The 104774-nt window shown below is 37.9% G+C and overlaps 2 protein-coding genes and 4 long non-coding RNA genes across 14 annotated transcripts; 2 read left to right on the plus strand and 4 right to left on the minus strand.

Annotated features, from left to right (window-relative positions):
- Nucleotides 1–2975: 2975 nt before the first annotated feature.
- LOC104007382 (uncharacterized) lies at nt 2976–22933 on the minus strand. Of its 4 annotated transcripts, none has more exons than XR_681596.3 (4): nt 22746–22933; nt 17606–17692; nt 6185–6224; nt 2976–3312 (listed from the first exon to the last, which is right to left on the minus strand). It is a non-coding gene; the product is annotated as an uncharacterized LOC104007382 (long non-coding RNA). The 4 variants fall into 4 exon arrangements; XR_008549060.1 differs by lacking the exon at nt 2976–3312 and adding an exon at nt 3319–3470; XR_008549059.1 differs by lacking the exon at nt 2976–3312 and adding an exon at nt 18958–19079 and having other exon boundaries at nt 6093–6224.
- A 73-nt stretch (nt 22934–23006) lies between these two features.
- Nucleotides 23007–60703, plus strand: ASB15 (ankyrin repeat and SOCS box containing 15). Of its 6 annotated transcripts, none has more exons than XM_009454124.5 (13): nt 23007–23111; nt 25241–25421; nt 29798–29858; nt 35737–35845; nt 37463–37515; nt 37606–37737; nt 38821–38979; nt 45741–45986; nt 48301–48472; nt 50046–50616; nt 51148–51301; nt 56612–56668; nt 58028–60694. In XM_009454124.5, the coding sequence occupies exons 4-13, from the start codon at nt 35739–35741 to the stop codon at nt 58198–58200; spliced, it is 1824 nt and encodes a 607-aa protein (XP_009452399.4). In that variant the 5' UTR covers nt 23007–23111; nt 25241–25421; nt 29798–29858; nt 35737–35738; the 3' UTR covers nt 58201–60694. The 6 variants fall into 6 exon arrangements, with proteins under 6 accessions (XP_009452399.4, XP_016813580.3, XP_001148119.5 ...); XM_016958091.4 differs by lacking the exon at nt 29798–29858 and adding an exon at nt 33496–33620; XM_001148119.7 differs by lacking the exon at nt 56612–56668 and having other exon boundaries at nt 58028–60703.
- On the minus strand, nt 42079–45803 carry LOC104007383 (uncharacterized). Its single transcript, XR_001719489.3, has 3 exons — nt 45715–45803; nt 45220–45304; nt 42079–44349 (listed from the first exon to the last, which is right to left on the minus strand). It is a non-coding gene; the product is annotated as an uncharacterized LOC104007383 (long non-coding RNA).
- Nucleotides 56883–68784, minus strand: LOC107975935 (uncharacterized). Its single transcript, XR_001719488.4, has 3 exons — nt 65308–68784; nt 63169–63285; nt 56883–56997 (listed from the first exon to the last, which is right to left on the minus strand). It is a non-coding gene; the product is annotated as an uncharacterized LOC107975935 (long non-coding RNA).
- A 1733-nt stretch (nt 68785–70517) lies between these two features.
- LOC129135415 (uncharacterized) lies at nt 70518–82390 on the minus strand. Its single transcript, XR_008549062.2, has 3 exons — nt 81056–82390; nt 78680–78911; nt 70518–75842 (listed from the first exon to the last, which is right to left on the minus strand). It is a non-coding gene; the product is annotated as an uncharacterized LOC129135415 (long non-coding RNA).
- Nucleotides 76366–84639, plus strand: LMOD2 (leiomodin 2). The gene is made up of 3 exons (XM_001148473.6): nt 76366–76774; nt 82389–83735; nt 84251–84639. The coding sequence occupies exons 1-3, from the start codon at nt 76502–76504 to the stop codon at nt 84275–84277; spliced, it is 1647 nt and encodes a 548-aa protein (XP_001148473.5). The 5' UTR covers nt 76366–76501; the 3' UTR covers nt 84278–84639.
- Nucleotides 84640–104774: the final 20135 nt, after the last annotated feature.

Below are 104774 nucleotides of genomic sequence, written 5' to 3' on the forward strand. Positions count from 1 at the left end.
AGGCTACTGAATCATTGCTATCTTTAAACTATTTTATAAAGTCTTATTTCCCCTATTTTTGTCAATCTGTTTGAAATAACTAGTTCTGTTTGTCTTCATTAACATAAACCTATGACAATGTAATTTACATGCAAGGTATTTTATTTTATTTTATTTTAGATTCAGGTGGTACATATGCAGGTTTGTTACATGGATATTGTATAATGCTGGGGTTTGGGCTTCTATTGAACCCATCAGCCAAATAGTGATTGTAGTACTAATAGGTGGTTTTTCAACCTTTGCCCCTCTCGCTCCCTCCTTCCTCCCTTTTGGTGTCCTCAGTGTCTATTGTAGCCATCTTTATGTCCACGTATATCACTGTTTAACTCCTACAAATATGCAGTATTTGATTTTATGTTTCTGTATTAATTCACTTAGGATAATGGCCTCCAGCTGTATCCATGTTGCTGAAAAGGACATGATTTCATTCTTTTTATGGCTGTGTAGTATTCCATGGTGTAGATATACTACATTTTCTTTATAAGTGTAATTGGGAAAATTTTAGATAAAAATACTTTCTTAGTTATAGTTAAAAATAAGGATCTTAGATTTACATTTTCAGTGAATAACTATTGTTAAATTTGTTTTGCTATGTACTCACTGTAGAGGTTACAATAGTTATATGTTTGTTCTATGAAATCTTTTGTATTACCAGTTCACTTCCATGCAAAGTAAACTCTCTATAAATAGTCTCAAAAATACCATGAAGAGTTGTTCTGATTTCTTTTCTCTCTATTATCTGCCCCACTGTAGCCTGAGGGTTTAATAGATAATTGCAGTCAAAATGAAAGTTAAAACTTAATTTAGAACAAGTTTGCAACATGCCTGGTACCTTGGGATTTGCAAATCTATAACTCCTTCTGCTCCTGGGAGTTGAGTTAATTTGGCAAATCACACTAATTCAATTTTCACTAGGTCTTTATTAGAAACAAATCTATTATGCTATAGAATGCATTGTGGATTTGGCTTAAGACTCCCAGCTTGTCATTATTCAATATTATGAAATTCCTATTTAGACATTTAGTTTAAGTGAGAACATAAAGCATATAATAAAACAGCAGGTTTCTCTTGCCATTGTTTAGGTCCCTAGGTTTTCAATTTAATTCTCATTTATTGAATGGCCACATTGTCCAAAGCCTGTTACACCTCCTGTCCTTAAAAAAGTTACAATAAATCCTGATGTAACAAAGGTACATAAATAATTACTATGTAAGGCAAACAAAATAAATATGATAGGGAAATAAAGGAGGAAAAGAGATTGGCGGGATTAGAAAAATTCATGGAGATGGAGAAGGATGGTCTAAATTGGGTCTTAAAGGAGCAGAAGGATTTCTACTGAAGGAAATGGGGGAGTGGCAAGAAAGGGCATTTGAAAAGACAAGATGAACAAGAACCCAGCGAAAGGATGCGTTTTGCCTGTTCAGAGAGCAAACAGGAGTTATGCTAAGGTGGCAGATGAAGTCCTCAGGTGCATGGCAGGCCGTTCTCTGTTGCACTGCTTTTTAAATTTTTGGCTTTGCTTGTTAAGTTTTTGGTTTGAGTTGCTTGAGTCAGTGAGTGAAGCAGTCATCACAATCAAACTTGCTAGGCACAGGAGAGGCTTTGAGCTTGCCTCTGCTGTGAGCCACTTGACCAAAAACTGCTCAGCATAGTTATGTGGCCTTAGGCAATTTTACTTAACCCCCTAAGGCTTACTTCTTCCTTGAAAAATGGTCACAATAATATGACACCTACTTTGCAAGAATGCCACGAGGTTAAATGAGATAATGCATATGAAAAACCAGAACTGCATCATATGGCGCCTTTGTGCAGTTTGGAAAATTTTGATCATCTCTCCAAGTGAATGCAACCCTTCTCTAGGGCACCCATGTGGGTGAGTGGAGATTAAGATGGATTCCAGTCTCCCCATAACCTCACCCAAGCAACCTTGTGCAGTATACAACCCGCACAACCGTACCTGGAAGCCCTGAGATAAGGGCTTAGAGAAATGCTTAGGTATAACAAAATCTAAATAAACATAGCCATCATTATAATTATTATACCGCAAACCACTAAAAAAACGCAGTGTTGAAGCTTGGTCAGAGACCATTCGGTTAAGTCTATTATGAAAAGAGACCAATATTAACAATGCACACCTAAGTCTCAGCAAAGAGTTCAAAATACAGAACAGGAAACCAAACCAACAGGCGTCCATTCCTGTGTGACTGTCCTTCCACTAGATGGTGCTGGCTTTCTTCAGCTTGTTGCAGTGGAACTGTCTTCCACTTAAAAATGGCTTGTATTTACCGATAATTCAGGTGGTATCTGTGTCCCACCAACCTCCTTCAGCCCTTTGCGGAGGAGGAGGTGTTTCTCTGAGAGCATGAATGTTGCTCAGGGTATGAACACCGTTCAGAGGACATGATACTTACTAGATAGTAGAAGGGTATGGGAGATCTGTAAGCCACTAAGGAGAAACTCCATTAAATTCCTAACACTTTGAATTCAAAATGAGTCTATCATCAATAATTAATTTATCAAATAACAGCATCATTTTACTATTTGCCCTTCTTGGGCATTGTTAGAGTGTGGGAGTGAAAACAAAACATGATCATTCAAGTGAGCACTTAAAAAAAAAAAAAAAAGGTACTCTCCAGATACCTAGACTCCATGCCAGAGAAAGGGGATCCCATCCAACTTAAGTCCTAAGGGCACATTTTTGTTATTTCTACCTTCATCTTTTTTGATGTGTCATGTTCTAAAGACCTTGTGAGCTTTGCTACATATTAGGTTTCTGAAAAGTCTTTCGGTTAAACTGATATACATCAAATTGTGAGGAGAATTTGCTACTTAAGAAATGATTTGCTCAGAGTGAGAACACCACTCAGAGGAAATGATTCCTACTAGATAGTAGGATTGTAAAATTCTACTGGAAGTAGGTTGTAACATGAAAATTTTCTTTTATCATTGTTTAAGTCCAGCTATGAATATATCACATATGTTTGTATATTTTCTCCCTTTTTGTCACTCCCAAGACTGTCAAGTTTTGAGGAAAAGACATGAAACTTCAAGAGTACTTTTCAAACGACTTCTGCAAACCATTTAAAACTATATAAATGAACTTTTTAGGTAAAGCAAATGGATTGACTAGCAATCTGTAAAGAGCTTTTTACCTGCACCAGCCATGAATTCTGGGGCAGAAATTGTGTACTGTTGCTCCATTTCCATTTGTGAATAGAGAACATCTTTTATTAATAGATGAAAATCTCCATCTATGTTGTAATGGTAAAATATCTGCAAAACAAGGAAAGGGAGGAGAAATTGCTCAAACTGATCATGATCTTTTCCTACCTAAAATGCTCCTGTGGCTTCTTCTTGTCTCCTGCAGTGGTTCTCAGGCCCAGACCACTTTGAGGGACAGGTTCAACCCACAGTATGTGAAGGTAACGTCCCTGTGGAAGGAAGGATGTGTGACAATGGGAGATGGGGAGGGAGGGTTGCATTACAATATCCAAAGGGAGTGAGTGCTTCAGAATGTTAAGACTCCACAGATGGCCTTTAGAGATTCTGACGAATAACACCACTACCCTAGTGGACCCCAAAGAGAAAGCCTTTTCTCATTGCCACCGTCCTGGAGGAAGAAATAAAATAAAGCCCCAAATTCTTTACTCCAGTATATAGTTCAGTATATACATATATCCTACATATTCTAACTCTTACCTAAAGCTCCTGCTCATTGTCTGTAGATTCCTCAATGCGTTCTGTGACCAGCAAGAGTAAATGATCAGCATTCCCCCCAGATATGCCATTTTCCCTCAGATCTATGTGTATTTTCTCTGCCTGGAATGCCTCTCCCCTTATACATTATCTCGAAAACTCCTTCTTATCCTTCAAGTCTCAGCTCAAGACTTTATATCGTCTAAGGCATACTCTTGGTCCCCTCCTAGAAGCTAAGCATCACCTTCTTTTGATCATCTATTCATCCCCTCCACTGACTGAGAGTAAGAACTGCCTTCTTTAACATTTTCATTTTACCAGGCACATAGTAGCTAATAAATACATACTTGGCAAATAAATGAATGCAGTATTATTCAAAGAGGAATATACCTCATTTAGAACACTCAGAAATGATAACTTAGTACCATGAAAGAAACTAGTGTAAATCTTGTTTTAAAAATTAATCTACTAGCCTCTATTTTAAAATTTAATTTTTATAGCAGGCAAAGAGATGGCAAGCATCACAAGCAAATATTGTAGTGGAATTTGGATCTTTAAAATTATAGACTGTTCAGATGAGAGAACATAAAATGATAACATTGTAGACCTAGGTGCAGTGGCTCACTCCTGTAATACAAGCTACTTGGGAGCTGAGGCAAGAGGATTGCTTGAAGCCAGGAGTTCAAGATCAGCTGGGGCAATTATAACAACACTGTCTCTAAAAAAGATAAATAAGTAAATAGATAAATAAATAAAAGACAGCATTGTAGATTCTAAAATTGAACAGTAAATCAGAGCTATTTTCGGGCCTAATTTCAACATATATCATATGAGGAGATATCATGGGAAGTGGGAACTAAGGGGAAACTGGAATTGATAACCATGAAGTGTAGCAAATGTCTAAACTCCTCCAAAAGTCTTCTCTGACAGTGGGTAATACACTCTTTACCTCAACACTTGCTCATCTAGTGTTTGATGATTCTCTAAGAAAATGCAATAAAATGAGTTTTAAATTCTACTTCAATTTGTTATATGACATTCTCTTTATTCTAAAGTAGTTACTAGTATAAACTTTTAAAAAGCTGATTTTGATAAATCAACAACCCTTAGTCATAAACTAAGTCAAACAAAATGAGCGAAGAAAGATTTTTTCGGAGAGAAGGCACAGGAAAGAGGAGTAACATTCCTAGACTTAGGAAATTGTATATGGGTCTTCTGATCCTTAAGCATAAGAACACTGTCTCTTTTCCTCATAACATCTTCATAATATACTGAGAAGCAAAATAGACGGGGGACAAGATGGAAAACCAGGAAAGGAAGTCTAGCCAGTTAGTGAGATGATTCCACAATAAAAAACCAAACCTAAAGTTTGCCAAATCCAATGGTCAGTTCTCTGTCCTCATCTTACTTGACTTAGCAGCAGAATTTGATACAGTCGATCACTCCTTTCGGCTGTAAATATTTTTCTTCCCTTGGCTTGTATTCTGTCTCATAGCTCTGGTTAGCCCCGGAGTTCATTCCTTAAACATCTCTATTTTTATATCTGCATGTACTGCTTTGGTGAGCTCTTCAAGCCACACGGTTTTACGTATCACTAATTTATTTCTTCAGCTCAGACTTTTCTTCTAAACTTGGACCATATTAACCTGCCTACTTAACCTTTCTTGTTAGACTTTGATAGGTATCTCAAATTTTACATGATCCAAATTGAGTTCCAGGAGGATCACTGTAGCCCAGGTAATCAAGGCTGCAGTGAGCTCTGATCGTGCCACTGCACTCAGCCTGTGTGAGACAGAAAGGCCTTGTCAAAAAAAAAAAAAGTGAGAGAAAAAGAAAGAAGTTTTAATGTCCTGATGCATAGAAATTAGAGTATCTGAGGGAGGCGGCTAGGCATCAGTGGTTTCTAAAGCTCCGCAGGTGATTCCAATGCAAGTCAAACCTAAGAACAACTGCTCTATGGTAAGTCACACTTAGAGTTTACATACTGACCTCTTGTTCTAAATGTTTCTTAGTAGAATCTATCTTTTCCCCCCGTAACAGATTAGTATAATATTTCTTATAAGGTTTTCAACCACTCAACATGACAGCATTTTGTACAGAAAGCAAGAAAATCAACCTAAAATCATTAGAACAAATAGGAATTCTAAAAGACAGCTGAATAAAAATAAATATACAAAGACTGTTAGCTTTCGATGTGCCAGAATAACCAGGGGAAGCAATTCTATTCACAAAGAAATAAAAATCACAAACTATTGAGGAATAAGTATGTCAGGAATATTCAAGACTTCAGTAAAACTATGAAACTTTACATTAGTTCAAAAGAAAACTTTGAATAAATTAAGACATATTTTCATGGGTGAGAGTCAATATTTTAATATGTAAAAATATTGAACATATTTGTCAAAATATGTTCATTCTTCCCAAAGGTATCTTTTCTTAGTGCACTTACAGTCACAATTCCATTTTGACTAGATGATTCTAAGAGTCACCTGAAAGAAACAATGAATGAAATCAAAATATTTTTAAAAGGAAAATTACGAGGAAAGATCTTCCCTCCCAAATAAAAATAATGTGAAACCAGTAAAGGAAAAGACCAATATATGTATTTGTTAGCATTTCCCTGACTCTGTTATTTAGTTGTAAAATATAATTATCTGAACAAAGAAATCAAATAATCTTGCATTTGAATTTTGTACCAATCCCCCTCTTAGAAATTTATTTTTAAATTTCTGAAAATTGAAAAATTTGTTGTTTCTTAAAAATAAACTGTTTAACTGTTAAATTGTTACAGAAACAAGCAAATTTATCCAAGCAGAAGAGAAAACTTCCTCCCCCTATTCCCTAAACCTCAATTTAGGGCACACTAGGAGAAAGTCCTCAAACTGACACATTACACGTAGGAATACATATGCAATATTGCTGGATTAACATCAGCACCCTCTGACCTGGATTTCTTACTTACGTTTATGCTTTACATTTTTCCAGCTTTATTGAGGTTTAATTAATAGATAAATAAAACGTGTATATACATAATACTGCAATGTGATTGTTTGACATATTTACACATTGTGAAATGATTACCACAACCAAGCTAATTAACATATCCATCACCTTACATAGTTACTATTTGTGTGTGTGTGTGTGTATGTGTGTGTGTGTGTGTATGTGTGTGGTGAGAACAATTAAGCAAACTCTCTTAGCAAACTTTAAGTACACTATAAATTATCGTTAACTATAGTTACCATGCTGTACATCAGATCTCTAAAACTTATAACTGAAACTCTGTTTCTATGAATTCAACGTTTTTAGATTCCACATATAAGAGATATCATACAGTATTTGTCTTTCTGTTACCAGCTTATTTCACCTACTATACGGTCCTCCAGTTTCATTCATGTTGTCACGAATACCAGAATTTCTTTTTTCTTAAGGTTGAGTAATCTTCCATGATAAATATATATTACATTTTCTTTATCCATTCATCCACTTATGGACACCTAGGTTAATTCCATCTCTTGCCTATTCTGAATAATGCTGCAATGAATATGGAAGTGCAAATATGTCTTTGAGATACTGATTTCAATTCCTTTAGATATATACTAACAGGTGGGGTTGCTAGATCATATAGTAGATTTATTTTAAATTTTTTGAGGAATCATCAAACTGTTTTCCGTAATGGCTGTACCAATTTACTTTCCTACCAAGAGTGTACAAGACTTTTTATTTCTCCACTTCATCATCCACACTTGTTATCTTTTGACTTTTTGACAACAGCCTTCCTAACAGGTGTGAAGTGATGTCTCTTTGTGGTTTTCATCTGCATTTCCCTAAGGATTAATGATGTTGATGACCTTTTCACTCCTGTTGGACACTTGTATATCTTCTTTAGAAAAATGTCTATTCAGATCTTTTGCCTGTTTTTTAAATAGGTTATTTGTTTTTTCTGTATTGAGTTGTATACATTCCTTATATATTTTGGATATATGTTTTGTAAATATTTTCTCCCTTGGTTGCATTTTCTTTCGTTGATTGTTTCCTTTGCTGTGCAGAAACTTTTTAAATTTGATTTGGTTGTACTTGTTTATTTTTGCTTTTATTGCCTGTCCTTTTGGTGTCATATCCAAAAAATTATTGCTAAGTCCATTGTCAAGTACGTCTCCCCCAGCCAACCCCATTTTTCTTCTAGTAGTTTTACAGTTTCAAGTCTTAAATTTGTATTTATTTTCAGTTAATTTTTGTATATGGTGTAAGATAAGGGTTAATTTCATTCTTTTATATGTGGATATCCAGTTTTCCCAACATGATTTATTGAAAAGACTATCATTTCCTCATTGTGTATTTTTTGTGCCTTTGTCAAAAATCAGTTGATTATACCTTTATGGGTTTATTTCTAGGCTCTGTGCTCTCTTTTGATGTGTCTGCTTTTATGCAAGTACTGTATTGTTTAGTTTACTATATCTTTGTCTTTGTATTATAATTTGAAATAATTGTATTATAATTTGAATTGTATTATACTTTGATGCTTTCAGCTTTGGTCTTTCTCAACATTGATTTAGCCATTTAAGGTCTTTTTTGGTTCCATACAAATTTCAAGATTTTCCCCCCATTTCTGTGAAAAACATCATTGGAATTTTGGTAAGACTTGGATTGAATCTGTAGATCACTTTGTAGTGTGAACATTTTAACAATGTTAATTTTTCCAAATTCCATTTATTTGTGTCTTCTTTCAATGTCTTTCATCATTGTTTTATGTTTTTCAGGGTACTCACCTTTCACCTCCTTGGTTAAATTTACTCCCAGGTATTTTATTTTTGTAGCTATTGTATATGGGATTTTATTAAAATTTATTTTTCTGATACTTTATTGTTAGTGTATAGAAATACTACTAATTTTTGTAGGTTAATTTTGTATCCTGCAACTTTACTGTATTTGTTTATTAGTTCTAATAGTTCTTTGGTGAAGTCTTTGAGGTTTTTTTTGTACATGGTATTATGTCATCTGCAGAGACAATTTAACTTCTTCCTTTTCTATTTGGATGCCTTTTATTTCTTTGTCTTTCCTAATTGCTCTGGCGAGAACCTCCAGTACTATATTGAATAGAAGAGGCAAGAGAAGGCTTCCTTGTCTTGTTCCAGTTCTTAAAGAAAAGCTTTCAGCTTTTCACCTGTATGTTCACTGTAAGCTTGCCAAATATGACCTTTATTGTGTTGAGGTACATTCTTTCTATACCTAATTAGCTGAGAGTTTTTAATATCAAAAAAGATGTTGATATTTGTCAAATACTTTTTCTGCATCAGTTGAGATGATCATGATTTTTATCTTCTATTCTGTTAATGTGGCGTATCATATTTATTGGTTTACTTACGTTAAATTATCCTTGCATCCCAGAGATAAATGCCGCTTGAGCATGGTACATAATCCTTTTAATGCACTGCTGAATTTGGTTTACTAGTATTTTGTTGAAGTTTTTGCATCTATGTTCATCAGGGATATTGCCATGTAATTTTCTTTCTTGTGGTGCCCTTGTCTGGCTTTGGTATCAGGATAATGTTGGCCTTATGAAATGAGTTTGGGAGTATTCCCTCCTCTTCAACTTTTTGCAAGAGTTTGAGCAGAATTGGAATTAATGCTTTAAGTGTTTGAAAAAATTCAAAAGTGAAGGCACTAGGTTTGGGTTTCTCTTTGAAGGGAGATTTTTGATTACTGATTTAATTTCCTTTCTCATTTTGGTCTATTCAGATTTTCTGTTTCTTCATAGTTCAGTCTTGGTAGGTTGTAGGTTTCTAGCATTTGTCTATTCCTTCTAGGTTATACAGTTTATTAGTGCTTAATTGTTCATTGTAGTTTCTTATAATCTTTTGTATTTCTGTATTTTTATATATGTGATTTTATTGATTTCATTTGAATCTTCTCTCTTTTTTTCTTAGTTAGGCCAGCTAAAGTTTCGTTAATTTTATCTTTTCAAAAAGCCAACTTTTGATCTTTTCTCTTGTTTGTCTTATCTCTATTTCATTTATTTTTGCTCTGATTTTCCTTTCTTTCTTTCTTTCTTTCTTTCCTTCTTTTTCTTTCTTTCCTTCTTCCTTCCTTCCTTCTTCCCTTCCTTCCTTCCTTTCTGTCTTTTTTCTACTAACTTTGGGGTTATTTTGTTTTTCTTTTTCTAGTTGTTTGAGGTATAAAGTTAGGCTATTTATTTGGGTTTTTTTTTTCTTAACATAGGTGTTTACTGCTATGCTCTTCCCTTTTAGAATTGCTTTTGCTACCTCTTGCGAGTTTGGGTATGTTCTATGTCCATTTTTGTTTGTCTCAAGAGTTTTTAAATTTCCCTTTTGATTTCTTTTTTGACCCACTGGTTTTTCATGAGTGTGTTTAATCTTCACATATTTTTTAATTTTCCCATTTTTTTTCTATTATTGGTTTCTTGTTCCATACCATTGTGGTTGGAAAAGATAATTGATATGAATTCAATCTAGTTAAATTTCTTAAGATTTCTTTAGGGCCTAACATGATCTATCCTGGAGAATGTTCTATGTCCATTGATAATGTGTATTCTTCTATGTAATGTTCTGCATATGTCTGTTAGGTTCATTTAGTCTAAAGTTCAATATTTCCTTGCTGGTTTTCCTGTCTAAATAATCTTTTCATTGTTGAAAGTAGAGTATTGAAGTCCCCTACTATTATTGTCTATTTCTCCCTTCAGAACTCTTAATATTTGCTTACTATGTTTAGGTGCTCTGATGTTGGGTGCACATATAATTACAATTGTTATTTTCTCTTGATAAATTTAACCACTTCATCATTATATAATGACCTTCATCTCTTTATTATTATTATTATTATTATTATTATTATACTTTAAGTTCGAGGGTACATATGCACAATGTGGAGGTTTGTTACATAGGTATACATGTGCCATGGTGGTGTGCTGCACCCATCAACTCATCATTTACATTAGGTTTTTCTCCTAACACTATCCCTCCTCCAGCCCCCCACCTCTCAACAGCCCCTGGTGTGTGATGTTCCCTTCTCTCTGTCCCTGTGTTCTCATTATTCAACTCTCACTTATGAGTGAGAACATGCTGTGCTTGGTTTTATGTCCTTGTGATATTTTGCTGAGAATGGTGGTTTCCAGCTTTATCCATGTCCCTGGAAAGGATATGAACTCATCCTTTTTTATGGCTGCATAGTATTGCATGGTGTATATGTGCCACATTTTCTTTATCCAGTCTAATATTGATGGACATTTGGGTTGATTCCAAGTCTTGCTATTGTGAAGAGGGCCACAATAAACATATGTGTGCATGTGTCTTTATAGTAGCATGATATATAATCATTTAGGTATATACCCAGTAATGGGATCGCTAAGTCAAATGGTATTTCCAGTTCCAGATCCTTGAGGAATCGCCACGCTGTCTTCCACAATTATTGAACTAATTTACACTCCCACCAACAGTGTAAAAGCGTTCCTATTTCTCCATATCCTCTCCAGCATCTGTTGTTTCCTGAATTTTTAATGATTGTCATTCTAACTGGCATGAGATGGTATCTCATTGTGGTTTTGATTTGCATTTCTCTGATGATCAGTGATGGTGAGCATTTTTTCATGTGTTTTTTGGCTGCATAAATGTCTTCTTTTGAGAAGTGTCTGTTCATGTCCTTCGCCCACTTGTTGATGGGGTTGTTTGTTTTTTTTCCTGTAAATTTGTTTAAGTTCGGTGTAGATTCTGGTTATTCACCCTTTGTCAGATGGATAGGTTGCAAAAATTTTATCCCATTCTGTAGGTTGCCCGTTCACTCTGATGATAGTTTATTTTGCTGTGCAGAAGCTCTTTAGTTTAATTAGATCCCATTTGTCTATTTTGGCTTTTGTTGCCATTGCTTTTCGTGTTTTAGTCATGAAGTCTTTGCTCACGCCTATGTGCTGAATGGTATTGCCTAGGTTTTCTTCTAGGGCTTTTATAGTTTTAGGTCTTACATTTAAGTCTTTAATCCATCTTGAGTTAATGTTTTGTAGGGTGTAAGGAAGGGATCCAGTTTCAGCTTTCTACATATGGCTAGCCAGTTTTCCCAGCACCATTTATTAAATAGGGAATCCTTTCCCCATTTCTTGTTTTTGTCAGGTTTGTCAAAGATCAGATGGTTATAGATGTGTGGTGTTATTTCTGAGGCCTCTGTTCTGTTCCATTGGTCTATATCTCTGTTTTGGTACCAGTACCATGCTGTTTTGGTTACTGTAGCCTCATAGTATAGTTCGATGTCAGGTAGCGTGATGCCTCCAACTTTGTTCTTTTCGCTTAGGATTGTCTTGGCTATGCGGGCTCCTTTTTGGTTCCATATGAACTTTAAAGTAGTTTTTTCCAATTCTGTGAACAAAGTCAGTGATAGCTTGATGGGGAGGGCATTGAATCTATAAATTACCTTGGGCAGTATGGCCATTTTCACGATACTGATTCTTCCTATCCATGAGCATGGAATGTTCTTCCATTTGTTTGTGTATTCTTTTATTTTGTTGAGCAGTGGTTTGTAGTTCTCCTTGAAGAGGTCCTTCACGTCCCCTGTAAGGTGGATTCCTAGGTATTTTATTCTCTTTGTAGTAATTGTAAATGGGAGTTCACTCATGATTTGGCTCTCTGTTTGTCTGTTCTTGGTGTATAGGAATGCTTGTGATTTTTGCAAATTGATTTTGTATCCTGAGACTTTGCTGAAGTTGCTTATCAGCTTAAGGAGATTTTGGGCTGAGACAATGGGATTTTCTAAATATAAAATCTTGTCATCTGCAAATACAGACAATTTGACTTCCTCTTTTCCTGATTGAATACCCTATATTTCTTTCTCTTGCCTGATTGCCCTGGCCAGAACTTCCAATACTATGTTGAATAGGAGTGGTGAGAGAGGTCATCCTTGTCTTGTGCCAGTTTTCAAAAGGAATGCTTCCAGTTTTTGCCCACTTAGTAACATATTGGCTGTGGGTTTGTCATAAATAGCTCTTATTATTTTGAAACACATTCCATCAACATCTAGTTTATTGAGAGTTTTAACATGAAAGGCTGTTGAAGTTTGTCGAAGGCCTTTTCTGCACATATTGAGATAATCATGTGGTTTTTGTTGTTGGTTCTGTTTATGTGATGGATTACATTTATTGATTTGCGTATAATGAACCAGACTTGCATCCCAGGGATGAAGCCAACTTGATCGTGGTGGATATGCTTTTTGACGTGCTGCTGGATTCGGTTTGCCAGTGTTTTACTGAGGATTTTCACATCGATGTTCATCAGGGATATTGGCCTAAAATTATCTTCTTATATAGTGTCTCTGCCAGGCTTTGGTATCAGGATGATGCTGACCTCATAAAATGAGTTAGGGAAGATTACCTCTTTTTCTGTTGATTGAACTAGTTTCAGAAGGAATGGTACCAGCTTTTCTTTGTACCTCTGGTAGAATTTGGCTGTGAATCCTTCTGGCCCCAGACTTTTTTTTGTTGGTAGGCTATTAATTAATGCCTCAATTTCAGGACCTGTTATTGGTCTATTCAGAGATTCAACTTTTTCCTGGTTTAGTCTTGGGAGGGTGTATGTGTCCAGGAATTTATCCATTTCTTCTAGATATTTTAGTTTATTTCTGTAGAGGTGTTTATAGTATTCTGATAGTAGTTTGTATTTCTGTGGGATCAGTGGTGATATCCCCTTTATCATTTTTTATTGCATCTATTTGATTCTCCTCTCTTTTCTTCTTTATTAGTCTTGCTAGCTGTCTATTTTGTTGATCTTTTCAAAAAACCACCTCTTGGATTCATTGATTTTTTGTGTCTCTGTCTCATTCAGTTCTGCTCTGATCTTAGTTATTTCTTGTCTTCTGCTAGCTTTTGAATTTGTTTCTCTTGCTTCTCTAGTTCTTTTAATTGTGATGTTAGGGTGACGATTTTAGATCTTTCCTGCTTTCTCTTGTGGGCATTTAGTGCTATAAATTTCCCTCTACACACTGCTGTAAATGTATCCCAGAGATTCTGGTACGTTGTGTCTTTGTTCTCATTGATTTCAAAGAACATCTTCATTTCTGCCTTCATTTTGTTATTTACCCAGTAGTCACTCAGGAGCAGGTTGTTCAGTTTCCATGCAGTTTTGCAGTTTGGAGTGAGTTTCTTAATCCTTATTTCTAATTTGATTGCACTGTGGTCTGAGAGACAGTTTGTTGTGATTTCTGTTCTTTTACATTTGCTGAGGAGTGTTTTACTTCCAATTTTTTGGTCAATTTTGGAATAAGTACGATGTGGTGCTGAGAAGAATGTATATTCTGTTGATTTGGGGTGGAGAGTTCTGTAGATGTGCATTACGTCTGAATTCAAGTCCTGGATATCCTTGTTAATTTTCTGTCTCATTGATCTGTCCAATATTGACAGTGCGGTATTAAAGTCTTCCATTATTATTGTGTGGGAGTCTAAGTCTCTTTGTAGTTCTCTAAGGACTTATTTTATGAATCTCGGTGCTCCTGTATTGGGCGCATATATATTTAGGATAGTTAGCTCTTCCTGTTGAATTGATCCCTTTACCATTATGTAATGGTTTTCTTTGTCTCTTTTGATCTTTGTTGGTTTAAAGTTTGTTTTATCAGAGACCAGGATTGCAGCCCCTGCTTTTTTTTTACTTTCCATTTGTTTGGTAGATCTTACTCCATCCCTTTATTTTGAGCCTATGTGTGTCTTTGCATGTGAGATGGGTCTCCTGAATATAGCACACAGATGGGTCTTGACTTTTTATCCAATTTGCCAGTCTGTGTCTTGTAATTGGGGCATTTAGCCTGTTTACATTTAAGGTTAATATTGTTATGTGTGAGTTTGATCCTGCCATTATAATGTTAGCTGGTTATTTTGCCCGTTAATTGATGCAGTTTCTTCACAGCCTCGATGGTCTTTATAATTTGGCATGTTTTTGCAGTGGCTGGTACCCGTTGTTCCTTTCCATGTTTAGTGCTTCCTTCAGGAGCTCTTGTAAGGCAGGCCTGGTGTGACAAAATCTCTCAGCATTTGCTTGTCTATAAAGGATTTTATTTCTCCTTCACTTACGAAGCTTAGTTTGGCTGGATATGAAATTCTGGGTTGAAAATTCTTTTCTTTAAGAATGTTGAATACTGGCCCCCACTCTCTTCTGGCTTGTAGGGTTTCTGCCAAGAGATCCACTGTTAAGTCTGATGGGCTTCTCTTTGTGGGTAACCTGACCTTTCTCTCTGGCTGCCCTTAACATTTATTCCTTCATTTCAACCTTGGTGAATCTGAACACTTATGTGTCTTGGGGTTGCTCTTCTCGAGGAATAGCTTTGCGGCGTTCTCTGTATTTCCTGAATTTGAAAGTTGGCCTGCCTTGCTAGGTTGGGGAAGTTCTCCTGGATAATAGCCTGAAGAGTGTTTTCTAACTTGGTTCAATTCTCCCCGTCACTTTCAGGTACACCAATCAAACATAGATTTGGTCTTTTCACATAGTCCCATATTTCTTGGAGGCTTTGTTCATTTCTTTTCACTCTTTTTTCTCTAATCTTGTCTTCTCGCTTTATTTCACTAATCTGATCATCAATCACGATATCCCTTCTTCTGCTTGATCGAATTGGCTACTGAAGCTTGTGTATGCTTCATGCAGTTCTCGTACTGTGGTTTTCAGCTCCATCAGGTCATTTAAGCTCTTCTCTACACTGCTTATTCTAGTTTGCCATTCCTCTAACCTTTTTTCAAGGTTTTTAGCTTCCTTGCAATGGGTTAGAACATGCTTCTTTAGCTCAGAGAAGTTTGTTATTACCGACTTCTGAGGCCTACTTCTGTCAACTTGTCAAACTCATTCTCTGTCCAGTTTTGTTCCCTTGCTGGCAAGGAGTTGTGTTCCTTTGGAGGAGAAGAGGCATTCTGCTTTTTGGAATTTTCAGCCTTTCTGCTCTGGTTTCTCCCCATCTTTGTGGTTTTATTTGCCTTTGATCTTTGTTGTTGGTGACCTACGTACGGGGTTTTGGTGTGGATGTCCTTTTTGTTGATGTTGATGCTATTCCTTTCTGTTTGTTAGTTTTCCTTCTAACAGGCCCCTCAGCTGCAAGTCTGTTGGAGTTTGCTGGAGGTCCACTCCAGACCCTGTTTGCCTAGGTATCACCAGCAGAAGCTGCAGAACAGCAAATATTGCTGCCTGATCCATCCTCTGGAAGCTTCGTCCCAGAGGGTCACCTGCCTGTATGAGGTGTCTGTCGGCCCCTACTGGGAGGAGTCTCCCTGTCAGGCTACACGGGGGTCAGGGACCCACTTGAGGAGGCAGTCTGTCCATTATTGGATCTCAAATGCCATGCTGGGAGAACCACTGCTCTCTTCAGAGCTGTCAGGCAGGGACGTTTAAGCCTGCAGAAGCTGTCTGCTGCCTTTTGTTCAGATAGGCCCTGCCCCCAGAGGTGGAATCAAGAGAGGCAGTAGGCTTTGCTGAGCAGCCGTGTGCTCCACCCAGTTCGAGCTTCCCTGACGCTTTGTTTACACTGTGAGCATAGAACCGCCTACTCAAGCCTCAGCAATGGCAGATGCCCCTCCACCCGCCAAGCTCCAGCATCCCAGGTCGATCTCAGACTGCTGCACTAGCAGCAAGCAAGGCTCCGTGGATGTGGAACTCGCTGAGCCAGGCATGGGAGGCCTAAATGACACTTATCCTAAATGACACTTGCCCTAAATGACACTGATCACTGTTTAAAAATAAGCCAGATTATTAGTCCCTAACTTAAAGCCATTCAATTCATGTGTTTGTAATAAAACCCAAGCTTTTATCCATGGCCCACCTCCCATCCCTACCATCCCTTGATGATCTTCACTTTCATTTGTTCTCTGGTTGATCCCTTCAACATGGCACATCCTTTTTGCCTCATGACAAAAAGTAAAATTAAACTTACATTCCATCTTCCTAAAAGTTTGTCCTCTATACCTTTCTGTGTCGGGTTATTCTTTGTGAAAGTTCTCAGCACAGATGTGTTCCCTCTCAGACTATCCTTTCTGAAGGAAGCCTCCCCACTTCAATGACCAACTATCGTCATGCTTATTTTCTTCACAGAGTTTACCACAATTCATTTTCTTACTTATGTAACATTCACCTCACCTACTTAAATACAAACTTTTCAATGACAGGAACTTGATATAGCTCATTGGCATACCTAGTGCACAGCATAATACCTGGCATTGCAGATGGTCAATATTTGTTAAATACTGCATTGGTGAGAATCCCACATTCATCTACTTCTCTGGGTCCTACCATTCTTGACTTTGTAAATGCTGTTTAGCTAGTGAGCCAATTCACTATCATTTCCCACCCAAAGCCCCCTTGAAAGTATTTGTCTACACTGTGGGTGAATGGGCCATATCTTCAAGACTGGAAAATTACCCAGACATTCCAAGCTGCATAAAAACAGCTTAACCAAACCTCAAAACTCAATCTGATTTAATACTTTTTATATTAATGTATACATAAAGGAAATGTAAAATTTTGCTTTATTTGAATGGTAATTACATTTTAAATCTTGAAATCAAGCCATAACTAAGCCAAATATGTAGTAAATACTTTGGGAATATTCAGAATATTTTTTCTCAGTACTTATACTGTTCTACTAAAGATAAATCTAAAACTAGCATAAATCATCACACTTTTTCTAGTTTGCCAAAGGAATTACTAAATTTACCTTTTATATTGAAAAAAAATTGGGGGGAGGCAAATCATGAGACCATTAAAAATTGTTTTAACATACACAAAGTGGTGGCTCCAATTTGAAATATAAAGACCTGAATCCACAAGAGCAAGAGTGACATATTTTAATGGTAGAAAGGATGGATTTACATTGAAATATTTAGGCCAGGTGCAGTGGCTCATACCTGTGATCCCAACACTTTGAAGGGTGGGTAGATTGCTTGAACTCAGGAGTTTGAAACCAGCCTGGACAACAAGGTCAAACCCCATCTCTACAAAAGAAATACAAAAAAAAATTAGCCAGATGTTGTGGTGCATGCCTGTGGTCCCAGCTGCTCAGGAGGCTGATGCGAGATGATTACTTGAGCCTGGGAGGCGGAGGTTGCTGTGAACCAAGATCGTACCAGTGCACTCCAGGCTAAGTGACAGAGGGAGACCCTGTCTCAAAATAATAATAATAATAATAATAAGGAAAAAATAAAGAAAGAGAAAAAGAAAAATTTGAATTTATTGTGGTAAGTTTTCTTCGTTAAATTTATATAATTTCTTCTATAGTATGTACTGTTAAAATGCTTTTTACAATCAAATATTAATTAAATGTCATTATGCATTAGCAACTTCAATTAGAAATTGAAACAAAACACAAATGCACATGAAAAGATCAATTATTTTCAGAGAGAATAGAGTACAATACTGAATTTTCAATAATTCAAAATTTACTTTGGTTGCCAATATAGAGCTTTATTTTAAGTCCTGATTATAATTAGGCTTGGTTTATATTAAATAAGGTACTAAGAATAGTGACAATCTCTTTGCCTTAGCACTATTGAGATATGTAAGAAGTCAGAATTATAAGAGACTGGAAGAAAAAGGAAGGTTCTTAAACGATAATCCCTCTTACACACGGTTTTGCTTGTTACCCTAGTCAAAAAATATTAAATGAAAAATCCTAGCAATAAACAATTCATAAGTTTAAATTGCATGCCCTTCTGAGTAGTGTGATGAAATTTTGGGTCACCCTGCTCTGTTCTACTTAGAACATTAATCACCCCTTTGTTCAGCATATTCACTCTGCATATGTCACCAGCCTATCTGAACATTTAGTGGTTTTCCTGATTGTCAGATCAATCATGATGGTATCACAGTGTTTGTGTTCAAGGAACCTTTATTTTATTTAATGATGCTGAATATTGATGCTGGTATGTTGTTATAATTGTTCTTCATTATTAGTATTGTTGTTAATTGCTTACTGTGCTTTATTTATAAATTAAATGTTATCATAAGTATCTATGTATAGGAAAAAAACCAGCATACATAGAGTTCTGTATTATTTGTGTTTCCAGGCACTCAGCACTGTGAGTCTTAAAGCATATCCTCCCCTGGCCAGACGTGGTGGCTCACGCCTGTAATCCCAGCACTTTGGGAGGCCAAGGTGGGCAGATCACTTGAGGTCAGGAGTTCGAGACCAGCTTGGCCAACATGGTGAAACCCCGTATCTACTAAAAATACAAAAATTAGAAGACGTGGTGGCACACACCTGTAATCCTAGCTACGCGGGAGGCTGAGGCAAGAGAATTGCTTGTACACAGGAGGCAGAGGTTACAGTGAGCTGAGATCGCACCACTGCACTCCAGCCTGGCCAACAGAGCAAGACTTCATCTGAAAAAAAAAAAAAATCCTTCACAGATATGGCGAAACTACTCTAGGTTGATGATCCATTAATGTAAAACCATTTTCTCTTTTCAAAGTTCGTGTGTGTGTGTGTGTGTGTGTGTGTGTGTGTGTGTCTTTGTTCTCTGACCTTCTCCTCCACAGCCTTCTTAGGTCTCATCTCTCTACTTGTTTGTCTCTACACAATGGTAAGATTTTGGGACTAGAATCACATGTCCCACCCATCTTGACACTCCCAGAAGTGCCTAGCCTCACATTATGCCTATACTAAAATGTGTGTCTGTATATATAGAATAGAAAACCAAATGCGATGGTTTCCCTCATGTCAATTTTATGTCCCTGGAAGTATAATATACTTTTATATCTAGACTATAAGTCCTGTATCTGTATAGGGATTATTAGTTTTTCAAAGAACTTTCATAATTATGCTCTTATTTTCATAACAATGATATGAAATAATCAAGAGCAGTGTTATTACACAGTAGGAAACTGAAGTATAAACCTTTAGATATCTCTAGATGATTTGTCTTAATTCACAAAAACTGGCAGTACTTAGACTAAAATACATATTCTCTCCTTTTAATCCAAGTTTGTTTCTCTTAGATACACTTGAAATGCCTTTCACAATAGTGAAAATTAAGTACTTTGTTCGCAAAAGGAAAAACGAGAAAAAAAAAGATCAACCAGCTTTTAAAAAATTTATTATGACTCAACCTTAATTGACTTAAACTTTGGTTAAACAGAAATAACTGCGAACCCATTTGAACAAGTCATCAGTGTTCAACAAAATATTCAACACATATTTGATGAGTGCCAAAAACTTTACTAGACTGAGTGATAAATATAACTGAAACCCCATACAGGATCTTCCTCACTGTTGGTTTGTCATTAATTTAGTATAACTACTTATAGTGCTACCTTACTAAAAAATACTATGACCAGAGTAATGTCAACAATGTGGATTCTTCCAGAGGCCTGTGACATCAGTGCTGTTGGAGGAGTTCAGTGCTAATAGATTTGGCTCATGTTTTCAGTTGTTTGATTTTCAGTCTGGAAAAACAGTGTACAGCATAGCAAAAATAAACAATTACCAAGGTTCTGGGAAGCATACTAGAAATAAAGGATTTATTTTATGTTTTTATATTTTTTTCTACTGCTTTATGCCTAACCAAAATAAAATGTGCATTTCTTAAATCACTGACCCCAAGGCCAAAATAATGGTCAAGTACAAAAAAGGAAGAAGGAGAAAAAGGAGAAAGCCTGAAATATACCAAAGTGAAAATGAAGCCAAGAGAGATATACATGGGTATTGCTTACTAAACAACAAAATAATAGGATAACTTAAAAACAACAACAAAAAAGAAGAGAATACAAAAAAAAACACACAAAACAAACAAAAAGTAATTGGATAACTTAAAGTAGGACTCCCTAAGGTGTTTGAACAACACCATTTTTTGTAGAAGGCAAAGATAAAGCTTCAGTTCTGATAAAGCCTCATAAAGAACGGGCTGGATCAGAAAGGACTTGATAAGTGGCTTTGTAGAGGGTAGATGGGATTGTATGACTAATCATAGCAAGAGCTGTTTTTTAAAATCCAGGCCTGCAAGTGCCACACTCTTTTTCAGGAAGACAGAATACCTGTGGGCAAAGTGAGGCTGTAGCAGTGGCAGGTGCCTAAAATATGAAAGCCAAGCTGCCACATTGCTCCCTGGAAATTCACAAACAATGCTACCTAAATTTCTTATTCCCAAAATAGAAATAGGTGGGTCCAAGGACAGTTCTTCTAACACCGTGCTTCAACTGTTTTAACCTAAGACTCTTCATATCAGTTGCTATAATTATCATTTTGAAACAGGACATGCATTTCTTGCTATATATAGATAGAAGGAATGCGTATTTGGATGTCAGTGTCATTTTGTGTACCTTCCTTGGAACAACAGTAGTATTCAACTAGTCCTTCACTGTTAAATCTGACCCCTCCCTGAAACTCATTCTCACCGGACAAAACTAGAGGCACTGTTTGAAAAGCTAGGACTCATTTTGTTTCCCCTTTGAGAAAACCCACAGGAAAAGCCAGCTTTCATAGAGGCAAATGTGGAGGCGATTACTAGCGTTATGAACAGATCATTCTTTCAAATATATGAGTTACTCAAAGTATGTCTTATTGTGTGTGCATAGATGACTAACTACTTGAGGAATAGGCCTCATTAAAATGGTGGTGCCATGGTCATTGTATCATCATCATCATCATCACTCCCATACTACAGATAAATAATCTCAAAAATGTAAATAATGCATCTACAGAAACAGTAAGTGGTAAAGCAAGACATGTTCACAGGACTATGTCTTCAGTAACAGGCTCTCATTTATTTTACCACATGATCTTATTTTGGCTTTTCTATCATTATATGCATTATTTTAAATGTTGTATGGTATAGGTAGATCTATAACAACTATTATATAAATGGATAAAACAGGCATACCGTCATGAGTTTAAGAGCAGAAAAGTCACTGCAATGTGTCAAGCCACACTTTAAAGTGTTAGGTGCACATTTTCCCACACATTTGCATTATACTCTAAAGCTTTATATGAATTTCTAATATTGTAAGTAAAAAAAAGTTGTATAAAATTAAAGTGTTTCACAATGCTGATTGCTTTTCACAAGAATTCTTCATTGAAAAATTCCAAATTAGATTAATAATGATAAAATGTAGACAATGTATGCAATGATCTAACCTTTACCCTTGACTACTGCAATACACAGTTAATAGTGGTTTAAACATAAAATACTTCTCAGTTTGCTTTGAAGATGACTGAAACGCACCTTCTTTTATCACAGTTAAAGCGGAGTTAGGACCTCTCATTTCACATTTACGGTTTCTCAATTTTTGAAATAAAACTGGCAAATTCACTAAAATCCACGTATTTATATTCATTAACACTGAGTACAAAGAAAATGTCAGAGATGAGAAGAAAAACAAAAGCGTGTAGTGCTCCCAGTAGCTTAAGAAGTAGAGAGGTTCAGGAAAAAGGAAAGAATCACTGGCAGCAAATCCAATGAGGGTTTGTAAAATAAGAAATGAATATAAAATATGAAATGAGTTTCTAATATAAGTCAGAAAGAGGTCATTGAGAGCTGCAAAACGAGTTGTTTTAGTGGGGGGGTGTAGGGGATAGAGGCCAGATGGCTTTGTGAGTGCCAATGGTGGCCTGAGTTAGTCCAAGGATAGCTATGTCAAAACAAATTTAAGGCAGACTATTTTCATTGGAAAATCAGTAAGACAATAAACTTAATTGGTTTTTTAAAAGAAAACAAACAACCTTCCTCAATGAAAAATCCCAATTTTTTTGCTTGTTTTATTAATACATTTGCTACTCATTTTTTTAGACTATATATGCTCAATAACTTGACCTAAAAATTCTTGATCAGATTAGATGTCACTGACTGCCCTATCTCCGTCTGTATATCAGACTAGCAATTATTAAACAAAAATCAAAGACAGCAAATTAGTATGACAAGAAGATTGTATTTAATGAAATTTGACCTGAATCTGAAAGATGGAGAAAGAAAAATAGTGTGTATTAAAATATGTCAAAAGTGGATTAGGGTCTGACAACGCAAAGACTTACAGATTTGTCTCTCGAACAAATACCTTTAAATTGTGCGTTAATTCCAAGTGGTTTGGTTTTGTTCCATCAGTAGCAACACTCCCTGCAGCTGAATTGGCAGGTCCTTTGTTTTCATAAGAGTTCTTTGAACCAATCAGGACACAGATAATCTTATTATACCTCTGTAGGCTTGCGTTTCTTTTGATGAGAGTCTAGAGAAGTCATGGGTAATACTTTACCGTGTGCCAGAGACCGCTTATGTTTCAGTTGTACAAGGTCAGGTCTTAATTTAACCACCAACTGGATACTTAATTTTAGATACACAGAAGCACACATTGGCTCCAGGGCACTTCCTCTGATTTAGGAAGGCAAGTCCCTGGATAAGAATGACAAGATGATCATTCCAAAAGGTGAGATTATGAAATATTTGATCTGTACCTCACCAACTAGCTTATTGAATAGTTCATTATTGGTAATATTTTAAACAGATGGAAATACAAATTATAGTAGCTACTCATTACTTTCTTTCCGCTTGATCACCTACGGGCTTACCTGTTTAGAGCCTTTTTAATTAGAGAATAAAGCTAGAATTTGTTTGCTTATAGAATATCAACTCAATTGCATAATTACTAAGCATAAAAAATTGTATCATGAGAAAAACAGATTAAGAATGAGTATCCTTATAGAACATGTCAATATATTTACTATAGAATCCCAGAAGGGTCTCAGCTCACCTCTTGGTTTCTAATAAAAAAAAATTAAATAATTTTTGTGAATAAATAAAATAAATCTCTTTTAAGGCTTTTTCATCACTTGTTGAAAAAGATGAATGCTTTCTGCCCAGATTGAAACATTTCTTTAAATTAGTTAGATTTTTTAAAAAATAAACTGAATAGAATTGGAAATTTACTCCTGCAAATTATATCACAAAATCTAAAGGTTGGAAAGTCCTTAAAATTTGTCTGATATCATCACTCATATTGTTCTTAAATGCACAGTTAACTTCTAAGGAGCTTTCTATATCTAAAATGATTTGACTTCCATGAAGTAAAGCAGTGATGTGGACAAGAAAAATCTTATCACTCCTTTGTGCTGAGATTATTAAGTTATTGTGATAAAAATTATAATTTTACACCAGTTATTTTATGAGAATATTTTATTTTCAAATAGAAATTTGCCTACAAGTTTTATATTTCCTCTGGAGTTGTTGGATGAATTTGTTAGGTAGTTGCTTAAACTTTTTGAGAAAACTTTTTCTCAGGTTTATGAATTTTTAGGTTACAAAATAAGACCCTCTTTTCATTAATTCCTTCAAAGTAGCTGAGTCATAGTTAGAGTATACTGGTTAAGCGTGTGTGGCCTCCATTGTCAGATGACTGGGCTATAGCCCACTCTCCACTGCCCACTAGATATGTGGGCTTAGGTAAGTTACCTAATGACTCTGTGCTTCAGTTTTCTCATCTGTAAAGTGGGGGAGAATTATGTCATAGACATTAAGTGACATCCATTTAATGCACTTAGTGTAATCCCTATCACAGGTAAACACTGAATAGATATTAGTTATAATAATTATTAAACTCAATATAAAAATACTTATTAAAGACTTGCTATGCTATGTGCTTGACTTTGTGCTAAACCTTAAAGAGAAATTGGTATTATTTCTGGAGAAAAATCTAAAATACATTATTTAAAGGCAGAAAACTCCCTGAGGGCATGGATCCTGTATATATGTGTCTAGCCCTGTGCGTGGAACACAACAGACATTGAATGTATATTTTTGCATGGACAAATAGGATAGTCTGAACATCCTTAGGAAAAAAATAATGACTAAGAATTGGTGGGTTAATTCTTTTCCTTTGTCTTTTTGATTAGCAGAGCAAAGGAATGTAGTATCATAGATAACTGTGCATTTGTATTACAACAAGGTATTTGACAATATTCCTTGATGATGGTCTTATTATCAAAAAGGAGACATTAATACTAGGTGGTGGTGTCTTTAAGAGGATTTGTAGCTGGATAAACACCTTTTCTGAGAGGGTGCAAAATAATGGATCAATGTCAACATAGAGGCCTCTGTCCTGTGCCAATTTCTTTTCAACATTTATCTTTATCAGTGGAGCTTAAGGACATATAGAAGGCATGCTTATTAAGTCAGCAAATAAAACAATACTTGGAGAGATAGAAAATGCATTCAATTTTAGCAGAAGGAAATAAAGGCCAAATTGAAAAAATATAAAATGTAATAGGAATAAATAGAGTCCAATAGGGTCCTGCATACAATTGCACAGAAAACAATGTGGGGAAAACATACGACTTGTAGATCTTTGGGATACTGGGGTCTAAATCAAGTCTGTAACATAATAGCCTAAATATTTATCTGAACTTGGACTAAATTAACAGATGTATAGTGTTTGAGAAAAGGGAAGTGGTCACACCCACTTAAACTTGTGTTGGTCTGACTGTAGCTGTTGTGTTGCCTTCAGAGCCTGTGGTACAGTGTCACTTTTAGAAAGAAATGGATAAACAAATGTGTTTACAGGAAAGCAGTCAAGACAGTGCAGGAGGTGAGACCATCTTATAGGAAGAGCAGTTGTCCAGCCTCTGGAAGAAAAAGCTCAGTGGAGATCTGACAGCCTTCCTGGGGGATATTAACAGGGCTCCTGTGTTGCAGAGGAACAATACTTTCTCAGCGTAGCTCTGAGAAAGAGAACCAGAAAAAGGTAAGAGAAGTAGAAACATTATCTTCAGATAATGTTTTGAAGAGTGGATTCAAGTTCACTGGTTTTCCTAATTGTGAAATCTGGCTAGGCCGGGTGCCATAGCTCATGCCTATAATCCCAGCATTTTGGGAGGCCGATGGGGGAGAATCACCTGAGGTCAGGAGTTCAAGACCAGCCTGACCAACGTGGTGAAACCCTGTCTCTAATAAAAATACAAAAATTAGCCCAGCATAGTGGTGGGCTCCTGTAATCCCAGCTACTCGGGAGGCTGGGGCAGGAGAATCACTTGAACCTGGGAGGTGGATGTTGCAGTGAGCCGAGATCATGCCATTGGACTCCAGCTTGGTTGACAGAAGGAGACTCTGTCTAAAAAAAAAAAAAAATGCTGGCTAAAGAAGAAGCGCCGTGTGAGGAGATAGCAAACTCCCTGACACTTTGATGTTCAAACTGAGGCTACCAATTACTTATTGGGCATGTTGTAAATAAAATTTACAGGTGGGGCTACCTGACAGTCTTTAACTCTGAAAATTGGTGATTCTAGGGAAAAGGAGGGAGAAGAAAATAAAATGGGGGTGTCAGGGTCAATATTCAAGGGTAAGGAATAGAACTAAAACTTTCAAAAAGTACTAGAATCCTACTTTCCCATTCCACAGGAGTTCAATCACAGAATAATAACAGGTAATGTTTACTGACTACTTGTGACACGTCAGACACAGTTAACCAGGCAGCTAATGCAGGCAGGTCAGCATTTGAACAAAGGTTCAACCATTATATTCAAGTGCCTCCAACAGAAAGAAATCAATGGCCTGTACATGATTTCAAAACAAGATATGAAAAAATGCAGTGACTCATTATTATTTGAATCAATTTTGAAGGGAAAAAAATTTGACTTGAGCACCAGACAGGATTGTTTGTCATGTTGAACAAAATACATTATGCCAGGAATGAATATTTTTGGAGAGAATATATGCATATATATTTGTATATGAATATTTATGTGTATATGCATAAGAATAATACTTTTTAAAATGCTCAACATCCCTAATCATTAGAGAAATGCAAATCAAAACCATAATGAGATACCATCTCACACACCAGTCAGAATGGCTACTACTAAAAAGTCAAAAAATAACAGATGCTGGCGAGGTTATGGAGAAAAGGGAATGCTTATACAATGCTGGTGGGAATGTAACTTAGTTTGGCCACTGTGGAAAACAGTTTGGTGATTTCTCAAAGAACTTAAAGCAGAATTACCATTCAATCCAGTAATCGCATTTTTGGATATACACCCAAAGGAATATAAATCACCGTACCATAAAGATACATGCACACGTACGTTCACTGCAGTATTGTTCACAACAGCAAAAACATGGAATCAACCTAAATGCACAATGACAGTAGACTGGATAAAGATAATGTTGTACGTATACACCATAGAATACTAGCCAGCCATAAAAAAGAATGAGATTGTGTCCTTTGCAACAACATGGATGGAGCTGTACGGTCATTATCCTAAGCAAATTAACACCGGAACAGAAAACCAAATACCCCATGTTCTCACTTGCAAGTAGGAACTAAACTGTGAGTACATACGGACACAAAGAAGGGAACAACAGACGCCAAGACCTACCTGAGGGTCGAAAGTGGGAGGAGGGCAAGGATAGAAAAACTACCTATGAGATACTATGCCTATTACCTGCATGATAAAATACTCTGTACACCAAACCCTTGCAATATACAATTTACCTATATAACAAACGTTAAGATAAAACTTAAAATGAAAGTTAAAAAAATAATACGTTTTAAAAGTCTGGAGATATTATTTTTATTGTTACTATAGGTAATCAATGTAGTCAAAACATTTTTTACTCACTCTACAACTCAATTGCACAAACCAAAAGTAGCTTTTTTATTGTCTGTAACTGGCCTCACCTTTCTCAGGAGCCACCACTCACTAATTAATGGAAAATAAACTATTGATTTCATGCAGACAGACACAATAACTTAGGTAATGAAGCCACTGCTTGGACGATTCAGATAAATGAATTGCTCTTTCAAATTTCTGCTCCTTCCCACACCAAGAAACTCTCTTCACCAAGTTCTACCTGCTTTCCTGTACAATCTTCTCTCTTCTTGAGGTCACCAAGGTTCCTGGCCTGCTCAGTCCTAAGAGGTAGATGCTAAGCTAATTTTCCTGAGAGGGCTTTGTAAGCTTTGCCTCTGTAAAGTCCATCTTAGTTCACTTTTCTTGTTGTTACTGGTGGTGAAAACTCTTAAAATCTACACCCTTAGCAAATTTCAAGTATACAATACAATATTGTTAACTACAGTTACATTGTTGTACATTAGATTTCCAGAATTTATTCATCCTGCTTAACTGAAATTTGTACCCCTTGGCCAGCACCTCCTAGCCCCAGGCAACCAACATTCTACTCTTTTTTCTATGACTTCAACTTTTTAGATTCCACAGATAAATATCACAATATTTCTCTCTGTACCTGGCTTGTTTCATTTAGCATAATGTCCTCTAGGTTGATCTATGTTGTCACAAATGGCAAGATTCTCTTCTTTTTTAAGGTTAATAGTCCATTGTAAATACACAGCACATTTTCTTCATTTATTCATCTGTCAATGGACATTTAGGTTGTTTCTATATCTTGGCTGCTATAAATACTGCTGCAACTAACATGGAAGGGCAGATATCTCTCTGAGATAGTGATTTCAATTCCTTTGGATATATACACACAGAAGTGAGATTGCTGGATCATAAGGTAGTTCTATTTTAAAATTTTTGAGAAACCTTTGTACTGTTTTTTAAAATAGCTATACCCCCAAAAAAGATAAACTATGTGCCAGAATGGACAATTTACTTAGCTTGATAGTGGTGAATATTTCACAATGTATACATATGTCAAATTATCAAGTTGTACACGGTAAATACATATAATTTTAAATTGTCAACTATACTTCAATAAAGTTGGGGGAAAAATCCATCATAGTTCCTTAAAAGTGGTTACTCATATCTGGTTAAATAAACATCATACTTAAACTGACACTTTACATATAATGTTAAATATTCTTCAAGTATATGAATTTTAATAACTGTGTAGTATTCCATTTGTATGTGTACAATTATGTCTTATACAAATTTCCTATTTTGGGACATTTATGTTGTTTCTAATGTTTTGGCAATTTAAACACAGCTGAGATAAACATTCTCACATGCACATCTTTTTTTACATCTCTGATTATTTCTTTTATTTATTTATTTATTTAGTTTTTGAGACAGAGTCTTGTTTTATCACCCAAACTGGAGTGGAGTGGCATGAACGTGGCTCACTGCAGCCTCAACCTTCTAGGCTCAAGCAATCCTCCCACCTCAGCCCCCCAAGTAGCTGATACTACAGGTGCCTACCACCATATCCAATTAATTTTTGTATTTTTTGTAGAGATGAGGTTTCACCATGTTGCCCAGGCTGGTCTCAAACTCCTGAGCTCAGGCAATCCACCTTTCTCAGCCTCCCAAAGTCCTCGGATTACAGGCATGAGCCACCAGGCCCGGCCTTCTTCCTAGACGTAGAATTACAGAAGAAGGATAGGGCTTTTAAAAATCATTATATCACATTAGCTTGTGATCAGGGCACGTCTACTAATAAGTTGTCTTTTCATGGGCTTATCTTCCTTTAACTCTTTGCTATTCTGTAAGTTTATATTCCCCTAGAAACCTGTGAGTTTGTGAGTCTAAAGCTCCTTCCTAAACTGTTATGAGTGTAGTCCTCAAAAGCTAACATGCGTCTTCCCACATTTCTGTTATAATTAAATTTGACTTGGAAATCAATAGTAAAGAGTAAAACTTTCTTTTTTCTCTATTTTTTCTTGTTCTTATTTTATTTTTTTATCTAGTCCTCATACTAATTTCATTAAAATTTTTTACTTTTGTAATATGAAACTAGAGATAAACAAAACTACTAAACAGGTTCTATCATTAGTATATTTGCATAGAAATTAAGCATCAATCAGTGAAGCCCCAAAATTTGAAGAGAATTCAGCAAAAATATATCTGTGACCTATAAAGGAAACACAAGGCTAATTTTAAGAGTTGTGTGTATTGAATTATACAATTATTCATTCATTTAGTAAATACTGAGTTTTTATCCCGTGCCAGATATCATGTTTAGTTTCTACAGATCATTTTGCCTTTTATATCTTTTTCTAAAATGTTGAGTTGTGTTTCTTTGAAGTAACATAAAAGTAGCATTTGTTTTTTGGACTAAGATTGTTTGTGTGTGTGCATGTTTTCAAGATATCAGAAGAACATACTTTGCTGTTAAGAAAGATGCTATTTAAACTGATTTAGTTCTCCCCATCATGCTTAGGATTTCTCTTCAGTAGAAAAGGCAAATACCATAAAGAAGGAATTGCTGTAACTTATTGCTTGTAAGTAAAAGTTACCTGTGACTGTGGGGTAAAACCCAATTCTGACAGAGTTACACTTCTATCTGAAATTTTTGGGGAACTAGTTGATTCTGTTGTTTAAATCATCCTAACGCATCCATTCATGTGATTTGCTACTTTGTGCTATGCAATTCTTTAAAAATAAGCATTCAGCCACCAAATAAAAAGCAAAGTTATAACAGGATTGTATTTATATTGATTTCTCCACATCTTTAAAAGTATGCATACAAATGATCAAAGTGCATAAAAATGAGAATTAGTATTGTTTGGTATATAACAACTGTATTTTTTTTACCGTACCAAAAAAAAAAAAAAAAAAAAGAAGAAAATGTCTTTTAACTCTTGCCCTTCCTCTGATAGAATAAATCCTGATGATTCTTTCAGGGACCTCTAGTAGATGAGCTCAACACTCGAGAATCATTGCAGCTTCAAGGTAAAAGAAAAATTCCCAGGGAATCAGTGTCCCCCAATCCACACAGCCGAAACCTGCATCTCCCTCAGAACCCCAGGGTTTCTATTTGGGCTGGCCTTGGATAAAATTGTAAAGAAAACCAAATTGTATTCTATTGACTCTTTTGTTGTCCCTTCGTATCACTTCCCACTAGATCCTAGCCTTAAACTTTCTGCCATCTTCCCAGCCTCATGGTACTCCAGTAACTATCCCAAGACATCTTGGTTCTAAACTAGGGGCCAGTATGTTGCTATCTAAATTTTAAAAGGGACACTGGAAGATGGAACAATAAGCCCTAAAGGACAGAATCTCTTGCTGATGCAATAGAATGACACTGATGTGACAGGTGCTGGGGGCAGTGTGTTATTTATAGACACAGAGCCCTTCCTTGCACCATGGAAGCAACTGTCCACTCTGCTTACTCTCAAGGCCAGCCTTGTTTAGGACTCATAGAGATGGTTTCGGTTTGGTATGCCCAAGACAGAGTGTGAGGGTAGGTGGAGAAAACAGATCTGCATGTAAGCAGGAGTAAACCAGCTAAACAATACATGAGGAAGAAAGTTGTATTCGTCCTTTTTCAGGGAAAGGGAGAACCTTGGTTCTGTGCTGTGGGAGCTATTGTATTTCAAAGGAAGCTCTGACAGGTGTCAAAAATTTATCAGCTGCCTTTACAGGAAGGCATTAGCTCAGATCATGGTTTGGAGGCAGTTTAGCAAAACTGATGCAAAAAGGTGTCATATACTCATGTTCACTCCTGCATCATATCTTGCAACATTACCAACCTCCTCACCATTTCAGTCAGGCACCAACTGGTATGTTGATCCTGTTGTTTGGACCATGATGTTTAGACTCCAAGGCAAAAAGTACAGAATGAAGGCAAGCTTAGGAACCTCAGACCACCCTAAGTAACATAAAGCCTTATTGCATGAAGCCAAAGAAAAAGATTTATGTGTCCCTGGAAGCTATTTTTTATTTTTGGAAGTGATTGTCATCAAAAGCTGGCTGTTAAAAGCAAGATCACAGTGTTTTCTTTTAAAGGCAACAGACTGTGAGACATTTTCCTCTAACTTCTGAAAGACCTTAAAAGTGAAGGTATTTCCTGCTCGGTCCAGACTCTACTTATTAGCTCTGGGACATTTGGTGGGTCATTTAACCTCTTGAATCTATAATACCTACAGTATAGAATTGGAATGAGAATTTAAAACAAGCTAATGTATGCAAAATGCTTTGCACAGTGCTTGAAACAAAGCAAGCACTTGATAATTTATGGTTATTATTACTATTGCCAAATGTATCAAAAAATTTACATGATCACCAAAGTTCCCTTTTCTCACTATCTGAATTAAGGATTTAACATAGCCTATCTGTAAAATAAACTAAAACTTATTGATATCTGAGGAATATATTTGGCATTTAGCATTTAGGAATCCTTAATTCAGTGGTTTTTTACCAGGAGAACATGAAAAAACCTCTGAGATTCCATAAGTTCCCTAAAATTGCATGCAAAATTTTGAGTGGACATGTGTCCCTCTGGAGGGAGAATCCATAGCTTTCATCAAATGTTTTCACAACCCTAAGCAAGGTTAACCAGTGCTTTAAATGAAGAGGCTGATTGTACAATATGATTGCATCAGTTACTTTGTAAATCAGCTACTTATGGAGAACAAATGATTTATCTTGTGGTCTTCTCTAGAACAAGATTGAACGTTAAATGGCAAATTATTATTAAGAGTCAGTTTCTCTAGGCCAGGCATGGTGGCTCATGCCTGTAATCCTAGCACATTGGGGGGGCCCATCTCTACTAAAAATACAAAAATTAGCCAGGCATGGTGGCCGGTGCCTATAATCCCAGCTACTTGGGAGGCTAAGGCAGGACAATCACTTGAACCCGGCAGGGGGGAGGTTGCAGTGAGCCAAGATTGTGCCGTTTCACTCCAGCCTGGGCAAAAGAGCAAAACTCCATCTCAAAAAAAAAAAAAAAAAAAAAAAAAAGAAAAGTCAATTTTCTCTAGACTGAGAAGTGGGATACCCATACATATACCTTAAAGATGTCAAAATATTGTCTGGCCTTTCCTCATGCTTCTGAGTAGTGCTTTATAGAAATAATTTCCCATAGACTGTTGCTGGCCCTCAGGTGGGATTGAGTCCTCGCCACTCAAGGTGGTTTAGATAAATAATTATTTATTTTTTTTTTTTTTTGAGATGGAGTCTCGCTCTGTCGCCCAGGCTGGGGTGCAGTGGCGCGATCTCGGCTCACTGCAAGCTCCGCCTCCCGGGTTCACGCCATTCTCCTGCCTCAGTCTCCCGAGTAGCTGGGTCTACAGGCGCCCGCCACCATGCCTGACTAATTTTTTTTGTATTTTTTTTTAGTAGAGACGGGGTTTCACCGTGTTAGCCAGGATGGTCTCGATCTCCTGACCTCGTGACCCACCCGCCTTGGCCTCCCAAAGTACTGGGATTACAGGCGTGAGCCACCGTGCCCGGCCAGTTACTCTTATTTATGAGATAGCACAGGCTCCATAGAGAACTGAACTGGTCTTAGATAAATAAGTTACTCTTATTTATCTAAAGGATAAATTTATGTGAGGTTTAGATAAATAAGGTACTCTCCTCTTGCCTTTATCATTGTGTCTTGACGTCTTTAAGTCCATTCCAGTAATGCTCCTTTGACTGACTGTCTGGCACCTTAGTACACCTGCATGCAGATCTTCACTTCATCTCAAGCTTTCAGGAAAAGGCTGGAGACACCTGTGCTAGATTGGCGTTGTTCTGCATAGAAAGTGTTCCGATCATTTTCACCCTACTGTCATTAGAGATACCAAACAGGAAGCTAGGGAACTTCCTTTGTGATAGTAGGAAAAAAAAAAAAAAAACGTTAAAATAAAATACTTTCCACAGGCCAGCTCAGTTCTTTATGGAGCCTGTGCTCTCTCATACACTGAAAGCCCAAATTTCAAACAGGGTTAGATTTAAGCTGGTGATTTAAATAGGTGAAAGGCTCTGTATCCTATTACTAATCCCAGAGCCATACAATCCCCCCTATCACCCCAGTAATATCACTGAGAAAGTCACCAGGCAAGGCCACAGGTTGAACTTTGTCATCTACTGGTGCTGGCTGACAGATTCAGTACTTGTCTGCTAGTAATGAGTCAACAACTTTTATTCCAGGGACCACTGACAGCAGCTGTTTGCAATAGTTGACAAGGAGAAGGAATAGAGGGAAAAGATAGAGAAAAGAAGAGATTTTGTTTCCTCTCAGAAAACCAATGGTCCAAGTGAAAACACAAACACAAGTATGTAAATAACTTGTAAAGCAAATACAGAATGAATGAGTATAAACCCAGACATTGGAAAAATATTACATAAGAGGAGATATTCACAGATTAAGATGGCTGGAGAGGAACTGAAGAATTATACCGAGAGTTTATATAGGAGGAATGTCTTGTGCCAGCCTTGACACAGTGCCAGCCATGGATGGGGATCAGCTGGAGGGCCTCGTGAATAAAGAGAAATATTATGTAAAAGAACAGAAGAGAGACAAATGAAGCTAAGCACAGAGTGAACAATCAAATTTGTTTAGTTGGAAAAAAAAGAAACTCCATATCCAAAGGAAATGGTCAGTTCTAAGAACAAAGAAGAGCCTGAATTATATTTCAATGCTCACTTATTAATTCATTAATTCATTTATTCAACACATATTTAGAGAGCACAAACCAGGAGATGACGCTTCTCTTGGCACTGAGATCACAGACTAATTCCCTGCTTTTACTGAGTTACATTCTAAGGAGAGGAGACACACAATGAGCCAATAAACAATAAATTAAAAAGCAAAATACCATTTACATCTACGTGGTGAATAAGATCTCTAGGGTGCCTTCTGAGGAGACTGAGATACCACAGTGTCAGGGAACATGCTTGGTGGAGCATGGTGACTATCTCGTGTGTGGTCTCTGAACATTAGCACTATTCTATACCTTTTGTTCTGAGGTGATATTAAGGCCACTGATATAGAACAATGAACAATTAATCATAATATTGCCATTGAGTTCATGCACAGTCTGTCCACAGGTTAGAGACCTTGGATGTTAGCAGGTATAGAGTTTGAAATTATCCAACCTTGAGGAAGAATGAGAAGAGGTAAAGCATGTGTCAACTGTGTTTTGGAAATTGCCTGCAGAGCACTCTTTTGTTTTTCTCTCATTCAGAAGACATACTATAAAGTAAAATTTCATATAGAGACTATAAAAGGCTTGAAAAGTACCATCAATCAAAGATAATTTCATATTAGCCAGTCAACTCAGCTATAGAAATTTTATTTCTATATTTACTAAATGTCCTCTCTAAATAAAATAAAGCAATTGACTCAATAGTAAAGAGTAAAATAGTAAATTCATTCTCCTAATTTGATATTTGGGATAAATAAGCAAATGAAGACTAATCTACATTTTTCTGTATTATCTTCAGGGAGGTGGGCCAGTCAAGAGCAGTGGCTTGTAATAGAACTGTGTAAGGGAGTGAATGGGGACTCTATAGTAGGGCTGGTTTCCGGTCTATGGATGAAGTTAAAATGGTCCTTATCACAATGTTCAAATGATGCTCTGAGACCAGTCAGACTTTGAAGCTGACCATTGCTGGTTTGTGAAGAATGTAAAAGGGACCAGGCATGGTGGCTCACACCTGTAAACCCCAGCACTTTGGGAGGGGTTTACAGATCCCCTCCCAAAGGTGGGGATCACAAGGTCAGGAGTTTGAGACCAGCCTGGCCAACATGGTGAAACTCTGTCTCTACTAAAAAAATATGAAAATTAGCCAGACATGGTGGTGTGCACCTGTAATCCAAGCTACTCGGGAGGCTGAGGAGGGAGAATTGCTTGAATCCAGGAGGCAGAGGTTGCAGTAAGCCGAGATCACGCCACTGCACTCCAGCCCAAGCGACAGAGCAAGACTCCATCTCCAAAAAAAAAAAGGAATGTAACAGGATGACTGTTCTCCATTACAGCCATTATCCATCGTATCCTCATTGGATCAATTTTTAAGCTTTTAATATGTTATGTACACACTCTCCAAGAAAACTGATGGACCAAAATTGACATCAATCAGAAGCTCAGGAAAAAGTGAATTCTTATAAGCCCAACTGCAGTCATTACTGAAAAAAAAAAAGTCAAAAGTTAGAAAGTGCAAATGCTCAAAGGGCGGGTCATTAAAGGTTTCAACAGTTAGACCATTTAAGTTAATAAAATGGACCTCGCATGTAATGTGGATTAAAATGTTACCCACATTTGTATTTGTTAACTAGGGAAAGGAAAATGCATTTTAGTTTTTCACTATGCATTTTCCATGTTTACTCTATGTACTGTTTTGGGCCATTTGTTGATAATAAGAACTTGTCTCCTTCAAAATTATATGCAGGAATGGATACTAATGATGACCCTGATGAAGACCATCTTACAAGTTATGATATTCAGCTAAGTATTCAAGAATCCATTGAAGCCAGCAAGACTGCACTTTGTCCTGAAAGGTAGTATTCAAACCAACTATCCTCGGCAAAATTTCTTTATGGCATTCATTTTGTTGTAAGATAAAATGAATACCGTTTCCTAATTCCTCCTCTAGGAAAATTGACCTTTCCTTTCTGATAGGGAATCTAACAGCTTTCCAAGGGCCACTGTTCATAAGTTTTAGCAATCTGATCTTCCACAAATCCTCACCTCATGTGGAAAACAGGAAAAACCCCATGTGGAAAATTCCTAGATGAATTTGGTTGTATAGAATTGCCTATTTTCTAAATTAATATAGATTAACAAAGGGCAATGAGTAATTTGAACATATTTGCAAGTACAGTTTATAGAACAAATACACAGACAGGTTGGTATACAGAGGTCTGTACACTCTAGAGCTCATTCTGCTACTGATACAGCTAACCCTTTATAGGTAACATATTCCATTGTTGTATGTTTAAAATATGAAGAATAATGCTAAGCCATGTAGCCCATTAGTTAATGAATGAGAGAAGAGTTGTGGACTTTTATTCTATATGGCAAAGTAATATACAAACTACCACCTATTTGATTATCTACTACCCAAATGACAAGAATTAATAAATTAAAATATACCTAAAAGTGATGTATTATGTAGGTAGGATTTATCGAGTCTAAAACTGCAAAAGTAAATTTCTTTCTTAAAAAAACACATTATACGTCTGACAGAAATAAACTAGCTTACCTTTACTTTTTGTTATAGTGTTTAAAATCTTGTATTCTGGAATTTAGTAGTACTTTTGAAGAGATCCAGTGTTTAAAAATTGTTGCTTTTGAGCTTTGAAAAAATAGACGTAGTACACTGAAATTTCTGGTCTGGAATTTCTCCCTTATCTCCAACAAGCTTTAGAACTTCAGAGCTTCCTGGAAGGCATTCACAACCCTGGTATGCTAGCAGATGTTTCTGCTTAACAGAGTTAAGTAAATTTGTTATGGAATTCCTTCTTTCCACTTAACAAACACACACACCAGAAAACCTCCATGAGGGTTTAAATCATGACCTGCTGGGCCAGTGATTGGGAGTTTGTTTAGTAAATGCCCTGCCTATTTTCACTTGTGGAACAGTTGATTTAAAACTCGCATATGTAGTTTAGATCATAAGCTCCCAAGTAAGTATCTTATTAGCAATTATTAAGTTCAAAGCAAAAAACATTTTTTGAGCATAGAGTGTTTAAAATTAGAAAAACCTAGAGATCTTTCTATTAATTCCATCATTTTGCAGATGAAGAACCCACATCCAGAAAGGCTAATTGGCTTCCCCAGAATCACAAAATAAGGCTAGGAATTGAACCTAGCTCCTCTGAATCTGACTCCAATTGTTTACTCCTTTTTTATTGCTTTGAGATATCTCAGAGATAGCATTGTAATCTTCTATTTTGCCATCTTCACTAATATTCTTAGATCAATGCATCATAAATATGCTCTGTGTCTGACTCCCATACATTTACTTTTTAAGGAGATAAAATCAATTGTATGCATCTCCTTTGGATCTTGATTATCAAAATTAATTTTTAAAATGCAATATAAATTAAAATGTTTGGTTCCTTGAACTATACCACTAGTATCTAGTATAAATATGATTTTTCTTTATCTCATAGATTTGTACCCCTAAGTGCTCAAAACAGAAAACTTGTGGAGGCCATAAAACAAGGTAAATGGGTGTACTATCTACAGTGGGATGGACTGGAGATTCCGCCTTGAAAAAACAGAGATTAGTCATCTGTCCATGTGTTTAATTTAGGTCACATTCTTGAGCTCCAGGAGTATGTAAAATATAAATATGCAATGGATGAAGCTGATGAAAAAGGATGGTTTCCATTGCATGAAGCTGTTGTTCAACCTATTCAACAAATACTTGAGATTGTTCTGGATGGTAAGAGAACATAAAACATGTTTGACCAAGCCAGAGCAAGAATGTTGATATGTTGATGTTATAAGTGTTTTCAGTGAACATAACTAGCAGAAGGAAAAGGCAGATTAAAATATTATTTGGAATTTGAAAAAGGCAGCACCCATGTTTTAAACTCAGAGTACAAAAATTAGGAATTTTTTTGACATTGGGGGTTTACCTTTTGCATCCTTTTACCTATGAATGAGACACAGGTTGGTGGAAAGGTGTGGTTATCACATAAAAGTGATAAAAGTTTCTATATATCATGAATTAATTGAGTCATATATAACACTCTTTTCTTTTGGAAATCAATTTTAAATTTTTCATTTTGAACTATCTCTTGAGTTAACAGTTTCCAAAAGATTCTTATATAGTACAACAGGGAGTACTGACAATACTGGTCTTTACATTACATTGATTTTTTTCATAATGTAAGCATTAAAAAATATTATGGCAAATCAAGCCACTGTTAAATATTAACAGTAACTTTTATGTTCTAATACAGTGTTTTCACATCTCAGCATCTTACAGAACACTTTTGAGAGTGCCCTATCGTTCAGCTTCCACTGTTGCATGACAGCTCTGTGTTCTGGGAGATACATACTTGATTATAAGCCAGCCATCTAGAAAACTAGACAGCCAGACAGACAGATACAGATGATGTTAAGGATCATTTTGACACAGTAATACCTACATTCAAGTACATTCTCCATTCCCACATTCACAGATTTCATTTCACAAAAAACAATTTCAGTTACAATATAAATTATAATACAAAGGATTGAAACATTGTTTTGTAATGTATCAAGAAATGAGACTTAGCACGTCATTTTGAAAAAAGCAGCTAGAAACAGATTTTGGTTTTCTAGCTGTCAATTTGATTAGCAAGTCCATGTGCATCTACTTTATCCTCACCGTCATTTGGTAAACTTTTGTCAAAGTCCTTTCGTTTTCATCAATTGACTTTGTTCAATCCGATGTATATAATATTGGATGGCTCTGATTTGTGTAATATCCTATAAGTGAGTATTTTCAACTTTTCAACATAATGCTTTCATGTCACAGCATCCTATAAGACACTCTGGGAATTCAAGACCTGTGATGGAGAAACACCCTTGACTTTGGCAGTCAAAGCTGGTCTGGTGGAAAATGTAAGAACTTTATTAGAAAAGGGAGTGTGGCCCAACACAAAAAATGACAAAGGAGAGACCCCCCTTCTGATTGGTAAATGACCTTTTTTTCTAGAACTTTTATAGTTTGAAACAAATAATAAGTATTTATTGGAAACCACTGTATAATGGCTAAAATTGTGATCTCAGTTCCTTCCGTTCCCTGAGCTACTTGCCTAACCCCCATGTCTTCTGTCCTGTGATTTTGTTTTCCTATCCCACAAGGATGTCAAATATGAAAGATGGCTACATCCTTCAGTATCCAGTAGTAGAGACTGCAACTAACCAGGAGGGATCTGAATTCGTTTTTTGAAGCCAGAGATAGCAATTTTAAAGGAATATTCTCTAGGTAGGATCCAGTTGTAAGGAGGGTTGCATGTGCCATATGTAGCCAGAAGCAAGAGGTGGAAAGGGATTCCAAAGGGAGACATCAAGTTCACATCAGACTGATCAGGCGAACCTGGAAGGAAGGGAGGCCAGCAGATTCTGAGATCACAGATGCAGAGCATGGCACCTATGAGGGGTACACTGTGACACAAGGGAAGAATGGGAAATCTGAAGGTGACATTTACCAGCTCTGTCTTGTATATCCTGCTATTTGCTGAACAATAAGAATTGGCAAGTCTGTTTGTGAAAGCAGAGAGTGATAAGATTAACTCCAAATGACCCAGAGATAACATTTCCTTTCTCTTAGGGACACAGGGTGGTGGAGTAAGAATTTGGTGTTGGCACGTGAGATCACTGGGTTTAAATCTTAGCTGTGAATTGCAACCATGGGCCTCAGTTTTCTCAAGTATAAAATGGAAATACGGCACCTACCATGCAGAATTGTGAGGAAAATTAGAGAAAAAATATATAAAAGCTCTCACATTAATAGATGCTCAAGAGGGAAGAGCCATTATGAAGTTGTCTGTGTGGCAGGAGGAGGAGAGGGAAGAGGAGCAGGAGCAGGAGGAGAGGGAGGAAAGGACGTAAGATTATTTACCAGCAATCACAGAGGAAGACGTTAAAGGTCATAGCTAGTTAAGAACCATCACAGCTCCTGTTCACAGAGGAATCACTTAAAAAAAATTTTAAACAACCTGAATATTAAGAAAACCTGAATATTGTTAAGCAAACTTGGATAAATCATGAACATCAGTAAAATATTTGTATTTGATGGCATTGATTCAACAATATCAATGCAAAAAACATGTATTAAGAAGTCACATTGGCCAGGCGCGGTGGCTCATGCCTGTAATCCCAGCACTTTGGGAGGCCAAGGTGGGCGAATCACAAGGTCAGGAGTTCAAGACCAGCCTGGCCAGCATGGTGAAACCCCGTCTCTACTAAAAATACAAAAACAAAAATTAGCTGGGCTTCGTGGCAGGCACCTGTAATCCCAGCTACTCAGGAGGCTGAGGCAGGAGAATCGCTTGAACCTGGGAGGTGGAGGTTGCAGTGAGCCGAGATCGCACCACTGTACTCCAGCCCGGACGACAGAGAGAGACGCCGTCTCAAAAAAAAAAAAAAAAAAAAAAAAAAAAGAAGTCACATTAAGCCAGACGCTGTCCTGGGTAGTGTGGATTTAAAGATGAATGGACTAATCTTCCTCCTTTCAGAGTCTAGGAGGAGAATTAGATGTGATTTAAATGGAAAATTAGTGTTATAAGTGCTACAATAAAGTATATATTTAAATTAAATTAGGAGAATAAAAAAGCAGTAAATCTGTAAAGACTTCAAAGAGCCTTGCTCTTGGAGATTGCCTTGAGGGTTGTATAGGGGAACGGCAGGTGTTCTGCCCCGATGCAGTTTGCTCAGTGAAGAGGGTCTCCACGGCACGGTGTCATTTTGGCCTGGTTCCTTCTTGCCTACTCTTTTTTTTTGAGGCAGAGTCTCGCTCTGTTGCCCAGGCTGGAGTGCAGTGGCGCAATCTAGGCTCACTGCAAGCTCTGCCTCCCGGGTTCAAGCCATTCTGCTGCCTCAGCCTCCCGAGTAGCTGGGACTACAGGCGCCCACCACCACGCCCAGCTAATGTTTTGTATTTTAGTAAAGATGGGGTTTCACCGTGTTAGCCAGGATGGTCTCGATCTCCTGACCTCGTGATCAGCCCACCTCAGCCTCCCAAAGTGCTGGGATTACAGGCGTGAGCCACCGCTCCTGGCCCCTTCTTGCCTGCTCTTGCCCCATGTCAGAACTTTCAGCCTTCACAAATTCAGATAAGATGGGAAAAACAATCTAATCCATATAGTTAGAATACAGACAAACTTCTGTAACAAAAAACAAAAATGCATCCACAAAGCAAACAAATAAACAAGAATGACTTAAAGAGAAAGAAGTCATTTCTCTCTCACACATTGCAGAATGGCCCAGGGCTGTGAGGGTGGCTGTATCAACATTACAGTGTGTTTCCAAAGTTGCTCCCAATGTCACCATTTTCCAGGCAGCAGGAAGGACTAAAGAGGAAGCCCTAGGCAAGCATCTTCAATTTAAAAAGATGACCGGGACAGTGCACATGGCCCTTCCACTCATGTCCCATTAGTTCAGATTTTGTCACAATGCCACCACACCTTGGGGCAACAGAGGCCAGGACATTTATTGTCTACCTGGATGGTCTGTGGCCAGCTAAATACTTGGGGCTTCTGTGGCTAGAAGGAAAAGGGGAAGCATAAATACTGAGAAACCAATCATAGTCTCTGCATACATTTTAATCTGCCTTTAAATCACAGTCACGTGACTTTTCATAAATAAACCAGAACTCTTTTCCTGAGCAGGCTCTACAGACATTAAACAGAATATGTATCTGTGGGTGTTGATTCACCACTAGTAATGTGACACATATACATACATATATATATATATATTTTTTTTTTTGAGACAGAGTCTCGCTCTGTTGCCCAGGCTGGAGTGCAGTGGCGCGATCTCAAAACTCTGCCTCCCAGGTTCATACCATTCTCCTGCCTCAGCCTCCCGAGTAGCTGGGACTACAGGCGCCCACCACCATGCCTGGCTAATTTTTTGTATTTTTAGTAGAGACAGGGTTTCACCATGTTAGCTAGGATGGTATCGATCTCCTGACCTCGTGATCCGCCCTCCTTGGCCTCCCAAAATGCTGGGATTACAGGCGTGAGCCACTGTGCCTGGCCTGCGACCTATATTATTTTTTAAAGGCCAGAATATGCCGCAGGAGTGTTTGCAACAACACCTGTGTTGTTTCTATAGATCACCTTGAATTTCTGCACAAAAAGGACACACTTCCAGAATGGTATACTGCTTCACTTTGCAAATACAGAATTATTCTCCACTTGCTAGTATCAATCCACTTATTTCTTAAAGGACAACTAAGCCATGATTATCACTCCTTGTTTTCTTTTGGCCTCATTTAAATTTTTCTTTAATGCTTAAGGCCTACAACAGAGCAGTAAACATTTACATGCATTTCAAAGTTCCATGTTGGTTTCATTCTCTATGCTAGCAATATCTAAAGTGTAGGAAAGGAACTCTATCACTGAGTTATCAGAGTTGAAACAGAATTAATATTAGGAAGTAATATATTTTAAAAACTAAGTGGTAAGGTCGAGAGAGGACTAAAGTCTCCATGAAGTTAATATCCTGGAGGTGCTCATGTACATCCTCATCAGCCACACATCTGGGGAAGAAGGACTTTTCCTGGGTCACCTTAATCAGCACCTTTGTTGTGGAACCCATGCCAAGTCTTCTTAGGTTTTATAGGAAAATGGATTATTCATGGCACTTCCTCAGTTTGTTCTTGAATCTATGGTCTTCTTTGAGATTTGCTATTCAGAATCCCTTAACTTGTAGAGGAGAGATAAGAGGGAAAAAAGTATTTCTTCTTTTTGTCTGTACAATGCCATGTTAATTTTTCTTATCCTAATGGCATCATCCTTATCTCTATTTATGAGATATCCTTAGAGGGCCAAGAAAAAAAATCACTTTTGGTCCCTCTGGGACCCTTATTCCCTATCAGCCATCTGGCCCTTCCTTATTTAAGGTACTTTGATGTATTATAGTCATAGAGTTTCTTGCTGAGTGGTAGATATCTGATTTGTGATGATCTGACACTTACTAAAGGTTTTTGCACTTGGACTCCTTCTCTGCCCACTCCCCTGGAGTTGGTGTCACCTTTCCCTAGTTGGATAGGCACAAGCTGATCCTGGCCAGTGGAGCCCAGAGTAAGGAGGACGCTCAGGGACCGTCTGGCATGACGCTTCAGTCCCACTGCCCTCCATTCCTGATGGCCTTACCCCATTCACAGATCAGTTCATTTTGCTTCAGACATTTTCTTTCTCACAAATCAATACACATCTTCTTCACTCCATTTCTGCTTTTAATCCAGCAGTCCTTGTCAAGATAATCAAGATAACCCTTGCCTATCATCTATGCAAAATTCTTAATCTAATTCCCTAAACTCTTCAACTTAAAGTCAGTTTTAAGCATTACTATTGAAGCTATACATTTTAAAAATTAATAAATAATTTGAACATTTCTGAAAAAATTCTAAAGAATTCTAAATTTTAGAATTTTAAGTTCTAGAGAAAAAAATTTATATATAATATGTAAACATATATATAATCCACATGTAAAACAAGACATTTTTAAATTATTTTACTTAATCATTTATGTTACACCAATACTGTGCTTTATGAGTTTTCATTATTTCAGTCATTTATTGGTTAAGAATGTCTTCATGAGTTAGCTTGGAAGGGATTTCCTACCATTTGCATTATTATTTCTATGGGAAATACATTCTTGATTTCAAAAAATTAAATTGGAAGTGAAGTTTTGATTTTTTAAAAACTATCTTAAGTTGAAGATGGCCCATTTATGCAGTTATTTTCATGAAGAGAAACTATTTTAATCAATATGTTTTCTGAGTCAGACAAAAGGTAAAACGATTATGAGGGAAGAGGCTCATTATTTTAATACATTTTTTCTCTAATTATAAAAACTGCCATCAGAGCAAGAAGATCCATGAGGACACATTTCTCTTAGTTTGTTTAGCTTACTTGATGTTTGCTCTGCAATAACACCAGCTAGCATGAGGTAATTCACTGCAATTAGAGCTGCCGGTGACAGTTGGGCAATTCAGAGAGAGGCATTTGTCAACAGGTTCTACTTTAGACAAGGAGAGGGAGAAAAACGGGCATCTCCTGCAGGGATGGCTTGCCTGCTCCCAAATGAAGTAGGCAAAGTTCGTCTTCATCCTCCCATTACCACACTGGGAGCTGCTTTCCTTGCCTTGGCTTTAGATCCTTTCTGCGTTCTGCCTCCTGGTTACCCCAGAACGTTCCATGTGGCCTCACATCTTCTTCTACGTTTCCCAGTACAGGCCCAGACTTTGAGTCTCTCTTTAAATAGAAGGCAGCATAGGCTTCTTCTCTAGGCCGTCAACTCTACGAGTGAGATCCAAATCTGTCTCTTCTTCCTGTTGTCCACAGTGCATAACACAGAGCCTTTAGTAGAGCTAGCCGTATTAACTGAATAGGAAATGAGTGAGTGAATGAATGAATGAGTGAATGTAACTGTGTACATTTCCATTTGTAGGGGCAGCACTCATCCTAATCTGTATTTTAATAAGATTTTACTTAAAAGGAAAAAAAAGTTACATTTTTAGAAGTGTATACATCTAAATGGGGACAATCTCTTAATAATCCAAAAGGGGAAAAACCTTGTAACAGTATAATTTCAGCCATTAGAGACGAGCAGAGAGGGAGAGGGACAACTGATTTGGTGAACCTCCTTAATTGTACTACATTAACGGTCACTTACTTCACTCACTGGGAACAGCTGGCCTATGTAGATTCTAAACAATCTTATTGATAATCACCCATTAAAAATGTAAGAAAGAGGGCCGGGCGTGGTAGCTCACACCTGTAATCCCAGCACTTTAGGAGGCCAAGGTGGGCAGATCACGAGGTCAGGAGTTTGAGACCAGCCTGACCAACATGGTGAAACCCTGTCTCTACTAAAAATACAAAAATTAGCCAGACTTGGTGGTATGCGCCTGTAATTCCAGCTACTCAGGAGGCTGAGGCAGGAGAATTGCTTGAACCCAGGAGGTGGAGGTTGCAGTGAGCTGAGATTGTGCCATTGCACTCCAGCCTGAGCGATGGAGCGAGACTCTGTCTCAAAAAAAAAAAAAAAAGAAAAGAAAAGAAGAAAGAAAGAATGGAAGGAAGGAAGGAAGGAAGGAAGAAAGAAAGAAAGAAAGAGACAGAAAGAACGAAAGAAAGAAAAGAAAGAAGGAAGGAAAGAAAATACATATATAAGAAAGAGAAGTTCATTCAATACTTACTGCTATCTTTTGTGGCAAGGGAAAAAAACCCTGTTTCTATAGGGGAAACCTGATGAACATGATTTACATATGAGGTTCCTGGGTCCTAGGAGTGATATAATAATAATAGTCAGTTACTGAGCTCCTGTTATATACTAGGTACTACACTGAGAATTTTACATACATTATTTAATTTGTACAACCCAACAACAAATGTTATTTCCATTTTGTTGGTGAAGAAATTAAAATTTAGAAAGAGGGCACACAGCATCCTATCCTAGTGATACGTGTTATTTTCTGCGAAACTCTTACCCCTCCTCCAGGTCTTAAAGAAAAGGTAGTGTCATCTTGTAAACTTATATTTCACAAATATAAACTAGGGTATGAGAAACAGAAGGGATATGAGAAATACATTATTTTCCTTGTAGAAAAAAAGTTACTAGCTAGTATCTATTTCAATATTAAATTCAGTAATTAGTTTAATACCACCTAAGGTATTTGTGTTAATATACTTACTGTTGTTTTTAACAATCATTTTCAAGCTGTAAAAAAGGGCTCCTATGACATGGTGTCGACTCTGATCAAACACAACACTAGCCTAGACCAGCCCTGTGTCAAGCGATGGTCAGCAATGCATGAAGCAGCCAAGCAAGGCCGAAAAGATATCGTAGCTCTGCTGCTGAAACATGGAGGCAATGTCCACCTGAGAGATGGATTTGGAGTCACACCACTAGGCGTCGCTGCCGAGTATGGTCACTGTGACGTATTAGAACATCTAATCCACAAAGGTATGTGAAAAGGAGTTACACTTCCTGACTTTTGTCCTCCTTTTCTCCATTCATCACTCTTCCTCACCTGAATGTAACTAGGGGAGCTCCTCTTCCTCTGCTGAATGGAACTTGGCATCAGGTTTTCCCACCTGGTCCCTCAGTAGACCCTTATTCTACAACTCAGCTAAGCCCTGTACATTGTGACCTACGAATTTACAAGCCCAGTCCTGATTGCTCTCTCGAGAGAGTTCAATCTGCACATAGATGGCCCATCAGGGCCTCATGCTCATCTTCTCCTTAACTGAATTCCTCCTGTTTTTCTACTCTTCTGATGTAATAATTTCTCTCAACAGGATTGAAAGATTGTGTTTATCTCTAATTCCTCCATCACCTGCTTTCCTAAATCCAATCAGTTGCAAATTCTTGCAGCGTTTCTCTTGTCCTCTCGTTGCAATCCATCTGCCATCCTGATCAGGTCCCTCAATCCTCCCTGGACCAGTGCAAATAGTTTCTAACCATTTTCTGGGTTTCTAGTCTCCCATCAGAGAATCACAGTACATACTGCAACTTGGCTTCTCTCCCTATAGGGCAGCTACAATAGTGTCAACTATCCAAAAAACAATCCCTATTGCATCATCTCAAATTGTTTTACCACGTTTATCCCTCACTGCTCCCATCTTGTATCCTACACTCCAGTCAAAATATGCTAGCAGTATTCCCAAACATACCTTGCCTTCCCTCCCTCTGGGTTTGGGTCAGGTCCTTGCCTTTATCTCTTCAGCACAATTCAAAGTCAATCTCTTGAGACACCTCCTCCCTAAATCCTTTCCTAATTCTTCCCAACAGATTGTGACACTGCCCTTTCTTAAACCCTCCAGGTGTTTTATACAACTACAGAACCATGAGTTAAGGAGACCTGACTCCTAAACTGGTTGAGCCACTGCTCACTGTGAGACCGTAGCCTTCTTCCTTAAATATCTGGTCCTCAGCGTCCTCATCTGCAAATGAACTCTAGCACCGCATGATCCCCAGTGATTCCCTGTGGGAAAAAGACTAACATTTTTGAGGTGTCCCAATACAACCACGTTTAATTTTCAAATAAGCCCTGTGAAGTAAGCTGTATTAATCATTCACAGATGTGGAGATGGAGGTGCACGGAAGTAAACGGCTTGCCCCCAGCTCTCACCATAAGCAGCAGAGCCACAGTCCCCTACATCATGTCTCCTTGTCTTAATGTCAATGTCACTGGAATATCATACAGTTTGTGCTGTCTGATATTTTGTTTCATTTCCCCTCTAAGCTCCTTAGAGTAGTCACACTTATTCTTCTTAGGGTCACATACACTGATTGCACAGAGAGGGCAATAAAGTATTTGTTAATATTTTATTAACTGTAAGTATTTGTTAAGTTAAAATAGAGGGGGCTGGGCACCATGGCTCATGCCTGTAATCCCAGCATTTTGGAAGGCCAAGGTGGGTAGATTACTTAAGGCCTAGAGTTCAAGACCAGCCTGGCCAACATGGCGAAACCCTGTGGTGGCACATGCCTGCAATCCCAGCTACTCAGGAGACTGAGGCAGAAGAACTGCTTAAACCCAGGAGGCGGAGGCTGCAGTGAGCTGAGATCACACCACCGCACTCCAGCCTGGTCGACAGAGTGAGATTCCGTCAAAAATAAATAAATAAATAAATAAATAAATAAATAAATAAATAAAATAAAAAACTACTGTCTTTAAATTAAAAAGTCTAACGAGCCTTTTTCAGAAGAATTTGCCTATCATGAAAATTGACTTAGTTTCTCTCATGATTTTTGGCCCAAAGATTTTCTAATAAAACAAACCATACTGCATGCATAACTGTTTATTGAAAATATAGAAAACATGGAGGCCCTTAATTCTATACTTTTTAAGTACTAACCAGAAAGGAACACAACAGGTTTTGTGGGGGTTTTTTGTTTGTTTGTTTCTTTGTTTTTGAGATGGAGTCTCACTCTGTTGCCCATTCTGGAGTGCGGTGGAGTGATCTCGGCTCATCACAACCTCCACCTTCCAGGTTCAAATGATTCTCCTGCTTCAGCCTCCTGGGTAGCTGGGACTACAGGTGCACGCCACCATGCCCAGCTAATTTTTGTATTTTCAGTATAGAGACAGGGTTTCACCATGTTGGCCAGGCTGATCTCGAACTCCTGACCTCATGATCCGCCTGCCTCAGCCTCCAGTGCTGGGATTACAGGTGTGAGCCACCGTGCCCAGCCCCACAACAGGCTGTTTTTAAGGGGATTGTTTAAACAATACCATCCAGTTATCATTATGCCACATGTTTTCTACTGCCAGGTAGTGATGTGCTTGCTTTGGCGGATGATGGGGCGTCGGTGCTGTTTGAGGCAGCAGGAGGTGGCAATCCCGACTGCATTTCCCTCCTGCTGGAATATGGAGGAAGCGGAAATGTACCTAACCGAGCAGGACATCTTCCCATACACCGAGCTGCCTATGAGGGGCATTATCTGTGAGTGATAAATTATAGGGTAATTATTTGAGTTAAAAATGCTAATTTTTATATACAGTATAATCATAAGTCTATATGTAATACCTTTCAAAATCCAAGGAGAAATAGGCATAATCTTCAGGTTTTGATGCTCCAAATTTAGATATTTAGAACTTATTTAATTTTCCTCCTTTTGATATTCTTGTACTTCCAAAAAAGAATTTATAGTACTTTTATAATGAAAAGAAATTTTCTTTTAGAAGGAATTAAGGCATAAGTGAGAATTCTGCACAAGCCACTCAAGAGTGCCTGTTTACAAATGTATTTAACAAAAGGCTACAGAGTTTCTAAAAATTTTGCCCTTGACAAAGGATTAAAATTTGTAGCAATACTATCAGTGTTATTCCAGTTATTTCCTAACATCTCCAGGATATTATAGTATAATGTCAAATGTATTCTTGAATAGAAAACTTTCATTATAAGTTTATAATTTTTTATTCCATACGAATGGTTGAATAGATTCTTAAATCACAAAATGTACATAATTAACACATTGGTAGAAGTCTAGATCCCTATATTAAACTACCCACCACGAGAAGATGGTTTTAGGCAATTAAATATATTTCATAAGCTCAAAAACTTTGAAGTAATTGGGCTTTATAGTTTTCAGTGGGCCATTGGCTAAGTGGCCAGTGACGCATAATTGATGCTAAGTGACATGTTGTTAGAGTTTACCTGGATTTACTCCCAGTGTTCATAAATTCACAACAGTAGACGCAAGAGATCAGGTTCTCCTTGCCTGTGACTCTCATACATGTCTAGCTGGTTAGTCAAGTGTGAAACTCACAACTATATCACATGTACTTAGAAACATAAACTGTGGCTGGTTATCTCAATTGGACTGATGCAAGGTTGATGGAATACTAAAGACTCTTCTTTTGGCTAATAATTCAATTGCAAGTTATATGGAAGCAGACAGAGTGTTCATGGTCAATATTAAAAAATAGATTGCGTAGGAATCAGTGAAAGAGGAATAATTCATGAGAATTGGAAAAGGTCCAAATTCTCGTCCTGCTCTGCGTCTAACTGTGTGACCTTGGACAATCTTTTTGCCTCTCTAGACTTCAGATTGTTCTTCTGTTAAATGAAGCAGTTGGACTGAATGACATCCAGGGTCACTTCCTATGACCCCATGATCCTAATGGTCAAGATTATGAAGCATTCCTCTATGGCATTAGAAAGGCTTACTTTTCTCCTATATTTTTTAAAATAGTATTGGTTGCCTGTAAATATTATATTGTTCAGAGGAGAATTGGAAGATGGGGAGTGTTCTTGAGGAACCACAATTCTAGGAAAAAACGTATAAGATGAAGTTTCCCAGGAATATTTAGAACAAAAAGCTAAATCAAAACTGAGCTACATTAAACTAAATAGTTGTACCTCGGCAGACAAAGGTTAAATGTTTCAGTATAAAGTTATCTAGAGAAAATAAGGGAAACTATACAACTTGCATTCACTTATCTAGTGAGAACAGTAGTTCATTTAATTTCTTGTTTTGTTTATGGCAAGTAGATATTTGACTTTTTTCTTTTAGTGCACTGAAATATCTTATCCCAGTAACATCTAAAAATGCAATTCGGAAAAGTGGGCTAACACCAATTCACTCAGCAGCAGATGGACAAAATGCACAGTGTCTAGAACTGCTCATTGAAAATGGTTTTGATGTCAACACTCTACTTGCTGACCACATTTCCCAGAGCTATGACGATGAGAGGAAGACTGCGCTGTATTTTGCCATTTCTAATAATGATGTTCATTGCACAGAAGTCCTTCTGGCTGCAGGTGCAGACCCAAACTTAGATCCCCTCAACTGTCTACTTGTGGCAGTGAGGGCCAATAATTATGAAATTGTCAGGCTGCTTCTCTCCCATGGAGCTAATGTCAATTGTTATTTTATGCATGTGAATGACACTCGTTTCCCCAGTGTCATTCAATATGCCCTAAACGACGAGGTAATGCTGAGGCTATTGCTGAATAATGGCTATCAAGTGGAGATGTGCTTTGACTGCATGCATGGTGACATCTTTGGAAATTCATTTGTGTGGTCAGAGATACAGGAAGAGGTGCTGCCAGGATGGACATCTTGTGTAATAAAAGATAACCCGGTGAGTTATGCCTTTTCTGCTTTATATTGAGTCATCATCCTAATTTAATACATGTTCATTCAATTAGGGATGTTACAAGAAAAGAAAAATAAACTAATTTTTCTATTTTTCTTGTTTTTTCAATTTTTGTTTGCAATGATACAGGGATATAAGCATAAATCTAGCCCCCCAACCTCTCCCCCAAAAATATGTTGTTTGTTTTTTCTTGACTTGAAAATTGAATGTAGAAGAATGTGAAAATGTATGTAATTAGTCACTTCTGCCTGTTTGGTGGAATATTGGGGCCAGATGGAAAGAAGCATGACTTCTCCATGCTTTGCTGACTACAATCACATCAGAGCCAGGCGAGTCTTCAGGGCTGATGGTTTCACAGAGAGAAGCAAACAATTTATTTTTAATTTTTGTTCATTACAAGGAGAGATCTTTTATTTTCTGTAGTAAAACAGAGTAATTTTTCCATAACACAATTGAGTGTTTATGTATATGGCATATTAAAAATACTACTAAATTAAATTTTATCAATTCTCTCAGTTCTGTGAGTTTATTACAGTTCCTTGGATGAAGCACTTGGTAGGCAGAGTTACTCGTGTACTAATAGATTACATGGATTATGTTCCTCTGTGTGCTAAACTGAAGTCTGCACTAGAAGTACAGAGAGAATGGCCAGAAATCCGCCAAATACTAGGTAAAAACCAAAAGTTTTGCCTACAATTTTTAAATTAAGAACTTATATGGGGGAAATTTCTTAATGTCTTCTTTGATACTTTTCCTATGCTACTCTACTGTATTTCCAGAATTATCTGGGTTTTAAAATCATCCTTAACACTTCCTCTGTTGTAAGATACATATTTTCATTTTTCTTTATATTTTCCAGCTTTGTAATTGTATAATGAGTAATACTACAGCTATATTAACGTTCTGATTAAATTCATTTTAAAAATTAACTTCTATAATATCATACAATACGTAGACTGCAAGCTCCATGTGGGTAGAGATCTACTTTGTTTCTTGTTATATTTGCAAGGCTTAGCATAGTGCCTAGTAAGTAGTACATTTCAATAAATATGGAGTAAATGAATGAACAGCAGGGATTAGAATTACTCTTTTTGACATGCTTTCTCTGGGGTCTTTATTGACAAAGTCCTACCATCAAAGGTTAGTATTTGTAGACAGGCCATTTTGTCTTTTCTAGGTGAAAGTTTACCATGAAGATGAATAATACAAGTTTCAATGAATGTACATTTTTAAATAATGCAAATACAAATAAAAACCAGAAAAATATCATAGATATGAGATGCTTTCACTTTCAAAATATAAGTTTGGAAAAATAAACTTTCAAAACCTAGTTGGACATCAATTTCATGAAGCCTAAAGAAGCATTATAGAATTTTATATGACATTTAAATAATTTGACATTTTTAATGTACCTGAATCAGCCTTCCCCTGGAATTAGTTCTATAATAGAAGAGACTTTGCAGCAACTAAAACAGGAGTCTTGGAGAATCTGATGAGTAATATAGTATTGTTAGCCCAGAAATTGAGCTCTGGGGTCAGATAGACCTAGAATGAAATGAAATTCTGGCCTTGCCTAGGAGTAGGATTGCTAGATTATAAAATGCATATGTAATTCAGGACTGATGTTTTCATGATAAAAAGCAACAATTTATTGTTACCATTTTTGCTTCTCTAAGTGGAGGAGGATTTTTTATTTCCTATAAAAAGACCAAGATAGCCATCCTAGTTGTGTGACTTTGAGCAAATTACTTATTCTTCTTATGCCTAGGTTTTCCCATTGCAAAGTAGATGTAAGATAGTATTAACCTCATAAAGTTGTTGTGGGAATCTAAAGAAATAATGCATATAAGGTGGTAGTGTCTAGAATACTTAAATTACTTAATAAATTTATTTAGTTTTAAAACTAAAGTATTAACATTTTTATGTTTTCACTACATGGTAAGTTTATGTGAGGTATCTGAAATGTATATGTACAGTGTGCTATGAAATATTGTAGAGTTAAGTATTATCACGCTTATTTTTTACAAATAAAAAGCTAAGCCTAAGGGAAATTACAAAACAGTCTAGACCCTATGCATTCTTGAAAACCACTTCTCTAAGTTCCCTTCCTGGACTTAAGCCCGCATTGAGAGTAAAATCAAAAATCGAGCAGGACAGAAACAAGAAAGGACCCACAAAAAAGTTGGGGTGGCAAACAGAGCCAGGAAACCTCAGAGATCTAACCACCATATTTTGGGTCATTGCAAGAAAATAATAGAATAAGAAGCTCTGCAAAGTTAGAAGAGCTATCTGGAATCAAGCATCCTTCTAAAAATTCAAGAAAACTAAATGCAAATAAAAATGAGCAACAGAGAGGGTGCGGTGGCTCACACCTGTAATCTCAGCACTTTGGGAGGCCGAGGCGAGCGGATCACGAGGTCAGGAGATCGAGACCATCCTGGCTAACAAGGTGAAACCCCGTCTCTACTAAAAATACAAAAAATTAGCCGGGCGTGTTGGCGGGCGCCTGTAATCCCAGCTACTCAGGAGGCTGAGGCAGGAGAATGGCGTGAACCCGGGAGGCGGAGCTTGCAGTGAGCCGAGATCGCCCTACTGCACTCCAGCCTGGGGGACAGAGCGAGACTCCATCTCAAAAAAAAATAATAATAATAATAATAGAAAGAAGAACAGAATAATATCCCCACGGGCAATGAATACATAACTTAAAAAATGCAATCTCAGAACAATCAAAATTCAAACCTTCTATTTCAAAAATGAGCTAAAAAGCATGAGGAAAATAATATCAGATATGAAAGAACAACATGAGTCAAAATTTGAAAAATTCAGAAATCAGGTAACAACTGAGGAAAGATTTAGGAATAAAAATTAGAAAAAATTAATGTCAAATGTGAAGACTGAACTAGAATGAAAACAAGAACTAGCAACACAGTTGACAATACATTGAGAGATATAAAAGAGGATATGGAAGAAAAATTTTAAATCAAATATAAACGAAGAAATAGATAAAAGAATTTTAAAATATATATATATTTGTTTATTTCAACAGGTTTTGGGGGAACGGGTCGTGTTGGTTATATGGATAAGTTGTTTGGCGGTGTTTTCTGAGATTTTGGTGCACCCATCACCTAAGCAGTGTACACTGTACCCAATGTGTACTCTTTTATCCCTGACCCACCCTTCCCCCTGAGTCCTCAAAGTCCATTGTATCATTCTTATGCCTTTGCATCCTTGTAGCTTAGATAAAAGGATTTGAAAGACAGCTAAAAACATTGATGACAGACAATGAATACTCAATATATGGATAATAGGATTCCTTGAAAAGGAAAACCAAATCAAGGGAACATAAGAAATACAAAAAACTACGTTTCAAGAAAAACTTGTAATAAAAAAGAAAGATTTGAAACTATAATACATAAAATACTATATCCTTTGGGCACATAGGCAAAAAGAACAAGTGACTTATAAGAGAAAAAAAGATTATTATTAAACTTTTCATCAACAATACTTTATGCCAAAAGACAATGGAGTAACATATTTAAGACTCTCCTTGGAAGGAAAATGTGAGGCAAGGATGCTTACACAGCAAAATTGACTTCCAATGATCAATGTAGGCAAACTGTTGTCAGCATGCAAGAACTCAGGAAATATTGTTCCTCTTGCTGACGTCCGAAGGATCCACTAAGAAATGGCCTTTAGACAACCCAAAATGATTAGCGAGATATCACCATGAGGACTAGTATTAAACAAGGCTAACACTAAACAGAATGCCAAGACTAAGTGAGAGTTAAAAGGGAGAAGATGCAATACGTAATGGTTATATGCTCTGATAAAATAGATACGGCACAATTATTTATTTTTGAATATTAGTAAATAGATAAAATAAATAATATTTAATAATTAAAATACATATTTTTAAATATCTTAAAATATTGATGGTGATATAATATTAATATTATTATGCTGAGGATGAGAGATATATTCAGTAAATGAGTAATTAAGGAATATTCCAATTCCATTACTCTTTGTATCCTTGAAACCAAGGATTGTCAGTGTGGCAGAAAGAAAATACAGATGTAATAGAGAAGAGATTAAAGAAAAATCCTGTAGTCCTGAATTTGAATTAGAAATAACAATATAAACTCATAAGCTATTTTATCTTGAAAGCATCTGTGTGCATGTGGATTATGCTGAGTGTGTGTGTGCGTGCACGCGCGCGCACGTGCGTCTGTCTGTTTACAGATAAGTCTTAGAAATAATGATAAACCCAGTAGCAATGAGCATTCCTATGACCCAGATTTTGGCCTGGAAATGCCATTTCCTAACAAAAGAAACCAGGGTTTTTGCTGGAGGTTGTTTTGTTTTGTTTTGTTTTTGAGAAATGGATGATTGTATCTGGGGAAGGAAATGAATAAGATGAACCTGGAACATCTGGTCATACCAGAAAGCAAAGAAACTCTGAAAGACTACATGATTCATGACAAAAGAATTGAGGGGCTAACTTGAAGAGGCTCCAACTGGCCAAAGATGGGACAATTTAAGTTTCAAAAAGGGTAATGATTTCAATGAATTGAAACCAATCTATTTAAATATACGATTGGTGGGTTTTTTTCTTTTTTTTTCCTTCAACTTGTATTTTAAGTTTAAGTGCACATGTGCAGAATGTGCAGGTTTGTTACACAGGTAAACATTTATCATGGTGGTTTGCTGCACAGATCATCCCATCACCTAGGTATTAAGTCCAGCATCCATTAGCTATTCTTTCTGATGCTCAGACTCCCCCAGCCACCCCGCCGACAGGCCCCACCCAGTATGTGTTGTTCCCCTCCATGTGTCCGTGTGTTCTCATCATTCAGCTCCCACTTATAAGTGAGAACATGCAGTGTTTGGTTTTCTGTTCCTGCATTAGTTTGCTGAGGATAATGGTTTCCAACTCCATCCATGTCCCTGCAAAGGACATGATCTCATTCCTTTTTATAGCTGCACAGTATTCCATGGTGCACATGTATCAAACTTTCTTTATCCAGTCTATCCTTGATGGGCATTTAGGTTGATTCCATGTCTTTGCTATTGCAAATAGGGCTGCAATGAATATACATGTGCATGTATCTTTACAATAGGATGATTTATTAAATATACAATTTTTAAAAATACTGGTCAGCTCCAGAATATGATAGAAAATCAACTCATTATCTTAAAAACTGATAAAAGAAAGACTTAAGCATTTATTCTGCTTTACATATATATATATATATATATAAACTGTGCCATTAGTAACTAAAGAGTAGATAAGTAAAAGCATTCCTTTATAAAAGTATTCTAAATAATTTAAAAAGATATAATTAGTTATCACCATTATATAGCCTCCAATAAATTAATGGATGTAGTCAATGAGCATCAACAGCTGCTAATATGTAGCCCCCAAAGAATGAACACAGAACCTGATATAGTTTTGCCCAAGAGATCAAACCCGAGCCTGATCAAGTCTCTGTATCCAGTTATCAATTTGCAAGAAATAGAGGAGACAGTGGGACATGGAACTGCACCACGGAAATGCAATCAGCAAAGTTCAGGCTGTGGGAAACTAAAGGGCATTTGGGTTCTTCAAAGATTAGTTGAAAAGACAAAAAGGGGATGGAGAGAATAACATGCAGATTAGAAAAGACTTAAAGGACATAGCAAAAATTTTAAAAATATACTGTCAATACTATAGTGCAGGGATAGTGCACTTAGATGATGAAACTCTAAAGAAAGTGACTACCATTCAGAATAGTGGTTATTTATGGTAGGAGAAAGAAATAAAGAAGGATGGATTGTAGAAGAATTTCTTTGGTCTCTGGCAAAGTTCTATTTCCTATAGACCTAGGAGGTGATTATAGATGTTCAACTAATAATTACTTACATAACTTATGAAACTATACATGTGTACTTTCTTTCTCTATTTTATTTTGCAATAAAAAGCTTAAAACCGTCTCTTTTTTAGCTTGGAGATTGCAAGACAGAGAAAAATGGTGCGGCTTAGATAAGTTAATTTCTCAAGGTAATAGACATAGAAAATAACAAAGTGAAGATTTGAACCCTTGTTTGTCTTACTTGAAAACACAGACTCTACAATACCATTATACTTCCTGTCATAGAAAGAACAGACTTTGCTTTTAAATGGAAATTAATTGCTCACTTTTTTTTTTTTTTTTTTTTTTTTTGCAAAATACTTACTAATTCTGATGACTTTAGAAAGACAATCCAAGTAAGAATAAGGCCAGGAAGTTTTTTTTATTGTTTCCATCATACTTTACTGCAACTAGAGTCGAAGCCAGTTGATTGCTATGAGTGTGATTAACCACTGGATGTCAGGAGTCCTCCAGCTATCTGTAAGGCAGCGTATTGGTTAGGGAAAAAAAAAAAAAAATTGTATATTTTTTTAGATTTTTGTTTTGCTTATTTTGGTAATGTTGCATCAATAATTTTTGAGAACATTGCTTTTAATTTTAAATGATAAATTGTTTATATCATCAAATGTAATAGAGATGTGATCATGTTTATTATTGCACTGAATGACAGTTAATATTTATCGAATGGTTACAATGTACCAAGCACTTTTCTAATACTTTACATGATTTGTTTAATCTTCAAACGACCCTATGAGATAAGTACTGTTGTTATCCTTATTTCACAGATGAGAATACCAAACTCACAGACATTAAGCGATTTGCCCAAGGTCACACAAATATTAAGGGGCAGAGCTAGGAGTTTAATCCAAGCTGACCAGGTCCAGAGCGCACATCTAAGCCTGAATGCTATGCTGCTCCTTCATTCGTTCATATTGCTGCTATAAAATCTCAATCTTGCAATTATAATATAGATAAAGTAAGAATTGAAAATATCAGATACTTAAATAATGTTAGTATATTTTTTGAGAATATACAAGGTTTAAGTATTAGACACTGGAAACAAAAAGATTGGATTATTCATGATCTATGGAATCATGTGTGTCGATGTTTCATGGATAATTATTTATCAGACAGATTGGTAGGAGAAAGAAAGTAAAGAAATATATCTCTATAATACTTAGCTCTAAAAAATAAAGAAGAGATGTGAGCATTTGCTTTCTTAAGTCCATTTATTCATTCCACAAATTCTAGTTGAACACCTACCATGAGCCAGACTCTCTTCCTGGCACAGAGACAGACTAAATTTCTGCCCTCATGGAGCTTACATTCTAGAGGAGTAGACTAGAATGCTCAATTACAATTTGAATTTCACTTAAAATCACCAGTTGCTAAAGTGTGCATACATGTTTTTGAGAATACACTACTCATGTTATTCTGAAACAGTCATATCTTAGGGGTCAATCCACTATTTAAAAAATTTTTTTGCTTATTTTCCTGATTTCTTTTAGAGAATCCTTGTTCATTGAAGCATTTGTGTCGGTTAAAAATTCGAAGGCTTATGGGTCTCCCAAAACTCTGCCAGCCAGCCTCAGTGGAGAAGCTTCCTCTACCACCAGCTATTCAAAGATACATATTATTTAAAGAGTATGATCTCTATGGACAAGAGCTAAAATTGACATAACTTAATATTTTAAAATGTGATTTAAAAAAAATGTTGAAATGTGATTCCCTCAGATAATTTCTTGTAACCATTTTACATCCTTAATTGTAAAGTGTATTTAAATTCATTGACAGTTTTATAGGTTATCATGTGTTCTTATGGGAACACCATGATTTATGTCTTTAAAGACATTTGCATTTTTTAAAGATAGTATTTTGAACTTAGATTTGTATATTTGTTTGCTACAAGTCATCAAACTCTCCCTATCAAGTGGCTCCTACAATATCCACAATCAAGTCTCTATGTTTAAAAAACAGATAACCACTTTCTCAAACCCACATCTGCCAGTTGCTGGCCAGATTCTCCTGTCTTTCACGGTCTTGCTGTGTAAAAGAGCTCCTCCTGCCTGTAAGTTCACAGACTGTGATCTGGCATCTGACCCTCCACTGCTTTTCTCAAGGTCCCTGACAATCTCTTTGTTGCTAAATTCAGTGAACATTCTTCAGTCCCTCTTCCAATCGATTCCTACAGCATCTAACATTGTTGCCTGTTCCTTGCTTGAAATGATATCTCTTTCCTTGTTTCTCGCAAAACCTGTTCTCTTGGGTGTCCTCCCACCTCCCTGGACACTCTGTCTCTGGCTTCTTTCTGCCTAGCTCATCTCTAGCCAATCTTACAGTTATATATCTTAAGCCCTCTTCTCTTTGTTCTTTAAGTTATATATCCTAAGCCCTCTTTGCTTTGTTCTCTGGGATATTTTATCCACATCCATGGTCTTAATCATTTTGCTAGAGACTACAAAATTTCCATCCGAAGCTCAGCTCTTTCTCTCATGTTCTCCTGACCTATGTAGACAATTGGCCTCATGAACATTTGAACACAAAGACACCTCAAATTCAACATGTCCCCAGATGAACTAAAAAAAAAAAAAAAAAAAAAAAAAAAAACTCTTTCTCGAGCTCAGTAGTTAGCACAATGCTCGATTCAGTTTCCAAAGAAAAAAGCCTGGACATTAGGTTTGACCATCCCATTTTCCTCACCCAATAAGACAAATCACCAAATCCTATTAAGTTTATCTCCTGAAGTCATCTTCCACTCAGCGCCCCCCCCCTCAACCCACCCCGCATTTGGCCCTAAGTCTATTATCTTCTTTTTCCTGGGATAATACAATGCTGCTTATCTGGCTCCCCTGCCTCTGTCTTACCCTGTCCCAAACACTTTCTACATACAGCATCTCAGAAGAGTCTTTTACAAATATAATATTCACTTCTCTGCTTAAGATCATTCCCATTGCTCTTAAATTCCAAAGTTCTTACTTGAACTTTCATGATCTAACTCCTGCCTTCTTCTTTAGCCTCATCTCTGGATGTCTACCTTTCCTCCTTTCCCTTGAACCTTCTAGAATTTTATTTTTTAAACAGTGATTCCCAGACTTTAAGGTGTCATATACTAATAGGTTTTATTGTGTTGATTTTTCAAAAAGAGTCATTAAAAAATACCATCTACTATCACCATCATTTCATAAAAGAGGGGTCATTTTAATGCCAGAAAATAAGATGGTTATAAATTCAGTCATTCAAGTTGAATGACTTTTACCTTGAAAAGACCTCACACTGCTCTCATTTCCCTATTGACGAGTGAGAATTTCACTGTGGGCCATCAAATATCTGAGGACCTTTGTATGGGGAACCTCTGCTGTAGAATAGACCATGCTCTCTTTTAACCTCAGGGTCTTCGCATTTCCTTCTCTCATCTGGAACTCTCTTTCCACTTTTTTTGCACCCTTTCACCTGATCAACTCCCACTTACCCTATAGGTCTCAGCTGAGATGTTGCTTCCTCTAGGATGGGAAGCCTCAGCACAGAACTTGTCATGCCATATTATAGATGCCTGTGTTCCCTGCTGTCTTCCCACTAGACTATAAGGTCTATGAGAGTAGGTTCTATGTTTGTTTTGTTTTCCAGTGCTTTCTCAGGGCCAAACACATTCCCTAGAGCATGGAGTTCAATAATTGTTTGTTGAAATATATTGAATAAGTGACAAAAATAATCAGTGACATCATGGTGAAATAATAGTTTTAAATTTGAGTGAGTTATGTAATCTTGTAATTATTTAATGCTATTATTCTTAGATTTTAATAGTGTATTTTTCTTATATTTATTTTTACCTTGTTACTGTATTCTTTAAACAGTAATATCTCACTGGTCTGTAAAGTTTTCAAGTTGTATTTAGCTTTAGTTACCTTTGAAAGATAAATAACTATGAAAAAAATCATACAATTAGGGCTATAATTTTAACTTCTTGTATTCCCTAGAGGATATATTTTATATGTAAGTTAAACTGTAATGTATTTATATTTAATTGCAACATCTTGTATACAAGATTTTATTATTATTGTGTTGCACTCTTAGACGTGGTTAAATGTATTGTTACCTAAAAATATTACTCTAATGAATAAAAAATCATATTGAGGTTATAAGTCTGCTTTATGATACTTCATACATTAAACTTTTGCTCACTAAAGCTTTGACATTTTCTTTGATATATATTTGTGTAGATAATTTTCAAGAAATACTTGGATATAAAGATATGAATTAACTGCACATGGTATGGGTTTTTTAAAGTGGCTTTTTGGCATTTATGAAGCAAGAGAAAAATGTGTCTTATGAAAAAGAAGCAATTGCTGTATCTAAATCAGATTTGATCTTTTGCTCACCATATTTTGGGTTTTTCTAGCAGTGTGTTTGTTTTTTAGATGGCTGGATGGAAAAAGGAATTAATTTCCATCTTATTAGGACTCTGTTTCTTCTAGAGTATGTCACTTTATCCGGGAAAGGGTAACAGCTGCTCCTCCCTAGTCAGCATTAGGAGAAGCCAAACATTCTACAGTGGAGCCTGTCTAACCACTGTGGAATCAACATGGCAGAGTTTGGATGCCATCTTCCCCCATGCTGCCAAGATGTCTGTGGCTGTTTTAGTCCCTCTGGATTTTGTTTTGTATCACACAGAGTGTCCGGGTGGAAAAAAGCAGATCTGAACTCTCATTAAGCATGTCTTATCTTTCCATAGGCCATCATTAAATAGGATCTCCATTTCTGGCTAAAGATAATTTTAAGAAGGACACTGAAACCAAGTGCCTCCTGAAGAATATGGTTTAATCATTTTAATTAGTCACAGAACATGTTTTCTGTTAATAGGATGTCAATGCAGAAGATGTGAAAACGATTGTATCAATGTGCAGCAAATATTCATAGTTAACACCACCTTTAATGCAGGCTTTTGAACAACCAGAACCTATGGGTCAGACAGTATGGAAACTCTAACAAGATGGAGTATCTTATGACACAGAGAACATATGTAAGCCTTTCTCTTGTCACTGACCTTTTACCAGAAATTCCTATGCAAATTTTGGTTTCAAGTTTTATACTCTTATGTATATAGCCACCTTCCAATCAGAAATTACTTAGGAATATAAAAATTATAAGCTGCTTCAGCAACATGAATGCAGCTGGAGGTCATAATCCTGCAAGGATTAATGCAGGAACAGAAACCAAGTACATGTTCTCACCTATAAGTGGGAGCTAAACATTGAGTACCCATGGACATAAAGATTGGAACAATAGATATTGTGGACTACTAGACGGAGAAGAGGGGAGGAGAGGAGAGGAGGGGGAGGGGGAGGGGAGCGGGGAGGGGGAGGGGAGCCGGGAGGGGAAGGGGGAGGGGAGGGGGAGGGGAGGGGGAAGGGGGAGGGGAGGGGGAAGGGGGAAGGCAAAAGGGGGCAGGGGTTGAAAAACTACCTAATGGGTACTATGCTCACTACTTGAGTAAAGGGATCCATACCCCAAACCTCAGCGTCATGCAATATGCTTAAAAAATACAAAAAGATACCAAAAAAGATATCAATTACCTTTACAGTGTCTTAAGTTTATGCAGATAAATAGTATCATTAAAATATAAAAATAAAAACAGTCTATGAGCCATTTTGAGCCAGGCTCTGCAAATTATTAGCTGCTTTGTTTTGGACAAGACATGAACTAAGTGTCTAAACTACTATATCCAATATAGAGTAAGTGCATATGAAACCTGAGCTCTCATCATTATTACTACATAGTGGAAGTGCCAACATCAGAGCTGCAAAAGTCAAGAACCTTAGTCGTATGGTACATGACTGTAGATTGTCATTACATCTGAAAATACAAAAAAAAAAATCTTAGGAATGCATATGGCATCTCACTGTCATTTCTAAATACTTTGACAACATTCACGGAATAAAAACTTGCAGAGAATTGTCTCTAGGCAATAAACCCCCACATATTCTTTTCCTTAGTAAAGCCTTAATTATCCGTCGTTGACAAGGGAAGAAAGGGCTTCTCAAGGGAGAAGATGAGTAGAAGGAATAGACTTATTTGACCTCAGTGCCCCGTGTTGTGTAACCTCAGGGAGTGCTGGAGATGTCGGGGGATTTGCTGTTTTGGGAAAGAGACAGTCTAGTAATTTGAATCTGGGCACTGGGAGCGCCTGAATTCTAATGCTGGATTAGCCAATGATTCTATCACAAGCACTTGACAGGCACTCACATTCTGTGCTTCAGACTCCGGGAAACTGGTAACAGCCATTGCTGTTGCTCTGGAAATCTTCCATTCTGGAATCTCTCAATGAGATTTAAGATAAAACTTCTTGGAAGCATCCTATATGGTTGGATCAGGTAGAAGATGTGGAGGGCACTAAATGTGATACTTACCTTGGGATTGAGTATGTGTGAGACACAGTAGCCAGTTCTTTCTGTTTGAAGCAAAGTCCACACTGTTTTCCCATGGAAGCTATTTTCTAGGTTTTGTGGAAGTTAAATATCCAGGCATGACATGCAGTGGTCAGCAATTGCATGTTCTGTGCAATTGCTGTGTTCCTGAGTGTCTGAATACCCGTAAATATATGGTTACCCACATTGGTTTAATATCATTTCAATGAAGCAACAGTTTTAATCACCTTTGACTGGAGGCTGCCAACATTTGCTTAGGCTTTCCTTTGACTCACTGGAACCTCTCAACTTGCGTTTGACTCTGCACCCAGTCCTCTCATTGGGGGCCTGCCCTTCATAATCACCTGAAGTACACAAGAAGCTAAATTGAGTCTGTGGGTTGGAGGGTGCTCTGATTAAATCAGAACTTCAACTATAGTGATTTGCATACTTCCTACAATGATTCTAGAGTATCTGAAGACCCTCTCTTCAACAGAAAACCTTATCTGACAATCAAAACTAAGGTTTAAAATACAAGTACATTTAAGAGAGGTAGAATGATATCTGAACTTTTTTTTTAAATAATGGACTTTGATAAGGGAAAAGGGATGAGAACCCCAAGTCCGCAGAAGAAAAGTATAGGTATTTTCTATAGCCAAAGGCTTCATAATTTGTTCTATGAATATGGAAAATATCTTGAGGACCATCTAGACCATTTGAATACATCTGGAAAGACTACTCCAATAATGTCTCTCATTTATCCTGGGTTTTACAGTTCATAAAGAATTTCACATACATCACCTCACTTGATTCTTACAGCTACTCTAGGAACAGGGGAGGGAAGGGGTTAATTATCTCCACTCTATAGAAAAGAAAATAAATCTTCTAGTTAACTAAAGTAGTAAATGTCAGAGCTAGGACTTGACTCCAAATCCCTAGGACCTGACTCCAAATCCCAAGCTCCTTCCATATCATCATTTTTAGCTCAACAATAATAGGAAGGGATCATTCACAATAGCCAAAAATCAGAAACAATTCAAATGTCCATCAATTGGTGAATGGATGGACACAATGTGGCGTATCCAGACAAAGGGATCCTGTTTGTTAACATGCTACAACATGTGTGAACCTCAAACACATTAGGTTAAGTGAACCTCAAACACATTAGGTTAAGTGAAAGATGCCAAACACAAAAGATCACAAATCGTATAATTCCATTTATATAGAATATCCAGACAAAGTGAATATTGAGAGACTGAAAACAGATTAGAGGTTGCTTGGGGCTAGAGCATTGGGACAAAGGTTGACTACAAATGGGCACAAGGGATCTTTTTGAGATCATGGAAATGTTCTAAAATTGGTTTGTGGTGATAGTTGCACAACTCAGTAAATTTACTAGAAGAAAAAAAATCATTGAACGTTACACTTAAGGTAGGTGAGTTTTATGATATGTAAATTTCACCTCAATATGTCTCCTTAAAAAAAAATAATAACAGGAGGAGCATGTGTCTTACTGGCAGAGAATGCCATGTTTACAACCTCACAGAGAGGCCCAGCACAACAATGGAATCATCTGGCTCGGAGGAAAGCACTTGGTTTTTGTGCTGGCAGCACATGATTTATTGGTTTTGCCCTGCTGATAAGGCCATTAAAAGCAGATGATGACACATTCTTCAAGGGCAACACAAAGCCTGCTGCCTTCACCAGTCTTACTGGACCTCAACCCGAACACGTGTAGCTTGTTCTGCCAGCCTCTGACATTTTCATTTTGTTTGTAATATAACTTTTCCACGTTAAAAAAATATATATTTTAGAAAACAAATGCAATAAAACATGTAGATTGGAGAGCTAAAAGTGAAAGTTTCCAGTCCTGTTAAGGGCAGGAATTGGCAAGGGATCATGTTACCAGTGGGACGGGTCTTTTGTAACTTCTCTGAAAACCAGCTCTGATACACTGAGGATGCCTTAGAAAGGAGAACAAAGAGAAACGGGACTCCCGGCGGTGGGGAATCAGAGAAGGCAAATATTCAACAGGCCCTAGATCTCAAGAACACAGGGCGTTGTGGAAGTAAAGGTCAGTTAGGAGCTGTGAGTCTGTGTGAAAAGAGAGTGCCTTTGATATTCGTGATAAAATTTCAAAAAAAAATCTCAGTAACCAGATACCAGCTTTCAAGCACTAACTGTCCCATTGTCGGGTCACACTGAGTCCTCATATTCCTGTACTTTGAAACTGACTTTACCTCTCTGCCCTCATTCACAGCAAGATCTCAACTTTTCTGCCCTTTAATGTAGCATTTACCTGCAGGACCTGGAGTCTTCTAAAGTGACAGTTGTCATGACCCTGAGGAGGGAACCATACCAAGGAGATCGCTGCCTTGGGTGCTCACCTTCCACATCATTCTTCTTAATACTACAGCGAACAACTCTGTCCAAACTTGTTCAGACCAACACTCGGGGCTTCAGGAGAGGTAATTGCTGAAATGAATGGAAGAACTTCTACTCCACCTCTAGGAAAATTTCCTTTATGAAAATTTTAGGTGAGCTTTATTAGAACCTTCTAGTCCACCTCAAGTAAAATTTCTTTTTATTAGAACTTAAATCTGTTTCCTGTTTCATAAGTGGAATTCCATATTCACCATCTGCTGTGTAAGAAGAAAGACTTGGTTGATAAATTCAGCTATTTCTCATTTTTTTTTCTGAAAATCTTTTTCTTTGGTCTTTACAGTTTTAACATTATCAGTTTATCTTTCTATTTGCTTGTGTGGGACTCATTATTACATGTTTGAATCAGATTAACAAACAATAAGTAGACCTACTATACACAGGTGAAGCATTAGATGCTCTATTACTAATCTTTGTCTTTCATCCCATCCTTCTTTCATTTTGATACATTTTGAAATGCTTAACTAGTAGATCTCAATGTGAGAAGCAGTTTGGACTCATTAGAACATAATTATACCCATCACTTACTAGCTGGGCATACTTACAGGGATTTTTTAACCTCCCAGAACCTCAGAACCCACTTTTATCCTTTGTAAAATGGAACTAATTCAGTAGTATTTACTTCAGCAAGTGTTGTCTCAAACAAGTTAAGTGTTAATATACGCAATTATTAAATGGAGATCACATTAGCATGTCGTACTGCCTGGCACATTGACTTTAGATAAAAGTATTTTATAAACTATAAATATTATACAATTGCAAGATATTATAAATAGCTCCAATAATTTTAAATTTGACTCATGCTCACTACCACAAGCTGGCACAGCTGGGAGATTTGCTTGGCTGCCAAACCTAAGAGTGAAGACTTGATAAGGGTATTGCCAGTTCTCATCTGATCCCTTTGGCCTGTTTGGTTGTTGTCTGTACAGAGCCTGACCTCTGCCTGACATTCTCCCCTGGGAGCCTCTTTCCAGCTATCTGAGAAGCTCCCAGCAAACTGACTGAGCAATGTCGGAAGCTTAACTTCCTTAGGAGCCATTACATTAGTTCAGCAGCCTAATTACAAATCATCCGTAGGAAATGTTGAAAACCCAAACCCTTCCGTGTAACTGGGAAACATGTTAGATCTATTTCAGGCAGCAACCTTGCCCCTGTACAGTGAGAGAAATTAGATTAAGACTTTTTTTTTAAAAGGCAGGTGCAGAGGGAGGGTGAAAATTAGGAATAGCTTGTTAACAGTAGACTTAACATTTGTGAGAATAAAAGAATTTCCAGTTTCCCAAATTTGCAAATGATAACGTAACATATTGTTGATGAAAAAGCTAAACTCTGTAAATATTTAAACAGGTTTATTCTGAGCCAATATGAGTGACCATGGCCCAATGTACAGTCTCAAGAGATCCTGAGAAAGAGTCCCCAAGGCAGTTGGGTTATAGCACTTGGTTTTATACATTTCAGGGAGATAGGAGTTTTAATTAAAGACATAAATCATACATGGAAGATGTACATTAGTTCAGCCTAAAGAGGCAGGATAGGCCGGGCGCGGTGGTGCATGCCTGTAATCCCAGCCCTTTGGGAGGCCAAGGCAGGCTGATCACGAGGTCAGGAGTTCAGGACCAGCCTGGCCAATATGGTGAAATAATTTTAAACTGGACTCATGCTTACCCTGTCTCTACTAAAAATACAAAAATTAGCCAGGTGTGGTGGCACACGCCTGTAGTCCCAGCTACTCAGGAGGCTGAGGCAAGAGAATCGCTTGAACCCAGGAGGTGGAGGTTGCAGTGAGCTGAGAACGCGCCACTGCACTCCAGCCTGGGCGACAGAGTGAGACTCCGTCTCAAAAAAAAAAAAAGACAGGATAGCTTCAAGTAGGGGCCATCTTACAAGTGAATTTAAACATTTTCTGACTGGCAATTAGTTGAAAAAGTTAAACTTTGTCTAAAAACGTAGGAAGTCAGTAGAAAGAAATGTTTGAGCTAAGACAAGGAGGTTGTAGAAGCCAAGGCCCTTGTTAAGTAAACGAAGTTTCATAGGTGGCAACCCTCAGAGAATATGTGATGCTATACCAGAGTCATGCTGGAATTTGGAATCTTATTGCCACAAGAGAAGTTCTGTCAGTCTTACTATAACCTCCCAAGAGATTCGCCTTGCCCACTGCCTAGAGAGAGCAATTCTTCAAGACAGGGGAATTGCAATAGAGAAAGAGTAATTCACGCAGAGCCGGCTGCGTGGGAGACTGGAGTTTTATTATTCAAATCAGCCTCCCTGAGCATTTAGGGAGCAGAGTTTTTAAGGACAACTTGGTAGGTGAGGGGAAGCCAGTGAGCCGGGAGTGCTGACTGGTCACAGGTCAGAGATGAAATCACAGGGAGTCAAAGCTGTCTTCTTGCGCTGAGTCAGTTTCTGCGTGGGGGCCACAAGATCAGATGAACCAGTTTATCAATCTGGGAGATGCTATCAAGTGCAGAGTCTGCAAAATATCTCAAGCACTGATCTTAGGAGCAGTTTAGGGAGGGTCAGAATCTTGTAGCCTCCAGCTGCATGACTCGTAAACCATGATTCCTAATCTTGTGGTTAATATTAGTCCTACAAAGGCAATCTAGTCTCCTGGAAAGAAGCAAGTCTACTTTGGGAAAGGGCTGTTATCATCTTTGTTTTAAACTATAAACTAAGTTTCTCCCAAAATTAGTTCATGCTACACCCAAGAATGAACAAGGACAGCTTGGAGGTTAGAAGAAAGATGGAGTCAGTTAAGTTAGATCTCTTTCACTGCCTCAATCATAATTTTGCAAAGGCGGTTTCATTATGATCTCTGATGTTAATGCTGGCCAGTTGTGCCTAAACTCCAAAACGGAGAGGGTTGAATGAGGTGTGTCTGACCACCTTCCCATCAGGGCCAAAATTCAGTTTTTCAGGTTTCTCTGAGGTCCCCTTGGCCCAAAGGGCTGTCTGTTCAATAGAATGGAGCGGGGGGGAGGTGCTTAGGATCTTATTTTTGGTTTACAATATGATTTCAATGTTTCCTCACCAGCAAACTGAGGACAACTTAAATAAGAAAGGCATCCATGAAAGGGACAAAAATGCCACTACGAGATATGAGCACTTAGTGGCCAGTTGGGCTCACTCATTAGACTGGGGGACATACTCAAAGGCAGACTGACCATGAAGAGTGAGTTTCAGGTCCTTGTGAGTGCTGGGGTTTCCAGGATTAGTAGAGAGCTCTTGGTGGGGAGGAAAGCCAGGTTACAATGAAGTGGCATTACTCTGAAAGCATTTCTAATAAACTCCTTAAAGGCATCAAAGAAGAAAGAAGTCTAAATCACCTAAGACCCAGTACTTTATCATGATTTCTATTATTGTTTTAAATACATTTTCACTTTTATAACTAATTTTGTATTTATAATTTTATATTATTAAAGAGGTTCCCAACATTGTATAATTCTTGGGCTCTATAACACTGGATTTACCCTTGCCTACTCTCCAACTCATCTGTTTTGTATTGTTTTGTTTTGCTTTCTGTGTGTGTGTGTGTGTGTGTGTGTGTGTATGTTTAATTACTTCCTGAACACTTAATAATTATGCTAGCCCCTGAGGAGGGCAAATGGGGCAGACATGGTTTCTTCCTCGGAGAAAAGGCCTTTCCAGCGAAGACCTATTTGAAACAGGTAATCCCAACTGGGATATTGCCATGAAATAGTCTTGTGGGGACTGGGAAAACTAAGCTGGCTTCAGACATCAGGAAAGACCTTCCTGAGGAAGTGTTACTTAAGACTTGAGTAAAGTAGAAGAAGCAAAGGCTTTCCAGGCAACGAAAGGAGCAGTGCAATGGCTTGGGGATGAAGGGTGTGTGGACAATTCAGCCCAAAGTGGCTCAAGTGTGAGAGTTGGAAGAAGTGGCCCAAGTTGAAGCTGGAGAGGTGAGTAGGGCTTGATGCTGGAAGGGCCAGAGCCTGCAGTTGAAGGTTCTGCCTGAAGGACAATGGAAACCATTTGGGGGTTTTAGCCAGGGAATTAGTTGATAAGATTTGTGTTTTAAAAGGTTAACTCTGGCTGCATTATGGTAAAGGGGAAAGAATCATGCAGCAATGTACCAGGGAGACTGCTAGTCCATCATGACCATCATCCAAGAAAATGAGGACAGCAGCTTAGATTCAAGCAGGTGGAACAGCAAGAAATGAAGTAAGATTCAAGAGCTGTTTAAAATATAAGAGCTCAGGCCTTCCAAAGGAATATAATGATGTTGGTGACGGCAGGAGACAAAGGTAGAACATAGACTGCAGCACATGGTGGATGAGGATACTGTTTTCGGAAATGTGGAAGCTGATTACCTGAGCAACAAAATTATCTGTACACCAAACCCCTGCAACATGCAATTTACCCATGCAGCAAACCTGCATATGTACCCCTTGAACCTAAAATAAAAGTTGGAAAGAAAAAAAAAGTGACAACAGAAATGAAATAAGGAAAAAAGAAAAGAAACATAGAAGGCTGGAAGAGTGGGTGAGGAAAGTATAAAGGGAAATTAAAACACTGGTTTGGGGCAGGTTGTTTTAGCTACCAGTGATATACTCAGATGGAGATTCCCTCCCTCCTTCCCTCCCTCCCTTCGTTCCTTCCTTCCTTCCTTTCCTTCCTTCCTTCCTTCCTTCCTTCCTTCCTCCTATCACTGAAATACACATATTAAATCTGTGAGTGATAGAATTCTATAGTAGGCCAGGTGTGGTGGCTCACATCTATAATCCCAACACTTTGGGAGGCTGAGGTGAGTGGATCACTAGAGGCCAGGAGTTCGAGACCAGTCAACATGGCAAAACCCTGTCTCTACTAAAAATACAAAAATTAGTCAGTGTGGTGATGGGCGCCTGTAATCCCAGCTACTTGGGAGTCTGAGGCAGGAGAATCAGTTGAACCTGGGAGGCAGAGGCTGCGGTGAGCTGAGATAGTGCCACTGCATTCCAACTTGGGCTACAGAGCGAGATTCTGTCTCAAAAAATAAAATAAAATAAAAATACAAGCCTATAGTAGAATAAAGCAGAGGATCAGTGGAAATGAGGATTTTAATTAAATATGAAATATATATTACATATGATATATAAATATTATATATAATTAATAATTAAATATATTTGTATAACATATTCACTTAACTCTTTGGTGGATATAAATAGTAATGCCTAAACAAATATTTTAAAATAGGAATAGTTTCTGAAATTACCAAATTCTTCTCGAAATTTGGGGATTAATAAAGTATGAAAACAAACAATTGGTAGGGCCTTGCAACGCTTCTAAACAATAGCTGCCACAAAAACATAAGCCACAAGCAAAGTGACTCATCTATAGGAAGTGGGAGTCTCCTTCCATAGAGACTGTTAGGCTGAAGTAGGAATTAGATACATGTATATTTAGGAGCTCTCTCTGATCACCCTATGAATACTAATTGTGGAAACACCAGATCTACTGGCAGGTCTGGTATTGATGATTTTTGGAGGAACTGGTGAGTTTTTGCCACTCTCTTGTTGAGTCTTTATTAAATCAGGACACTTGCTAAGGTGAACAGTGTCCTTGTTAGGCAACTATGGCTATGGATGATGCTACGGGATAATGTTATGTCTACCTAACACTAGATGGTAATAAAGTCCAAAACTCTTTGACATGGCCTAGAAAGCCCTTCAAATAAAGAAATATTCAACATGTATAAGCACCTACCATGTGAAGGGCATGATACTGGTGGCTATTAGGAGTGGGGAGGGGTAGATACCAAAGCCATTTTTAAAAAGTAGTACCTGAATCAGGGCCAGTTTCTGCCTCATCTCCACCTACTCCACCTAGCCAAACAGTCTGGTTTTTGTTTTTGTTTTCATACTCCTGTGCATTTGCCCAGAGGCTGCTCTTTCAGCCTGGAAAGCTCTATCTGATTCTGCACTTTCTCTGACTCCACTCACATAGGCTATATTGCTTCTTTATCTGTGCCCCATGGTTCTTCCCTCCCTGGCGCCTGGCTAGAGGCATCACTGCACTGTGTTATTGTCAGCTGTCTGCCTCTCTCCCAGGAGTGTGAACTCCTTGAGGGCAGAGACTAGATCAATTTCCATTTTCTGTTTATAATCCCAGCTTCCAGCACAGACTTGTTGCACAGAACATAGTTGGTAAATGTGCGTTGAATAAACAAACCAACAAACAGATGATAGTATTTTCAGGAGGAAAACAAAAGGAAAAAAAGTTGAAAGGGGAAGCTCTGTTTTCACTAAAAAGGGAATTGCCAATATATTGGGAGATAGTATGTATCTGAGTGTATCTGAATATATCTCATTGGGAAGCCAGAACTACGAAAAAATTCTATCCCAAGGCAGATTTTTCTAAACAAAAAATGTTAATCGTCAAAAGGCTTGGAGTATTATTGACTGTAAAAACAATTATATCCAAAAAGATAATGCAACCAAGTAAAAATCTCAAAATACAAAATGGTGATGCTTGGAACATATAGTGACTGGATTTTTTCAATGTAGACAAAGTTCCAAAGAAAACTAAATTATTCACCATATTTAATTCTAGTCAGGGTCAGGCGGGTAGTGTTTGATCACTCAGCAGAATTGTATCCAGGAGATTTAAAGTTTGTGAAGGATACTTACAGGGGGAACCAAGAAGTATCCAACCTATTTGAACCAACTCATAAGATCATTCGTGAGTTGTGATTATTATCATAATCGGAGTGATTTGTAACAAATATACTAGGATATCTAAATGACTATTGTTTTTAAGGCAGTGTCTTTGAGAGGCCATAATGGCTTTTTCCAGTGATGCTGCCACACAGCAAAAACACACACAAAAACGAACAAACAAAAGGCATTAAGCCTTCCCTTTTGGAGCCATTTTCAGAGTCACTCATGGGACACATAAGATTTGGGAAAAGAAATCCATGTGAGATGATATTTATTCTGGGTTGTTCCAATGAGAAAATTTAAAATATGTGGATTTTTCAAGAGACTAGTTTCAAAGCAATAAAAAGAATTTTCTGAAGATTTGAGTCATCCAACAATGAAATAAGCTTTTGAAAATGTGCTATTTTCACTAAAAATGTTCAAGCAAACACTAGATGATCACAAATAGAAGTGATACAAAATTCATGTATTTCAAAGTCCTTTTGAAATCTGAGAATCTGTGATTCTAAAATATCTGAATACTAAATGTATATTATAGTTTGCATGTATCGAGCCCAGGTCTGTGTTCAAATGTTACCTTACTACAGAGATCTTCCTAGATGAAATATTACCCCCAAAATCTTCCTTCCATTTTACCCTGTTCTATTTTTCTCCATAGAACTTCTGTCTAATATGTTCTATATTTACATGTTTGTCTAGATATTGTCTGTCTCTCCCATCTAGAATGTAAGCTCTGTGGAGGAAGGAACTTTGTTGATTTTGTTCACTTCTCTAAGCCAAGCAACTAAATTAGAATCTGGCATGTAATATGTGTCTAGTCAATTGTCCAATAAAACTTAGCAAAAAAAGGATGTTACTGAACAATTACAAACATGAGAGAGATAGGGTAAAACACAATTCCAGTGTTTCTTCGCACATATTTATATACCCTAAAACTTGCACAGTAGTCAACATATCACATGTGGCCAATATGTATTGTTGAAAGAATGAACTCATGCTATCATTTATATGTCTTTTCTTCTTTTTTTCCCAAAAGCACATAGATTTTTACATGGCTGTAATCCTTATTCATCTTTTTACCTAAAATGTGGTATTAGAGCTGAATGACTCATCTCATGCATCAGATTTGGCTATCATGACTTGACGTCATTGCCAAAAATCAAACCCATTCAAATAAAAAAGATGGGCCCTCGCTGAGCTGAGGTTACACAAAAGCATATGCTACAGGCTGTAAAAAAAAAAAAAACAAAAAACAAAAAAAACCCACAAATGAACTCATTATTTCTAATTCAATCATCATCTCTCTCATTAGCATCACTGAAAAGTGTCAGTTATTTTTGGAGTAGAATACCACAACGAGTTGAGATCAAAATAGCTAGCCAAAACATTCTCACAAGAGAGCAAAGTCAGATAGACTTATACACATTCTGATTTCAAAACTTATTATAAAGCTACAATAATTAAGACCATGTGATATTGCATAAGGATAGATATATAGATTTATAGAACAGACTTGACTGTCTAGAAATAAACCCTTGTATTTACGGTCAGTTAATTTTCCACAAAGGTGCCAAGGTAATTCAATAGAGGAAAGTATATTTTTTTTCAGCAAATGGTGCTAGGACAATTGAATATCTGTGTGCAAAAAGATAAATTTGGGCCGAGTGTTGTCACTGACGCCTGCAGTCCCAGCACTTTGGGAGGCCACGGTGGGGGCAGCATTTGAGTCCATGAGTTTGAAACCAGCCACCTGGGCAACATGGCAAAACACTGTCCCTACAAAAAATAAATAAAAAAAAAGATTAACTGGGCGTGGTTGCTTGCCATCTCTAGTCCCAGCTATTCCGAAGGCCGAGGTGGGAGGATCACCCGAGCCCAAAAGATAGAGGCTACAGTGAGCTATGATGGTGCCATTACACTCCAGCCTGGGCAACAGAGTCAGACTCTGCCTAAAAAAAAAATAAAAATAAAAAAGATGAATATATAACTTTACCTTACATATACACATAAATAAGTCAAAATGGGTAGGAAACCTAAATAAAACTAAAACTATACAACTTTCACAATAAAATATGAGTAAATCTCTGTGGCCTTGGGTTGGAAAAAAATTTTCTTCTTCTTTTTTTTTTTTTTTAATGAGACAGAGTCTCGCTGTCACCCAGGCTGGAGGGCAGTGGTGCCATCTTGGCTCACTGCAGCCTCGGCTTCCTGGGTTCAAACCATTATCCCACCTCAGCCTCCTAAGTAGCTGGGTTTATAGGCGTCTGTCACCATGCTCGGCTAATTTTTGTATGTTTAGTAGAGACAGGGTTTTGCCATGTTGGCCAGGCTGGTCTCAAACTCCTGGGCTCAAGTGATCTGCCCACCTCAGCCTTCCAAAGTGTTGGAATTACAGGCGTGAGCCACCGTGCATGGCCAGAAAAAGATTTCTTAACTATAACACCAAGCAATACAACAAAAAAATTGATAAATTGGTCTTGGACTTCACCAAAATTTAAAAAGTTTGCTCTTCAAAATGAATCAAAAGACAAGCCCCAGAATAGAAAAAAAAATCATATACCTAATAAAATATTTGTCTCCAGCACATATAAAGATTCTTACAACTCAGTAATAAGGAGACAATTAACCCAATTTTAAAATGGGCATAAGCAAGAGATTGAGGCTGCAGTGAGCTATGATCACTCCACTGCACTCCAGCCTGGGTGACCGAGCAAGACCCTGTCTCAAAAAGTTGTTTAAAAAAGGGGGAGGTAAGATTTGAATAAATATTTCACCAAAGAAGATATAAGGTGGCCAATAAACACATGAAATGATGAACATCTTTAGTTACTAGGGAAATGAAAATTAAAACTATCATTTGACACCCTCCAAAATGACTATAATAGAAAGACAAGCAATAATAGGTGAGGATGTCAAGAAACCGGAACTCTCATTCATTGCTGATGGGAATGTAAATTGGTACAGCCGTTTCGGAAAACAGTTTTTTACAGTTTCTTAAAAAGTAAATTTACCATATAACCCAGTAATTCTGCTCCTACATATCTACTCAAAATAAATGAAAACCTGAGGTTACTCAAACACTTGCATGTAAATGTTCATAGAAACTTTATTCATAGATAAAAGGTAGAAACCCAAAGCTAGAAACAATCCAAATATTCACCAGCTGCTGAAGGTATAATCAGAATATCATGTACTATACATGTATTGATAAATGTATTTTTGTATGCATTAATATTTTTAATAGATTTTACATATCTATAAAATGGTGTTATATTTATGGAGTCCTATAAACTATGGATTTATTTTAACATATACACAACAATATGCTCATATGTAATTTCTTTTTTTAATTTGTGCAAATGTATGGAGTACATAAGAAAATTTGTTGTATATATATAATATGTAGTGATTAAGTCATATATATAATTTCAAATTAGCATCTCTTCCATTTTCAGGCCAGATACAAATCTGGGCTCAGATTCTAGCTCTCTCACTTCTTAGCTCTGTGCTCCCATGCTAGTAACTTAACCTCTCTGAGTGTGTACTAGTTAAGTACAGGCACTAATGTACACCTTACAGGACTGTAGAATTAAAGGAGATAATGCTTAACACTGGAATGGCATAATGTCAGTCCTTAATAAATCATATCCAGTATTATTATTTGTCTTTTTAGAGTTTCATTTGCAAGTCTAGATTTTTACTAGTAATCATGGTGAGTAGGAAGAAGCATTTCGTTCAGTAGAGAAAGACACCTCTCTGTACTTTCAGCTCTCCAACTTCTGACGTTTCACTTAATCTCTGAGAGCCTCAGTTGCCAACATCTATAAATGAGAATCATGTTATTCATCTCACAGTATTTATGATTAGAAAAACTTATTAAAGTGCTTTGTAAACTGCAAAGTAGAATAAAATTATGAAATACTATATTATTATGACCTTTTGTCCCCATCAATACCACCTACAGTATGTTTATAGAAGAACCAAAATAACTACCCATGGAGTATTGTGGAGACATTTCTCAACCCTAAGATTATAATGAAAGAATCTTTTCATGGCCATGGTGGTGGTGGCAAGTCATTTTCAAAATAAATTTTATTTCCCTGTTGTTTGAATACAAAGTGAGAAGAACTGTGTTACTCCTTATCTGAAACACTCTGCCTGTCCTCATGAGCTATCAGACTCAGCTAAATATGGCCCTGGCCAGTATGTTAATAATCCCCACTGGTTCTGAGACCTCCATCCACCACCGATGTGACATTCTTTGTGTTCAAATGTCTAGCTGACGTCTGATGCTTAAAACAGCCCATGCCTTCACCCCTCTCTGCATTGTCACAGCCCTGTATCACCACTCTTAAAAGGCTCCCACAGCCACTCCTAGCACCAGTTGTTGACCAGCCTGCCACTTGCCTCCCTGCCTGCTTCTGGCTGCCTTGAATGCCTGGTCCTTCAAGCTCCTTCTGGGTCTGACAAAGCAGGGACCATGTCTACCTTTGGCTACCGAAGAGGACTGAGTAAATATGAATCCATCGACGAGGATGAACTCCTCGCCTCCCTGTCAGCCGAGGAGCTGAAGGAGCTAGAGAGAGAGTTGGAAGACATTGAACCTGACCGCAACCTTCCCGTGGGGCTAAGGCAAAAGAGCCTGACAGAGAAAACCCCCACAGGGACATTCAGCAGAGAGGCACTGATGGCCTATTGGGAAAAGGAGTCCCAAAAACTCTTGGAGAAGGAGAGGCTGGGGGAATGTGGAAAGGTAGGCTCTCGGGACTTTTCCTTGGCTAACCCCACCTCCCCATCACCCCATCCCAAACCCAGACACTTGTTTTCCCTAACTTCTCAATCCCCATCACTTGAATTTTCCTATAACCCATTTATACTTGCTACTAAATCATTTTTCAGGCTGAAATAATCATGTAAATGCTATGGCCACCCAATGGATCATAATATGTAAAATTCTTAATTGGGGCTCTTTGATTGATTACAAATAGAAAGCTCAAGAGGAAAATAATTCACAATCAGTGTATGGGATTCAATACTTTGCCAAACATAAGTGTTGTTTGAGCTATAAGTTGGTAATGTGGCATAATATTTGTTCCCAAGATACATGCATACGTATAAATGTATACTTTTTTTTCAGTTAAGTACATTTATTTTCTCCTATAAAGACAAAAGTGGGAACGCTGGTTGCTTTGACTGTGATAGTAGCTATGGTGAAATAGTTCTTTTCCAATACCAAGAAGTGTGGGGTGGTGGGAAGTACATGACACTGAGAGTCACAGGGCCTTGTTACAAGTCCCTGCTCTGTTCCCACGTCTTTAGACCTTGAACAATCACTTTTACAGGGTTCTCTTTCCCTCTGGACATTGAGGGAGTTAGAGACAGTGTTTCTTTTGCGAATCAAGAACCCCTTTGAGATTTTGATAAGTTATGAACCTTCTTAAGAAAATAGCCCTGGGCTTGTGCAAAATACACCAACTTTTGCATAGAATTTCAAAATGATAACACATCCTGAAACCCATCTGAGGACTCAGGGGCAGCACAGCTGTATAGATGATCTCTTAGATTTCTGTCTCCTTTACGATGGTGATCCTGAGGTTAGGAAATGTGCTTATATCAGAGCTCAGGCCTATAAAGCTCTTGTGTACTGCCCAGTAAACAGTTATTTTGAATTTTCCAAATGAGTCATTACCAGAAGGAAGTCCAAAAGACTATTATTCTCTGGGAAAACAGTAATGACAATAAAGTGTCCATATAACAAAAAAAAATTCTTCCAGAATTATGGAAGAACACAGGTCAGTAGAAACAGTTTAAAACCCTTGCACTCTGTTGGAATCATCTAAAATCAAAATGGCCTAAAGCCAATGGCAAGACTTCCACAGTACTAATCTAGGGCTGTTAGATGATCTTGATGATAGGGTTATGTTGGCCACAATTGCAGCAAGATATGTGTGAGTTTTGTCCACGTCAATCATTGCAGGAAGGGCCACTGGGATCTGGCCAGGGTCTGCCAAGGCCACAGTACTAATCAGCTAGAAGGGGTGTGTTAGAAGGAAGGACACATACAAGTCAGTACTTGGGCAGGTCAATTCCTCCACAACCATTGTTTTAAGAGGGATTTTTTTTTCTTTGATGTGATAATGAGCGTCAAAATAACAATGGCATTATTATCACAATTATTTAAAACTCTCTTTAATAAAATAAAACTGGCTGGGTATGCTGGCTCACGCCTATAATTCCCACACTTTTTTGGGAGGCTGAGGCAGGAGAATCACTTGAGCCTAGGAGTTCAAGACCAGCTCTGGCAATATAGTGAGATCTCATCTCTACAAAAAAAAAAAAAAAAAAAAAATTAGCTGGGTTTAGTGGAACATTAGCAGGTGGTAGTCCCAGCTGCTCAGGAGGCTGAGGTGGGAGGTTGGCTTCAGCATGGGAGGTTGAGGCTGCAGTGAGCTATGGTTGTGCCACTGCACTCAGCCTGAGCCACAAACCGAAACCTTGTCTCATTTAAAAAAAAAAAAAAAAAGAATAAAACTGTCTCAGAATATCCAGGCTGTACAACCAATGTATCAATAATCCAACAAAGGCTTTTTAATGTCACAATGACATGATAGTGGTGGGAACCAAAGAGCAAAACCTATTGTCAGCCGGACGAACCCACCTGATCCTGCCAAAGGTTTTGCTGATCCCTGCCAATGGCTTATCAGCTCAATTAGAGAGGCTGCTGTGTTGACGGACTTCGGTTCCTTTCTAGGCTATTAACTTTTTCTCCCAGTACTTTCCCTGCTGGCCAGCTGTCTGTAGTTGCCAGGTATGATGAGCAGGAACTTGCTGATGGAGGGTGCAAATCCAATTCCCACAACAGGGAAAATCTTCGAGCAGCTGTTGGGTGGCTGGGGGAGCAAGGTAGTTGCGTAAGTGAAGAGCCATAAAGGAAGGACCCTGAGAAGGAGCGGAGGGTCTTGACTGATTATCAGGCGGCTGGCTCTGTAAAGGCTTATAAAAAGCAGACGCAACATCTGTTGAATGCCAGCCTTTCTGCCCACTTGGGCTTACACAAACTTATGCCGCATTGGGGCTCCCAGGGACCCTAGAATCCCAATGGTCTAGCTCCCCTATTGAGCAGTGGTTAAATCTCAGCACAGGTGCCAATGAGTTTCTCCCATTATCTCACTTCATTTTTAACTTTCTGCACTTGAGAACTGAGACAAGGCAAGGTTAAGAAACTCATTAGAGGTTAAGAGCTTGTACATAGAAGTGAAAATTAAAGAACATTTCAAAATTGTGGGTGCCCAGTCAGCAGCATCAGCATTACCTGGGATCTTCTTGGAACTGCAAATTATAGAGCTCCCGTCAATCTGATGAATGATAAACTCTGGGGATGGGGCCGAACAATTGGTGCTCTCACAGGTGATTATGACACACAGTAAAACTTAAGAACCACTCAACTACAGTTACTTCCTGAATAACATGGGGGTCAGGTGAACCAACTCCTGCCCCTGCAGCATCCAAAATTCATGTATAACTTTTGACTCCCCCAAACCTTAACTACTAATAGCCTACTGTGGACAGAAGCCTTACCAATAACATAAACGGTCAATTAACACATACTTTGAATGTGATATGTACATACATAATAGGGAGGTGATCAGGAGAAACAACTGGCCACTCTTCTCATTACCTGATTTGTTTTCTAAGTTTACTAACATTCCCCTTCTCCTTGTCCAGTCCCTTGCCATCTCATCTCCCACCTCCTTATTCTACACCCTCCTTCCCACCTCCATTCTCCAAAGAATCAGGGTTAATGCCAAAGCAGTGGCATATAGGAAATCTGTAATAAAACAGGCCCCCTAGGGACAGAGTATTTTATAAAGTAAGCGAAGTCTGTTTTTTGCATCCTCTCACCTTGCCTCTGTAGACACCTTTTCCCCTTCTGTTCTTTCTCCAGATGTCCCCCACCTAGGGTGACTAATCATCTCAGATTGTCCGGAACTATCTAGATTTCATGACTAAAATCCTGGGAAACCCTTCACACTCAGGCAAACTGGGAGGGTTTATCACCTTTCTCCTGTGTGTAGTCCTGACTCTCAGCTGCTGTTAACCAATGTCAACTTAGAGCCATTCAGTAAGCAAATAATTATTGAGCTCCTACTACATGCTAAGCACTGTGCTAGGTGAGCAAAGCAGACATGGTCCACTGCTCTCAACAGCTAACAGTCTGCTGGGAAAAACAAGTGACCAAAATAAAGTGTGACAGGTACTTTATTGGGGGTGGGTACAATGGTATGGGAATGCATCTGAGGGATATTTGGAGGGGATGTCAAAGAAGGCTTTCTGGGAGATCTATCATTTAGATGCTATATGACAATTCACAGTTTCAGATATTATCTGTCCAGGTACATTATAAGGGGAAAACAGATCTTGCAGATAGAGCCAGAGGGTCTTTAAAAAACCAAAGGGAATAAAATGTAATGGTGTCATACAAGGCCGTATACCTTTGATTTTGAGACAGGCCCCTTTCCTCCAAATACTGAAACAGCTAAAAATACATACAAACACATGAACACACACAGCTTTACAGGGACTAGAATTATAAGGAATTTGGAGTGGAATGGGGTGAGGAGAAGTCAGCCCACAATTCTTTCCTTCCTCGGGTTAATCCATTTGTTTCACTGCTGGACAGGGAAGGCTTCCTCTCTTCCCTCACGTATGCCTGGAGACTTGACTAGAGCCACACTCTTTTTCTTGTGTTGTTGCATTGTGACTTGCAGCCAGCTGCCACCAAACATTTCTCTCTCTCTGTCTTTCTCTCTCTCTCTCTTCCCCCCACCTCTCTCTCACACACACACACACACACAGAGAGACACACAGAGTATCTCTCTCTCTCCCTCCCTGCTCCTGAAGAAGTGAATAAATTAAGACTGGAAAAGTCATCCCAGGAGTGGCTGACCCCTTCCCCAGGCCATCACTCGGTGCCTGCCACTCTAAACAGTGGATAACTGGAGGCTATTTTGTGATAGCAACTGGGCAAACAAACCTGGAGACAAGGGCAGTGTTTTCCAAAGCTAGATCCACATGCTTCAGGCAGCGGGCGCCCTCGAGGTCAAAAAAAAAAGTTGCCAATATAGAGAGAAGAATCAGGGCCTGGAGGACAGGGCAGGGTCCCAGGGCTGTAGAGAAGATAAAGAGAAAGGACTAAAAAGACAGCAGGAGAAAAAGATTAGACTCTGTCAGCAATTTCTAGACCTTTTTTTTTTTTAATCAGAAAAGATAGCAAGAAAAAGAGAAACAAGGGGTCACTTGAGCGTCTTTGTACAGCAAATCTTGTAAACAGGAAAGACAAAGATAGAATGAAATTGTGTTTGCCTGAAAGCCTTTCATAATTGATACATGCTAAATAATTTAAGACCTTCAGGCTGGGCAATGGCTTACTTCAAGATTTTCTGCTGTTCTCTGCTGTTCCATCCACTTTACTGATTAGAATCTAGTGGATGCCAAGGGTGATTATCTTTCCCACCTGGTCTTCTACAGTCTGTCTCATTTAACCCTGGACTAGTTGGAGGTTTCAAGTTGATTTTCCCAAAAGGGTGACCTGAATGTTTTCTCTGCATCGAACTGGATTTTGACCTCCTGCTGTCCTGAGCAGCAGCCCTGCCTTTAGGCTTCCCTTGCCCAGATAAGGGACAGCTACAGAGGCAGCTCTCAGGTGATTCAGAGAGTCTTCTGTGGTAGAGCCCTGTGCCGGGCTCTACCGTAGAAGCAGATAAATGCTGGAGGAGCAAATGACAGCTCTGCTTCTGTCTACACTGAGGCAAGGCCTGGCAGAGAGTGGTTGGCTTCTGTCACATCTGCTATGGATGGAAAATTTGGGAATTTTTGAATTAAAAAGGGAAACTCATTAACATATTGTATATTTTTGTTGTCATTTGATTGCTTGAGATGGAGAAATAAGAAAGAACAGAGTGATTCCAGAAGGGAGGGTTGAATTTGCTACATTGTAAGTAAACGGAGAGTAAACCAGTAAGAGTCGGTCCTCAGGAGGTGAACAAATTTATCAAGGGTTTTCCAAAGCTGAAGTTCTGATTTATTTGTTCAAATTAGCAAAATGATTATATATTTGTATTCAATAAGTTGAATTCTGGATATTCTGCAGAAAACAAGAGAAATGTTTGTAGAAAAAGCTATTGCTATTTATTGCAATAAAATGTCAGCCTTGGTCATGAGAACTAGACCGATCGGAAGCAGAGGATTATTAACATTTTTTATTATAAACTTATGTCACTTGCCATGTGCTACTTTTGCAAGTTAAAAAATGTACTTAAAAATTGTATCATTTTTAAGAAGCTTAATGATGATATCATACTCTTTAGGTTGCAGAAGACAAAGAGGAAAGTGAGGAAGAGCTTATCTTTACTGAAAGTAACAGTGAGGTTTCTGAGGAAGTGTATACAGAGGAGGAGGAGGAGGAGTCCCAGGAGGAAGAGGAGGAAGAAGACAGTGACGAAGAGGAAAGAACAATTGAAACTGCAAAAGGGATTAATGGAACTGTAAATTATGATAGTGTCAATTCTGACAACTCTAAGCCAAAGATATTTAAAAGTCAAATAGAGAACATAAATTTGACCAATGGCAGCAATGGGAGGAACACAGAGTCCCCAGCTGCCATTCACCCTTGTGGAAATCCTACAGTGATTGAGGACGCTTTGGACAAGATTAAAAGCAATGACCCTGACACCACAGAAGTCAATTTGAACAACATTGAGAACATCACAACACAGACCCTTACCCGCTTTGCTGAAGCCCTCAAGGACAACACTGTGGTGAAGACGTTCAGTCTGGCCAACACACATGCCGACGACAGTGCAGCCATGGCCATTGCAGAGATGCTCAAAGTCAATGAGCACATCACCAACGTAAACGTCGAGTCCAACTTCATAACGGGAAAGGGGATCCTGGCCATCATGAGAGCTCTCCAGCACAACACGGTGCTCACGGAGCTGCGTTTCCATAACCAGAGGCACATCATGGGCAGCCAGGTGGAAATGGAGATTGTCAAGCTGCTGAAGGAGAACACGACGCTGCTGAGGCTGGGATACCATTTTGAACTCCCAGGACCAAGAATGAGCATGACGAGCATTTTGACAAGAAATATGGATAAACAGAGGCAAAAACGTTTGCAGGAGCAAAAACAGCAGGAGGGATACGATGGAGGACCCAATCTTAGGACCAAAGTCTGGCAAAGAGGAACACCTAGCTCTTCACCTTATGTATCTCCCAGGCACTCACCCTGGTCATCCCCAAAACTGCCCAAAAAAGTCCAGACTGTGAGGAGCCGTCCTCTGTCTCCTGTGGCCACACCTCCTCCTCCTCCCCCTCCTCCTCCTCCTCCTCCCCCTCCTTCTTCCCAAAGGCTGCCACCACCTCCTCCTCCTCCCCCTCCTCCACTCCCAGAGAAAAAGCTCATTACCAGAAACATTGCAGAAGTCATCAAACAACAGGAGAGTGCCCAACGGGCATTACAAAATGGACAGAAAAAGAAAAAAGGGAAAAAGGTCAAGAAACAGCCAAACAGTATTCTAAAGGAAATAAAAAATTCTCTGAGGTCAGTGCAAGAGAAGAAAATGGAAGACAGTTCCCGACCTTCTACCCCACAGAGATCAGCTCATGAGAATCTCATGGAAGCAATTCGGGGAAGCAGCATAAAACAGCTAAAGCGGGTAAGTAACCAGAGAACAGACATAGGGGCACAGATAAAGTAAATGAGTTGTCCTTCATTGCATGGTGGTACCAAAGTCACCTCTCACAATACTTATCAATACTTTCAATATTTTAGTATGCGAGAGCAAACACACCAAGTTTGAAACATTAGGAGCAGGCACACAAGTGAGCACATTTCTATTTGAGAGGAACGCCTGGGCCGCTTTCCCAGCCTCTCAGTCATGTAAGGGCAAGGACCATTTTCATACATGTCCCAATTCCCTTAAGAAGAAAACCAGGGAATATAATCTAAATTCCAAAAGGATTCACCACTTGTCAAAAATTTTACCACAGAGTTGTGACTGATTCGATACCTAATTTATAACACAAAATTTATAACGTGGTAAAAAAATTACCATGCAGCAATAATCAACCTGAGTTCTTCTCAGAGGATACTGCTAGAGACATATCCTACGGATATTTTTCACTTATCATGTGTGTTGTTTCATTGAGAGAAAATCCGCTATTTTTGTAGGTGGAAGTTCCAGAAGCCCTGCGATAAAAACACGATCTTTAGAAGAGGATGCAGAACTGTTCAGTGGTATTACACGAAATGCATTGTGAGATGTTTCTAAAATACCTTCTTCAATTCAAAATGATCCCTGACTTTAAAAATAATCTCACCCATTAATTCCAAAGAGAATCTTAAGAAACAATCAGCATGTTTCTTCTGTAAATATGAAAATAAATTTATTTTTTATGTCGTGAGATTTGTATTGGCAAGAAGCAGTTAATTTAAAGATGCTCTTCCTATCTCTGGATGTGTTGGTAACTCCGAGTTGTAATGAGTTCATGAAATGTGCTGTTATTTTTGTAATCTCAATAAATATGGATTGAAGTTTTTTCCCTTTTTTTAAAGCCAAACTAATATTTTTCTGTGACTTGATACATCTGTCAGATTTTTGTAATCTCGATAAATGTGTATTGAAGTTTTTTCCCTTTTTTTAAAAAGCCAAACTAATATTTTTCTGTGAGTTAATACATCTGTCAGGTGTGTATGTAACATCTTACTGGACATTAAAAAAAATATTACATTCTCACCCAAAAAGGGTTTGGGTCCTAAGCATTTGCCTTTCTTTGTTTCCTCTTGTTCAAGAAAATCTGATTAGATCTCTTTCTAAAGGACTGCAAGCAATAATTTTTTTTATATTTTATTTATTTATTTTTTTGAGACAAGTCTTGCTCTGTTACCCAGACTGGAGTACAGTGGCACAATCATTACTCACTGCAGCCTCAAACTCCTTGGCTCCACTGATCCTTCTGCCTCAGCCTCTGGAGTCCCTAGGACTACAGGCATGCACCACCACACCTGTCTAACAATTTCATTTTTTTGTAAAGACGGGGTCTCACTGTGTTTCCTAGACTGGTTTCCAACTCCTGGGCTCAAGAGATCCTCCCACCTGGGGCTCCCAAAGCACCGGGATTATAGGCATGAGCTAGCGTGCCCAGTAAGAACTTTCTTCAAAGTGAGATAAAACGTTGCAAAAAGATCATCAATGTGATCATTATCATCTTAGATTCATTGATATTAGACCCAGGATGGTAGCTGATGCTTCCATATTTCCAGAAGTACCATATGTACCCAGATGTTGATTCAATCATTTATTATAAAAATGAATGATCTCTGGAAGGAATAAAATTGAAAAGAAGTTTCTTGGTAGGAAGGAAATAAGTGCTAGAGGAATGCTGGAAGGTAAGACCCCTAAATTCAAAGCTACCTTTTGGCTGATGCTAAGGATGGACCATTCAAGTCTCTCTTTGAGCTCTCCTTGGATAAGCCTTAGTCTAGTGGGTCTCTACACAAATCATGACGATGCTAACATTCACAAAATAGACATGGGGACATGGGGCACATGCATTTTTTCCAGCTATCCTTCTACTCCTGTCACTCAAGAAGTGTCTGAATTCAAATAAGAGAAAGATATATTGAATTACCTTTACTTCACTCTAGTGCTCCACTCTAATTTATGAAAGTTATAAATCCCTCTAAAGTCCTTTGTATTAACTATGATTAGCGATGTATCCTTTGTGTCCTACAGATTATAACAGTGATCTTGGCAAACTCTCTGAGTCACCCAGTAAGTAATTGTTTGCTTCATATACAGAGCTTTGGATTATCTCCAATCAAGAGGATTGTGTTTCACTAGAAAATCTCTCCCATAGTCCTTCGGCCTGGCTCTTTGAGTCTGTTTCTGCTGTTCAGCCATTCTTTTACAGAATAACAACTGACATAATCACTTAAAAAGGATCCCAGTGGCCCATGGGCTAGTTGGTGCCCTGATTCCATGTGAGGGAAGGGAGGTGACTGATATTTTCTGAACTAAGTTGTCTCATGTTTTCACAACAACATTAAAAGGTGCCATTGCAATTTTATAGTTGAGTAAACCGAGGTACAGAGAGGGTAAGGCTGGTGTCTCTGACTGTAAAGCTCATGCTCCTTCCGTGTCACTGCACCTCTCTTCTTCCACCCAGACTTAGCTTCCCAAGGTTTGCTGTTCTTAGAACAGTGGAGATCTTCATTTCCCTTGGTAGAGACTTCACTATTTTCACCTCATGGTCACAATTACATTCATTCTTGTTCAAGGAAATAAAAGGTAAAATGTACATTTTTAAAAGGCATTTATGTGTGCAGGTGTGTGAATTTAGAACAGAAAGCCAAGGCAGGCCTTCCCTTCGTCTGACCCTTGTGTGTGCATGAAGACAGGGCTCTTCTAAGTCAAAGAGTTGTGAGAGGTGAACAGCTTCCACCTCCAGTCTGATGAGGCAGAGGAGCAAAAGTTTGCTGATAAACTGGGTCATTGATTAAACCATGCAGAGATCCCAGGAGCGGAGTGTGGCAGCCCTCCTGAATAAAGAGGAAAAGGCTAGCACGAGTATTACCAGGAGCTGGTTGGGCTGGGGAGACTGGCCAAGCCTTCTCACCAGAAGCAAGTGATAAGGAGACATGTTTTCTCCTTTGCATTTTAACAGGCTGCCTTACTGTGGCTTTCTGTGCCTTAAGAGAGAGCAACATGTACTTACTACAGACTTCACAAAGTTTAAGTGAAGATACAGGCTCTCACATCAATCTAAGAAACAAAGTTATAAAGCATATAATAAGACAAGTATAATACGGTCAGATTCTAAGTGGGCACATTTATCATTATGAAAAAAGCATTTCTAGAATGTGTTATTTCAGAATCCAGTACTGTAAACATGCAAAATGTTATGATGATCATTATTCAGCACAGAACGGGGATCCTGGTCCATCCTCCCTGGAAACTCATAGAGCTGATATGAAAACTAATTAGTTCATCCTCTATAAAGAGCTTTCAACTCACTGGGAGAGAAACTGTCCAAGATCAGATGAAGTGTTTAGGCTCTGATTAATGTGGGCATGTTAATCTCAGAAAGTACAGCTCAGTACAGCTCATCCTGATTTGAAACAGGGCCAGGATGCTGAGTCCCCCTGCTTCATGAACCCTGCTGCCACAGGTATTTAATAACTCGGTGTCAGCAGGATCTTGATTTAATACCTGCCCTGAGACTGTTACTACCACAGGGTGAAAGGAAGAGGTAATTACAGGCTGCAATGTCTCTATGCAGATGCACTAAAGACAGGGGTAAATCAATATGCTCTTGAAAATATCTCATAACTACTTCCTTTCTCGACATAGTTAAAGCTGCCTCTTCCTTGTTTCTCTGAAGCTCTTAAGGTGGACTTTTATTTCCATAAATTGCCAAATGTATGATATAAAAGACTACAAGTTGATCTAAAACTTACAAAACTCAGAAATACGGCACCAATATTGGTGCACTTAACATCACAAATATTTTCTGACTGCCTGCTGTGTTCCAGATATCTTCCAAACACTGGAGGTAAACAGTGAGCAAAGGCAATAGAACCCCTGTCCTCATGTAACTTACATTCTAGTGTAAGGAGGAAGCTTACACTACTCCTTCATGCATTCTGCATTTATATATCAAGTGGCTTCTATGGACAGGGCACTCTCCTCCAGGCTTGGGAGACCAAGCTGAATTAGAAAGTGTCTTCTACCTCAGAGCAGTGGGAATTTTAAGGAAAGCAACACTTCCAGAAGAGTAAAAATCTTCTTAGTTCACAGGCTGTACAAAAATAGGTGTTGGATGGCTTCAGCCTGTGAACCACGTTTTATCATAGATCCCTGACCTACGGCAGACTCTGGATCAAGGAAAGCTTCGCCAAGAATGTGACACTACCAGAATTTTTTTTTTTTTTTTTTTTTTTTGAGATGGAGTCTCGCTCTGTCGCCCAGGCTGGAGTGCAGTGGTGCAATCTCGGTTCACTGCAAGCTCTGCCTCCTGGGTTCAAGCCATCCTCCTGCCTCAGCCTCCCGAGTAGCTGGGACTACAGGCACCCACCACCATGCCTTGCTAATTTTTTTTTTTTTTAAAGTAGAGATGGGGTTTCACCGTGTTAGCCAGGATGGTCTTGATCTCCTGACCTCGTGATCTGCCCACCTCGGCCTCCCAAAGTGCTGGGAGTACAGGCGTGAGCCACTGCACCCGGCCGACACTATCAGAATTTTTAAACAATAAAGTCACCAGTCTGGGAAAAAAAAGTCTCACGGGTGTAGGGATTGGGAAAGACATTTCAATTTGAGGAAAAAGGCTAGTATAAAAAATGGTTGGAAACCATAGGATTTAATGTCATTCTGTAAAAAGCAATTTGGTAAAAAGTTAATATTTTAGTTTTTTTTCTAGTATTGATAATTTTGGTGGACTAAAAATATAAATATTGTGTAGTTTCTGTATGGTCTTTTCTTTTTAGAACTAAAATGGTGTGTGATCATTAAGAAGGATCAGAACACACATATAAACAAAAGAACATAAAGAACCACATTATCCCATCCACACAGAACAATTACTGATAACTCCTTAGTGCATATCTTTTATTTAATTTTTTAATTTTTCTGAGACAGACTCTCGCTCTGTCACCCAGGCTGGAGTGCAGTGGTGCGATCTCGGCTCACTGCAACCTAGGCCTTCTAGGTTCAAGCGATTCTCATGCCTCAGGCTCTCAAGTAGCTGGGATTACAGGCATGCGTCACCATGCCTGGCTAATTTTTAAAATATTTTTAGTAGAGACGGGGTTTCTCCATGTTGGCCAGGGTGATCTGGAACTCCTGGCCTCAAGTGATCTGCCCGCCTTGGCCTCCCAAAGTGCTGGGATTACAGGCATGAGCCACTGTGCCTGGTCTAGTGCATCTTTAAAAATTCTTCTCAATACATATTTGAACACACACATAACTATTTTTTTCTTCAAAAAGAAGATAGTTTACATACCATTAAGATCCTATTTTATTTAAGCAATTTCAAGAACTGTTGGATATTTAGATTATTTTGATTAGCCCAGTCTCTGGTGTTATATATTTTGTTTTTCCCAGCTCTTCCCTTAGTATTTAGCTACTGTAACTTTTAACTTTTCCAAAAGCCCTTAGAAGAAATGATTTAGCTGTGACAAATCACAGCTAAAAAGCCATCTCCCAGATAGATTAGAGTGGTGTGGCATCATTGTGGTACACCAAAACTGGAAATTAGGTTTCAACTAAATTGTCATGTTTACCAAGTTTCTGTGAGACAAATTATATGACAATCTGAACCACAGAGCATGTATTTGTAAGATCCATTTTTAAAAGCCAGTACAATTTTATCTGAATAAGAAGGCTCATATGGGCTGAGTGTCACAGGAGTCTGTCCTGAGCAACTTAGTGTAAGCTAGGGAATGTGGACTTAATTGTGAAAAGCCAAGAGGAGCATCAAAGGAGCTCAAGAGGAGAAGTGACATGGTATTTATATAGGTTTTAAAAATATGACTTCTGTAACCAATAGAAGAATGGATTCAGTGAGGCCTAGGCTGGTGGTGGTAAGACCAGTTAGGAGACCACTGTAATGATCTAAGAACGAAGTGATGCAGACTGAACGATGAACTCTGTGTAGGTGTGAAGAGGCTGGAACAGATAGAGCAGAGACTAGGAAAGCATAAACTCCCCAGAATTTGGTTACTAGTTACCTATAGGGGGTGGGTTGGGGGAGGGGGTGAGCAACAAAAGAGAGGAGACTAGCATGACACTTGTATTCCTAGCTGGGCCATCTGGGTGGTCCAAAATGCCATAAAACGGAGTAGGAAATACAGCAGAAGCAGGTTTGGGAGGGAGAAAGATGAGTTTAATTTAAAACACATGGTGTCTGAGGTGCCTATCCATTTGAATGTGTCGGTCTAAAATCGTGGGGGTGGGATTTGTGCTGGAAGTAAGGATATGCGGGTCATGTGTTATGAACGGTATTTAAGGGTAGGGGTTTGGATAAGGTCACTCAGGAAGAGTGTGGAGAATGACGGAGGCTGAGTATGACCAGAGAGGGCAGAGATAAGCCAGTCATGTTGTAGAGCAGAGAGCTGTATTACGAAAGGCGGGGTCAACGGCATAAAATGCCTCAGTGAGTCCTAGAGCTAGAAAGTGTTTACCTGAACATTGACCTTGGTGAGAGCAAGTTCATGGGACAGTGGAGGTGGAAATCAGATTGTAGGAGTGGTGTGGCACAACTCACCAAGACGAAGAGTGTAGTGCAGTCCTTCAAAAAGTGAGCACACTGCTCTGGTGGAGACTCAGAGGTTCCCCAAAGTCTGAGGATAAAAAAGGCACATCTTCTAGTATATTATTTGACTTGACATGAGAAAAAACATTTCTCATATAAAGGTATATAAACTTATATCTAAGATCCAAATAAAGTCAACTGAAAACTTAATTCTCTCCATGACAGCTCGAAGTGTTATGCAAGATTTCTGAGAATTCCTGGATGGAGGGGTGGGGGCTGGAGTCTTGTATGCAATTCTTGGATGGAGGAGTGGGGGCTGGAGGCTTGTATGCTCATGGTCCTCTTTGGTTTCATATTCTAAGCATGCATCTTGCAAATTTATGATTAATGCCACTATTCCAAACTACATTGACCACATCAGCCCTCATGCTTAACTTCCATAGACTCAACACAGCATGAAATTTTGGGAAATGAAGATGAGGTTGAGATTACAGCAACATAAACAACTTCAAATTGAGTATTAGATGCCCTATGACGAAAAATCCTCTGGCTAACACCACCAGAAATTTATTCCCACTGGCTATTTTGTTTTCTTGTTGGTTTATCCCTTCTTTCCTCTTCTCATGATTCTGCTTCATTACCACTCTCCTAGATTACTCTTGAGAACCCCAAATTCTTTCACTCTTTTATGTACTGCAAGTTCAGCTCTCTCCACCCTCCTCCCAAAGGAAGCTCTAGCTCTACCGCTGCATACCCAAATGGGTCAATATGACCAGCAGATACATCTTTTATTTAATAGAAGCCACTCCAAAGTTGTAGTTGTGAAGAACATTTTCTTCCTTTTGGAAAATGGTACATCTCCTTGGTCACCACAAAAACCCTTGCTAAGTCACTCATAATCTGTTATCTGGACTATTGCATCGCTGAGGATGCCTAACTGGTTTCTCTGTCTTCATCCTTTTTTTTTTTTTTTTTTTTTTTTTTGAGACAGGGTCTTGCTCTGTTACCCAGGCTGGAGTGCAGTGGCATAATCACGGCTCACTGCAACTTCGAATTCCTGGGCTTAAGTGATCCTCTTCACTCAGCCTCTCGAGTACTAAGGCTACAGGCATGCGACACCATGCCCAGATAATTTTTAAATTTTTTGTAGAGAAGGGGGTCTCATTGTGTTGCCCAGGCTGGTCTCAAACTCCTAGACTCAATAAATCCTCCTGCCTTGGCCTCCCAAACTGCACTCCCAAATGAGTGCAGGTGTGAGCCACTGCACTTGGCCTCTGTCTCCATTTTTAATCAACCCCAATTTGTCTTCAACATGCCAGAGTGATATTTTTTCCAAAATTCGACTCTGATCACATCAGTCACCTGCTTAAAATTCTTTAATAGTAACCCATATTCTACAGAATAAAGTTCATATCCTTTAGCATGGTAAATATGATTCTTACCATTTTTCTGCCTCATCTTCCAACGCTTGTCCTTAGGTACCCTGTGCTTAAGCCATATTGAGTGACTTGTAGTTCACTGAATGAGTGATGGCCCCTCTTGACACACATCTTTACTTATATCATCTACCTGTTTGGAATTCACTTTTCACTCTCTACATCTGGTTAATACCTACTCATCTTCCAAAAAACACTTTGAAAGATGAGTACCCTGTTGACCTAAGGAGATGGGGAAAAAGGCACGATTCAAAAGAGCCTTTGCTCTTCTCCACACTCTCCCTTAGGTGACCTTATCCAGGTCTCTATCTTGAAATACCATCATACCACATGACCCCCAAGTCTTTACTCCAGCACAAAATCTACCCCTACAATTCTAAACCCACACACCCAAATGGAAAAGCACCTCAGACACAATATATTTAAAATTGAACTCCTCTTCTTCTTCCAAAACCTTCTGCTATATCCCACAGTCCTGCATATCACTCACTGGACAGTCTTCTCTATCCCTATCCCTCCTGTCTTCCCACTGGACAGTTACCTGTCTTTGATTTCCACACACTCAGCATTGATGAGGAGTTTTAACAGAGCGCTTGCCACATGAGCTGTTTAGGGACAGTAGCCATGTCTGATCTCGTTAGTGCTCCAGGGCCAAATACATTTAATAAATGTTTGTTGAATAAATGAATGACTCCAAGAAAATGCACACCACTCACATGGTGGTTTTTATGATAATGGCATTTTGTATTTCTGATATTGTACAATGGCTACAATTTGCCTGATAGAAAATGCCTCTGGTTCATTCAACACCTTTAGTCAGCATGAAACTTGGCTCTTGCTCCTCAAACACCATCCCAGCTTCCCCACCTTCTTGGTTTTGTTCACAGGGTCTCTTCAGTTCAGAATTTTCTTTTTAATATCTCCTTGGGTCAATAAGCTGCTCATCTTTCAAGATTCACTCATAAAATTTACCTGTTCCATTCTTCCCTCTGAGTCTTCTTTGTCCTTCCCTCAAACTTTTCTTTTGGTACCTACTATATTTTGCATTGCATTATACTATTTGTAGACGTGTCTTTTTTTTTTTTTTTTAAGACTGAGTTTCGCTCTTGTTGCCTAGGCTGGAGTGCAATGGTGCAATCTTGGCTCACCACAACCTCCACCTCCCAGGTTCAAGCGATTCTCCTGCCTCAGCCTCCCAAGTAGCTGGGATTACAGGCATGTGCCACCACAGTCAGCTAATTTTGTATTTTTTAAGTAGAGACAGGGTTTCTCCATGTTGGTCAGGCTGGTCTCGAACTCCTGACCTCAGGTGATACACCTGCCTCAGCCTCCCAAAGTGCTGGGATTACAGGCATGAGCCACTGCGCCCGGCCACATGTCTTATCTTCCTACTATCCTACTGGATTGATATCCTGGGAATCAGGCACTATATCTTATGTTCGTGTCTTGAAACAGCAAGGTCTCAATACATATATTTGATTAGATGGAGATAATTAGCTACTCAACAATAGTGAAGTGACATCATGACAGTACCCTCTCACCACTCCTCCAGTGTGGTCAACAGTGGTATGGGATGCTTTTCCATTGTGCAATTACTAGATATTACATGAACAGTGCTGCTCAGCTATAAAGAAAATCCCAATCAGTCATCCCTTTTGGAACTTCATGATTGAAAATATTTTACTGTTGAAAACCACACAATTAGATGACATGTTGACATACTAAAATGTTTCCAAGCCAAAAAAGGAGGATAGGTGTTAAGTATTTTACCCTCAAACACTTTTAGTATATTACTGGACTCTGCAGTAACATGGTAAGTGCCCAAAGTGAACTCCTAGAATTGCTGTATTCCATGGCTTCTACCTTTTGAAGAAAGATACTGAGATCTATAGATCAATCTATGGATCAGTGGTGGGCAAGCCAGATAGAAACGCCCGAGTCAGAAAACCAACAGCCCACGTGGATGGTCAGATGTGGGTGGACATGCAATCAGCAAAGAGCAATTCTTGTTAGGCAGGACAGTCATTACCACCTGGCCCTTTTCGTAGTGGTGGTGATGGAGGTGGGTGGATGTGTGGGACATGTACCCATGGGGTCCAACCAGAGCAAGAAGTGACCCAGACTCTGGCAATGGGGCATAAGGCACTTGACTACCACCCTTGACAGGGCAGGACTAGGGCAAGGGAAGCTATACTGCAGATCTGAACTAAAGTACAGGCAGGGAGCTAAAGGAGTGGCTCAGAGGGGATGGTTGGAGTCCAGGAACAAGAGTACTAGTCACTGGTCCTGTTTGAACAGTTCAAAAGAAAATGGCCTAGAGCTCCTTATAGAAACGAGGCTCTCCCCAGTAGAGGTAGAGGGATTGGAAAATGATGCAACAGGAAAGGAACGTATCGAAGTCTTGTCTTGTGTGTAACAAATTACTTGTCTTCAATTTTGCTTTTACTTACAAATACTTATTTTGAATGCAAAATTTTTACATTGATCAAAAAGGATTGTGGTTGAGAAATGAGGTTCTAGAGGCAAGACTGGCCCCAAAAGTCTAGGACAGGGCAGGATCTATGCATGGAGGCTAAAGGGCTCCAAGGAGCATGTCACTAAGGAGCCGCCAACGTAGGCATTTCACTCTACCATCTCACTCTAACACTGGCACATTTTAGGGCCAGAGTTCTAAGAATATCTACATTCACTTGTGCTGACCCTCCTCCCTCAAAGACTCCACCCCTTTTCTATGTGAGATCTGGTGGCAGAGGTCAGGCTGTGTAGTCAGGAATTGCTGTGCAGGCTTCAGTTGGGAGGGTGTTTGGGAAAGTTAAGGGTTGACAACTGGAAAATGGAAGTCTGGTTCTCTAAATAAACTATTCAGAGGTGAAATTATAATCTTTAAAACCTTAACTCTTTGAGTTCATTAGACAAATTTGCAATCTAAAGCTGAGGGTTTCATTTAGATATATCTGTTTGTACACTGACAATGCTGCATGAATTTTCAGATGACTAATCACTTGTTCCAGATTGAAACACTGTGTGATTAGCTGTATAGCCTTTAGAACAAGTTAAACAGTTTGTTAGCAACACAACTTTTTTTTAAGCCATATATTTAGAATGTTTTAAAAATTAGGCATCTTATTGAAATGTATACCAATCTTCTCACATCAAAAACTGTAGTCACTAGCACTAACTGCTAAATGTCTCTTTCTCCCTAAATAGAATCTCAGAAGATCCATTAATCACTGTTACATAAACACAAAAACAAATGATCTAAAGTCACTCTCAGGTTACAGTTTTCAAGTTGTCCTTCCTGAATTTATCGTGAAATAATTCCCTGTCAAGCTGGGGGTGGGTTGGTGGCAGCACCCAGATTAAACCAATACATTCCTGTGAACAAATTATCCAACAAATAGCAGCTCAAAGGGATCCTTTACATTGAGGCAAAACTGGAAAAATACAGCTTTTTTTTTTCTTAAATTACATTTAAGGGGAAGAGTCAGAGGGAAAATATATTGATACCTATTTGTGAATGTCTTTCTAGAAGTTATACTTCAATCTTCTGCAGTTCTTGCTTTTTCAACATGTTAGCAATTGAGAGTTGTGGTGACTATGCAAGAAACCAGCAACAGCTGAAAATATCACATTCAAGAGGAGCAAAGTAACACCAACTTCTTCTCTAAATCCTGCCAAGAATTTCTGGTGACTCTCTGCAGAGACACTCATAGAAAATTTAACAGGAATCTTGACCTGTTAGAACTTGCTCGGATGGATTACAATCCTTTTGCCTCAGAAGCTGTCACTAATAAAAGTTGTTTTTAAAGAAATAAACTTTTTTTTTTTCTTTTAAGCAACAAATCCAAGTTGTTCCTGACCTCCTTAAATTAAAAATCACCATTGGGTTCATTCAAAAGTATAAAATAAATATGAAATACTTAAGAAGACACATTGGCAGAGATTACTCTAAATTCACAAAGAAAACTCTGAGGTAATGCCAAATAAACTGTTATGTAATCATTTATTAAGCATGTGGGATTACTCAAACATACCAGTTACCTAATCTTTCAAGTGGAAAAAATATTTCATTGGTGGTGAAGTAGGGAATGGGGATCAGGGATGAGCAAACCAGATAAAATATTTTAAAAATTCTATTCATGTACTCCAAAAATCTGGGGCTGTTCTAATCTTAAAACTTGCCTCAGTGGCTGCTGGTTTAGTTGCATGATTATAATGTATTTTCCTTTCTGTTGCATATTTTTTTTTAAATCAGAGTGTGACAGCATTTTTCTTTGGGTCTTTGCATGTGCATAAGCAGAAAAATCCCAAGCCCTCCACATTTGAAGTAGATATTGGAATAACCATTTTATTTTTGCACCCAGACCATCTCTGGTGTCTTAATGCTACCTGGGAGGCAGGGTACTATAGTGGTGAAGGGTTTGTATTAAGACAGACTTTATTTTGAAGCCCAGCTCTGACATTTACTAGCTACTTAAATTTGTGCAAATTATTTAATCTAAGTTTCATTTGCTTTGGCTGAAATATTGTGATATCTTGCTCATATAAACCATTTCACATAGCGTGCAACACTTAATAAGTGTTCAATAAATACTAGTTAGTATTATGAGAATTCTTTTCAACATGATTTTCCTCAAAGGAAAAACATTTTGGTGATGAAGGTCTGGGAATGGGGTGAGTACAGCCATGGGACTTTTGGAAGCCCCTCTAAATGGCTTCATCACCGTCATGAAAAAGTAGTCCAGTTTGAAACTAGGTGAGAGCCCACATACCATCACTTCTGTAGAAAGGAGACAGGGCCAGAAGATGCCACCCTCAGGAAGTCAGAGAGCAGTCTACACTGGGAAATGCAAACTAAGTGGCTCAACTGTGCCCTCTGGAAACTGTATTTTAGAAAAATATCACTATGGACTGATACACATATTGCCACTGCAAAGTAGGATTAATATTTGAAGGTGTTCTTGTTACTACTAACAAGAAGTCCATCAAAGTTTCACTGTGCACCCATCCTCCAATATCTACTCACTTACAAGTTACAGAACCCATATATGAAAAAGCAAATCCTCCTCTGTGCATTTTATATCCCCCCCATTGCCCTCTTAATACCTGCACCTGAAAACTAGTACTCATTGCTGTAATGGGGGACACAAGGAGGGAATGGCAGAAACTATAAAACAAAATTGCATTGGATAATTTCTCTGAGTTGTAAGAAGAATGAAGGTTATTACCATAATATTCAGAGAAAAAGTAAAGCAATGCTTTGAAGTAGTAACTGAAGACTGAGAAGCAATGCCATAATTCTCTGAAACCTGTTGTTTCTTCTAGTTGTCTGTTCAACATCATGCAGTTTCTATCTTTTGAGATCCTGCAGGGAAAAAAAATGCCATTGGAAATTTAGGTCTTGAAACCAGTTGAGAAAAAGAGTTTTCTGCATTTTGAATTTTATATAGCATGATTTATGTTCCTCCATAAGAGAGCCAGAACAGCTCTAGCAAGTTGCCTAATCCCACTGCCAAGGTGCATATTTAGTCAGGCCAGTTCTTCCACAAGAAATAGATATTCGTCTAAAATGCCACCTCCACCTACATTTCTCTCAATAGCATGTTGGACACACACTTCTGCATGTCCAAAATTTCATGGTTAATGGTCCCTTTTTCCAATTATAAGAGAACAGATGATTTAGCTTTGACAAAATGATTAAAGGATATGTATTTCCTACATCAGTGACTTAAACTCTCATATTTAGAAATAAATTATGCAGCAATTTAATATGAACCATCCTGCATAAAACAGCCTGTAGTCACCAAACCTTCCAACTAGCCTGTTTTCACCACTGAACCATTATCAGTCTTGTGGGTAAGAATTACAAATATGAATCTCCTCCTTACCCTTTTGCTTTACCAACATTTTCCCATTAGATTAGATGCTGAGTGCAGTCATGTAAACCTCCCAAGAATCATGACCTACGGATAAAAAGCTACTTCTCGACCTAAATGGAGTCAGCCACAGAATAATTTATGCACTAGTTCCTTCTCCTTGTACTTAGCAAGTTGTTTTAAATTTCCACAGGTCATGGTGGTTCTATAAATATTTTATATACATCAATATACATAAATATTCTTGCCCATGCATACTAAGGCAATCTCTAAATAACATCAAGTAGCTCCAAGACTGGCCTCTCCAGTGACCTGCTAAAGCAGGCTTTGTGTTTTTGCACATTTGGAAGTGGCCTCAGCTGTTGGTACACCCACACACACACACACAACCAGTGTATCTCCAATAGTGTGTCAAACTTTTCCAGCTGTCCTTTACTTGTCCACCAATGCATGCCTTTTTGCCATTCTTTCACAATTGGTCATGTGCACAATTTCTATCCCAAATCCTACTGTGTCACGTGCACTATTTGTATCCCAAATCCTACTTAATATACTATAAAAACTTGCTAAGGAAGTGACAGAAAAAAAAAATAAGCCTGACTTCTCGATGGGACTTAGCATTATATGGTCACATGAATTTCCTGTATTACCCTGATCTTAGAGATGTACTAGTACATAGATTTGTTTTATTCCGGGGTCTATTTCCAACTTACAGTAATGATAATCATTTAAAATAGTTTGTTTCAGTATAGGACATTAGAGTAATACTTGCATTCAAGTGCATTTATCCATTGACTCTGAAAATAAATCATACTTCTGGAAATTTCTGAAGACTCAGGAATATTAATTAGGAAAACATTTCCTTACATTTCTGTTCTTTCTTGCTTTAGTCACCATTTCCTATTAATATTTAAGAAACTTGTATATTTAAAAGCTTTCTGGGGAAAACCTTCAAAAAAATTCCTTTACAGTTTTACAATGCCTATCTCTACCCTCAATTTTGTGGAAAATCTTACCAATGTGAAGATAGAGCAATAGTTTTTCACAAGTTGAAAGATACCCCAAAGTTTATTATGTCAAGCAGTTCATATGTAGGATCATTACCACAATCCTAATATCACAAGGCAAGACCAAGATACAAAGATAAGGCTACATTGAAGTGTTAACCCGCCATGCATTGGAAAGGGCAACTACATTTCTTTTTTCTGTGCATATAAGTTACCCTATCTTTTCCAACAACCTATCAAATACCATTTAACAGTAGCACATAATTAGTGAAGTAGGCTTTGCAAAGTCTTTACAGAATCAAAACTGAACTCAAATGCACAATCTATTTGTTTTTCCTAAGCTGGTCGAATGATCTTGGTTAGTAATTTAGACAATTTGGAAACAAACAAACAAACAAACAAAAAAAAACAAGAAAAATACAGTGATTCCCATATCAAATCAGTTTTTCGGCTGTTTTGAGTTTTTGGAAAACAAAGCGATGAAAGTGCTAAAGCAAACAGGGTGCTAAAGGGCTCATGTAGTGTGCGCAGACTACCTCTCTTTGCACAGTCTAACTGGTCTAAACCGTGTCAAGTTAATGCAGTATGTTGGCTATAGAACTTTTGCGCACTGGTGCGGATCTAAAGCAACCATCTGGCTCAGAATCCACTTGAACTTCCTAAACATCTCTGGGCAGCAAGTCCATTATAAGCATGTTCTATAGCATCCAGATATTCAACCATGGCCAAAGCAAGGCCTCTTAAATGGAATCATAAAGCCCATTTACTGGTGGTTTGGTAAGAATGTGGTTGAAATACTAGGGCTATGCTTGTATCTACAGCAAAGTTCAGAAAACTTAAAAAAAAAAGAAAAAAGAAAAAGAAAAGAAAAAAACCCTTACACTTGAATGGTCAGGTGTAGTTTTGAGCTTTAGCTAACAGAATTAAGAGAAAGTTTGGCCCTTATGCATTCACATGTGAGTCTCCTCCTCAAATGAGTCTCAAATGAGTCTCCTCCTCCAGAACTAGTTTTTGTCCCTAAAAATGGAGATTCAAATGCATTTCTTAATTCTACTTGCTGAGCATTCCCCAATCACCACAATATGCTTAGGAACACACTCTCCTTTCTGTTCTCTGCCTCCTTAGATTCCCACCCTGGTTAAAAAAAAAAAAAAAAATTAGGTCAGACGCTGATTTAAAGAACTAAATTATACTTGCCTTTAACACAACTATAGAACTGAGACATAAACAGCTTTGTTTTCCCATAGTTAACCGGACATGATAATGCCTTTTCATTTGTTTCTTGTATTTGTTTCACAAATACGAGATCCACATTTTATTTTCCTGCCTCTTTTCCAGTAAGGTTGAAATACATGCAACCAAGTTAGGATCTCCCTCTCTCTCATCAATAATAAAGCCAGGAAGTTGGATTTGAAGCATTGTTTGTCCTTGTGGTCCTTGGAAGAACTCCCGGTCTTTAAATTGACAGTGCAGCTGTTGATCAAAATTATTCAGAAAATTAATATATTCTTAATTTTTTGTCAGACAAGTTGATTGTAGACTTATGAAATACTTATGTCTAAGTAAAAACAATGCCTATAGTTTCTGTAAGAAACTAACAAAAATAATTTGGATGTAGAATGAAAAGCTCAACCTCATTTCAACTCTGTACTAGATGACAGAAGTGCCCTGTGATGACCAAATGCTCGGGCAATGTAGGGTGACTGCCGCCAATGAGCCAAAATACAATCACATGCATCAGAGTCAGAGGCTGGCTCCTCAAAACAAGCCAGCTTTTCTGGTTAGAGATGGACACAGGATGTTGGCGGCATCTATCAACACCCAGATGATATGAGAAAGGGTGACATTTGTAGCTATGTACCTTTCAGAAACAAACTAAACCTGCGTTTATCCTTAAGAAAAAGAGAAAGGCATACAATAGGATTATGGTGCATGAGAAAGAGCAGCTGAACTAGTCAGATCTGGCTTCTAGTAGATACTTTAATTAACCTCGGGCAAGCCCCACAAGCACTGTGAATATGAATGAGTACCCTCACCTGCAAAATTAGAGAACAGGCTTGGTGGTGTCCACAGGCCTCTGTTCTCATGTAACTCAATGGTCCAAACGTCTTTCATTTATGAAATAAGTATTTTAGATTTAAATGATGTAAATGTGGGTGGGGACCTATCCTATCCACTGTTGTATCTTAATGTCCACCACACATTTAGTTCATAATATGATATTGATGCTTAAAAAAATCCTTAAAATTAGGCTTTGATGAAAATCTTCACACATCTAGCAACAGCTAAGACAAGACAAAATTTAGGTCATGAAATGCTAAGCAATTCAAGACAGAAGATAGTGTTTTGTTCAAGTTTCATAATGCAATCTGATACTGCTGAAATTGAACTTGCTGTTAAATAGAAACATTTTTTTTAAAAAATCCTAAGGTAGATTTTTTGTGGTTGTTAAATAATTCAGGGACTACTTCAAGTTTACTAGAAACGCCCCAATACACAAATATCTGATTAGACTGAAACCACCTATAAATTACAATCTCAAAATAATTTTTACTCAAATAATTTTTACTCAAAAAAATTTACTCAAAGTTTTACTCAAAATAATTGTGTGCTATCTTATCTTGACTTGTCAATCTTGATGGTGTGCACGGCCAATTTAGAGTTACACTGGACTTGTGTAATAGTAAACACTGTATCAACAGTTAGCACAATCTGTGATGCTTTTCTTTTTTTGGAAAAACCTATGGCAGATGCATCCGGAGACAAATTTTTCAATAGGCTCCTCATGGCAATGGAGGATGCCACGTATCACATACAGAAGGCAGTAGGTGCAAAGCATGTTCTCTAACATATTCATAACAGTGTACTATACCTTTCCTAGAGGCTTCCTTAGAAAGCAAAGTTTTTTTTTTAATCCATGAATAAATGACCAAGAGATTATAAAGAATGCTGTGTTTTGGAGGTGAGATGTGACAATGCAATAAATGTGGAAGGTAAATTTCCCAACTTTTCCATACAGGCTTTTCTATTGTACTATAAATAAGCCTTATCTCTATATTTGTCCTTTAGGAACTCCGTTTCTAAAACAAGAGTTATCTCGGGAATCCCCTCTGTTGATTAGATAAAAATGACGTGACAGAAACAATTCTTAGGCATATTTCACTTCTCTTTAAAAAATTATTTTAAAAGTCTAATATATTCTTAAGGGTTCACATTTGTACAATAGAAACAACTTTTTAATAGAACGTATTACTCTTGAAATGGTTGTTAAATTTGGCCAAAGCTCTTAAAAGGAATTTTGTAGCATCCTACACTCTGAATTCCGCAACTCAGTTTAATCTTCAGACACCCACTTGTGCCAGGGTCAGTGAAACAGAAAATTCTATCTATCAAAAACAGAGTTTACCGTTTAAAATGAGCACCCTCTTTGATATCATTTATTAAAAGCTACTTATGTCCCATACAAACTGCTATATTTGGCATTTATTGAAACTACCAATAAACTCCAATATCATTCTGATTTAGGAAACTTCAACATTTCTGGTATGTGGAAGAGTTCCAAACAGTTTGACCTTGCAATGTCAATGCTCTGTAAACGACAGCAGTGGCTTCTAGGGGAGCTGCTGAGCAGCTGTCATGTTTCCCAACAGAACAGGGTGTAACATTCTTCTGCTCACCATGTTTATTTAATGGCACACTCTAACTCTCAGGGCATGCAGTCTGCTGAAAACATCAACCATTATCATTGATCGCTCTGTACCCTTCACTATACAGTTTAAAAATTTTAAACCTATTTTACTCTCTTAACAATAAACAAATGAAACACATTATTTTATTCTATTTGGGTCAAATTAATTTTATTATGCTCCATGATGAATTGCCACCAGTGCAACATCCTATTCACTATACATTTCAAAAAAAGAATTCACATACTAAACAAAATTTCAGTTGTTTGAAAATGAAATGATTGAAAGTCTTTATGAATCTCATACATACAATATGTGGCTAGCTGAAATTGTCTATCACGTAGCATTTAGATATAAAAAGCCTCATGCTAGTTTGTTAAATGCAAAGGCTACCAGACGACCATTTAGCTGGAGAATATACGGAAGGCTTTCAGACAACGCACAGGTATAGTGCTGCTCACAGTGCAGGATGGTAGAGGACTGAAACATGCAACCTTACACCTTACTTGGTTAAGCAGATTTAGTCTTCATGCCTGGACTGAACTCCACAGCTGCTGTGTTTCAACCAACAGTAATTTAGACTTTTTGCAACAACAACCAATGTCTTTTTTTTCTTTAAGAAAAAAAGAATAAATCAATTACCTTTGGCAAATTATATATCCATTTTACATGTTTAAAATTGTGCTTTGAACTCGAAGAATGGGTACTCTCTGCTGAGAGAAGTTCCTGATAAATATATATTATACCAAAGTCAGCTGGAAAATCTAGAATTTCTTGGCCACAAGTTAAGAGAGATCTTAAATTGGCATTACCCTGAAGACATTTCTAGGAAATTTAAAATGTTTTTTATATTGTCAAAAAGAAAAAAAAATTTCAATTAACATTACTTAAAATAATTATAATGTCCCATTTAACTTTTGTGCAAACTCCTGATTTTATTGGTTAGTAGTTGTCCAGCCTCATCTGCACCAGATTGACTGAGCTCAAGCCACAATAAAAATGATAGTAAGTAGAAAAAGGTTTCTAGCAGCAGAGGGCACTGTTGTTGCAAGAAACAAAAAGTCTAGAATCTTTCCCATGTGCTTAAATTACTCTTGCAAGAAAGATAACATTCTTTGAATAACTTAAGTATTTTACTGCACCACTTACTGCTTTCAGCAACAAAACCTTTTAAATTATTTCTTATGATAACTAGATGCATGATCACTAGAGATTATGTAATAAATGGTTAAAATTCAAGCCACATCTTGCAGGTCCAGCCTGTCAAGATCTGCCAATACGAGATTTTGGTTGGTACAATTCTAGATAGCGTAATTTTTAGTTGGATATTGTGACTATAGTAATGAAATACATTTGGAACTACATTATGCATATGACTCAATGTGAGAAAAATGTTTGTATTTAAATCAGATAATTTTCTACCTAAAATTTAAAGTAGGTAGGTATGATAATTAGCATTATAAATATGAAACAACCACCTTTAGGCAGATTAGTGTAGTGTAGAGAGGCAAAGAAACCCTAATTTTAACACACCATTTAGTATGCATAACAAATGTGCAGGTTGTAAGGTTTTATCTTTAAAAAAAAAATCTATCATTCAGTTATGTGTTCCAAGAACTTTGACATTGGGACCACCAATCTTTCAAGAAAAATGTAACTCTTCACATGCTATTTGACAAAAACCCTCAAAAGTTATCCAAATCAATGCATGTTCGGTTCCGTGTTTTAGCGCACACCTTTGCCAACTAGATTACATTTTTATGGTTGGTATTTCTGAACACCTCAATCCACACAAAGTGCAAAATAAAAATGCTAAAATTCTACAGTATTTTAGTACTATTCTGATTTGTATAGTTTTTTGTATAGTTTTTTTAATCAAATATTGGAGTTACCATAATATTACCTCAGTTCCTGTAGAGTGAAAACTACTCCCTAAATCCCCGAAACTCCAACTTAAATTTTGTTTCAGAGTAATACCAAAAAAATTTTCAAAAATTTTGCTAAAAAGAGCCTGTCACATTTGCTACAGCATAAAAATAACCCCAGTCAATAACAAGTATTTAAGGGCTCCTTATGATCCCAGTCTGCAAATACCACTGCTATACCAATAACAGGCAGTATTACTGTAAGAGGTGTGTTACTCGTCTTCCCCACTAGTATCTCTGTAGTGATTTTATGTAGAGCATATTGCTAAAATTTGAGAAACTACATCGGTGTAGTGATGTCTACAGAACTGTGCAATGTATCAGCTTCAACATTCATATGTAGCATTGTATTCAAAATAAAGGGGCTAAAGAAACTAAGGTCTGCATCACTTAAAAAAGAATGTAGTGCTATACTAGATTTTTTTTTAAGAAAATTTAGGTACAGAAAAAGTAGGGTATGAAAATAGTGTTTTCCTTCTGGCATTATAAGTAAATTACATTAAGGTTTTTGTCA

Source organism: Pan troglodytes, chromosome 6, assembly GCF_028858775.2.
Source record: "Pan troglodytes isolate AG18354 chromosome 6, NHGRI_mPanTro3-v2.0_pri, whole genome shotgun sequence".
Classification (NCBI taxonomy): Eukaryota; Metazoa; Chordata; class Mammalia; order Primates; family Hominidae; genus Pan; species Pan troglodytes.

Excerpts from the sequence above, each read along its gene's own strand:
- ASB15 (XM_009454124.5), top strand. The coding sequence starts at position 35,739 with ATGGATACTAATGATGACCCTGATGAAGACCATCTTACAAGTTATGAT. Across the intron at positions 45,987-48,300 it reads AGAACATCTAATCCACAAAG|GTAGTGATGTGCTTGCTTTG; the intron begins GTATGTGAAAAG and ends TTCTACTGCCAG. Across the intron at positions 51,302-56,611 it reads AGAAATCCGCCAAATACTAG|CTTGGAGATTGCAAGACAGA; the intron begins GTAAAAACCAAA and ends TCTCTTTTTTAG.
- LMOD2 (XM_001148473.6), top strand. The coding sequence starts at position 76,502 with ATGTCTACCTTTGGCTACCGAAGAGGACTGAGTAAATATGAATCCATC. Across the intron at positions 76,775-82,388 it reads GGCTGGGGGAATGTGGAAAG|GTTGCAGAAGACAAAGAGGA; the intron begins GTAGGCTCTCGG and ends CATACTCTTTAG. Across the intron at positions 83,736-84,250 it reads GCATAAAACAGCTAAAGCGG|GTGGAAGTTCCAGAAGCCCT; the intron begins GTAAGTAACCAG and ends CTATTTTTGTAG.